This window comes from Pseudonaja textilis, chromosome 2 (assembly GCF_049901715.1).
Source record: "Pseudonaja textilis isolate UNSWEBS1 chromosome 2, rPseTex1.2, whole genome shotgun sequence".
Classification (NCBI taxonomy): Eukaryota; Metazoa; Chordata; class Lepidosauria; order Squamata; family Elapidae; genus Pseudonaja; species Pseudonaja textilis.
The window spans coordinates 82485826-82630004 of NC_141991.1; positions in this window are offsets into that span (position 1 = coordinate 82485826).

The window sequence follows — 144179 nt, forward strand, 5'->3', positions numbered from 1 at the left end:
TTCTCCTTGCTTCCAGTGATCTTTCCTGCAGAGCAATTCTATTTATTAAAACACCTAATTATCTTAATTATACATTTTGCTTATCTGCCAAATGGGAAAAAGTTAAAATATGAGGCTGCAGCAATCTGTTAAATAAATATTAAATATATGCTATAAAAAAAATGATTGCTTTACAGAGTACTTTTTGCATTTTTACTTTTTGCATCATGATTTATGCATTATGCCAACTTTACCATGCAATAAGCAATTTCACTGGATACTAATAAATACAGCTTTCAATTTTCAAGCATAAGCAAGTTTTTTTTCAATGGCACTAGCAAGAATTAGTTTTAAGTATAAATGCATTTTGGCTATCTGCAGATTTTTAAATCTTAAAAGGCATGTCTTCTTATCTGTTTTTTTCCCCCCAGCTTGGATTTCAGGACTTTTCTGGAGACGAGAAAAGCAAATTATGTTAGATGATATAAAACATGCTTTAAAAATGAACCTTTTATAAAACAACTGCTATTTCCCTTCTTAGTTATGATAACATTTTAAAAGAACTGGTTGAGCACTCCAGTTTGTTTTCTACCAATAGTTTTCTCTTTTTTCTAATTGGAGAAATCTCTTTGCCTTGTTGGTCATGGGCTGTTTGCTTTTCGATTAGCAATTATTGGGTAGTTTGATTTGCTAATTAATTGTTTTCACAAGGATTACTTCTTTTGGACATCAACCAAGACCCTTCCCAGATTCCCCCAAACAAACTAGCAGGTTCCAGATGGAGGAAAAAATTATTGTATGGCACAAGTCTCAGGATGCCTGGCACATGTTCCTTTTCACTGTGAACACTTTGATTTTTATAAAGCTGGTTGAAGTAGATGTACATAATTTTCAATTTGCTAATCCAATTGTGTTTTTATAGCAGGTCTGAAATTACATTTACGATTTGGAAGGTACAGAATATAAACATCGAGGAAAAGTTTACAAAACTGGATTGTATTAAGAAATGCTTATTCCTGTAAAACTCCATATAAAAAAATTCTTGTACTACAATATAACAATATACACAAAAAGGGAGTGGGTATTTTAGCATTTTTTTAATTTGTAAAAAATTTTTTAGAACAACATTAGATTAAAATGCATTTAAGGATGGAATAATGAGAAAATGAATTAAACCATTCCTTAGAAATTCAGTCATCAGTAAAGAGCATTCAAAGAGTAGTGAATATTTTTTAAATCCGCCACAGTTTCTCCATATCCTTAAAATAATATAGGGTTGTCATGAATTAACTTTTTAAAAAAGTAGGTGTTTTTTTAAAAAGTAGGTGTGTTTATGCCTAATTATAGCCACTGGGTTTATGTAAATATTACTTCTAGAACCAAGGGTATTTGTTCTACTGTCTAAACTGCTACTGAAAACAAACCTGTTTTGCATTAAACATAGTAGTATGCCAAAAGGCTGCAGTTCTTCCACTTAAAAGCCAGCAGAATCACATGTAATCTGGTTTAGTGTACACATTGGAGACCTTCTAAGGCAAGAAACTTTGATTTAACTGCTACTTTAAGACAGTTTTACAAGTTTTGTTCCATATAAGGACTGGAGATATTGACTTTGTGGTCATATTATTTCTGTGGTTGCTGATTCTTGTGAAACATCAAGGCTATTATATATCGGAGATGTTGAGGTGAAACGAGTTCTTTATACTTATCTTGAAATACTGCATTTAGAAATTATAAAAATACCAGGAGCGGTGAGGCCTCTGCATGTGCAATAGAAAAACAGGAAGTTCTGGGAAGAAACCTGAGTTCTGTGTCTGAGTGATTTTTTCCAAAGATGAAACACAGTTCTTACCTCCCAACCAGTGGAGAAAATGCTAAGCAACGCATGGACCAAGGCCTCAGACTCATTTCAAAAGTTTTCTGAAAAGGATCGTTTCAGGCCTCTGTGATTCTTTTGCCTTCCTCTGGTCTGCTGTCTCTGTTGCAACAGAGAAAAAATGTTAGAAAAAAAATGAAAGAAAGAAATTGAGAGGAACAGTATTAGAAAAAAAAAAAAGGCCATCTATTCTTGACTCCGCTGACATATTGTTGGCTTTAAGTTGATGTTCCATATTCTCCTCAGCAGATAAATTCTAATGAAATGAGTTTTTTTATAAGAAAACCCATCCTTGTTCTGTCAAATTTGGATGGGTAAAGGCTAGACATCACTTCAGACTTTACATCTATGTCAATCATATAGCTTTTCCCCATGGAATATGAATGGAACTTAGGCTTAAGGAAAAGCTTTGGGATCAAAGGTTGGGAAGTCTAGATGAAGCAATATCTAACTCTAGAAAGTGTGCATCTTCCCTTAGTAGAAATGGGTGGAAACTAATCAAGGAGAGAAGCAACTTAGAACTAAGGAGAAATTTCCTGACAGTTAGAACAATTAATCAGTGGAACAACTTGCCTCCAGAAGCTGTAAATGCTCCAACACTGGAAGTTTTAAAGAAGAGATTAGATAACCATTTGTTTGTGGTATAGGGTTTCCTGCCTAAGCAGGGGGCTGGATTACAAGACCTCCAAGGTCCCTTCCAACCCATTCTATTCTATTCTATTCTATTCTATTCTATTCTATTCTATTCTATTCTATTCTATTCTATTCTATTCTATTCTATTCTACTCTACTCTACTCTACTCTACTCTACTCTGAACAAAAAGAAATTACATTCTTATCTATAGTGGCACCAAGCCAGTTCTGGCAGCCAGGTTTAGCACCCTAAAATATTTCAGCATGAACTTTGATTAGAATTTAATTGAGTCCAAGTCCAAGTTTCTTTAGCATTCTGGCATTGTTTATATACAATTGGCAGTAGCTGTTCTCATGAATTTGAATTGTCATGGGTTCTGTCAGGCAAAAGCAACCAGAATCCTTTGTGAAGAATCTAACATGGAAATTCTATTGCTCATCACTTGTTACAAGAACCTCACAAGACTAACTGCATTCTCTTGGAAGCTGTAAGATAGGCTTCAAGTATTCTGACAGAGGTCTGGCCTTCTGTTACTTTCTGTAGTGCAGATTAAACTCAGCTCCATCTCAATACCTCCCTTCAGTGTCAGGCTCCCTGTTATAACATCCCACTGCTTTTTGTCCTAACCTGAAATGTGAACAAGGGACAAAGTTTATGCCTATTTTACAGGGAAATTTTATTGCCTTCAGAGAGTTGAGCCATGAGGTAATGGAAATTTACACCTCCTAGTTTGTGTATCTTATACCATTATTTATTCTTCTGGGCCACTGAATCCCAATTGGCATACTAACTTCTTGGAAGACTATAAACAGGCTGTTTTCTCCAGCAGGGTTCTCCTGCCAGGACCTGAAATAGACTTTTATCCTGAATCCTATCCTCACCAAGAATGAGGAACTAGAATGAGATAGAAAGGCTGGCTCTTGCTCCATTACCTTTATTAGTATTGGAGTACAGCATAAAATTGCCTGTGCTTCATGGGCCATTTTTGTGTCAGGATGCTGATTCTCTTACTAGTCCCCTTGTGCTTCTTAATTCTCTATTGGGCCCCTAAATCTTCTCACAATTTGGAATGAAGTCTCCTCTCATTGCTTATCTAGCAGGAATACCGAAGTTCAGTTGATCAATGTTTGGCCTCTTCTTCTATGTTGCCACCACTGTGGCATTTTGGCTGATCACATGCTGCTACTAGAGGGGCATTTCATTCCTTCTGCTCTTTGACCAATTTAAATAATGCAGCATAAACAATAAATCCTCTCCCCTCCTTTTCTCTCCTCTCCTCTCCCCTCTCCTCCATGATTTTCAGGCTGTGCATAGGTTTAACTATTCTGTACCTGTAACATCATAAAATATAAGGAATGTCTTGATATGCCTAGTAGGTATCTACAGATATTTTTAATTTGCTTACCAGCTTTGTCCAAAACATGCATATATTTCCAGCCAATGTATTACTTTAGTCTGAGATCACTAGACAGGGGCAGTATGTGTGTGTGTGTGTGTTTGTGTCTATCTATCTATCTATCTATCTATCTATCTATCTATCTATCTATCTATCTATCTATCTATCTATCTATCTGCAACACAGTCACATAAGTAAGAAAAGTCCCTTTAATACCTCCAACTTTGCCCCCAATGTCCAATTACCTTCGGCTGGAGAAAAGAACTGTCCCAAGAACAGTCTTTAAGTGGAGGAAATTCAGTCCGAAAACAAAGTACATATAAACTATAAATAAAAATCCACACAAACCACATTGCAGTAATTAACTGGACAGGGCAGGACAAGAAATTGCAGACTTCAAAGGCCAACAAAACACACACAGTTGGGAAGATGCCAGGAACCCAGATAAGCCTCAACAAAACAAGATAATACACAATTTGTTTCCAACAAGTTGCTGTGCGCAAACTCCCTTTTTAAACATTGTGTTCCTAGCTGCAGCTAATGAAGGGAATCAGGGCCCTTTCCTCCCCCGTAAGCCAGGCAACTTATGTTGCTCCCTTCTCCGTTCCTCCCTGTGTTCCCTAGGATGAAGAAGGGGTGGGCCTGGATCTTCTTCTGAATTCTCTCTGCCTTGCTCTACCTCTCCCCTGCTCTGCCCAGCTGGACTGTGCCCTTCCCCAGTTTCTTCCACAGCCAATGGAGCCACACTTCCACTCCCTGTCAGCTGCTCGGCTTCCCCTTCGGAATCAGATTCCGACAGGGGCCTGCCTGCCTGCCTGCCTGCCTGCCTATCTATCTATCTATCTATCTATCTATCTATCTATCTATCTATCTATCTATCTATCTATCTATCTATCTATCTATCTACCTACCTACCTACCTACTTATTCATCATCTATCCATCATCTCTCTATCTATCTATCTATCTATCTATCTATCTATCTATCTATCTATCTACTGTCTATCTCACTTGAATCTACTAACTACTGCATTTCATGGCAAATTTGGATTAACATTATTATTTTATTTATTCAGGGCTTAGTTCAAGGTAGATTATACCATGATTTTAAAAAAGAAAGTTTTAAAGAGTCAGGCCTCTTTGTTGCTTTTGCTATAGCATTTTATCATGGCCATCTGCCATCTAATTTTTGGTGGGGAGGGGGTGCACATATTATCTTACCACTCCTTGTTGGCTTTGTGCTAGTGTTGTAGTAATAGGATTGGGTTGCATATGTGCTTCTAATACATTAACAACATTCATAGTATATTATCAAGGTGCGTGCATGAGCACACACACGCACACATTTTCTGGACATTCCTTAGCTTGACTTGCCCAGAGTCAGTAGGATCAGAATGTCCAAAGAAAAATGCAAGAAGTTAAACAGCATTGACAGCTCCAAGTCAAACTTGCAATGGAAAAAATGTGTTGCAAACATATTTATGTTCTGCATTCATGTAGAGACAAATTTGGTTTTAATAATATAGTCTACTGGAAAGATTGCAGTTCCTTGACATATGTAAAGTGACATTTCTTTTAAATGCCATTTTCGAGGAAACCTAGCGAGACTATAATAAAATCCTAAATCTGGCATAGGGAAACTGATATGTCATTGGGAATTAATCAAGAAAAGGTAAACATGTTCATCGCTCACCAATAAGCTTTTAAAAAAGTGATTGTCTGATAAACTCCAGCAAATTAGCCATCTCTACAGCTGAACCCTTTACTCTCAGCTGCACAGACTTATTTTTCCTTATAAGGCTCTTTTGGGACTTGAAAAAGAAAGTAAAATTTGAAGCTGAGAATAATTTACAGTAAGTTAAACTCTGAATCTGTTCTTATCTTGGAATACAAATATAGCAGCACATGGACATTCTGAACAGTTAAAAAAAATCATTTATTTGTTTGAAATTTTATACCAGGGGTGTCAAACTCAATTTCACTGAGGGCTGCATCAAGGTTGCGTTTGACCTCGGGGGGGCAGGTGGGCGTGGCCAGGGTGGGCGTGGCCAGCTTGACACCATTCATGTCGGGGGCACCTATGGTGGCCTGGATGTGCTGGGGGGATCCATTGTCTCCAGTGGAGGAAGGCAAGACCAGGGACAGCGGTGAACCCTTGTCCTTCATATAATTAAGTCATTCTACATCTTGGAATTTTCACTTTCCTCTTAGCAATACAGTTTGCTATGAAATTCCTAATTACAAATGGTCTCCTCAATGCATATTTCTTCTTCAAAAGTTATCTTAACAAGCTTAGAAGTAGACTCTCATGATAAATAGGAACAAAGGAAGATTTGATGCCAAGTCTAATTTAGTGCATATCTTACTTAGAGTGATATTGACAGTGGTTTTTATTTTCTTTATAGAATCATGTTTACATCTGGTATTATTTAGTTGATTCCTCATTCTTAGGGACTGTACCATGGAGATTGGAGTAGAAATGGAATAAGTTAATTGAAGTTGGGGGGGGCTGAGGTGGGTTTTGATTGCTTTGATTCTAAATGAGCATTAGTGCCTTTCTGACTGATCATTTTCATGTTCAAGGTTTATCCTATCCCTTCTTGGATAAGTCCTTCACAAATAAACCAAGGACACTTTCAGTTATGCTACATGAAAGGATTAAGATAGATAGATAAATAGATATACAGTAGATAGATTCCTAATTAGAGAAGCAATCAGCTAATATACTTGGCTGTCCATAGAGGTTTGACCCAATACTCCTGTATGACCATATAAACATACTTCTGTTTATGACTATGATGTTTGCGATTTAAAAAAATGTTATAGAGCAATTATTTGCTTTTCAGAGGTACACATTAAAAATTCAGAAGTTCATCTGATTTGGCAGATATGCCCATGAATTTTCAAATACTTACTCTTTTATGTATTGGAACTCCTATAATTCCTCTGGTTGGGAAATTCTGGAAGTATGCATATCTTAAAATCGCCAAGATTGAAAAACACTGGTTAAACACTAAGAGCCAGTTGAAGTCTGAGCTGCAGGACTTTTCCTCCTTGGAAGAGGTTTGAGGGTCCCCTCCAAGGATATTAGAGTCGTATTCTGCATTCTGCAATAGTCTCTAAAGCCTACTCTGACTCCAAAATGCTACAGTCTGCAAAATGTTAAGAAATTCAGAATAAGAAAGAAATACAGATCGGAAAGAAACGAAATATTTGCCAACATTGTATACCCCTTAAACAAACAGTGGATAGAATGATGGACTTGAACCTGAGCCATATTCAGAAGTGAAATTCACTTTATGACCTTGAGAAAATAACTGAACTGACATTTTATGTGGCACATAAAACAGAACCCAAGTGTCATTAGTGTGAGTGTGCTCTTCATTAATTAAGATGGTGGCCTATTAAATAAGTTCTATAAAATGTTCTGAGATTACAATGGGTAAATTAAATATTGATTTGTTTGTAATTTTAATGTGTGTTTATAGTTACATTTTGAGCAACAAGAGCTGTAAGAGAGGCCAGAATCCCAATGCCTAGGCAAGACATACAGTATATAAGCCTCTTGCCTGGCATCTGGTATTAATTGACAACCTGTACTCCTACAAATAGTTTAAGCCTCTTCTTAAGTACAGAGAAGTAAGAGCTAGTATGGGTAGTTGTTGATTTATGACCACAATTGGGAATATAATTTCTGTTACTAAGCAAGGCAGTTACACCTGAGTCACACCTGATTTTATTACCTTTTTATTTTATTTATTTATATCCAACTTTTATTACTTTTACAAATAAGTCAGTGTACACCAGGGGTGTCAAACTTGATTTCATTGAGGGCCGCATCAGGATTGTGTTTGACCTCGGGGAACCAGGGTGTGCATGGCCAGCTTAACGCCACTTGTATCAGGGGCACCTGTGGTGGCCCGAGCATTCTGCCAGTAAAAACATGCTCCTGAGCTCCATTTTTGGCTGCAATGGCTTCCTCAGCCCTCTGCCAGAGAAAACAGAGCTCGGGAGGACCACCCTCCCGAGCTCCATTTTCACTGGCAGAGGTGCTGTGGGCCGGTCCTTTCCTGTTTCCAGGGCAGCCTCATGGGACAGATCTAACCACCCTGTGGGCTGGATCTGGCCCCCAGGCCTTGAGTTTGACACCCCTGGTGTGCATAATTCAACACAATTTCCTCCTCCTATTTTTCCCACAACAACAGCCCTTTGAGGTAAGCTGGGCTGAGAGAGAGAGAGAGAGAGAGAGAGAGAGATTGGCCCAAAGTCACACAACTGTTTTTCATGATTAGTCAGGACTAGAACTCATGGTCTCCGGCTTTCTAGTCTGATGCCTTAACCACTAGGCCAAACTGGCTCACGTTATTAAGGAAGCATTGCAATTAAGTGAATAGTTTGATTGTTAAGCCAATCCAACTTCCCCCACTGACTTTACTTGTCAGGAGCTGGTTTTGAAGCCAGCTCTGAAGGTTGAAGATTGTAATCCCATGTCCCTAAGTTGCATGTATCATAAATACATCTTGTTTGCTGAATGTCTGAATTTTGATTACATGACCGTGGGAATGCTGGAATGGTTGTAAGTGCGAGGATTGAATGTGAGTTGCTTTTTTCAGTGCCATGGTAACTTTGCATTGTCGCTAAATAAAAGGTTGTAAGCCAAGGTCTACTTGTAGTGTGGAAAAGATAAAAGCATATCTGAGGAGTAGAGAAGTTTTTATTTTATTTATTGATTTATTTTGTCAAAAGCTTACAATACAATAGAAATAAGAATAAACATAAGTTTAAATACATGAAATAGGAACTAATAGTTGGGGACAATAGGACAGGGACGGTAGGCACGATTGTGCACTTACGCACGCCCCTTACAGACCTCTTAAGAATGGGGTGAGGTCAATAGAGGTTAGTTTGAAGGTAAAGGAGTGGGGGTTTAAGCAGTTGAGAACAGAATCAGGTAGTGAGTTCCAGACATTGACTGAAAATTTTACTTCCTGCAATCAAGTTTGGAGTGGTTTACATTAAGTTTATATCTGTTGTGTTGTTGTGGTTAAAGCTGAAATATTCATTAACTGGTAAGACTTAGTAACATATGATTTTATGTACTATGCTTAAGTCCAACCTTAGCCAGTGTAGTTTGCTCACATTTGTACTGATGGTCCTTTGGAATCAGCTCAATCAGCTAGTTTAGATTGTACTTACATAACCAGAAAAAACCCTGCCTGTCTTAAAACATCCCATTTAAGTAAGACCTCTCCTTTCAAGGAATCCCATGTTATGAGAAATCACCCCTGAAGTAATGGATTCTATTCTAAATTATTGTATACCTTCGTATTTAAGACCATGTAGATTGTTTTCTCTCTACCCAGAACTTGTAGAAAGAGACATCTGGATCTGCATTGGCTTCCTTCTTCTTTCTTTTTCTCAGAAGGCCCTCATTAATGACGCCAGAATTCTCATGAATAAAATGCTTTAAAGGGATGAACGCTAACATGGGGGAGGGAAATGGGAACGATAAAAGGTCTTTGTACATGTCATCAAACAGTTGGAGCCGGGTGCTGGAGAATGCAGGCTTTATTCAACGTTATTCATTGGATTGGCTGCATTTCCCAGTCCGTGAAATCATCTAATTACAGAATATTTTTAGTTACATATTTTGGCTAAGTGCTTTTGCTAAAATGTGGTCCTCCATAGACAAGGACAAAGAGAAAGGTGAATGCAATCAAAATGTCATTGCTCAGTTCAAATAACATATTAGAAAAGCCCTTGCCAAGGTAAATACAAAGTTTTTGTTTGCTGAATCCATTAAAAGGATGAAATTGAACTGGGCTGCCATTGATATCATGTTTCCAGCATATTATTCTGCTGTGACTTAATTCTCTTTTACTTAAGATGAATGAAAAATACAGATGTCTGTGAAGTTTTTTCTTTCGTTATTTATGTAACATAAGCATTGTCACACTTTCTTTTTCTTTTCTTTTTTGGTATCTTTTTGATATGGATGACTTCATCAATTCTAGACAGTACTCAATCTTGTAATGGATTCCTGGAATAGAATACCTATCTATGCATTCAGGATGCAGCTACATCTGGAGAGGGAGAAATTCCGGTCATGAACCCCCTTGCTTTCTTTTTAAAGACTTTCTATCAGTGCTGTTTCAGTGCAAAAAGAAGTACAGCATAATGCAATAGTCCAAGTGTGAAGTGACCAAGGCATGACTGACCATGAGCATGGTCACCAAGTCCATGAATGGTTGCAATTGATGCACATATTTTGTAAAGGTTCCCCTAGCACTGGCTGCCATCTGCTCTTTGAGCAAGGGCTCTGAGTCCCGGAGGAGCTTCAAACTGTGCACCAGTAATATTTGGTGATAATATATTACCAGATCTGGCATAGAGGGCAGAGCCCCAAAGCCAGGCTAGGGCTACGTTAAACTAATCCCTTTTATTTAGACCCCCACAATTTCTAGGCATATCAGCACTGAAATGACATCACATACTTGGCCAAGGATAGAGATGTATAATTGGGCATCACCAATATACTGATGATATTGCACCTCATGCTGTTGAAGGGCCTTACCCAGCAGTTTCATGTAGATGGTAAAGCTAAATATGTCAAATTATTGTTACAGCCCTGAGCCCTGAGACTCCCAACATTATAGGGACCTAGGCTAACTCTCTCTCCCGCTATCAACACCATCCACAGAGACAAGAACAACCCCAAAATAATGCTTTCCATTCCCAATCCCTAAATTTGGTACAGAAGGATACCATAGAAAATTTATTCTCCCCCCAAACTTTAGATGGGATGATGGTTGCTGGCAAGATGCAAGCTGACAATAAAAATGGATGCCCACAGACTGTCTTTTGCCATATCTCCACCACTAAGACAGGAGTTTGTTGCCTCACAGAAAACAACATGGATTTCTTTCAGGAGAATGATTTGTTCTCTATTTTGGAGAACCCATCTACTGGATAACCACAAAATGGGGGACCCTGCTTTAGACAAACAAACAAATAACATGCATTCTCTGACTCTGAGTTGATTGGAATTGGTCAGCATCAACATTGAATAAATAAAAATAAAAATCATTCAAATTTCCATTCTACAAATCAATAAGCTGCAGCAGGCTGTTGTCTTGACAGCTGGCTACAAGGTTTCAATGGCAGTGAATGACAAAGTTCCAAGAAAAGTACTTTGAAGGGGAACCCGTATGAGTCCTGTGGAGCCCTTTGGTTTGTTGATTTTCTCTGTCGTTGGTCTTTCTCTGTGGTGGGTCTTTTGCAAGATCAATAGACCTTGGAGTACTCCTCTCTAATGACCTAAGTGCTAGAGCCCACTGTAACTACATAGCCAAAAAGGCATTAAGAGTTGTTAACCTAATCCTACGTAGCTTTTTCTCTGGTAATATCACACTATTAACTAGACCATACAAAACATTTGCAAGACCAATACTTGAATACAGCTCATCAGTCTGGAAACCGCATTACATATCTGATATTAACACAGTTGAGAAAGTCCAGAAATATTTCACAAGAACAGTTCTCCACTCCTACTTGTCGCAGAATACTTTATGCCACCAGACTTGAAATTCTAGACCTAGAAAACCTACAACTACGCCGCCTTCAGTCCGATCTAAGTATAGGATATAAAATTATACATTGCAATGTCCTACCTGTCAAAGAATACTTCAGCTTCAACCATAACAATACAAGAGCACACAACAGATACAAACTCAAGGTAAACCACACCAAATTTGATTGCAGGAAATACAACTTCAGCAACAGAGTGGTCAGTGTCTGGAATACTCTTCCTGACTCTGTGGTTTCTTCCCCATACCCCAAAAACTTTAACCTTAGACTGTCTACAATTGACCTCACCCCTTTCCTAAGAGGTCTGTAGGGGGCGTGCATAAGCGCACCAACGTGCCCACTGTCCCTGTCCTATTGTTTCTTTTTATTTTTCTTATATGTATCCATTTCATGTATTCATAACTATGTTTATACTTATACTTGTTATCTTATAATCGCTTGACAAATAAATAAAAAGTAAAATAAAAATATCCCCATGACTGAACTACAAATAAGAAGGAATCTGTAGTCTCAGTAATCCTGGTCACAGAAGCAAAGGGATTGAAAGGATGGTTCTGCAGCTCTGTTGGTACAAATCATTGCTTTCTAAGATTCTTCTCCATGTGACCTAGAGTGTCCACATGGTAAATCTTTTTCTAGGAAAACACTACTTTTCTGCTGGAATACCTTGAAGTTGCTTCAACTTGCCCTATCTCAACTCCTCTGAGTTAACTGCTAATGAGATGGAGGGCCACATCATGGAGGGCTGTGGTTGATTCGGTGGGCCCGGTTGGGCATGGCCAACTGGGTGGGTGTGTCCAACTGGGTTGTCATGGCCACTGGGTTGGCATGGCTAGTTTGATGCCACTACCCAAACTGCTGGCATGGGTAGACTGGGCCAAAGCCAGGCAAAGCCAGGCTAGCCAGGCTTCCTCTTCTCACTGGGTAGACCTGGACGGCCCATGGGCCAGATCCAACCACATTGCAAGCCAGATGTGGCCCGCAGGCCTTGAACTTGACACCACTGACTTAGAGTGTTTCAAATTAGCTTTAAAGATAGGGTGTGGAAGAAACAAAAAAAATGTCTTCCTTCTTGTCCCTAGCTGAAATTGTCATTGTGGTTGTTTGTTAAGCCAGTCCTCTTGAAAAACAACCTTATTATTTTAGAAGTTTAAGCCATAGGACCATTGATTTCTTTGTCTTCTGAATGAAAACTGATAGATCTATAGAACCTCTCTAGTAATGCCTGGATGTTATTTGGGTTTTTATTGGTTTCATTAAAGGCAAGCTAGCTTATCTTCCAACAGTGTAGGAACAGTAGTCACGCATTCCTATTATAATAAAAAGCAAAAATGGCCCAAGGCTCATGGTACATCCAGCATCCACAGCCGACTGGTTCTCATTAACAGTGGAGACTATCCCCTCTGCCCTTGCCTTGCAAGGCAGTCTGATTTGCTGCTTTGTCTGGCAGAAAATTTCATGCATTTAATTGTGATCTTCCTCCTTTCCCCACAACCACTTTGGTTTGTAGTCTATTGTTTTCTGGGGTCATTTCAAATAATTGCAACCCTCAGCTATAAAGCAAGAAAGCTCTCTTTCACATGCAGTCAGCCACATGCAGTCAGCCAACACACATACACACACACACACACAGAGACAGAGAGAGAGAGAGAGAGAGAGAGAGAGAGAGGGAGGATTATAATTACCAGTATTCTAGAAAAGCAATAGTGCAAAACAAAACAAAACAAAATCATGGAGTCCAGGTGTTCAGGCTCCCTGAAAGTCCCAAGGCAAAATGATATCCCAGAGTGGTAATTCACAACAACTGAATAGGGAGTCATGCCTGTTAGTGTTTGGGGACAAACCCCCAAGCAGAGTATGCAGCAGCAGTCAAGCCAGGCAGCCAAATGAGAGAGGTTGGGCCCAAGAGTATACACACACTGGAGACAAAACACTGTTTGCAGTTTTAAATAGTTGTTTAATCCATTCAGAGTTTAAGCATTGTCAATCAGTCCATATGTCATTCACAAATATATCCATCCAGTAACTTAGTCCATTAACTAGTCAGTACTATGTCCTTATCTGCTTGTAAATCTTCTCCTCCCGATACCTTTCTCTCGAAGACAACGCTGAGTATTCACAGGATATCAGCTCACCAAGGGAATAGTCCTTTTGTTCAGCAGAAACAGTATCCAGCACAGTAGCCAACAAACAGTATCAAGCAGACGTCTCAAACAGGAGTAAGCAGCAGGCAGGCAGAGAGCAGAGAGACCAGGGAAACCAGGGCTGTTACGTTTCTCTCACTGCCTTTTATTGCCGCTTGTAACCGCACCCTTAATTATCTAATTACATTGCAGTTTGGTGCTTAAAGCTACAAACACTTAAACCTGGGTTTATATATTTATTCACCCAAACCTAGTTGGTGTATCGATATACCCAACATTCTCCCCTTTTGGGTGATATAAATATATAATACCCTTACAATCTAAACCCATACTTTTCACAACTCTCTAGGTGCTTAATGGCACCTTGGGCTTTAGTAAAATTATCAGCTATATTGTCCTCCGACATGCAGTACTCCAGCTGTATCATTTTACTCTTTACAGATTGTCTAACGTTTAGGTACCTTAAATCAGTATGCTTGCTTCTAGTTTTTACTGCAATATTTGTGGCCATTTGAATTGCTGCCTGATTATCTTCATGTACAATTATAGGATAATTTACAGTTATACCCATATCATTCATCATTTGTTTATACATGATTAACTCAGTACATAATAGCGATAAACAGGAGAAGTCTGCCTCCATAGTAGACAAACTTATATGCTGTTGTCTTATTGACTTCCAACCTATTAATGTCTTACCCAGCATTATGGCTGTTCCTGAAGTCGACTTTCTTGTGTCTCTTTCTGATGCAAAACTAGCATCAGCATAAGCACTCAGTATGAGATCACCTTTTGGTTCTAGATACAGTGCATGGTGTAATGCTCCTTTAAGATATCTTAAAATCCTCTTTAATGCTATCCAATGACACTGAAGTGGATCATTATTGTGTCGTGCCAGTTGATTAATACATAAGCTATATCTGGCCTTGACCAATTGCTAATGTATGATAAGCTACCAATCAAAGATTGATATAATACCTTATCAAATTTGGGACTTTGAGCATCCATTTTGCAAATATCCTGACTCATTGGAGTCTTTGCAGTCTTACAAAGTTCCATCTTATAATCTATTAGCAATTTAGATATCTTATCCTCCTGAGATATCTTAAAACCTTTCTGTGTTTTCAGTATAGTCAAACCTAGATATTTCTTTATCTCCCCTAATTGCTTGATTTTTATTTTCTTGGCTAATGATGCTATTATTTTATTGGCTTCATCATTAGTCTCAGTAATCAAAGCAATATCATCAGTAAACAATAATAATAATGATATTTTCCCATTTGTCTCCCTTTTAAATAGACATGGATCGGCTAAACCAGCTTTAAACCCTATATTGTTTAGCTCCTTCACAATATACTGGTTCCATTCATAGCCCGATTGTTTAAGACCATAGAGGCTCTTCTTTAACAACCAACAATCATTATTATTTTCACCTTTAAATCCACTAGGTTTTTTCATATATACAGTATGTCTTAGTGGAGCGTGCAAGTAAGCAGTTTCCACATCTAGATGGTTAACTATATATTTCTTACTTGCTGCCCACACTAAGGCTGCCCTTAATGTTGTTGCTTTAAGACTAGGTGCAAATACCTCATCATAGTCATTGGCACTTTGTCTAAAACCTTGGGCTACTAATCTTGCCTTATGGATTATATTTCCATCCTTATCAGTTTTTATCTTAAAAATCCATTTGCAGCCAATGGGTTTTATATCACCAGGTAATCTCGCATTTTCATATACTTTCATATCCTTCAAGGATTTCAATTCCTTATTCATTGCTGCATACCAACTTTCCTTATCTTTAGAAGGATACATTTTTATTTCATCCACAGTATATGGAACTTTATTAACCTGGCACACTGTATTAGCCTGGTATCTATCAGGCGGTCTAGATATTCGTGTAGTTCTTCTGGGAATTACAGGGCTTGTATGAGGACTTTTTTTAGTTACTACCTGTTCATGTTCCTCAGCTTGCTCAGCTATTTCTTCCTTTATGGGCTCTATCTCTTCCTGTATTTCTCTCTTTACTTTATTTTTAAAGTTACAGGGATAATTAATGGGATTTCTATAGGATTCAATAATTACTTCTTTATTGTTATCCTGTTCTAACTTATCCCATCCTACGTGCTCTAGAAATTGGGCATTGGCACTACATAACACCTTAGATGTGCCTTTCTCCCAAAATCTATATGCCCTATGGTTAGCTTGGTAACCAACGAAGAATAATTGTTTAGCTCTGTGTTGCCCTTTACGCCTGAGTTGTGTAGGGATATGCACCCATGCTGGTGCACCAAATGTGTGCAGGTAACTCAGATCAGGCTTCCTGCCATGCCACATGGTGAATGGTATTTCACCAGTAGTTGTGTTAACAACGTTGTTCAATATGTTATTAGCACACATTATGGCCTCCCCCCACAAAGAATCAGGTAATCCAGAATCAGTTAACATTGTTCTAACCATTGCCTGTAGTGTTTGGCCTCTTCTCTCTATAAATGCGTTGTGTTGTGGTCTGTATGGTGCAGATTTCTTGTGCTCTATTCCAGCTACCTTTAATCTATTCTGGAATTTGCTGTTAACAAATTCCGTACCATTATCTGTCACCAGGGTTATCAGTTGCCGTTTAGTTTTTCTTTCTGCAAACTTTAACCAGTTGAAGAAATGTTGATATGTTTCAGTTTTGCTTTTCATTAGGTAGCAAAACCCATATCTAGAATAATGGTCCATAATGCTCAGTATATATCGAGCACCTCCCATACTGGGTTTCTTTGGACCTATAACGTCTGCAAATACAACTTCTAAAGGTTCTTTAGTTTTGAAACCATTTAGCCTATTTGCAGGCAATATTTTACTCTTATCTTCACAGCAGACATTACAACGCAAATATTTATCACAAGGTTTTAACCTTATTCCATCAGATAACTCTACTGTACGTTTTAGCATTTTAAAATTTACATGCCCCAAACGCCTATGCAATAAATAGATACATTCATTATGAGGCTTTATATTGTTAAATACAGTCTGTGCCTCCCCTTTCTTACTATCATGTAATACATACAATGTTCCATTTAAAGCTGCAGTTACCCTTTTGTTATCTTTTTCAATTATGCACTTATTATCCTTAAATGTAATTACATAACCTAGTTTGTCTAATACTCTTACAGAAAGTAAGTTCATCTTTAACTGTGGTACATACAACATTTTTATATCCTGGTTTAAGCATGGACAGTATGCAATACCTTCACCCTTGGCCTTGAGGTTCCAACCATTGGCAAGTGATATATGTTGAGAGCTTGTAGACATTTTTATAAATTTTGTCTTATCTCTCGTGATGCAGTGGGATGCACCACTGTCCACCACCCATAAATCATTCTTCACATCACAGTTGCTAAACGTGGCTAGTTCAAAGGATTTCTTTGGCTTTTTTACATTCTGGCTTTTTCCTTTTCTGCAGAATCTTGCCAAATGTCCTCTGCCTCCACAATTAAAACACTTTTTAATTGTGTATGCCGTCGAAGATAAATTCTCTTCTTCCGGGTGCTTTACTTTACTTAGTTGGTTTCTTTCAAGCTTTGAAGATAATTTCTCTTCTTTATTAGGTTTATCTTCTCTCAGCTGGTCACGTTCATTCCTTCTTCTGGCTTCTTCTAATAGCCTGCCGGTAATCTCGGTTAATGATAAACTGTCTTTTGGCAATATTTCTAAAGCCGTCACATAATCATCATAGGTTCGATCCAATGAAGACAGTATGATGTATACTTGTTGCAACTCATTAAATATAAGCTCTTTTTCTTGTAATTCTTGAAAAATGCTTTTCATACAGTTTAAATGAGTTAACATGTCTCCATTCTTCTCAAGATGTGTTCTAAACAGCTTCCGTGTAAGATATATATGAGCTCCTACACTGTCTCGAACATAAATCTTCCTGAGGTTCTCCCAGCAGTTTGCAGCATTTTCCTCTCCACGGATATGGATAAGTTGCTGGTCAGAGAGAGTCAGTCCTATGATGCATAAAGCCTGCTCATTTTTTCTTTCATAGTCCTGTATCAGTTTATAATCCTCTTCAACATTAGGATCTAAGTTAGATACATCTGGTGGGTTTGTTATTATGTCCCACAGACCTTCTCTTCATAGAAGTAAACTACATTTCATTGACCATGAAACATAGTTTGTTCCATCTAGTCTGGATATCATGGACAGATTTGGCAAATTTACTTGTGCCATTGCTCTTCAGATATATAACTATTTGAAAACTAATGAAAAACAGTTTGTCTTTACAGTAATGTGCAACTCACCCCAACTCTCACTGCTATATCCTGGTTAGTTAGACTGTGCTCGCTGGGCCCATAACCAATGTTAGTGTTTGGGGACAAACCCCCAAGCAGAGTATGCAGCAGCAGTCAAGCCAGGCAGCCAAATGAGAGAGGTTGGGCCCAAGAGTATACACACACTGGAGACAAAACACTGTTTGCAGTTTTAAATAGTTGTTTAATCCATTCAGAGTTTAAGCATTGTCAATCAGTCCATATGTCATTCACAAATATATCCATCCAGTAACTTAGTCCATTAACTAGTCAGTACTATGTCCTTATCTGCTTGTAAATCTTCTCCTCCCGATACCTTTCTCTCGAAGACAACGCTGAGTATTCACAGGATATCAGCTCACCAAGGGAATAGTCCTTTTGTTCAGCAGAAACAGTATCCAGCACAGTAGCCAACAAACAGTATCAAGCAGACGTCTCAAACAGGAGTAAGCAGCAGGCAGGCAGAGAGCAGAGAGACCAGGGAAACCAGGGCTGTTACGTTTCTCTCACTGCCTTTTATTGCCGCTTGTAACCGCACCCTTAATTATCTAATTACATTGCAGTTTGGTGCTTAAAGCTACAAACACTTAAACCTGGGTTTATATATTTATTCACCCAAACCTAGTTGGTGTATCGATATACCCAACAATGCCCTTTTCTTTATGGATATCTGGTGGTAGTGGGAGCTAGGCAGATTCTTGTTCCTTGCCATGTCATTCCCAATGTGCACTGGATTGTTTGCATGGGAAATTATGATTTAGGGGAAGAGCACAAGCACTTCTCCATCACCTAAAACCAGCTTGAAGCTTCAGCTGTGCGTTGGTGGTAAAGTTGGAGCAAAGTTTAATAAAATGTCTTTTGTGATGGTAAGCAGTGCATGAAGACAAGCCTACCACCTCAAGCCTTCCACCTCTTTTCCTAGTAATTCAAGCTTCTCCATCTGAACAGGTCTCATGACAATAATTTCCTCATAATGTCTTCTTTGGAATTGGGCAACCATATACATTTTTAAATCAGTCAACAAACAAACAAATAAACAAACAACTGACTGGATTGCACTTTTCTGGGCATTTATAAAGTATAATCTTGATACTGATATCATTCATCCTTTGTGAAAAGTTTGGATACATGTACCCTGAAGCAGGTGTGCTGATAATAAAACTCTGTTAACCTATTTCCTGCTTTTATCCAATCAAAATCCCTCTGTATTTCCAATGTTTTCATTCCACCCATTAGTGACACTCTATCCTTCTGGAGCAAATGATATGAGTGGATAATAGACCAGAAAAATATGATTATGCTTAGTAGATTTGAGGGAAATAAACGAAACAGAAATGAATGGATAAGATGATGGATGGGAAATAAAGTACTGGAATTTTCTTTTAAAAGACCTACAAATGGTTGCTATGGACAGGTTGAGATAGTATGGAATTGTCCATGCATTGACTAGACCCTGAGCCCAACTCAGACACCTAATGAACTAGCTATGCATTTAATATCAGTCAGAAAACTGGAATAGTAGTTAAGATATGAAACTTTGGAGCCCCAGGTTAAAGTCACTTATTTTCAGACTAATTTGATTCACATATACAATAGTTTCTGGGCTCTGTGAGGTATAACAGAAGGAGGAAGAATTATGTTTTTCTTCTTGAATACAAAGGCAGAAGAGACCACCCACAAATGAGTAGGTCAGAATTATAATTTTTTTTCTTTAAAATGTCCTCCAAAATTCTGATCTGAAGAAAAACTGTAAACACTGAACTTTATGACTAGTATTGTATCTCATGATTCAGCCAAAACAATCAGAAAATACAAATATGACTACAGTTTTAAAAGTGTAGGAAGCTTTCAGGAATAGCTAAACCAGCAAGTGATATCTCTAACAGAAAAAAATATATATCGGTTATTTAGATTCCATTGATGCTATCAGGAATACTTAACATCAATTTTTCATGGTCCTTCTAGCTTTCAGAGCTTAGCTTTCTCTTTTAGATTGGCACATTTATTTAATCAATATTCTTGCTAAGGATTTCATGCTCTCTGTCTGCATATGGAACTTCTTCCATTTTTCCCTGGGAATCTTTGACAACAGAAACCATATGCAATTCTAATTGACCTCTTTGAAGCATGGCATCTCATCCATCATATTTGGTTGTCCAAAACTGGCATACATTCAACAATGCAATCCAAAGATAAGCTAGTAAAACAGAAGCTGTCCTTAAGATGGGGGTGATGATTATTTTATTCCAAATGGTGTCTCCTAACTCTTTCCATCAATAATCTCTGCATCTTCCTTGTCTTTTTTTTTCACTTAATGGACTTTTAAGGGAAAGAGAAAGGATAGGAAAGCCATAGAAAATATGGAAAACTTCAAGAGACAAGCAGAGCTGTCTGAATCCTTTATGAAGGAGGTCACATTCCAGAATTAAATGCAACAGTTTTAAACTTTCACTTTTTTATTTTTATTGGTGACCAGGAATTAAATGAGCAGTGTACATTTTAATGAGTTAAACAACTTAAGTTAATCAATATATTTGACCATACTCATCATTTTATATGAATATAATTCAGGGAAATAATATTTGGAAGTCAAAGCCATTTGGGGACAAATTCAGGAATGTTAATTGTTATTTGTTATTCATTAGATGAACATATTTCCTTTACTCAGGTTGATGTACAGAGATCTCTTTCCTTCATACTTTTTCTCCAACAACAATCTTGTCATGAATGAATGAATGCAAATATATACGTCAGGATAATGTCGCAGGATCCAATCTAGGTCTATCACTAGGACCAGTATTTAGTCTTCCAAGCTTTGAATGTATCTGCTAGAGAGAAGTTCCCTGAGAATGGGCTCCAACATGAGTCTGAAAGCTTGGAAGACTAAACCTCTGGTCCCAGTGACTGACCCAGATTGACTCCTGCAACCATCTTGTCACATAGATGACAGAGAGAGAGAGAGAGAGAGACAGACAGACAGACAGTGACACAGAGAGAGAGACACACAAACACAGAGAGGCAGAGATAGAGACACAGACACAGAAAGAGAGACAAAGAGGGAGAGATGAGAAATGAGAATATATATATAATGTATATATTTATTTATTTCTGAGGATCTCGCGGGTATTTGTATGTGGATCTTTGGTTGTTCAGGTTTTCTCCCACGTAAGATTCGAAGTATCTAGGCAACGTTTCGATGAAGTCTCATTCATCATCTTCAGGCTTGTGTCTTCGGCTCTGTGCTTCTCAGAGTGAGAAGGTGTCATCTCGTTTATTCATGCTGTGTGGGCGTTTTTCTATCTCTATGGCTTCTCTGATTATTCTGCTGTTGAAGTGTTCAGTTTTGGCGAACAGCAGAATAATCAGAGAAGCCATAGAGATAGAAAAACTCCCACACAGCATGAATAAATGAGATGACACCTCCCGCCTACCAGCCATTTGGAAACCCGCCCTCATGAACAGATGAGTATCTAACATGAAGAATGACACCAGACCCACACCCATTAGGGACACACAAGATGCCACCACCACACTTCCACGTAAAAAGCAGACTCACACCCACACAGAAGATGAGACACGACCACGGACCAGAAGCTGCACTGCAGCTGCATCACCACCCACTTCAAACCCCTCCGAGCCATACATGAAGCAAACTGACACCCACCATGAAGATGCAGCACGACCACGAACTCGAAGCCAAACAGCAAGATCACAGCTCACCAGTTCAAATCCCCCAGCAACTAAGACTAACCTGAGCACAACCAAGCCCCCACCTGAACAGAACACGCCTCCAGCCAATCAGAACACGGCCAACCCCCCAACCAATCAGAACAGAGCCAAACCCCCTACCAATGAGAACACACCCCCACCCAATCAGAACACAGCCAAGCCCCCACCCAATCAAGTCACACCCCCACTAGCAGTTAAAAGGAAGAAGCAGCTGCAAGCTCACATCACTCTGAGAAGCACAGAGCCGATGTCAACTCATCAACTCACACGTAAGAAACTCATTCCAGTTCATCGAGATCATAAAGAAACAAAACTTACAACCTAGCGACCTACTAGTAAGCTTCGATGTCATATCCCTCTTCACCCAAGTGCCAATAAAAGAAGCCTTGACAGCCATCCAAAACAAATACAACCCCCCCAAGCACATCCTAGATCTGACCAACCACTGCCTATCCAATACATACTTCACCTACAATGGACAAAAATACAAACAAATAGAAGGAGCACCCATGGGATCACCCCTCTCACCTGTCATCGTAAACCTCTACATGGAAGAAGATTACCCACCTAATCCAAAAAGAAACCCCAACCAAAATCCAAGACAGAGAACAAGAAAACGGCAAAGCCCTCCTCCCATATATAAAAGGCACCACAGACAAAATCAGCAAGATCCTCCAAAAACACAACATCAAAACAGCATTCTGCACAAACAGAAAAATATCCACCATCCTAAGAAACCCCAAAGACAAAATCGAATTAGAAAACCAAGGAGTATACGAAATCCCCTGCACTGCCTGCCCTACCACATACATTGGACAAACTAACTAAGAATAAGTGCATGCATTGAAGAACATAAGAACTCAATCAAAAAAGAAGAAACGACCTCTTCCCTGGTCCAACACCTCAAAGCCACAGGACATGAAATTGATTTTAAAAATACCAGAACTATCGCCAAAACCAAACACTTCAACAGCAGAATAATCAGAGAAGCCATAGAGATAGAAAAACGCCCACACAGCATGAACAAACGAGATGACACCTCCCGCCTTCCAGCCATTTGGAAACCTGCCCTCATGAACAGACGAGTACCTAACATGAAGAATGACACCAGACCCACACCCACGAGAGCCACACAAGATGCCACCACCACACTTCCATGTAGAAAACAGACTCACACCCACTCAGAAGATGAGACACGACCATGGACCAGAAGCTGCACTGCAGCTGCATCACTACCCACTTCAAACCCCTCCGAGCCACACATGAAGCAAACCGACACCCACTATGAAGATGCAGCACGACCACGAACTCGAAGCCAAACAGCAAGATCACAGCTCACCAACTCAAATCCCCCAGCAACTAAGACTAACCTGAGCACAACCAAGCCCCCACCTGAACAGAACACGCCTCCAACCAATCAGAACACGGCCAAATCCCCTACCAATGAGAACACACCCCCACCCAATCAGAACACAGCCAAGCCCCCACCCAATCAAGTCCCACCCCCACTAGCAGTTAAAAGGAAGAAGCAGCTGCAATCTCACATCACTCTGAGAAGCAAGAGCCGAAGACAGAAGCCTGAAGATGACAAATGAGACTTCATCGAAACGTTGCCTAGACACTTTGAATCTTACGCGGGAGAAAACCCGAACAAGATCATATATATATATATATATAAAGATATATATATATATATATATATATATATATATATGTATATGTGTGTGTGTGTGTGTGTGTGTGTGCGTTTTGGAGATTTTCACGGGTACAGGTATGCAGGTTTTGGCGTATTTGGGTCTTTTCCGTGTAAGATCAATCTTACACGGAAAAGACCCAAATCGCTATAAAACCTGCGATATATTAATATATATATATATATATATATATATATATATATATATATATATATATATATATATATATATATATAAATTTTCGTGGGTACTTACATGTATGTTATTCAGCTTTGTTTGGGTATTTTCCCACATCATTATAGTTGTGCTTTTAAAGTTGTAGCAACATTTCGGCAGAATCTCATCTGACTCACAGATGAAGACAATACAGAAGCCTGATGATGGCAGATGAGATTCTGCCAAAACGTTGCTATGAGAGATGGCAGCTCCACTGCTTGCACTGGCATGAAGCCGAAAGCACCAGCCTGAGGATGGCGAGTGGGACCTTGCCGAAATGTCACCAAGATACTCTTAATCTTACATGGGAAAAGACCCGAACACACCTAGACCTACATACCTGTACCCGTGAAAATCTACAAAAACAAACACACACACACACACACACACACACACACACACAGACAGACACACAAGTAAATAAATAAATATTCTCATTTCTCATCTCTCTCCCATCTCTCTCTGTCTCTCTGTCTCTATATATGTCTGAAAGCTTGGAAGACTAAACCTCTGGTCCCAGTGACCGACCCAGATTGACTCCTGCAACAATCTTGTCAAGTAGATAACAAAGAGACAGAGACAGAGAGATACACACAAACATACAAAGAGAGAGGGAGGGTGGGAGAGGGGGGGAAACTAAAGTCACTCACTAAGCTTCCATGACTGTGGGTGGACTTGATTCAGTGTCTCACTGGTTCTAAAGTTATACCTTATCATATTCTGCATGCACAATCACAATCTAATCACAATACCTTGTACACAAATTCATGCCTATAGAAGCAGCAGAATTTCCCTTATCTATGTGACTCTACCTTCCAAATAATGAGGCATGTAAATACTATAGTATAAATGAAGCAAACTAGCAAACCATATATAAAATTGTTCCTGCACTATAATGATCAAATATTAGACCAGTATTTACTATTGTAATGCAGGAGCCACTAAAATGCTATCCAGTATTTAGTGCTGCAAAAAATGTATGAATATCTATATCTGTCTGTCTGTCTGTCTGTCTGTCTGTCTGTCTATCTATCATCTGTCTATCATTTCATTTTGACTGCTCTTATTTAATAAAATGGAAAATTAATTGCATTTGATTTGATTTGAATTTCGTGGGACAAGAAATTATGTAGGGGTCCTGAAAATGCTGGTAGAACTTGTATGTGTACATCAAAAAACCCAGGAAGAAGACAAAAGAAAACCACGAATGTTTATATGAAACAGTAACATTTGCCACCATCCAACAAATGCAAAATAAGCTCAAAAATACTAGTAGAACAATATCTAGGAAACAGAAATCTTATGTAGGAAAGATCTCCCAGGAAGGTAGAAATTATTTTTGAGTAAATTTATTTTCCAGCAAATTTTTGTGCAAATAATGTTATTGTATTATTTTATTTTTCAGCAAAATACAAGTTTTGAATACTGCTAGTAACATAAAGTTGTTACGATAAGATTCACTTAAAGATAATCACCTTCAAGGTCATTCCATGGACATGGTCAAACAGTTTTCTTGGCAGCAACACTGAAGTGGTTTGCCATTGCCTTCTTTCAGAATGCTTTTTTGATTTTCCACCTATAATTCTGGGAGCTATACATACATTATTGAGGAGAGTATGGAAAATCAATCATTAACTTGACCTTACTCTCCATAATTTATAGCAATACCATTTCACTTAGAAGATAAGAAATTAATAAGAACCATTATAGGCCCCATGTTTAAAGCCATCATTAGAAGCTTTCATCACTGATTCTTGCTTCTGCTGATTCTTTGATTGCCCACTGTTTACACAAGAAGTTATACAGACGGGTGTCATGTTCATGACTTCATAAATTTGTCACTATTGAATACAGATTTTAGAGAAAGTGAAGACAATTCCTAGTCTAATTCCAGTCTGATAAAAATGTAAAACTTACTTTTTCATAAATTGTATAGAGTGTATTAATTAAAGTTATTGAGACATCTTTATCCCTAATTAAAATTAAGAGTTTAATAGTAAGGGGATCTTATCAATTTAATGTTTTTAGAGCAATCACAGAAGGGCTATTATTGTCTTTGTGAATAATGTTACCTCATTGATGGGGAGCAGAATATTTTTTTCCTTAATTATATTATATTACTTTTATAAATAACTCAAGGTGGTGAACACAATACTCCTTTCTCCTATTTTCCCTACAACAACTCTGTGATAGTTGGGTGTGAGAGAGTGAATGTCCTCAAACCCTAACCAGCTTTCCTTCCTTGATTTAAACTCAAGGCTAATACCTTAACCACTAGATAATATTAACTGTTGGCAGGTAGCAATGATAGAAGGATATGTTTCTATCTTCTATAATGTAAAGCAGTGATTCTCAATCTTTTCTTCACCACAGTCCCCTTTTGTGGCCATGGACATAATATTTCTTCAAGCCATCGCAGATCCCCAGTGATGAGATTGTGACCCATCCAGGGGTCTGTGAACCAAAGGTTGAGAACCACTGGTATAAGGGAAATTCCATAGAATGTCTAGTTGGCCACTATGAGTAACAAAATGTTGAATTCAGATGGGACAAATCACAATTATATTGTCATGACATTGTATGAAGAAACCATTGGAGGTTACATGAGATATTAGGGCCAAAGCCACCCAAAATTGAGAGGGTTTTTTTTTTCATTTTTGGGAAGACACCATTTGCCTCCCCTAGTGGGACGTTATTTTACAATAATACAGCATTTTAGCAAGTACAGAGTGATGGGAGTTCTATATTTTCATGCCTTCTTGACCAAAATTCAGATCAACAGCCGCCGTAATCTATGACATTAGCTCTCCTTCCTTCTCTTTCTCTTCCTCCATCCTGCTGGCTAGAGAGTGGAATTTCTTCTCTACTGTATGTGTAGAGTGCTCTGATTTATCATTAATCATTAATTACATTATTTTGCATTTATAGATAAACAGATCAATACTGACAATGACTTATGCAGAGCTTTTAGAGTGCCCCGTATCAAACAGGACATTGGAATAGCAGTTATGTATTTTTTCCAGAATACTGAGCAACTACTCAGTACACAGGGAGGTACTTCCAATGTGTATATCATTCTTGGTTTCACATGGATTCCCCCCACCCCCCCACCCCCACTATTTCCTACAGGTTGGCTTTTCCCCTTCTCAGTGCCAATAATGTATCTGCAGGTGAGGATGGGATGGGGACATTTTTGTTTTGTTTTGCTCCCCACATGGTTTACTCTAATAACTATTTTTTTTAAAAAAAAATCTTTAACAATTTGAGTGAATATGAAGACAATAAAATCACAAATACATTAGACTCCCTGTGGATATTAAAAGATGAAAAATAGAGAACAAAATAAGTTTTATGATAAGGTATAATTTGTCTACACAATTCTTAACCAATCATTTATTTACATTATTACATATTCACATTAATGATTTCACAGTGAATGCTCCGTGTTGTCTTTCACCGAAGAACATGCTGTACAAATGCCTGTTTTCAAACCTTTTGCTGGAGAATCAGAACCACTGTGTTGGAACAAGCCATTCAGACTATTAAATCCAATCCCCTGCTCAGTGTAAGAATCCAAATTAAAGGATCCCAAGAGAGACCTGATAAACCACTTCTCTTCCTGTTGTCATTTCACATTTGAACTGCTGCTACTAGGAGAAGGATTTGTCTAATCTTGAACTGACAGTTATTCCATGTCCTACCTTTTCAGATAGAGAAAAGTCTTGACTTTCTTCTTGGGGACACCTTCTTGCATACTTAAAGACTATTCAGTATTCTTGCTACTTTCATTTCCTTGGCTAAAACTTTTATAAAAGACAACTGATTCTCCTATGCCTTTTTCCACCTTCTGAAGATCACTCTTAGCAGTACTCCTTTATGTAAATTGCAGTTTCCGTGTAGAAGTGGGTGAATGATTAAAGATATCAGTTCAAGTGCTGTTTTTATTGATTCTTCCACTTAGTTCAACTGAGGTACACTTGATAGCACCCCTTACCTTGGATTTCTGTGCAGATATGGGTATTCCAGATATATAATACTACACCTTTTTTTTGTCTTCTTTTCTTCTGAAGTATCCTTCAGCTACTTAATTCTTACTCTGAAAACACTTCTGCAGACCTCAAGTGCATCTATCAAAGCATATTTACCTTTGTGTAATTAGAGGTCACATTGATCTTGTTTATTTCCCATGCTCTGAAGATTAGTGAGTTAATAGGCCCTAATATAATTACATACACTCTTACTTTCATAGTTCACAAGTTCTTAATAAAAGTTCTTCCTTCTTGGTTTTCAATTTCAGTTTAAAGTCCCACTAATCAAATTCAATTTATGGTCAAGTGCACATTTCCTAAACTTTGTGAGCTTTAGGGCAACCTCTCATCACCAAATTCATCTCCAGCCAGTAATCTGTCATCCAAGCAACACGCAGCATGGTCTGATAAACCACATTTCTCCTGAAAAATTATTTCCGTGGCCTGTAATTCACCTGAAACTTTTTTCACATTTTTAGTCCTCTTCCATGGATTGGAAGGATGGATGTGACTATCATAGAAACCCGGGGTTCTTCAGCATCTTCCCTTGAACTTCAAAGCCTGAAATGATTTGGGTATAGCCCCCCTCCCCCTATATGGATGTCAGGCTCCAGTCCAAAAATAATACAATGAAATCCAATTGAGTCTAATCCTCTATTTGCTTAAATCTAGGAGACAGAATCTTGCAAAATTAAAGCTACAACCCTCTATTTTGATATATATATATCATGGTAGATTCTAGAATGGGGCTACCCTGAAGCTTTCCCCTCCTCCCACATCCGGTTTGGGACTGTGCAGTCTCTTAATTTGGGCTTCTTTCTGGAATGTGCTGTCTCCTCCTTGGAAAAGATTCCTCCCCACTGCTTCTTCTGGTGCACATTTCATCACAGTGGATAAGCAGGAAGGGGATACCTTAAGCAACTTGATCAGCATCTGTATAACATGCCTAAGGAGTGACCCTAATATACTGTTGCCTGATTCTCAATTAGAAAAGGATAACTTTTCAGTTAATAAGGAGCATGCAACAAAGGAGCATAATTATTCTGATACTGATGAGGTGTTAGAAGACCACAGCCAGGCACCAAGTCTGATAAGGCAGCAGTTGAGAAGAATAGAGCAAAATAGATCTTTGCCACTTCTAGAATAATAGAAGCACTGGTATATTTTCTAAACTTTCTGGAATGAGAATGGGGTTTAGTACTATTTAAAAAGTGCCTGATGTACCTCAACTTTACAGGATTGCCTCCAATCAACATGTTTGGTTCTTGTGTGCTGTTATTGCAGGATCTTAGAATTTATATGGCCTTTGATTTGGCTGGTTTGATGACTGGTTTCAGCAAAACCTTAGTGCTGATTCTGTGTGACATTTGGGCATAATCCATCCTTGCCAAATGACTCATAATATAAAATATGCTTCTGAGTTCCAATAGTAAAGAATATCTTCTGGATTTCTTAGTTTCTGGCTTAAGGCTCTTGTTAAGCAGGCCTGCAGCGAGCTGAAATAGATTCTCCATGAACATTTACATTTCCCCCCATTCTCATGGAAAATGTGGTAACAGTACATTCAGGAAGGACTTGTAGTATTTATTATACTAAACAGTATCTAAAAGATTCATTTATGTGATTCATTTATAGTAGGAAGGTGACATTGCATTATCAAATTTTTCCTTCTGTAGCTCTGTAACTTCTTGGATCACTACTACTGAAAATAAAATAAAATTGAGGCAGAAAGCATAGAATGCAATGCAATGAAAACTAAATATCATGCTTTTAAAAATAAAGATACTGAAATGATCTCAAAACACTGCCCTATCCTTCCACTTGCATAATATAGACCCATTCAGTTTTTATTACTTGGACTCCCCCCTCCAAAAAATGTGTACAACCCGTAATCATCAGAAGATTGGCCACACTAATTTATGGCATCCAGTGTTGTGATATTTCATGACAGTGTCTAATGTAGATGGCTTAAAAACAAAACCCAGCCTGAACAAATTGTTGTAGGGCAGCCCTGTAAATAACTATTAACCTAGCCAATTATAGGTGTCATGATATCCTTGAATAACAAATCACTGGAGGTAGAATAATCATCACAAAGGGCTGTCACCTTCACAACCCACCTATGAACTTGCTATTCTGTGATCAACTCTGTATTGTTACAAGTCTTCATTCATTCAGAATTAATGGGGGTTTGTGGGCCTTTATATCCATTTTATAAATGCTGGCATAGTTTTCATCTTCAGATGAAAAATAATTTTCCTTAATGGAAATGAGAATAAGACATTTTGTCAGTTCTGTTAGGCAGGATGCCCTTGGGAGGTTGATTAGAACTTTCTCAGAAATTAGCACATCTTTGTCTTTCTGTGACTTTATTTTCCAAGGAACCTTCTAAGACAGGGATGTCAAACTTGTGGCCTGTGGGTTGGATGCATCATGCGCTGGCCACACCCACAACCAATTTAGCAAAAAAAGTCATGATATGTCACATGATGATGCGAGTTTGACACCCCTGTTCTAAGATAATGAAATAGAAGATATCGGTTCAACTTTCACACAAGTCACAAGATACCAGGATGAAAATCCTGTTTGACCTTTACAAGCTATTCATTCATTCATTCATTCATTCATTCATTCATTCATTCATTCATTCATTTATTTTTGGTGTCTTTAGGTCACTCTTGACTCCTGGTGACTGCCTGGACAAATCTGTGCAGTTTTTTCCTCAGAAGTGGCTTGTATTGCCTACTTTCTAGGGATGAGAGAAAATGACTGGCCCAAGTCACTCAGTTGGAGTCCTCCTTAAGTCTCATAGTCTCCTGATCATAGTCTCCTGATTTCTATACTGGTACTTTAACTACTACCAAACTGACTCTACAGGGAAGCATTAGGAATACTGAGAAAAAAAAGATGTTTCTTCATAATGCTTTGAACAATTGTTGTCCTACAGAAACACAATAAAGAAGGATTTGTAATGAATAAGAAATGATGTAAAATCCATGCTCAATGTACTACAGTGATACATATTAGTTGCCTCAATCATTGATTCTGTCAGCAGTGTATAAGCACTAAGAACAATTAAAATGAGATGTATTAAGATAATGAAAAGCAACGGTCAGTCAAAATCTTCAACTTGGCCAAAAGCTTGCTAAATAGGAGTGGACTGAATTACATTCATACCTTGGAAATAAGGATTCCTAAAATTGGGGGAGGGGAGAGATGCTAGCATGTCAGCTTGCATTTTGGTCTCGTTCTCACTTATTTCTCATGGAGATGAAAGCTGCAGCAAGCATGGGTCAGACTAAACAGAGTTATTTTAATAAGACAATCCCTTGTTGAATATTTATGGTAGAGAGGACTTGGAAAGGAGAGGAGAAAAAGGACTGAACTGGCCATTGAAGCCCCAGAAGAGTCCAAGGAATAGACAGTTTCAAGGAATAATAGGATAAAGTCATTTTTATGCTCTATATGTATTTCTGCACTATGCATAATTTTATAGTGCTATAAATTGTATAGTGTTATAGTTACATGACATCCAGTTTCCCTATATTTGAAGAAGCCAAACTGATTCTCTTTCACAATTGTTTTGCCTTTTAGCTTGATAATTTTATATTTAAGAATATTTCTGTAATCGTATGCCAAAGTGACCTCATCCCTGTGGCTGTAACTTTCCAAATTTTTCTTGGATTTTAATAACCGGAGTTGTATTAACTATTTCCATAACTCCAAGATTGCTCGTTGAGAGAGGTTTCATAGTTTTACTTCTGGAGCTGGAATTTCACATGTAAAGTTTTTTTTAAAAAAGAGCTCTTAGGTGAATAGTCCCCTGACCATATTTTTTTTATATATTAACTTGTTGTATATGTTATGTCACTAAAGTAGATGACATCTGATGTTTGCTAGAGGGAAAAAAAAAATAAGTTAGGCATCTCTTTCCTGTCTGTGGAAGATTGGAAATTGATTCATGGTGGTGCAGTGTTTAGAGTGCAGTATGGATGCCTACTTCTGCTGCCTGCCGGCTGCCTGCAATTTGGTAGTTCGAATCTCACCAGGCTCAAGTTTGACTTGGCCTTCCATCCTTCCAAGGTGGGTAAAATGAGGACCCAGATTGTTGGGGGCATTAGGCTGACTCTGTAAACCATTTAGACAGGGCTGTAAAGCACTGTGAATCGGTATATAAGTCTAAGTGCTATTGCTAAGTGCTATCTTAGAATGTCTATGACTACAAGGAGATAGAGTGAATGAAATCCCAGAGACTGGAAACCCTAATAACCCACCTTGGGGTGGGTTGAAAAAAATCAAGTTGGCAGCAGTGTATTAAAAAAGGGGAAGAAATTGAGTGCAAGGCACCACTCTCACAACTTTTTTGACACACACATTCACCCACCATGGACACCCCTATTAAGAAGGCCAGCCAGAAAATAATTTGATTCCAAGAGTATAAATCATTGACAGAGTGTTTGCACGGAAGGACTTCACTTTCAATTTACCAGCTGCTGCACTTTAGAGAAATAATGGCAGCCAGAAATTTCAATCAATCTGAATAGAGCTGGAAAGGACCTTGGAGGTCTTCTAGTCTAGCCCCCTGCTCAAGCAAGAGACCTTGCCTAAACCATTGCAGACAAGTGGCTGTCCAGTCTCTTCTTAAAAACCTCCAGTGATGAAGCACCCACAACTTCTGAAGGCAAGATGTTCCACTGGTTAATTGTCCTCACAGTTAGGAAGTTTCTCTTTAATTCCACGTTGCATTTTTATTCCAACATGGAGTTTTGCAAGAGATCTTTAAAGGCAGTCCTATGTTCAACACATGAATCAAGCTGGAACATAAAACGATTATTCAAAGAATATTAGTTCGCAAAACTACCACAGTCTTCCTCTCTCTTGTCTTCCACTGAGCCTTCATTGTAAAGATCCTGAAGGGTGACTACCTGCTTCTAATGCTTTGTATGGGGAAAGATGCAATTTTCTTACCATCCTCTGAAAAGCTGGGCAAAATGAACCGTATGAGATCAGCTGTCTGAACAATCACTACATTTTGTTCTATGTGGCCTTTTGTTTTTAAATCATAATCTGTCATTATGCATTATTGAACCAGCCACACTTCTTTTTAAAAGGTTGATTCTGCTACCAGGATGTTTGAATTCAGCAAAGTTAATGCCTGCTCAGGAGGAGGCAGGGAGATAAGGCAATTGGCAAAGCAACCGAGATATTCCAGCTTGCATTACGAAAAGCCAGATCAGAGAAAGTAAACAATTTTTCCACCTTTTGTCTGACCTTCTTTCTGCAGGCTCATGATAGGCTTTCGCAATTCGATCAAAAGTTAAGATTATGCACTTTTCTCCCATTCCAATCACTGAAATAAAGAACTGATTTTCATTTTTATCTATAGATAGAATAATTTATTGGGCCAGTGTGAATGGACACACAAGGAATTTGTCTTGGTGTAAATACTCTCAGTATACATAAAAGAAAAGATACATTCATCAAGAGTCAAGAATCATAAGGTGTGACACTTAATGATATTACAATAAGCAATCAAATCATACCAGGAAAATGGCAATATAAATCGTAAATATACAAGCGACAAAGTTACAGTCATAAAGCCACAAGAGGGAGAGGGTGGGTGATAAGGATTGATGAGAAGATTAACAGTAATAGTAGTGCAGACTTTGTAATAATTGAACAGTGTTGAGGGAATTATTTGTTTAGCAGAGTGATGGCTTTCGGGGAAAAACTGCTTCCCCCACCATGACATTATTAAGTTCATTTCACAAGATTGGCAAAGGCTATTCTACAATATACATGATCTCAATGTTTCTGTGCAGCTCATGTTGATTAACATGAGAAACCAGGATCTGCAAGCTATTCAGATAGTAGGCACTATTGCCTGATATTGTACGATGTAACAGGCATAATTTTTCATTAAAAAAAAATTGCGTCACAATCTCACCAGGTTTCCTTTCAACTTAATTCTAAAGGTCAGTGTGTGCCATCTAGAGGCTTCAATGACTGCCATAGCATCTAATGCCTTTGAACTACCAGTGACATCCTTGAGCCAATGGGTCACTTAGGGTAATTCATGGAACAGCCTTACCTTGCTATCTTTGGTGTGAAACTGGCAAGAAATGAAACTCTTTTAAGATATTTCTTTCATGACTTGACTTGTCCCTCGGTTTTAGCAACAAACAGCTGGCTAACCTTGTAACTGTTTTGTGCTTATTCTGTTTGGATTATTTTTATTGCGTTCTTATTTACCTGTTGATTTTATGCTATTCTTTACTTTGTGGGCTATGCAGAGACTGGTTGGAGTTGGGCAGTATCAAAATCAGGTCAACAAACAAACACATAAGCAAGCTTACTAGCTTATTGGCAGTTTATTTATCCTCAAGACATAGTTAGCAGGCCATCCTTGTATTGGGACAAGGAGAATATAGGGATGAGTGTAGAAATCTGATGGGTGGATTTCTTTCCTTTTTTGCTTCTGCTACCCATACCAAGAATCCAAGGACAAATAGTTTTCTTTTCCATGGGTGTATGTTTCAGGATGTATGATTACTATCTGTTATGTCTCACAGGTGCAAACGAGGTGAGAACTCCAAATTTCCAAATGAATATAAACAAGCAAACAAGTCCAGTAATGACAGGGTTAAATTTCTTGAGCCGATAAAGTTTTTGGCAGTCTCACACAAGCTGTCTGCCAAGTCCGACAAGAAAGCAAGAATATAAATCACAAGCTGTCGCTGCACACAGGATCTTCTGAAGCTTCTCTTACTAATTAACACGTTGTCCCGAACAAATTCCCAGAGCGAACACACCCACTTTTATTCCCTGTGGGGCGTGTCAGTCCCTCATCTCAGTCTCTGATTCGTCCTTTCTTTCTGCGTTGCAACTCGCACTTTTGCCTGCACCGTTGCCTCGTATCAAGCCAGCATTCCTCAGTCAGAGACTCTGATATGCCCTCCTGGTTATCTGCCGACACCTGAGGCTCAATCAGGGAGGAAGGTCTGGCCGAAGAGGAAAGTCCTGGGGAGGAAGGCAACTCCAAATCCTCTAACAAAGCAGGCTCAAACCTCAAAATCAAATCCTCCTCTTCCTCATTGTCCAAATCTTCATCCTCTAGCAAAGCAGGCTCAAACCTCCAAGCCACAACAACTATCAATACATATTTTGATTGTTGCCTCTTTCCACTGATTCCTGGTTGTATTTACATCTTCCTGTGTGATCTATCCACAGTGAACTGAAAGAGAGCAAGCACTAAAGGAAAGACTACAATTTTCTCATACTTTGACTAGATGGGCAACCTGTCAGTTCTACAAGGAGTGAAAGTGAAACCTCCTCAGTTTCACCATTCCACTAATGAATCTGTCAAGCAAATGAGATGGGAATGGGGGAAGGGCAACCTCTCCACCATTCCACTGGGGAATGTTAAAAAGTCTTTTAAAAAGTGCAGCACTTCAGCAGTCTAGCAGCCCAGGATGTAGAAGGCAGAAGTCACTGGAATGGAAAATGCATCCCTGCCACATTGTCTAGATCTTTTGGGGCAGAGGGATTTGGAGGAGTCATGGTGGCATGATAGTTAAAATTCGTGGCCTGGGACCAGGTTAACTGAGGGACCATCTCTTGCCAGTCACATCTACCTGACCCACCAGAGCAGGAAGGCAGAGAATGTTGCCAGTCCCATCCCCTAGGGAGATACATTTGGTGGGACCCAGGAGAAGGGCCTTCTCCATGGTGGCTCCTTCTCTCTGGAACATCATTTCCCCAGAAATTAGACTGGCTCCCACTCTAACACTCTTTCAGAAGGTGCTGAAGATGCGGTTCTGCTAGCAGGTCTGGGGAACCTAGAGCAGGATGGAGACCATTAAATGGCTTGCATGAATGTGCATTGTCGCCGGAATGGAGGAGTGGGGGGTTATTATTTTATTATTTTCTTATTTTTATTTCTTTTATATGGAGTTTTTATATTTGTGTAAGCCTCCTTGAGTCACCATGTGCGAGTAGGTGGTAATATACGTTTTCTAAAATAAATAAATAAATAAAAATTAAATTAAATTGCAGCATTGCAGGCAAACTCCATCCAACATCCTGGAATTTGATTGTGATGGGCTCCAGGTTGACTCAGCCTTCCATCCTTCTGAAGTCAGTAAAACGAGGACGCAGATTTTTTGGGACACAGAATGTTGCTGTAAAACACTGTGGGATGGTATATAAGCCTATGTTCTATCCCTATTGCTAAATGCTAATAAATGAAATGTATCAGGAAGACCACAGGTTTTCCGGAAGCTGGAAAACATTAATTTTAGCATAAAGCAAGAAAAGCTGGTTAGAGTTGCCTTTGCCATGGACTGGGGTGTGTGTCTGCACATTGAACACATGTATCCTGTCCTCAAGACACAATTAGCAGACCATCTTAGTATCGGGGAATAGGGGGAGAATGTAGGGATGATACATCCACATAGATGGCAGACGTATCTGCTAATGATGAGGAGCCACAATACGACAGTCCTAGTATCTAAATGGTCCTTTTATCTTTAACCAAGAAAACACGAGAAATTGGAAGCTTTATATTTCAGGAGATACAACAAGCCTTCTGAGGTCGCCAGAGGGTGTGGCTGAAACAGTTGCTAATTTAGGGCAAGTGAAGGATGAGAATAAAAATGGAAGGCTGATGGAAAGCCAGCTGCTCCTTTTCCTAACCTTGAAACTCTTCTTCCTGCTGTTATTTCACTGCCAAAATATGGCCATTTTCCCAGCTAAATTTAGACTTTGCAGTCTTGTGATGCTGCAGATAGAAGCATTAGAAGCTGTATGCAGGATGTGGGTTTCCCAGCCTTGATCTGTGAGAAAAAAGGGCTGTGGCTGAAGGTGGCTGTAACCAGACCGCAAAGTAGGTAGTTTGTAGTATTGTCCGACTCCTCTTCTTGTGTGTCATCTGTTCCATCTCTATCTCTGTTCCCAGAAGAAGGCTTACACTATCTGCCTGATAATGCCGAGGGTAGCATCAAATGACTCATGTGAACTTTATGTCAGTCAAAGCATGGGGCATGAAATTAGTCTCATAACAAAGGCCACTGTCTACCTCACGACATTTTTATACCACACAAATCAAGGAAGCAGTTTTAAAATGACCTGCAATCTTTCTTCACTTCTGTCAACTCAAAAACATTGAGAATAAGAAGTTAAAAATTGATGCCTTTCCCTAAATTGCATCAGTCCTTATGAACACAAATCACCCTCACTCCTAATCAGTGCAAACGGGAAAGGAAAGAAAACCAGGCAGTCTGGATCTTGTGGACATTGTTGATTACCTGTAAAGAAAATGAGGATCTAGGCAGAATCCCTGACTGTATCCCTTAGTGACTGAGTTGCCAATCCCCATTGTGGTTACTGAATGAGGATTATTTGCACTTACTAGCTTTCAATTAATGGTTGGCTTTTCGGATATTATTTTATTCAGTTTTTTTACTCCATTTTTTTTTTAAAAATCCTGCTCTTCAATGAAGCTTTTACAATTGCTGTGAACAGCCTTGGGATTTAAAAAAAAGAAATAAGTGTTAGTCACTGTAATAAGTAACATATTTCCTTTCTGCTTGTACAATACAAATCTATGAAAAGATGATGCAGTCACACTAGCATGAATTTTGAAAATAATTGCCAGCCAATAGGTAATGTTTGGAACAACCAAAGCCTGAATATGTCTCAGGAAAAAGGACTGTGGGTTTTTTGCTTCTCACTTGAAATCTAAGACAAGAACTGTGCCCGGCAAGGATGCCAAATCACACATACCTAATCATAAATCATACATAAAATGGGAGAGGGAGGAAGTCCCCCTTTAAACTTAATTGCAGCATGAACTGTTGGTATTTCAAATGGCAGTTTAGAAGGGATTAATACTTCCATAACATAGGCTAGTAGAGATTTAGCATTTTTATATAATTACATGTTTTCACTCAGACCAACTCATTAACTTTTATTGCCTAAGAAAATGACTGGTACTTTTTGGCTTTGTTCTTTGACCTCAGATTCTTTCCATCAGCCTTGATCTGCTTGTGTAGGCATGAACTAGGCATTCCTCCCTCTCAAAGGGATGCTATCTGCTCACAACCCATTTCTGGCAAAAGAATTTTCCTTATCACCTATCATAGGAGGCTGACAAATATATTTGGATTCTCTGTAGATGGGATTCCACAACAAATTGTTTGAATAAAGGAAATTGTTAGGTGGATCATCATATTTTGTATGGACAGTTAGATTAGATTAATGGATGGTATTTGGATTTTCAGGCTTTTCTGCTTTTGGGGTAGCTGTTTTGTTGCCCAGCCTCCATCTCTGTACTGCACAGTGGAAAATTTGATGAGGGAAAAGAAATTATCTTGCCCCCTCATTCTGAGATGTTCTGGTGGAAGACGTGGCCACTTCAAATTGTACATAACCAGATGAGTACTACCACAAGTACTGCTACCATCTTGATTCCATAAAAGTAAAAAGACTATACAATTGGCAGGGATTCTTGAAACAGGAAAAATTGGAGACAGTTGATGAAATGGGTGTGGTTGCCTCAAAAACCTCTCAAATAAACTGAAAAAAAAACCCCCATAAAAGAACAAGTTTAGGAAAAATGGGGAGAGGGAACATCCAGGAGATCTGGAGTCTAAGGATGTGGCAAGGAAGGTTAAGGTTCAGAATGACCTAAAGGTTTCAACAAATTTCTCAAGTAACAAAAAAGCTAAATGCACAGGTACAAGATAGGTAGTACCTGGTTCAAAAACAGTACTTGCAAGAAGGATCTGGGTATCCTGATAGACCTCAGATTAAGCATAAACCAGCTGCAATTGCCAAAACTGCCAATACCATCGTGAGTTGCATCAATAGAAATATGGAACAGAGATAAATCAGTCCTACAAGATAAATTAGATGGAAATAGATGACACATAGGCCTAAAGCTACTTTTATTAGAATAACTGTAGTAACAGACTCTTGTAGGTCTGAATGTACTTCCCCTATTCCCTCTTTTATCTTCCTACACATTAGAAAGAGGCATAGATATCTATCTTTGCATGGGTTTAAACCACATTTATCTCTTTGTTGTTTTGATAACAGATCATCCCTCTCATTGTCAATGCCATCCTCTGTGCTCTCTACATGATCATAGGAGGTAATATTGGGCAGGCTGTGTGAGGAATACTATGTCCAATTCTAGGTGCCCCAATGAGAATGTGAGGAACAAGAATGTTATGTCCTGAGGACTCAAGGAGTTCTCACTCAGGTCCACTCACTTTGTGTGGGCGATATTCCCCCATTCCCATTGGTTGGTTCTCCCCAGCAGCCAGCTATAAAAGCAGGCTGCGGGGTCCAACTGGTTGCTGATTGCTGCGAGCCAGTTCCAGGCTTGGCAAGCACGGTCAGCCCTTTATTTGTAAAATAAAGTACTGTTGCACTCATGCTCTGGTTCAGCCTCTCATTGCTCAAACTTAACACTGGCGACGAGGGTGGGATGGCTACCAGATGCACCTTGCAACCGCTGAGTCACTAGCCACCGATCCGCAGCCCAGAGAGAGCGATCGGCTGGCGATAAGGGGAACGCTGATCCGCAGCCAGAGAGAGCGGTCAGCTAACTAAACGAGCAATCAAAAAGAGCAAACGCAGATCCGCAGCCAGAGAAAGCGGTCTGAGTCAAAGTTAGAGCGTCTGTAGCCGCTTGTTAGCCCGCCACGGGAAAGTGAAGCGCTGCGAGCCGCAGCCGCTCTGCATTTTGGCGCGAAATTCAAAAGGGTGTCATTTGAATTTCGAACCAGTAGGAATCACAGCACAGCGCTGTAGAGAGTCACTAACGCCCACTTTTTGGCGCGAATCTAGACACCTCCAACGGCTAGCAGCCAACGTGGTAACCCAGAGAGAGAAAGAGAGGGTAGCAAAAACCTCTCCAGAGCTGATATCACTAGTAACTCACGAGCGCTCGTAGTCCCAGAGAGATTTTTTCCGCAGGTAGCCCAGCCGTTCCAGCACCATGAGTTCCAACCCAGTATTCCCAGCGTTTAAACCAGACGAAGAGAAGTGGGAATCGTATAAGAACCGTTTCAATCATTACATCGATGCGGTCGGCCTGGCGGATGCGGGAGAGCATCGGAAAAAATCCTATTTCCTAATCTACTGCGGAGCCACCGTTTACGATACCGCCGCAGCACTCGTAGCGCCGAGAGAATTGAAAACGTTCCGTGGTCCGAGTTGCTTGAGATCCTCACTAACCACTACACTCCCAGGCCTTCACAAATCGCCAGGAGGTTCACGTTCCGTATGAGGAAGCAATCAACTAAGGAGACCATCAATCAATATATGGCCGCCCTCAGAACAGCAGCCCTGCACTGCGGGTTTGGAACATACCTGGAGGACATGCTCCTCGATCAATTAGTTTGTGGGGTCAAGGATCTCAACCTACAGAGGCGACTGCTAGCCAAAAAGACCTCAACCTTGCGCAAGCGGTAGAGGAGGCCCTAGCAGCCGAGCTAGCAACGAACTCAGCCACCGAAATTCAGGGCCCAAGTGCCAAGCTAGCATCGTTCCCAGTCCATTCCGAAGAGGTGGAAGCGGAGGAAGCCCACAATGATGAGAACGATGTCCATCGCCTCACCAATGACAGACGGTCGCAGGTAGGGGCCAAACAAGAATACACCGGTCCACCCAAGCACATCACCCTGTGCCTAGCCTGTGGGGATCATCAAAAGGCCACCTGCAAGTTTAAAGGAGCCGTTTGCAACAACTGCCATAAGAGGGGGCACATTGCGAGAGTCTGCCAAGCCCCCAAAGCGCTGCACACAGACCCCCGTCCTGCACTCGGGACCACAGAGGCAAGTATTAAACTGTCGCACGCACCGCCTTGCCAGGCGTACTTGCCACACTGTTAGTAAAATTTCTCTCTCCGTTTCCCTAGAAGGTAAACCGTGCCACATGGAGGTGGACACAGGGTCAGCGCTCTCAATAATCTCATGGAACACCCTCAAGAGACTCCACCCCAGCCTATCTACTACCCGGCTTCAGAGATGCCAGTTCGGTCTGAAGGACTACCAGGGGAAGGCCATTCCCGTGATCGGCAGAGGCAAGTTCTTTGTCAGTTTTAGAGCTTTTAAAGGCCACCTACCTCTAGTGGTAGTTAACGGCAATCTACCCACCTTATTGGGGCTCGATTGGTTTCCCCACCTCGGCCTAGGGTTAACAGGAGTCCATGCTGTCTCAACCTCAGACACTGACTCCTTATTCGCTGACTACGCAGATGTGTTCAGCGAGGAGCTGGGGTGTTATAATGTAACCCCCATCTCGTTCACCGTTGACCCCCAGGCAGTCCCAATCAGATTAAAACCACGTAGAGTTCCATTTGCTATTCGACCAAAACTAGACGCTGAATTGGATAAACTACTAAAACAAGGGGTCATTGAGCCAACAGATTTCGCCAAGTGGGAGACGCCCATTGTCACACCCTCAAAAAGATGGTAGCCTGAGAATTTGCTCGGACTACAAGACAACAATCAATAAATATTTACAAGTTAGCGCCTACCCCGTGCTCCGTCATTCAGCACTTATTGCACACATTCGTACCGGGCAGTATTTTTCTAAATTGGACATGTCTCAAGCATATCAACAGTTCCCTGTTGATAACCAAACAGCGGAACTTCAGACCATCGTCACTCACAGGGTGCCTTCCGATGCAAGCGTCTCCAATTTGGCGTAAGTGTTGCCCCGGTATTTTTCAATCCCTCATGGAGCGGATTTTACAGGGCCTCCCTGGTGTAGTACCCTACTTGACGACATCTTGGTCTCAGCCAGGGACAGACCCCAACTCTTCCAGAGAGTGCGAGCAGTGTTAGAGAGGTTCAGACAGCATGGCCTCAAGTTAAAGAAAGAAAAATGCGCCATTGCCACTAGACAGGTGGACTTTCTGGGTTATAAAATTGACGCCTCTGGCATTCACCCCTGGAGTCCAAGGTCAGGGCGATCCACGAAGCTCCCACACCGACCTCCAAAACGGAGCTACAAGCTTTCTTGGGGCTCCTAAACTTTTATGCATCCTTTTTGCCCCATAAAGCCTCAGTAGCCGAACCCCTACACAGATTACTAGACAAAAAGTCACCGTGGCACTGGGGGCACAAAGAAGACCAGGCGTTTAACGCCGTCAAATCACTACTTACGCCAGAGGCAGTGCTCATCCAATTCGACCCCAACCTTCCTTTAGTACTGGCAGCAGACGCATCCCCTTTTGGAATTGGGGCGGTCCTTAGTCACCGACTCGCCAATGGCGCCGAGGCCCCCATCGCTTTTTCTCCAGGACGCTCTCAGCCACGGAGCGAAATTACAGCCAAATAGACAAGGAAGCCCTAGCAGCTGTTGCAGCCGTGAAAAAGTTTCACGAATTCCTTTTTGGCCACTTCTTGAACTGGTCACCGACCATAAGCCCCTCCTGGGCCTACTGGCGGTGACAAGCAGACACCTCAAGTCCTCTCCCCTCGGATGACAAGGTGGACACTTTTCCTAGCGGCCTACTCATACAAACTTATCCACCGCCCGGGCAAAACTCTATCCCACGCTGACGCGCTCAGTCGCTGCCCCTTACCCGCTCCGGCTGAAGACCCAGCTCCTGTCAATGCCATTTTTGAAATCACCCAGTTGGACCTGCCCATCACCGCCCTTGACATCGCCGCCAAAACCAAGGCAGACCAAACGCTTGCCCAGGTGCTCGACTGGGTGAGGAGGGGGTGGCCGGGAGGCAATGTTGATAACAAATTCGCACCCTTTAAGACTCGCATGCAGGAGCTGTCCAGTTTGCAGGGTTGTCTACTGTGGGGCACTCGAGTGGTCATTCCGACCTCGCTGCGTACCCGAGTCCTGGAGGCGTTGCACGAGGGACACCCCGGCATTGTGAGAATGAAGGCGTTGGCACGCAGCTACGTGTGGTGGCCGGGTCTAGACGAGGACATTGTCAATTGGGTAAGTTCCTGCAGCATTTGCCAGGAATCCCGTCCTGCTCCCCCATCGCCACCCCTACCAGATGGGAGAGCGCCAGCGCCCTTGGTCTAGAATCCATATCGATCTGGCCGCCCCGTGCATGGAAAGATGTTCCTAGTGGTCGTGGACGCTTATTCCAAATGGATAGACGTGGCGCAGCTATCCACGACCACCACACTAGCAATCACCAACGTGTTAACGCGCCTGTTTGTTACACATGGACTACCCGACTCCTTGGTCTCCGATAATGGCCCACAGTTCGCATCAGTAGAATTCAGCCGTTTTGCAGCCAACCTAGGCATTCGCCACATTTTCACAGCCCCATTTCACCCTGCGAGTAATGGGTTGGCTGAAAGGGCCGTCAGGACCACCAAAGAGGCCCTCGCTAGGTTTGGCAGAGATGACTGGCACCACAAACTCTCACGGTTCCTGATGAGCCAGCACTCAACCCCCTGTGCAGTCACCAATAAGTCCCCAGCGGAACTTCTGATGGGCCGGCGCCTGAGGACTGTATTAGATAGACTGCACCCACAATACTGCCCTGACTCTCCCCTCGCTTCCACTTCGGGGTTAGACATTTTATGTTACAGGAGCCGATATTCGCAAGGAATTTCGCTGGGGACCCACTTTGGATTCCGGGCGAGGTCATCGCCGTCACCGGGCCGAGATCGTATAGAGTCAGGCTGGAGGATGGTCGCGTCTGGAGGAGACACATAGACCAACTCAGAAGGCGCCTCAGCAACCTCGCAAACAAGAATCCAGAGTCTCCAGTCGAAGGGGAACTGTCTCATCCGCCACCCAGCCACACCGCACCCAGTGACCAGTCTGCGCCAGCGGTCGTTCCGGTCAGCCCAAACTCGGACAACAGCGCCCAGAGAGTTGACCAACTGGATCCAACCCACGAGAGCTTGACCCCAGAAACCAACCCGGTGGTTTCCGAGGATGCCCAGTCCAGAGAGAGTGTTGGCGACACTATGCCAGCTCAACCGTCACAGACTGATACCGAACAGTCAGACAATGTTCCCGAGTTGCGCCGCTCCGGGCGCCAACACAAACCCCCCATCTACCTCAAGGACTATGCGTGTTCGCATCTGGGGGGAAGGGGTGTTATGTCCTGAGGACTCAAGGAGTTCTCACTCAGGTCCACTCACTTTGTGTGGGCGATATTCCCCCATTCCCATTGGTTGGTTCTCCCCAGCGGCCAGCTATAAAAGCAGGCTGCGGGGTCCAACTGGTTGCTGATTGCTGCGAGCCAGTTCCAGGCTTGGCAAGCACGGTCAGCCCTTTATTTGTAAAATAAAGTACTGTTGCACTCTTGCTCTGGTTCAGCCTCTCATTGCTCAAACTTAACAAAGAAAGAGTGCAGAGAAGATAATAAAGGACTTACGGGGTAAATTTTATGGAGACTGGTTAAAACAATTTATGTTTACTCTTAAATAAATAAAGTTTAAGGGAAGACATTACAGCAATCTTCCAATACTTGAAGGTCTGTCATAGGAAAGACAATGTCCAAGTATAGGACAAATCCCAATGAGTGGGGACAAATACCAGTGAGTGGATCCTTTACAGAAAGAGATCTAAACTAGAGGTAACGAGTTATTTCATGAATGTGAGGTATATTAAGCAGTGTAATAGTTTGATTACCTTACTCATGGGTGCTTTATCACTGGAAGTTTCCAAGTAAAGTCAGATAGTCATTTTTTTTGGAATAGTCTGGGGATTTATAGTCCTAGATTGGACTAGAATACTTCCAAGTAGCCTTTAAACCTTATTATTCAATGATCCTTAGAAGGAATGGAGTTCATAATGGGTCCAAATGTATCTTTTGTAAAGCCTTACAAATATTTTTCCTTTACTCAGATATTATTGCTGTTTGTAGCCAGAGGTGATATTCAGCAGGTTCTGACCAGTTTTGGAGAACCGGTAGCAGAAATTTTGAGTAGTTCGGAGAACTGGCAAATACCACCTCTGACTGGAGATTTTCCCCTGCCATGCCCACCAAGCCACACCTACAGAACCGGTAGTAAAAAATTTTTTGAATCCCGCCACTGTTTGTAGCCAATGCCTTCTGGCCTGTTTAATCACATAACTCAGACTTTCCAGATGCATTGCAAGGCAGCCTATACATTCGTTCATTATTTTGCTTCCCCAGGTCTGTAGACCAACTACAGGTAAAACTCGAAAAATTAGAATATCGTGCAAAAGTTCATTTATTTCAGTATTGCAACTTAAAAGGTAAAACTAATATATGAGATAGACTCATTACATGCAAAGCAAGATAGTTCAAGCTGTGATTTGTCATTATTGTGATGATTATGGCTTACAGTTCATGAAAACCCTAAATCCACAATCTCAGAAAATTAGAATATTACATGCAATCAATAAAACAAGGATTGTACATAGAACAATATCGGACCTCTGAAAAGTATAAGTGTGCAGATGTACTCAGTACTTGGTTTGGGCCCCTTTTGCAGCAATTACTGCCTCCATGCAGCGTGGCATGGAAGCTATCAGCCTGTGGCACTGCTGAGGTGTTATGGAAGACCAGGATGCTTCAATAGCGGCCTTCAGCTTTTCTGCATTGTCCGGTCTCATGTCTCTCATCTTTCTCTTGGCAATGTCCCATAGATTCTCTATGAGGTTCAGGTCAGGCAAGTTTGCTAGCCAATCAAGCACAGTAATCTCACGGTCATTGAACCAGGTTTTGGTGCTTTTGGCAGTGTGGGCAGGTGCCAGGTCCTGCTGAACAATGATGTCAGCATCCCCATAAAGCTCATCTGCAGAAGGAAACATGAAGTGCTCCAAAACCTCCTGGACTTAATGAAGCACAGTAGACCAACACCAGCAGATGACACGGCTCCCTAAATCAACACAGACTGTGGAAACTTCACACTGGACTTCAAGCATCTTGCAGTGTGTGCCTCTCCATTCTTCCTCCAGACTCTGGGTCCTTGGTTTCCAAATGAGATGCAAAAGTTGCTCTCATCAGAAAGGAGGACTTTGGACCACTGAGTTACAGACCAGTTCTGTTTTTCTTTAGCCCAGGTAAGATGCTTCTGATGTTGTTTGTTGTTCAGGAGCGGCTTGACAAGAGGAATATGACATTTGAAGCCCATGTCCAGGATCTGTCTGTGTGTGGTGGCTCTTGATGCACTGACTCCAGCCTCAGCCCACTCCTTGTGGACTCCTCCTCAACACTTTTGAATGGCCTTTTCCTGGCAATCCTCTGCAGGTTGCGGACATCCTTGCTGCTTGTGCACCTTTTTCTTTCACACTTTTCCCTTCCACATAACTTTCTAGTAATGTGCTTTGATAGAGCACTTTGGGAACATCCAACTTCTTTTGCAATTACCTTTTGAGGCTTTCCCTCCTTATGGAGGGTGTCAGTGATGGTTTTCTGCGCAACTGTCAGGTCAGCAGTCTTTCCCATGATTGTGATTCCTACTGAATCAGGCTGAGAGACCATTTAAAGTCTCAGAAACCCTTTGCAGGTGTTATGGCTTAATTAGCTGATTAGAGTGGGACACTTTGAGCCTAGACTATTGAATTTTCTAATTTTTTGAGATTGTGGATTTAGGGTTTTCATGAGCTGTAAGCCATAATCATCACAATTATGACAAATCACGGCTTGAACTATCTTACTTTGCACGTAATGAGTCTATTTCATATATTAGTTTCACCTTTTAAATTGCATTACTGAAATAATTGAACTTTTGCACGATATTCTAATTTTTTGAGTTTCACCTGTAGAAAGAAGGTAGTTATTACAGCAAACTTTTATCAGTATGGCTATTTTATGATTTGGTGACCAACCAATGTTTTCCTGTGGGAGTAGATTCAGATTTGTTCTATTTCTGTTTGTGGCAGCTTGAAATATACATATCGTTAAATGTGTCTGGCTGTAGCCCAATGTCTACGTTTCTTGGACAAAAGATGATGATGCCCTTTTTCAAGGTTCATGAAATCAATTTAGTTCCAAAGGAAGAGGTTATGTGAGGTAAACTGAAGCCTGGATTTCTCTCTAAGGGACAAACTATCTTTCAGCTGACTTGAGATGCTGAAGAGCCACAGGCACTGAAGGGTAGTCTTGCTGAGAGCATAATCCATGGACAAAGTCTAAGAGAAATCCATATTTCAAAGCACATCAAATTAATTCCCCAGTGTATTAAATTGAGAAGCTAGAGAAGAAACATGCTCCTGCAACCTGAAGTAAAATCTTTTAAACCCTATTATTAGCAGCCTTTACTATTGAGAAGTTTGATTTTTTTTTTCCTAAGAGAGGCAGTTCTATACCTACTAGATGACTAGCATCTGGGGCTTCTTAGGACTGGATAGGGACCTGAACTCCTTCAGAAAATCAGTAGGGTAATTTCTGCATCTCTAGGATGCAGATACAGAGGAATCACTGGTGAAGCATAACAGGAACATTTTCATACATCACTCAAATCTGAAGCAATCTGTTCATACCTGGTCAGCTTTTGTCTTTGACATCCTACTGCAATTATTTCATAATTCACAAAATAGGAACTCTGTCAATTATATGTGTACAAATACCTTTCAAAGGATTGGAGGCCTGCTGTTTCTGTCTGGCCACTTAGTAGAGTAAGAGGAACTATTTATAATTTTGCTAATTCTGACACAGTGCATCTCTGAGAGTCAGTGTGGGCCTTTTCAATTTCTTCCTGCACAAATACTGTAGTTGCAGGTGCTGTTTAGACTAATGAGAATTATGTCAATATAGATCAGGCAGGCCCTGCGATTTCCAAGCCAAAAGAACACATGACTTTTTACAGGTTATGTGAGGTGAATATTATGTGCTGTCTCCCATTGGTTAATTTTTCAGAGTACAAATAGAAATTGAAATGCACTTAATACTCCTTCCTATAAATAATGCTTTATTATTATGAAACATCCATATACACTTGGCATTAGCAAGTTATGGATTTTTTAAATTCTTATATGGTCATTTTACAATATGAAAAAAATCAATAATAGGCAAAATTCTAAAAGAAGAATTTCATACATTAAATGACAATTAGGCACAGAAGAAGTACTTTATGTCATGCTGTATTTCTGACTTACAACTTCAGTTGATGATATTTGCAGCTTGGCATAGCTTGGAACTAATTCAGAATTCTAGGAGAAAACAACTTCCACATACATTCTTCTCTTGTCTTAAATTTTCAGTCTTTCTTATCATCTCTGATAGCCTACAGCATAATAAATCCTGTGAAAATGAATTTTAGTGTTTTAATAGAATAGCTAATTAGTAACACCTCTTTTTCCCCCATTAAAATGATTATAATTATAGAGCAATGGACTGATGCATAATAAGGCTGGGCAAAGCTTCAAAGAGGTGCTTTAATTTAACAAATTCATTAAAACAGATTCCCAAATTGAAATAGAAATCTGCTTAAAAGCAGCAAATGAAACCAGAAGTCTTCAAAATACTTTGTAGTCTTTTGCAGTGTGTCTGTCACAAATGATTTCTTGGTTGCTTCTTTGTTCCTTACCTATGTTATATTCAACGTTGCATCTATAGAGAACATGGAGTGAGGAACTACTTAACATTAACATAGTGGACTGATAAGTTTTAGCTTCTAAGATGCCCTACCTATCAAGTTTTGGGAGAGTAATAAGGCTCAGATGTTTTGGAACTTTATTCAGTTTCTCAGCTTCCAGCTTCTTTAATGTGATCAGGTACAAGTCTTAATTTTGCTCTCTTCTGAGCCACAGTGCCGCAGTGGTTAGAGTGGGTTACTTCTGCTGACTGCCAGCTGCCTGCAATTTGGGAGTTTAAATCTTACCAGGTTCAAGTTGTCTCAGACTTTCATCCTTCCAAGGTGGATAAAATGAGGATCCAGATTGTTGAGGGCAATAGGCTGATTCTGTAAACCACTTAGAAAGAGCTGTAAAGCACTGTAAAGCAGTATATAAGTCTAAGTGCTATTGCATTCTGTATTAATTCCATATCACATTTCTCTTGTTGATTCAATTCTCCATATTTTGAATTGTGCAGGATTGAGGCATTAAAATCTCTTACCAGCACTGGCTAAAATGTTTAGGGCTCTCGAAATAGGTGTGACAAGGCTACATATCTATTTATTTATCCAATTTATTTGCCACGCATCTAACCATTCACTTTTTCTGTGACAGCCATTTTCAGACTGCTGATTTATCTCATGATGTCTGTTTGTTGCTTCTGCTGATGTGCTTCCAGCAAACCTCAACCTAATAATAATAAGGGGCATGCATAAGAGCACAGTTGTGCCTACTGTCCCTGTCCTATTGTCCCCATTTATTCGTACCTATTTCCTGTATTCTTACTCATGTTTATACTTATACCTATTACCTTGTAAGTGATTGACAAATAAAATTAAATAAATAAATAAATAAATTGGCCTACTCAAGAAGGAACCAGGCTTATCATTTGCCTATGCCAATCCTCCCAGCATTCCAGAAAAACCGCATAAAAGTAACAGTATAACCGAGAAGAGACCTTGGAGGGTTTCTATCTAGTCCAACCCCCTTCTCATCAGGAGACCCGATACTAGGCTGAACAAATAGCTCTTACACTTTGGTGTTGAGAGTTGGGAAATCCAAAGGTTCTGATTTGCAGGCAGTTTTTCTGGAGAAAATGAGGTGGGTGTTATACAGAGGAAAGGGCTTTTCTGTTGTAAAACTAAAATCACATTTCTGTGACAAATGGAATTTTGAGTCAGCCAGACTCCCATGTTTGATTATGAGGAGCTCCCCCAGTAGATGAGCCTTTGGGTGATAGGTGAGAGCTTTCTTTTCACATGCAAGTGGGGGAAATGGGAATAGCAGAGAGAAATGAGGAAAAAAGAGTTTGTAACAGGAGAGGCAGAGGGAAAGGGGTTGTCAGAAAGGAGAAGCAAAGAAAAAGCTGGGGAAGAAAAGTTTGAAGAAGAGTTTGCAACTTTATTATTTTCCATTACAATACAGTAGTACTTTAGTACTCAACTGCTTTGAAACTCATTGAATTTAGCACTCAACACATTTCATAGCAAAGATTTTGTCCCATTACTCATCATTTGTTGGGTACTCAATGCACAAGTTAGAATCTGTCTATCAGCTGCCTTGTGACTCACTACATTATTCCTTATGGAAAAAAATGGCTTGCTACTCATCATTTTTAATGAACCTGGAACCAATTAATGGTGAATTCTGAGGTACCAGGCAGTTCTAGTCAGTTATGTTACAGGATGCTGCGCATAGCATACTGTAATAACGTCTGGTGTCACAATTCAGGTGTCACAATTCTTTACTATAGTAAGATGAATAGTTACACTGTTAACTTTTTTCATTCTTTGCTCCCAAACTTTTCCTTTTCAGTTTTGAAACTTTAGGAACAGACCAGTTTTTCGAGCAGCTAATAAAAAAACAAAAACTCAACATACTCTCTGGTTTTAAGAAGCCTGTATCCTTAATCAGAAAGAGCAAATAGACAGAACTTACTGAAAACAAATGTGTGATTGTTCTTTTTTTAATTTTTTATTGGTTTTTAAAACAAACATAAACAAACAAAACATAAAAACATCAGGCCTTCTTCCATACAGTGTGTCGGTTGGTTTAAAAATTGTTTTGTGCTTCCATTTCGTAGTCTTCAATTACAATTACATTGTATATGATCTCATATTTTCAATCCAATATTAAATACATTGGTATCATTATTAATCAATCATTTGTTTATAGTTTTATTCATTCATGTTTTAAAAAATAATCATATTTTACTTAATTTGTTTTGTGTCAATTCATATTATCACCCCAAATCTATCCTAAAATCATTTTGTAGATATAATAAGAAAAGAATACATCTTTATATATTTATTATTTTCTAAATGTCTACATATTTCGTTACTATACTTTATTGTCCAACCATTGATAGAATAGATCCCAAACTTTATAAAATTGTTTATCATCCTGTTCTCTAATTTCAAATGTCAATCTGCTCATTTCAGCACATTCCAATATTTTCTTAATAATTTCCTCCTGTGATAGTATTTTCTCATTTTTCCAATTTTTAGCAAATACAATCCTAGCCGCTGTTAATACATTTAAAATCAGGTATTTCAAGTCTTTACTATGTATTTGCACATATGAAAACCAATTCCTCTTTATACTTTGTTCCTCTAGTTTTTGTATAGATTTAAGTTCATCCTTTTCATTCAATATTTCACCATGTCTAACTGTTTGTTCCTTTTTGTATATTATAGGATAAGCAAATGCTTCAATAGTTGATAGCCAGACTGGAATTTTCAAATAACATTGTCTTTTAATTCTTCTCCCAGTTTAACCACAGAGACTCCCGTATATAATGTCTTCTAAAGTACCCCTGTGTTTTAGTTCCTTTATACCATAAAAAGCATGCCACCCCAACAACAGATCATGTCCTTCTAATGTCAACAATCTAGTATTTCTTGTTATCTATTCCTTAACCCACATCAAATTTGTAGCTTGGTAAATACAACTCCCAATTAGGCAAACCAAATCCTTCTCTTATTCTAGCATCTTGCAAAAGTTTTAACTTTATTCTCGTTTTCTTACCTTGCCATATAAATTTCAACACAATTTTATTTAAATCTTCAAAATAGTCTTTTCCAAGCCTAATTGGAATTGTTTGAAAGAAATATAAAATTATGGGTAATATATTCATCTTGATTGTTGATATTCTCCCTATTAATGACAGTTGTAAATTTTCCCATTTCGCCAAATCTAGCACTATCTGCTGTTTAAGTTTGATATAGTTATTTTCTTTTAGTGTACTGCATCTTGCTGTCAGGTATATCCCTAAGTACTCGATCTTATTCGTGACCTGAATTTTCAATAGGTCTGCCAGTTCTTCCTTTTGTCTTGATAGCATATTCTTTGTCAAGATCTTTGTCTTATCTTTATTTATTTTCAAACCAGCCACCTTTCCATATGTCTCTATCTTTTCTATCAATTTTGATGCTGTTTCTAGTGGGTCTTCTAAAATTAAAAACAGATCATCTGCAAATGCTTGCAACTTAAATTCTTCCTTTTTAATTTCATCCCTTTTATATTCTTTTCATCTCTAATATTTCTATTCAGCACTTCCAAAGTTAACACAAACAATAGAGGTGACAGTGGGCACCCTTGTCTTGTTCCTTTTCTTATATCAATAGAGTCTGACAGTTCTCCCTCTATCATTACCTTTGCCGTTTGCTTATGATATATAGCTTCTATTGCTTGAATAAATTTTCTAGCAATGCCCATCTGTTCCAGCAGTGACAACACGAATCACCAATTCACATTATCAAATGCCTTCTGTGCATCTAGAAATATCAAAGCCATTTGTTTTTTAGGATGTGCCTCGTAATATTCCAAAGTGTCCAAGATTACTCTCATATTGTCTTTAATTTGTCTCTTTGGCAGAAATCCATTTTGATCAGGATGAATAAAATTATTTAAGTATTTTTTAAGTCTTTCTGCCAATATTGAAGCAAAAAATTTATAATCTACATTTAGTAGGGAAATAGGTCTGTAGTTCTTAATTTGTAATGGATTGGCCTCCTCTTTTGGAACAAGTGTAATATAAGCTTCTGACCATGATTTAGGTATCTTCTTCTTTAACATAACTTCATTCATAACTTCTAGCAATGGAAAATTCAACAATTCTTGTAATGTTTTGTAAAATTCTGCCGGAAGTCCATCTGGGCCTGGTGCCTTTCCATTATTTTGCTTCTTGAGTGCTTCCGTTAACTCCATCATCATCCATCATCGTTATATTGCTTTCTAACATTGTTTCAATCTCTTTAGGTATCTGAGGTAAATTAGCAGTCTGTAGGTACTGTTTGACTCTTTCCTCATCAATATTCTCTTGCATATATAGTTTCCCATAATAGTCTCGAATGATTTCCTTCTTCTCTTTACTACCATAGCAAACTTGGCCTTGATCATCTATTAATTGCAAGATTTTCCTTGATTCTTTCTCCTTTCTCAATTTATATGCTAACCATCTACCTGGTTTATTTGCATCTTCAAAGTAATTCTGTTTAGCACCTGTAATTTTCTGTGCTAATTCTTATTTTTCTATTTGACCCATTTTATGTTTAGTTATATCCATTGTTAACTTAATGTCCTTTTTCTGTGGCATTTTCTGTAGCTCTTTTTCAAGTCCTTTATATTCATCCTCTAATGCCTTAGAGGCTAATTTTTCCATGGTATTTCTTTTCCTTGTATAGTCTATTATCAAACTCTGGCATATGCCTTCACTGTATCCCATACATTCTGGATTGATGTATCTTCTTTTTTGTTTTCTCTAAAGAAAAAAGCCAGTTCTTTCTCCATCCACCATGTGAAGTTTTTTTCCTTTAAAATAGTATTATTCAGCATCCATCTAGATCTTTTTCTTTGTCCTTTCCATTTAGTTGTTATTGGATTGTGATCTGCCCAAGTACTTGTTTCAATATTTATTTCTTGAATATTAGTTAACAATTCTGTTGACATCCATATCATATTTATTCTGGACCATGATAAGTGTCTATTTGAGTAGAAGGTGTATTGTTTAGTTTTTAGCATTTTTTTCTCTCCATGTATCTTTTAAGTTTATTTCATCTACCATATTAAAAAAAGATTTAGGGAGAGTCTTTCTGTTTTGCTTTATTGTTTTCTGTGCTGTATAGTCCAGTTTGTTGTCTATAATTCCATTAAAATCTCCCATCATAACTATATTAGCATAGTCCAGTTCAATTATTTTGATATGTAATATTTTATAAAATTCTTCTTGTTTATCATTCGGGGCATAGATTGAAATCAAGAGTGTTTTCGTATTATTATCCATTATTTCCACCATTAGTATTCTTCCGTCGTCATCAGTATAAATCAATTTCACTGGAATGGTCTCTTTAATATATAAAACCACTCCTCTTTTCTTGCATTGTGTCAAAGAGGTAAATATTTTCCCTAGTTTTGGCTGTATCAACAATTGTTCATATTGCTTTTTAATATGTACTTCTTATAGGCAGATTATATCAAATTTTAATTTCTCTAATTTATGGAAAGTTCTCCTTCTTTTAACGGCTGAATTAAGTCCATTTATATTAATTGTAATCAATTTTTTCTCTTCCATGGTTAGATTTTGTAGTTAGGTTTGACAGCTCTCGTGGATCTTGGATCACATTGTCCTTTGGCTTCCTCCTTTCCATCTACTGCACCTTCCTCTTTTTCAGTCGTCATTTGGCAGTCCTCTTGGAATTCAATTAGTGAAATTTCTTTTTCTGCCTCTTCCTCTTTCCCTCTGAAAAATTCTGTATAAAATGATTCAACTTTCTCAATTGAATCAATTCTGTATCTCTGTTCTTGCCATGTGAACATTAAACCTTCTGGAATCAGCCATCTATAATTCACCTCTTTTTTAAATAGCAATTTAGTCAATAATTGGTATCCTCATCTCTTTCACTCTTCTGGGTACTTGTTTCAAAACCACAATTTCCTTATCTTTATATTTCAATGTTTTCTCTCTTGCCACTTGCAATATTTGTATTTTAATAGCTTTCTTTGTAAATCTGATGTGAACTTCTCTTGGTAAGCTATTTCTCATTGCGTATCTTGTGAAGACTCAATAAACCTCATCTATTCCATCCATCATCTTCTCTTCCATTATTTCCAAAGCTTCAGCCAATATTTCTATCATTATCTCAGCTAGATTTTGTCCTTTTTCTTCCTATATGTTTTGGAATCTGAGATAAAATTCTGATCTGTCCATCTCCCATCTCAGCATACCACTTTTATCTTGTTCAACCACAGTTAATTTGGTATCAATGTCTCCAATCTTCTTATCTCATTGTTTATCTTCTTCAATTTTTAGTAGTCTCTCATCATACTTCATCATCATTCGTTGGATATTCTTGACTTTTTCATCAGTTTTCCCTGTTCTTTGTTCAATGTTCTCTGTTCTTTGTTCAATGTTCTCTACTCTCTTTTCAATATTCTCTGATCTTGTTTGAATGTTTTGAATTCCTTGCATAATCATCTGCAGGGTCACTTTTTCTTGTTCTTGTTCTTTCTCTTGCCTTAACATTGTCTGTATTAAATGTTGTCCTCCAGATGGTGGAGAGGAGGAAGTAGAAGTTGAGGAACCAGTAGCTGTTAATTTCCTACTCATTTCAAACAATTCAAAATCTTCAGGTTCTTCTAGACCTTAATCCAATTGTGAAGTAACCAATTGCGATTTCAAATAAAAATAGTGGGAAAAAAGAAGCCAAATAGTAATAATAATAAAAAAAAGAAAAAAGAATTTCTTCAGGTTCTTGTATACCTTAATCTAATTGATTAATTAGATAACAATGAAAATTCAAAAAATGAAGGAAAAAACCATAAGCATACACAAAAAAGAAAAAGTTGTAAAATCCTAAAAAAGATGGAAAAGTGAAGAATAAAAAGCTTTAAAAAAGGAGAAATTCTTCAGGTTCTTCAATACCTTAATCCAATTAAGAGGTCTCAAATATAAAAGACTGCATAAGAGAAAAAGAAAAAAAAGCCAGGAAGATAAAAAGAAAGAAAAAAACAGCATTGAAGGTAGATAGAAAAACAAAAATACCAGAAAATCAAAAAGAGAAAAAGAAAAAAAAGGCTACTCCCTTAAAAAGAAAAGGACGGGAATCATTAATACTAAAACTTTTCTTTTAAAATAAAAAGCAAATATAAAAAATTAACTTCCAAAAACAAGAAAAAAGAAAAAAGAAGCAAAGACAAGTTCCAAAGAACTAAAAGTCCAAATAGCTATTTCAAAAAGTAAACTGTTGAAGAGGGGTAGCACAGCTTAGAAAAAATCAAGAAAACACACTGCACTTTGTTTAGTTATCCAAGGCTCTTGTTATAACACTCTTCTCCAGAAACTTATCACCTTTTCTTTTCCTATAAACTTTAACACCAGACTCCAGCTGTTGATAGAAACCCAGAAGAGCACCTGCAATAATACTCTCCCATGCTCTTCCCTCTGTCTTATCAAATAGCAATGTCCTTTAAAAGAAAGTCTCAGTTCTTTCTTTCTCAGCTTTGTCTGGTCACAAGAGAAATAGAATATTTCCAAGCCGCTAGTTGGCAGTGTTACAAAGTTTCTTTGCTTTCACTTTCCCCCTCCTTCTCCAAGCAAAATGCAATAAAAATTAATAAAAAAAGAAAAAGATATTTTAAAAAAGAAATAACTAAAAGGGAGTCTCTAGCCTAAAATAGTTACAAAATCAAAAAGGAGAAAAACAATAGATGAAAAAGAAAAAATCAGCCCAGTTTCAAAATATAAGATCATGTATAGAAAATCCAGCAATGGGAAAAAAACATTACTTAGACATTCATGTTTAAAATCGCTGTTTAACCACTTCTGTCAAAACTTTTACAGATTCTTTCTTTTCCTTAGGGTGTCCTTTCAGATCTTAGAATAAAGAAAAAGCTCTCACCAAACCGGCACACTCTCTCTTTCTGTTCTCTTTCGTTTCAGAGCTGTCCCAACTCCAGCAGCTTTAATGGCTGCCTCTTTGCCGCTGGCAAAAAGTGCTTCTCCTGGATCAAATGTGTGATTGTTCTTTAATACCACACCAAGCCCAGAAAAGAAAGTGAAAAAGTAAGACCTTACCTTTGAAACAATTCTTGAAATCTGCTCACTTTTTGCTGGGCAATATGAAGGTTGCCATCTTGCCTCTTTCTAATATTCCTGCCAACCAAGAGGTGCAGGAAAAAGAATCAAAGGAATTCATATGAAACTTGATAGGGTTCAAATCCTTTAAAGGGTGTTTTATATCTGCGATATTTATTAGATTGCTCCAAAAATGTGCTTTTTCTAAAGGCAACTGGACTTTGTTTTTCTTATGTTCTCTTTGGAACATTATTCTTCTTATTTTAAAAAAAAAGATTCCATTCAATTGTTATACTTTGTTAATGATGATGATGATGATGATGATGATGATGATGATAATAATAATAATAATAATAATAATAATAATAATAATAATAATAATAATAATAATGGGATCATAAGCCTGAAAAAGTGATCAAAAATGAGCATGCAAAACTACTGTGGGACTTCCGAATACAGACAGACAAAGTTTTGGAACACAATACCCTGGATATCACAATTATGGAGAAGAAAAGTGTGTGGATCGTCGACATTGCCATACCTGGTGACAGCAGAATTGACGAGAAACAACTTGAAAAAATCACCAGATATCAGGACTTGAGAATCGAACTGCAGAGACTCTGGCATAAACCAGTGCAGGTGGTTCCAGTGGTACTTGGCACACTGAGTGCTGTGCCTAAAGACCTAGGCAAGCACAAACAATTGGCACTGACAAAATCACCATTGGTCAGCTGCAGAAGGCCACCTTACTGGGATCTGCTTGCATAATCCACCAATACATTACATAGTCCTAAACACTTGGGAAGTGTTCTACCAGTGATTTGTGATAAGAAACCCAGCATAGTTATCTCATTTGCTGTGTACACTGTCATTTTTTGTGTCTAATCATCATCATCATCATCATCATCATCATCATCTTGTGGGACTTTCGAATACAGATGGATCATCACTTAGAATACAACAGAAATGAAAATGTCTTAAAAACAATTGAAGGATGTTTCATTCTTTGAAGAGGCGGCCAACCTTAAAGGATTCCATAGGAGTTACATTTTATCAGAGACATAGATTTTTAATCAGATCACTGTAGAGTTGTAATTGCAGGAATGTCTTTATCGTGGATGGCAAACCTCAAGAGAAAAGAATGTTTCCAAGCAAATACAACTCAGGCAAACAAAGTTACTCATCTAAAAGAGGATTAGAGAGAGGAAGTAAACATATGTTGGACTTTGACTAGAGATCATTAATTGTGTTAGTTACTATGCTGAACAATAACGAAAGTCAAGCAGAAAGCAAAGTTAACCAATGTTGGAGGATAACTAAAAATGTGTATAAATGCAAGACTAGATTCCAATAAAGTTCATCATGAATCAGTTGATCATGATCAAACACCTTGACTGCCTCCTCATTACAACAAGTGACGCATGAACAGGGACCCTTTTACTTTGTCCGGCAAGGATTTGGTGCACTTTCAACCCTTTGGGGTTTCTTCAACCATTTTTGGTTTCTGTAAGTATGGGGTCTTCGCTTTCTGAGGAACAAAGGAAGCATGTAGATGAATAAGGTATTTGTTGAAGAAAAATAATACTCAGGTACCAGAGAAAAATCTCTTAAGGCTGGTCCAGGAGATTGCAGCTCAGTGCTTATGGTATCCAGAAGAGGGGTCTTTAAAATTAATTGATTGGGAACGTATAGGAAAAACATTGCATACTGAACCTAGAGCAGAAATAGAAGTTTTGCAGGTGTGGCATTTATGTAGATATGCAATTGAAAAACTTGGTCACAATGAACTTTCTCTTTTAACACCTCCACCTTCACGTTATACTAATGCTGTCATTTGTCCTCCTTCTTCACCTGAATATATGTCTTCAATTCCCTCAGCTCCTGCAGATACAGGGCAAAAGCCTCCTGACTCTATTGTTCAGGCTTCTTTTCAGAAAATGGCAGAGACTTGTAAAAGGGATGCCTCTGTCTCAGGAACAGAACTTGCAGAATTACTGTCTGTTTGTCCAGTACAATATCATCCTGGTCAGGGGCCACAGCTTGGACTGCAAATAGCAGAATGGGAGGGTCTGCCTTATCAGATCTTAGGAGAGTTAAAAAAAGGAAGTTACAGACTATGGGATTAGTGGTAATTTTACAAGAGGACTTGTAGAAGAAATAAAAAATGGTTATACAATGATTCCTGAAGATTGGAAGCAAATATTACCTGACTCCTCCAGCAGTCTCTCTCACTCCTCCCCAGCCACAGCCGGTAGCACTGGGATCAATTTAATCACTCAAGAGGAAATTCAGTTTAAATTTCCCTTGGAAGTTAAAATAGTTCCATCTCAATTTAAAGGACCTCTTCCTTCAGGATTAGTTGGCTTAATTTTGCCTCGTTCTTCTGCACACAAAAAGGGCTGTTTTGTTGTGCCTGGTGTAATAGATTCAGATTACACTGGTACCCTCATGATTCAAATTTGGGTGAATCTTCCTCAAGTTCTTCCTTGTAATTCTTCTTTTGCTCAATTGTTTCTTCTTCTATATGAAATTCCATCTCCTGGTATAGGTAATTATGTGGATGCAGGATTTGGATCAACTTCTTTATCTGTAGGCTTACTTCATCAGCTGAACTCCTCTTGTCCTTTGTTAACACTCTTCCTAAATAAACAACCATTTCAAGGTTTATTGGATACTGGAGCCGATGTTACTGTCATCTCCTCTTTACGGTGGCCAGTACAGTGGCCACAAATAACAGTTTCTTCATTGTGGGGAATAGGAGGTTCTACAGCTGCTTGGCAGAGTGTTCAAGAAATTAATGTTACAAAATCTGCTAGTAAGTTCTTTTTCCTACAATGATACATTCTAGATATTCATACTAATATTTGGAGCCATGATATCCTTTCTCTTCTTAATGCTCATTTGATTCTTGATGATGGCTCTTCCTCTTAAATGGCTCTGTTCTATGCAGGTTTGGGTGGAACAATGCCCATTATCAAAGGAAAAAACTTGCTGCTTTACAACAATTGGTTGTTGTATATAGAATCTTCTACTTGTCTTTGGAATACTCCTGTTTTTGTTATAAAAAAGAAAAATGGGAAATGGCATTTCCTTCATGATTTAACAGAAGTTTTTAATAATAGCATGCCTACAAAACGATATCATTGGCGAGTGTTGCCTCAGGGAATGCTTAATTCCCCTACACTTTGTCAATATTTCATGGATAATGCTCTTCAACCCTTTAGGAATATATTTCCTTCCTATTTAGTCTATCATTATATCGATGATATATTGATAGCAGCCCCAGATTTTGATGAATCTAAATTGTTAAAAGAGTTAATGGATATTGTGGCACAACAGGGATTGTATATAGCCGCAGACAAAATTCAAAGGTAGAACCTTATATCTACTTAGGACATAGAATGTTGCATAATTGCTCCATTCCAATTTTTCCTGAATTACGAGTACAGAAATCATATACCTTAGTACAATGGCAAAAATTACTTGGCATTATTAATTGGGCACGCCCATTCTTCTACATTACAACTGGTGAAATGTTGCCCTTATTTCAGTCTTTGAAGGGAGCACAATCACCAGGAGATCTAATTGTATTAACTGATCTTCAAAGAACATGCCTTCAAGAAATATTGAATAAGTTTAAGCATCGATATGTGGACAGAATAACATCCTTAACAATAGGACTTCGTTTAGCTATTCTTCCTACTGCACCTTTACCCACAGGATGTCTTTATTCTAATGCCTCTCCACAGGCAGTCAACATTCATGAATGGATTAATTTGTCTGCTACTCCACCTAGAAACATTTACCCTTATCAGTCTGCATTAGAAGATTTGATTATTAAAGGTCGTAAACGAGCCTTACATCTTACAGGACAGGATCTCATTAGTATAGCTTTCACTCATATAAAAGTTGAACATGAGCATTTGATGATTTCAGAATCATATCAGATAGCCTTTTCTCAATATGTGGTAAACTTATTGTATTCTTTACCCAAGGATCCTAGAATAGTGGTTACTACTACTTTAAATCCACCCTTTTCTTCCATTTTTGTGCAAAATCCTATTTCTAAAGCTCTTAGTTTTTACTGATAGCTCACCTACAAGGGGTGTGGTCATCTGGCAGATTCAACAACAATGGTATTCTAAATTTACTGCCACACAGACTTCAGCTCAATGTGCTGAGCTGGCTGCTGTGATTTTGGCTTTACAATTGTTCAATGACCAACCTATTAACTTGATTGTTGATACTCAGTATGTGTATTTAGCTATGCAATCTCTTCCCTTTTCTTATTGTGCTCTCTCTTTGGATAAGAATTTGTTATCCTTGTTTTTATCTTTAAAGAATAGTTTGGAAACTCGCTTGTATTCTTTGTATGTAGAACACATTTGGAGTCATACTCCCTTTACTAATGCCTTGACTGAAGGAAATTGGAAGGCAGATGAATCTTTAAAGGATGTTATTTCTCATTGCCTATCCTCTTTTGCTGTAATGGGTTGGCCTTCTCAGTTGAAAACTGACAATTGCCTCACTTATATTAGTAAGGAATTTCAAACCTTTTGTCAGAAATGGAATATTACTTTAGTGCACGGAATTCCTTACAACTCTCAGGGTCAAGCTATATTTGAGCGAGCTCATCGTACTTTTAAGGCATTGCTTCAAAAACAATTACAAACTGAGTCTGTCCCTTACCACCTGCGAAAGATTCAAAATCTCATTGCTGTAGCATTATATACTTGGAACTATTTAACCTTTTTAGATTCTCTTGCAGACTCACCTGTTAATTTGCATTTTTGAACTACTGAATCTTTAGCAAGGCCTTTGGTAAAGTATCGCCAAGCTCCAGATCCAACGTGGAAAGGGCCTACACCACTGATCACCTGGGGTTGTGGTTATGCTGCCATGGAAGATCCTTCTACTGGACAAGCAGTGTGGGTTCCAGCGCGCTGTGTTCATCCATATCATGGCATGGCATCAGGGCCTTCACAACCCGATTCTGGATTTCAATCTTCATCTGAACACAGAAGTCCGGCTTCCAAGGTTGAAGCGCCCGCAACCCATCACTTGGGGCCAGGTTAAATCTACTACATATCAAGCTGCAACAACAACTGCAACAGGCCTCATTACCCCAGACTCCTGAAAATCTTGTTGCTGCTGTTTTTGCTATTATTACTGCTAATTCTGTTACAATTTTTCTTTGTATTTTCTTGTTTATGGTTAATGGTGTTTCTGCTCAAAATGACACTTCTGTGGTTCGTCTTAACCCTAATTTGTGGGTTCGTCATGCCCAATACATGTTTATGACCCATGGCACAAATATTACTTTATACTATGAGCCCCCAATGGCATTTGGTCAAATTTCTTTTACTCCTAACTTGATCATGTCTTCTACATTTATTGTCTCACAACTACAATCTATTTCACACTCCTGGCTATTTTCTAAACCCGCTATGCAATTGAATTCTGTCCACTGGCGTTACTTGAAAGTTAGTCAATTTACAAGGCGTCTGTGTTACTGTTGTCACGCTAAACATACCTGGCTTCATAATCTGATTATGATGCTGCTCAGCACATATAAAAAAAAGCTAGGGAATTATAGTTATTGTTCTGACTACTATTGGTTGTCAGGTACCTTTAATTCTTCTTTGTATGGACTTAATATAGCTCCTGATATGTATCCTGACACTTTTCCTATTTTTAATGCCTCTGATCACTCTAATATAAATATGCTACTAATGTTCATCCTCAGAATTTTTCATTCTTTGAATAAAACTATTGAGGATGAGCTTGCCAATTTACAATCATACATTCAAAATAACATCCATGCTCAGTACTCACCTTTTGAGTGGCTAACTAATTGGCTCCCTAATTGGTCTTGGCTCAGACAGTTTTTTCTTTATGTTATTATTATTATTATTGTATTAATTGTAACCTGTTGTTTTATTCAATGTATTCCAAATTTATTTGCATTGTTTCATTCTACTTCCCCTTCTCTAACTCCTTTACAGTTGCAATACATTCATAAATCTTTGAATCCTCCATTTAAAATAAAAAACGAGGATATGTAGAGTTGTAATTGCAGGAATGTCTTTATCTTGGATGGCAGACCTCAAGAGAAAAGAATGTTTCCAAGCAAATACAACTCAGGCAAACAAAGTTACTCATCTAAAAGAGGATTAGAGAGAGGAAGTAAACATATGTTGGACTTTGACTAGAGATCATTAATTGTGTTAGTTACTATGCTGAACAATAACGAAAGTCAAGCAGAAAGCAAAGTTAACCAATGTTGGAGGATAACTAAAAATGTGTATAAATGCAAGACTAGATTCCAATAAAGTTCATCATGAATCAGTTGATCATGATCAAACACCTTGACTGCCTCCTCATTACAACAGAACACCAGTGCATGGATGTCTGTGTTACACCAAGCGCTTGCTTTGTAAATGGGCTTCTCACTAAAGTGATTTCCATTCTTGGTATCTGCTTTATTTCCTTCTAACCTTATTGTTTATAATTCTTTCCCTGATCTCCCCAATGTTCATAACCTGATAAAGTAAAGGAATTTTGTGAATTTCATCTGCAAAAGCATATGCTAGGTGTTGTGGTCCACCAGCAGCCTGTGGAGATGGCAGCAGAGTTGGACAGTGGGGAGGAACATGGACCAGTCCGGGAGCCTGGGGAGGGTCCTGCGTCTGATACAGAGATGGGGCCAGGGCCAATTGGGAGTTATGTGCTGACTCCAGAGTCTCCAGAATCTGACAGCAGCGAGGCAGAAGAACAAGGGGAGTGTGTTCCCAGTGCATGTGTGTGCAGAGCTGCCAGAAGACAAGGACAGTTAAGACAAAAGGGGTGACTCGGTAGTAAGGCTTAGAGGTGATTGGCCCTCCCATAAGACATAAAGGAGGAGCAAAGGGACATGAACCTTTGCAGGAAGCAACTTTGTTCGTACTGGTCGAACAAGCTCTGTGTTGAATTTGTGCTCCATTTGGCCTTGTATAACTAAATGGAAATTTAGTTGTTGGCAGCATTTCAAGGAAGATAAAGGTGCGTGCTTATCAGACATCCTGAAGGACTTTGGCAGACTTTCATGGGACTATTTATAAATTGTTTCAGACTCATTATGGTCTGTGAATGACTAAAATTCACAGCTGTTGAAATTTTAAAAAGTGGGTTTTGGAACTAACATGTGCTTGTTAGTGTCTCAATAAGCCTTGGTCAGAACACTAGGACAGAAGCAATGATCTCCAATTTCTGAGTGTTTCTAGTAAATGAGAAACTCAGGTTCTAGCCTCAGCTTCATTTTTCACTTTTTAAACATATTTGATGCATAAATGCAGCTGCTATGCATGCTCCTTGCATATACCATATTCTTCTATCTACAAGACACCTTCACGTATAGGACCCCCCCCCCTTTTCTTACCCTTATCAATATTTTAAGCAATTGGAGATTTTGCTCTTGAGGCTAGTTTGCAGAGATAAGATAGCAGCAGTTTTGCAACTGCACTTCTCCTCTCAGCCCTCCATGTATAAGACTCCCCTCCATTTTTAGGTAAACATTAAAGAAAATGGAGGAAAATATGGTAAGTTGTTTGTGTGTTATAGCTATAGGGCTTATGAGTCTTTGTCAAAGAGGAAACTGAAAAAGTTAATTAAATATCTTATTCAATAGCTAACAACAATAAGAAGTGACATAGTCTTGCACATTAATTAAATTATCCTTATTTTTCTTGTTTTTCAAATATCTTTGTCTTTGTAAAAACAATATAATTAGTTAATTATTGAAGCCAATTATAGCTGTGTTCCTGATAGCCTGAAATAAATGACATTAATACTGAAAAACAGTAATATGTAAAATGCAGTCTTTCCAAGGTAGTAACACAGCAATAGAATATAAATGTGACAAATAAAAATGCTGGGTAAAAGACATCAAGAAGGAGTTGATTTCCCCCAGTTGAGTGTTATTATGCTGCTTTCATGATGTGGCTTCTGGATTCAGAACTCAGCCTTGTGCCAGAATAAAACTGATGATTATCATATTGCATCTAAATGACAGAATAAACTGGTGCATAAACCTTTACCCTTGTGGAAAATTTGTTGATCTCAATTTGCCCAGGAGATTCCTTGTGATGGCTCAGGACATATTCAGATATTGCATTGGTTCTTCTGCATATTTCAACTGTGCATTCCTGTGTGTTGTATATTTAAGCTGTGTAGAAGAACTAGGGGTGATATGATAGCACTGTTCCAATATTTGAGGGGCTGCCACAAAGAAGAGGGAGTCAACCAGTTTTCCAACTCACCAGAAGGCAAGACAAGAAGTAAAGGGTAGAAACTAATCAAGGAGAGAAGCAACCTAGAACTAAGGAGAAACTTCCTGAGAGTAAGAACAATCAAGCCTTGCTTTCAGAAGATGTGGATTCTCCAACACTGGAGGCTTTTAAGAAGGAATTGGACAACCATTTGTTGAAAATGGTATAGGGTCTCATGCTTGAGTAGGTGGTTGGGCTAGATGACCTCCAAGGTGATTTCCAAGTCTGTTATTCTGTTATTCTATTATTCCAGCTCATGGAAAGTGGCCTATTGCAATGAGGTCTATGCTTCACTTTTTGTAAATATGATGCACCTTCAAATAGAATTTGCAGTGCACTTGAAGTGAGTTGAGAATAAAATCTTACCTTGCATTTCTGTCTGAGTATTGGCTGGAGTAAAAAAAGCACACACCATAAAATAAACTAATTCCTAGTTCTGAACAAGATCCATGATTGCCTTCTTGTTTTTTAAAAGCAACTTCCCATAAATCTGTTCTGGAATCATAGGTCTGGGAAGTGGGGATTATCCAGATAAAACTCCATTTACAAACTGCTAGAGATAATGTAGGAAGACATTCCTGCAGGACCATTTTATGGGCTTCTGCTGGGATTTTTGCAAAACACATCGGTCTGACACAATTCCTCTTATTTCACCATATTCAGGAATTTGCTTCAGCCGGTAGGAGAATGTGTGATGTGACATATTTAGTTAGTATTGACATACCTCAGGGATTTTAGCTAGATATAGATAAGTGGTTCCTGCAAAATTAAAGTTAGCCATGAAGTAAACTATTAGGGCAATTGGTTTGCTCTGCTAGTGTCTAACATATAGGGACATGCTACCTATGAGAATGAAAATTATAATTAGTTAATAGGGCTTGAAGTTGATAGACTTTGGGCACATGCCAGCCTTGTCCCCTTTGAGGGCAAACAGCCAAAATTCAAGTGATAACCCAAACAGCCACAAATAAGCTTTTCCATTTCCCCTACTAGAAAAAAGCACACACACTATAACAGTTCCAGCAAGGAGAAAAACATTTTTTCTAGCCATTGAGAAAATGAGTGGACAAGATACTATAAGTTTGGGGATCTTGATAGGGCTATGAAGGGGTATTTTAATAGCCAGAAGAGTCAGGGCTGAAAAAATTCTTTCAGTACTCTTTTATGCCCCAAACTATAAAAGTATATGAAGGTAGATAGGGTGGAGGGTAACCTAAGGAGCTCGGTGCACAGATCTTTCTTTCATAAATGTGCCTACAAATTACAAATTCAGTCACAGTGCTGAAGTTCACAAAATATTTATTTTGTCTGTAAAGCCCATAGTGATTCGGTTTCATGGTTAAATACAGGTTAAAGTATGAACGGTGTCTCTCCCATTTGCTTCATTGCATACTTTCCATGCCAATTTACTAACAAGGCTCATTCTAATCCTTTCAAAAGCCCTGTGATCTTCAACGGTTAAGAAAATGACTTCAAAAACTCTATTTCTTAGAAATGCTTTTACATCTTCAAAGAAAACGTGGTTGGCACTCTCTTATTTATAAGGTGCTGAAATTATTAAAGTAAAAGGAATTCTCATCTGATACATTGGAGATGAGGTAATGACGTTTCAGTAAAGCTTGTCTAATATAAATGAATAAATACAGTCAGAAAAGAATTGATTAAGTCTTTCCAAGTGCTGAAGAGAGCACAGCATATCTGTCTTGCAGTCATTACAAATGTATGCATTCTGGTCATAAATTAAAAGGACATTTTCAAGGTTGCTAGACCTCAAATTTACTCTGCCTTGACAAGTGTTTCTGATTTAGAGAACTTACTGAGGTAGCTAATTAATTCAGACTACCTTGCACAACCTCTCCTAGTGGATGTATATCTTTCTATTTCTTGCTTTGGTCCAAATAGTGTTCAGTATCCTTGAATAGACACTAAGGAGCGTTTGGGGTTCTTTGTGAATGCTTCACTTCACTCCATTTCTTTCCCTTTTTATATGTACTTAAAGGTACTAACTTCCTTTTGGATTGACTCATTGACTAAAAAGAACTTTGAAGCAAATCTGTTATAGGAATGTGGTTGAATCAAACGGTTTGATAGCAGTGCTGATTTCGAGAAGTACAGCAGTGGTCCCTCCTTTTTAAAAAGGATTACTTGGCTGTGATATGCAACAATCTAGGAAAAAACATGGATGGACTTTTTTGATTTAAGCTCATCTCCTATTTTGACCACTGTTTTCTAGCTGTTAACATTTTATCTTCCAGTTTTGCAGTGAGGCATTTATTACAAGTGAGATAGAGTAAAAAAGAAAATATTAAGGATGCCTCAAACATATTTCAGACTTTTTGAGCTAAGTGAACATTAGTTGTTGTGGCGAAAAGCCTTGCAGAATTCATCTACAACCAAAATTGGGTCAAGAGAAGGGCGCGAACACTTCTTTACCTCTGGAAGACCTAATATGAAAGCAAGTTGCCTTCTGGGATTGGGGAGAAATCAGGCAAACATGATATTTAAAATGGTTATTGGGGCATGTTTGTTCTACCCTTAGAAGGATTTGAAGTCGTCCAATGTCTAGAATTTGAAATACAGCTTGACCACAAAAAAAAAAGTATTTGGAGCAGTTGGTGCTTGGAAGAGGAAAAATAGGGGAAAGCAAGGACAGAAGGAGAGACCCACCCTTTCCCATTGCACAGAAGGACTAATAGTAAAAACATGGCTCAAATCAAATGATCGACTGTGATGCATATCGTAAGTATCTTTCTGAAAATGAGTAGCCATTTACAAAAGGCCAGGAAGCTGTCTTACTTGGAAGTGTCTTTTTTCATTTTATGTGGGGTATGGATGAGAGGAAAGTTAATTTTTGCAAAAAAAAAAAAAAATGGATCACTGACCTTAGAATTGATTTTCACCCCTTCTCAAAGTTTCTGAGTGGGTAGAAGTAAAAATGATTTGGGACAGATTTCAACCTGCTTCTGACTTTAATGGGATTGGGGCAATTCTACATCCACCCCAGATGGATCCATGGGCAGCTTCTTTAAGAGAGGGCATTACTACTCCTTTCAGATTGACGCCAATCCTTCCTACAGTGAGATGTTAACCACCTGTCCAATTCAGTCAGTTGTTCTCCAACTCCCCACACAAATGAGCCAAGTAGAGCAGAGGTTAAAATGTAGCAGACTTTATGAAGGTAATCATCACTTAACAATAGTAATGGGGGCCAGAAATTCCATTCCTAAGCACATGATCATCAAGTGTGATGTCACATCCCCACACTGTTAACCAATGGCAGTTCCCAGGTGATCATTCAGTGCAGTTACATGGTTGCCATTTGTGACCTTCTGTTGGCTTCCACATTGACTTTGCTTGTCAGAAGCTGGCAGCGAAGCTCTCAGCTGCAGATTGCTGCAAGTATTGTAAGTATGAGGAGTGGTTGTGACACTCATTCAGTGTTGTCATAAGTTTGGTTGCTAGATAGGAGGTTTTTTAAGCAAGGATCAGCTGAACTTCTCAGCATCCTGCTCACTTCCTCAGTGCCCACAGGATGGAATGAATCACAGTCCACAACAGAAGACACACCATATTCTGCCCATGAGAAGACAAGATTTGATGAAATTGATCAGTGTTGTGACAAAATTTTGCTTCTTACTATCAGATCTTGCTTTTCCTCCAGGCAGGAAACAATTCTGCCTTGCAGATAAGAGTGCAGTAAACAAACAGAATCCTTAGTTTGTCCTTGCTATCCAGGAAAATTACAATCCACTGCCTTAGGGATCAACACTTCAAGATAACACCAGCTTTAGAAGTTCATTATTAACCCTTTATCTTACCCGAGCATTGTGACTGATGCAGGACCTAAAATCCAGGACGCAAATTTTAGAAAGAGAAACATTTATGCCTTTTTGCAGTCAGGTTACAGTAACAATTCATTTTCCTCCCTTCCACCATGTATTTTCTTTCTCTTCTTTTTTATTTATTTAGGAAAACTTCCAATTGATTCCATATTGTCCCATAGCAACCATTTCTTCCTTTGTCTACTTACCAGGGCAGATTTCTTTCCATTTGCAGGAGGATGAAGGGAGCATTCTGTATTATTTGTTTGCTAATAAAATGTTTTTGAGGAGATTTTGATGAAGCAAGCTAAGATATAGAAGCACAAGTGGAGGATTGATCTTATTGGTAGGATTGCTTGCTGGGCCAATTTGGGAGGGTACAGGAAGGACAAGTAAACTCTGGGTGGTCACTGTTCTGGCATTTCTTTGGGAAAATGTGATTGAGCAGTGATATACCTGCTATAACCATAATAACTGTAAAAAGAAATTGCAGTGATTATGGTTTTAGCATACTCATATATATCATTGCTTCCAATTTTTAAACCTATAATTGTAGGACATATGCCTTTTTAGATGTATGCTATCATCGCTATTGTGTGTGTGTGTGTGTGTGTGTGTGTGTGCATATATAATCATAATAGTGCAAAACTATGTCCTGGAGGAATCAGAGTTCCACTCTTTAAGTGAAACATTTTTTTTAATTTAACTTTGGAAAATTTAGCTATTCTCCAAAGCACCTGAAGGCCAGATAAGGAATACTGGATGGAAACTGAATAAGGAGAGATTCAACCTGGAAATAAGGAGAAATTTTCTGACAGTGAGAGCAATCAACCAATGGAACAGCTTGCCCTCGGAAGTTGTGGGAGCGCCATCACTTGAGACTTTCAAGAAGAGATTAGCCTGTCATCTGTCAGAAATGATGTAGGGTCTCCTGCTTGTGTGTGGGGTTGGACTAGATGGCCTACAAGGTCCTTTCCAACTCTGTTAATCTGTATGTGACTTTTCCTGCAATTGCAGAGAAGCCACACTATCCTGGGAAATGGTGGCTGCTTTAATGAATCGCAGGAGAGAGACTCCGTCCATGCTCCCATATGCTCCAAGCACCGTTTTTGCCTTCAGATTTCAAAAGCTGTATCGCTCAGTAATAATATGGCGTTTATTCTCAAGTAAATCTACAGTATGTTCCTATCTAAAGTTAGGTAGAGATAAAAGCAATATTTCTTAGTACCATTGAGGTTGAGATACTAAATGCTTAAAGCTATTGGAAGTGATGAATTTGGTGAACGCTGACTAAATTCTAACTTGTTTTTACAAGACAAACCTGCAGCCTAGTCTATTCTGCAATAAAATAGTCACATTTAATGATAAATTCCTGTGGTTGTGACATTAATTTTATATGCTTTCCTTCTTCCTCTCTGATGCTTTTTCTTTACCTCTCCAAGCTGTTTTTATGTTCAAGTTTGGAAGCAACATGTTTATATTATAGTGTAGAGCTAATAGATGAAGGGAAAATCCTTTTAGTACCAATGGCAAGCTGCCAAATAGGAAATAAAGATTCAGAGGTTTAGTTCTCAAATTATGAGTCTCATTTCCTTATGAAGACAAGAGCTTTTGCTGAGAAAAGGATAAATCTCTTTGCCTCCCACTCCATGCAGTATACAGATCTCAATATCATAGCAATTAAATTGGGGGCAATTTATCAATGATTGACCATACAATAAGTCAAGGAGTTTCCAGATGACTTTGTTTCCAGAATGCATAGCATGCAATATTTTTATGATATTGTGTCTTTTCTTTTCCCTTTCCATTTACTCCTTTCCAAAACTGAAAAAAGCAGACCTTGTGGTAAAATAGGGAAGAAGAGATGAGGAACAGCAGTTGGGTTGGATAATGAGCCAAGGGATGAAATGAGATTTCAGAAATCTTTTGAGGGAATACAGGACATAATGGAGAAATATATGGGAAAAGAAAGAGGCAAAAAGAATAAGCAAAGGAGAGGATGATGTATGAAACAAAAAAGGATTAAGACTAAAATAAGAGAAGAAGGTGGGGTAGATATAAAAGAGAACAGAATTTAAGATGCTTCAAAGAATCCAAGAAAAGAACTAAAGGTTGACATGGAAGAAAGGAGCATGTTTTTAGAGGAGAAGAGCTCATGGTCTAAAGAATTTTAGCCAGGCTTGTGTAAAGATAAAATGAGAGGTGTCCATTTTGCTTGACCTTGAATGCATAAAATACCAAATATAGAAATAGCAATTGCACTTAGACTTACATACTACTTTATAGTGCCTTACAGCCCTCTCTAAGCAGTTTACAGAGTCAACCCCCAATAATCTGGATCCTCATTTTACCTATCTCAGAAGGATGGAAGGCTGAGTCAATCTTGAGCCTGGTGAGATTTGAACTGCCAAGTTGCAGGTAGCTGGCAGTCAACAGAAGTAGCCTGCAATACTGCACTCTAACCACTGTGCCACTGTGGCTCATGATAAGAACTTCTCAAATTTTCTTATAATTTTTGATCTTTTCTTATGCCTTTGCATTTCTCTCTCTCTCTCTCTCTCTCTCTCCCTCCCTCCCTCCCCCTCCCTCCCTCCCTCTCTTTGAGAATTGTCTAGACCTGATTATGGTTATATGCAGCTCAGAATGAAGTATGCTATGAAAACATGACATCAACTTTGGGTGCCTTTTAGAGCATCCAGCATTGTCCATTAAGGCAATGTAACTGTGCAACTGCTCCTAAAAATGTCCCCAGTTCTGCAGCCTCTTCTGCCCTAGTCTTTTTGAAAGCCCCACTTATTGATGATGATGGTATTGCCAAGTCAAAAGAAGCAGGTTTAGCCCAAAATAAAGATAGGAGGGGAAATTTTCTTGCAGCTGCAGCTAAAGTGGACAAGGTGTGGTTGAAACCCCGAGAGCTGAATTTAGCTGAATGAATGATATCTGAATTAAATTAGAAGATTGAGAAGTGTAAGAATCAAAGGAAAATAGTACCATGCCTGAATTTACATGATGCCAGAGCAGTAGAAGCTACAGAAAAAAGGTCATGTTCAGACCAGAAAATAACAGTCCTAAATATAATATATTTTAAAATTCCTTGTTGTCAAAGTTTCATTGATTAGTAAAAGTGATAATAATTCGTTTAAAAATATTTGGATTTTCTCATCATGTAAATGCTGAGCATCTTACAGAGCAACTTATCATTAACAATCTACTCATAGCAGGAGAGAATCTAAATATTTGATGTTTTCTGTAGCAGAATTTGAAAGTGCTACATTTGCACTGTATTTTTCAAACATTTTCAGTCCTTACTGATTACGTTCCATCCTTAGTTTTCTGTATTAGAAATCTGCCCAGCAGATTCCTTCAAAGAAGCAATAAATATCATAATACAGTATTTAAGCAGTTCTTTTAGACTTTATTTTAGTACTAATTTATTAGAATCATTTAGGGTTAGGGTTTTTAAATTCTCTCTTCCAGATTTCTGAACGACTTACTCTTTCCTGGAACTATCCATTGATGTTCCTTCAACTAACACCACCAGGTAGAATAGGTGGAACTTTACTCAAAAGTTCCTAGTAATTTCCAAGACCTAGCTCAATGTACAGACACATGGCAAAGCCCAGCTGCTAGAAAGGGCCAGTACCAGTGAAAGAGTCTAGGAAAAAAATAATTTCCTGAATTATTTTTAGAGAGTGGTTTGGTGAAGTTAGAGAAAACAGAGCAGGCAAGAACAGCACTACGTTAGTTCTCTTTGAATGTAGATTCATTCATATATTCGGGTTGTTTTTAATGATGATTTGAACAAACCATAAGAGTTTGAATCATATCTCTTTCTAAGCCATAAGTCATGCTTTTAACTGTGAAGGATTAGGTTCACATAAACCCAGACATAAGCAAAACCACTTTTTGACCCATTACAATTTGTGAGTTATGGGATCAAAAAGTTAAGTGGAGTCTTAGCCATGTAGTTCAATCTCATGTTCAATGCAGGAAATCAACAGAGTAAGAATAACGTAATTCAGAATAACAGAGTTGGAAAGGGACCTTAGAGGTCACCTAATCCAATGTGCTGCTCATGCAAGAAACTTTGTACCATTTCTGACAAATGGTTTTCCCGTCTCTTTTGAAAAGCCTCCAGTGATAGAGCACCCACGACTTCTGAAGCCAAGCTCTTCCCCTGGTTGATTGTTCTCACTTTCAGGAAATTTTGACTTAGTTCTAGGTTGAATCTCTCTTTAATTAGTTTCTATCCATTGTTTTTTTTTTTTTTTTTGTCTAGCCTTCTGGTGCTTTGGAAAATAGCTTGACCCCCCTCTTCTTTGGGGCAGCTCCTCAAACATTGGAACAGTGCTATCATTGGAACACTGCCATCACCCCTTGTCCTCCTAGTACCAAATTCCTGCAACTCTTCTTCATATGTTTTAGCCTCCAGACCCCTAATCATCTTTGTTGCTCTTCTCTGCATTCTAAGTTTCCCTTAGAGATTAATGTACAATCTTCGAAGTTTTCTAATGCAGAATCCTATCACTGTGGTAGACAATAAATTCTGACACTGAACCTGCTCTTAACACTTAAAAATTTCTTCTTATGTGTTATCACTATATGTGGTTATTTTTCATTTCCTTTAGGAAGAGTTGAGAGTATAATGTTTTTGTCCTCCTTGAAGCATTGCAATCACTCATAACATTAGAGGGTAGTAGGGGGGAATTCATATCTTGTTCCCTTTTATGCACCCTTAACTAAAGGAATATTCAATGGGGACTTCAGAGGGGCACCAAATACAAGTTAGGTGGATATGACCTTGTTGGTGACCCTCCCTCTGTCAAGGACCTTGGAGTTCTCATATCCAATGATCTAGGTGCCAAAGCTCACTGCAACAGTATTGCCAAAAAGGCTTTAAGACTTGTAAATTTAATTTTATGAAGCTTCTCCTCTGGTAATACTGATTTGCAAACTAGGGCATTCAAAACCTTTGCTAGACCAATACTTGAATTCAGCTCTGCTGTCTGGAATCCACACTGTATATCAGTCATTAATAAATAAATAAATTGAGCAAGTCTAGACGTATTTTACCAGAAGAGTACTACATACCTCTGTTCGCAACAGAATACCCTACACCACTAGACTTGAGATTCTAGGCTTAGACAACCTTGAACTATGCTAGCTAAGATTGGACTTTAGCATAGTACATAAAAATCATATGTTACAATGTCTTAACAGTTAATGAATATTTAACCACAACACAAGAGCACACAACAGATATAAGCTAAATGTAAACCACTCCAAACTTGATTGCAGGAAGTATGATTTCAACAACAGAATGGTCAATGTCTGGAACTCACTACCTGATTCTGTTGTCACCTGCTCAAACCCCCACTCCTTTACCCTCAAACTAACCTCTATCAACCTCGCCCCATTCCTAAGGGGTCTGTAAGGGGAGTGCATAAGTGCGCAATCGTGCCTACCGTCCCTGTCCTATTGTTCCCAATTATTAGTTCCTATTTCATGTATTTAAACTTATGTTTATTCTTATTTCTATTGTAGTGTAAGCTTTTGACAAAATAAAAAAATAAAATAAATAATCTGTCCTCTACAAAATAGGACACGCAAGCTAGAGAATTCTAGGAACGATAGTAAGCAGTAAAGATTTGCATTGGATCAAGAGTCTAGGAATGGGCAAGGGGACTGACTGGGAATGAAAGAGCTTCTTAAAACTCAGCTAATGAGTTTGAAGAATGATATTAATTTGGTTAGGGAATATCGTATGGCATCTGATCCAGTGACCTCCAGTATTGGCTGCTGAAATATTAATAACCTAGAAAAGAAATAACAGCCTCTCCCTTCTTCGGGACAAAAAGCTTCCCACTAGGCAACTCGATACAGCAATGTTTAATTTCTACACCCTGTAGTGAAGAACTCCTCCCCACCCATTTCAAGCAATTTGAACTGATGATGTAATGTGATGTCAATTTTTAGGGTACACTGCAGAACCTAAAACCATGAATAGTAATTCAGAGTATTGAATAAAGAAAAACAAAAACAAATGAAAAGGACAAACAGCATTTCTCCAGAGCTGTATGTGGTGGTTGTAGTCAGCCCACGATGAATGAATATTTAACAAGAGAGGGGTCATTTCTTCCTTTAATCAGAAGCAAAAGCAGCCTGACTCCTTTGTGACTTCATGGATACATCTGTGAGGTTTTTTTACTCCAGTATGGAATTGGTTTGTCAGGATTAAACCCCTCACCCCACCCCAATTTTCCAATTCAGTTTAAAATCCTGGATATTTTGGAGTTTCCTTCAAGGTGTTCCAAAGTGTAACTCTGCTTAACTCTTAACTCTGCCAGTCAAGAGCTGCTGTCTATTGAGCCTACACACAACATTCCTGTTAGAAGGTGAGGATGTTTACAGATTTGAGGGTCCCAGATTCTTCCTTTACTATCAGTTGATAATATAATGCACTTAAATAAAGCATACCTTTTTAAAAAACAAATTGTATTCAATTTTTCACATAAAAACAAAAAGATCTTTTTAGTGGATAACATATTTCCGGGTCATCACTTTTACATACAAATATGACAACAGTTATACATTCATGTTGTGGCTCTGAGGTTTGAGCCTGCTTTATTAGAGGATGAAGTCTCAGACAGTGGGGAAGAGGAGGTTTTGGAAATGCCTTCCTCCCCAGGACCTTCCTCTTTGGCAATTCCTTCCTCCCTGATTGTGCCTCAGGTGTTGGCAGATAACCGGGAGGGAAAACCTGAGGCTAATCAGGAAAAGGAGGAGGGCATATCAGAGTCTCTGACTGAGAATCCAGCAGAGGAATGCTGGCTTGATGCGAGGCAGCGGCGTGGGCAAAAGTGCGAGCTGCAACGCAGAAAGAAGGGACGAATCAGAGACTGAGATGAGGGACTGACACAACCCACAGGGAATAAAAGTGGGTGTGTTCACTCTGGGAACTTGTTCGGGACAACGTGTTACTTATGGAGAGAAGCTTCAGAGTATCCTGTGTGTGGTGACAGCTTGTATGATTTGTATTCCTCTTATCTGGTTGGACTTGGCAGACAGTGTGTGTGAGACTGCCAAGAACTTTATTGGCTCAAAGGAGTTAACTCCATAATTACTGGACTATCTTGCTTGTTTGTATTTAGTTGGAAATTTGGACTTCTCACCTTGTTTGTACAGGTGAGACATAACACATTCATATATGCATACTTAATTCTATTATTACCTTTTCCATTCCAAATTTTCAGTAAGGAGAGAAACAAACAAATTAATCCTAGTCTCTTACATTAATCTCAATCAAAGCATATTTTTGTTTCATTTCAATTATTTCAACTATAATCCTTTAATATTTATTTTAAAAATAAAAATAAACAATATATGTTTGAACAACAATAACAACAACAACAACAACAACAACAATAATAATAATAATAATAATAATAATAATAATAATAATAATAATAATAATAATAATAATAATGTTACCAATGTCTCCTCCTTCCTTTTAATAGTCTATATTAACTTATTAATTTAAGTAGTTCTTTAACCTGTCCTATTCCCTTTCCATCACACATTCTTTTTATAGATTCTAGATTAATACAAGTTTTAACACAAAAGAAAAAGAAAGAAATATAGGTTTCCCCCGTTTTACTGCTTTGAGTGTGACACCTCAGTGGTTAAAAATACCTTTATTCCCTCATCTTGATTCCCAATAAACCATTATTTTTAAGAAGTTACAATAATAATCATTACATCTTTTCATTTGGATTCCGCAACATATTTTCCCCCCTTAATTTTATTTCTAATTTCAAAAAAGTAAAAGGGAAAAAATTGACTATTCAATTTCTGGTCACTGATATTGACCTCATTTTTAAACATCTTCACATTCATTTCAATTATTACAATTTCTTCAATAAACCTTAACTTTTCTTTTAAGAATAAAAAATAAAAATGTATATTCATTGAGTAAGAGTTATCATTATCTATCCCTCCTTTAATAATCTATATTACCCTATTTTCTAAGTATTTTTTAATTGCAAATATATTCTTGTTACCCCTTGTCACCCTGCAGAATCCCCTTTTTAATTCATCAACCATTATCTCTGAAAAAATGATTTCTTTTCATCATTTTACTATTTCCGTATTTCTTTATTTCATGCACCTGTTTCTTACTGCTTCTCCTCTTTTCCCCATATCTTTTCTCTTTATATCCCCCTCTTTCTTGATATCTTCCTTTCCCCTTTTCTGCTGGGTCTTTCTACCTCTGCCGATTTCACAGCTATTCCCCCTTTTGAATACCTTCTTAAATCTCAACTTTTTAGCCTTCCTTCTTTTCTCACGTCTTTGCAGTGTTCTTACAAAGTAGTGTGTAGTGTGTTAATTGTCTATTTAAGATGTCTTCTCCTTGAATCAACTCCTCCTCCTCCTCAGAAGTTCTTTCTTCTTGTTCTTCAATCACCATTTCCATTTTTTCTAACACAGAGCAAAGTGATTTGCCTCTTTCCTGTAGTAATTCTCTCATAATTTTAAGTTCCATTTTTAATTCCTGAAGAGATATCATCGTTACACACTCTTATATTTATAATCATTGAAGTCCACAAAAAACACTTTTACTTTCTTTCTTTCTTCTTTCAATTTTCTAAAGTTCTCAATTATTTCAGCCCAGGGTCTATACCAAAAACATCAATCAATCCCACAATCAGTCTTTCCTTGCTTCTTTCTTTATTCTGGTTCAGCTTTCACTTTCTAAGATTCTTACCTTGTTTCAATATTTCTTTAACATTATATCAACACAAGTTTATTCAGAAACAGGATGTTTTCCCTTTTATTTGAGCTCAAGTTTTGTCAGAAGATGGCACTCTCCGTTATACAAAATCTTCACTTTTTCCCCCTATTTTTTTTATTTACGGTTTTTTGAACCTCAATATTCCAGCACAATCCAGTCTCCAATTTGTAAATTTTATTATTATTTTTTGACAATCTTAAGTCCAGCTTTATTTGTTGCCTAAATATTTTAGTCCAATTTAATTAAATCTTCAGTTCTGGCTTCTTCCTTTCCTGGTTCGAAGCCCTGCTTAGCTGTCAAAAATATTTTCTTATTTTTTTCCCTGTCCCTTTGTATTTTCGCTGCTCACTTTTCTTTTCTTAAAAGTTCAATGTTACCCTTAATCCTGGGGTACTTTTGTTTAGTTGTGTCGCCCAATTGTCCGGGTTCAGATGCTATCTACCTCTTTCTTCCCTCCTGCACAAATCTTAGTCCAGCTGAGTCCTCCTCTTCAGGGTGGCCATTTTAGACCACTGCTTCAGTCGTCTTTGGGGGGAAAAAGACCAAGCCCAGGAGGGGAGATGCGGCTCCCCTCAACCTGGCTTGCAGCTTTCCCTTACTCCACCGCCCCTCCAAGGCAGCTTCAGCCCCTAATGGCAATGATCAGGGCTCTCCAACAAAAGAGCACAGACCATAGCCGCGGACAGTCGCGATCTACAGTCCGTCAGCGAGGAGGGCTCAACCCTTTTTATTTCAGCAGGATAGTGTCCAAGACAACTAATGATAAAGTACAAATCTGACAAAGCCTAACAATTACTATTACTAATCATGAACTTGATTCATACTTCATAGCAAATTATCTGCTTATCAATGGAGTATGATAGGAGGACTGATAATATGGACCCTCTGTTGCATGTTCAGAAATCAAATCACATCAAATAGCAAAAACACAGTGGAAAATTAAAAGTCATAAAACTTTGGGTGCTATCATTGGAACACTGCCATCACCCTTCAACTCTTGATGAATGTATCTTTTCTTTTATGTATACTGAGAGTATTTACACCAAGACAAATTCCTTGTGTGTCCAATCACACTTGGCCAATAAAGTATTCTATTCAAAAGTTCCATTCCAAAATATTTTATTTCATTCTCTAGGAATTATGGAATGTCCACCCTGCCTTTCCATAAGCAATTGTCTCGAAGATCAAAGGAAAGAAGTCAATTTTTTAAATAATCTTATTGATGGAATAATATAACATTGAACAATAACAGATCCCATCTCCACCCCAATCTGCCCCTGCGTTCCCCATGTGTCTTTGATTTTAATGTTTGCTTTTAATTTTTTATATTTTAGCTTAGATGTAAATGTAAGCCACCCAGAGTTAATCTATAGTAAGATGGGCGCTCAATAAACTTTAAAAATAAAATAAATAAATATAGTACTGAAAGTACAAGGGACGGGAATGCTCTGACATCCTTCCCATTACCTTTTCTATGTAACCAAAGTCCTATACAGACAATCTTTTTCTTTTGTCTATCAGAACCTAGTAAGTGGGTTGTAAGTCATTTTTCTTTTTTGGGTGGTGGTGGTGGTGGTGGTTGTGTCTGTTGTAACTTCTAACAGCTGCTAAGAGATTGGTCATAAGTCGAAGATTATAAGAAAAGCCACTGATCTAACTGAGGATAAGTGGTCTCTTCTGTATCCAGGGTAACTCTCTTATTTATCCCCAGTAAATTGGTGATATGAACTGGATGGCTTCTTTATTTTGGAAAAGTAAATCATATGATCTAAACAGTCTGGATTGCTTTCTTAAAGCAAATCTCTGTAATTCTCCAGGACTGACATATTGTCAAATCCAATTAGTTTGTATGTCGTGATTATTTGGGTTGCACAATCTATGATTTCTTGGGACACTTTTTGAAAAAAAAAATCTCCTAAATTTTCCATCTTGGTTATAAAATGGCCCTCAAAATAAAAATTGAAAGAACCAGGCTGTAATATTATAAGCTGCTGACAGTATATGAAAGAAGTTAAATCACTTCTTTAACATATCATAGTGTTTGATCATTGTCAAAAAGACTTTTTTGTGGCTCAAAAGAATAAATAAAAATATTTATTTTATTTAATATAATGAAAATACTTTTCAGCATTATGCTATTTGAAGAAAATGTCTTTGCCCTTTAAAATCTTTAGTCCCTCTATCTTCAAAATGAAGAAATACATCCAGTTTAAGTTCAATGTCTGACATTTTTTTCATAGATTTCAGCATTTAAGCTTTGGCCTTAAATTTATCGTTTAAGATGAGAGACAGAGAAGAATGTGCATCCTTTTTAGCTAAAAAATCAGCACAATGTTTATTCTGGCATTTATTCTTTGGCATTCTGTTAATCTGTATAAGTAAACTCAGGTTAGTATAGACATGTAGCTTGAATGATAGATTGAGAGATCTGTTCTCATAAATATGGTGCATAGAAAGTAGCTTTATGGCTACTTCATTCACTTGGGGAGCAAGGCTGTGTGCTTTCTCCACTTCTCTTCTCCCTATATACCAATGACTGCATCTCAAACAATCCCTCTGTTAAAATACTGAAGTTTGCTGATGACACAACAGTGATTGGTCTCATTCGAGACAATGACGAATCCACATACAGACAGGAGGTTATACAACTTGCCTCATGGTGTAACTGGAACAATCTGGAACTGAACACACTCAAAACCATAGAAATGGTGGTAGATTTTAAAAGAACCCCTCCCATACTACCACCTCTTACAATACTAGACAACACCATATCAAGAGTAGAGACCTTCAAATTTCTAGGTTCTACTATATCACATGACCTAAAATGGACACCTAACATCAAAAATGTCATCAAAAAAGCACAACCAAGAATGTTTTTTCTGCACCAACTCAGGAAGCTCAAACTGCCCAAGGAGCTGCTGATCCAGTTCTACAGAGGAATTATTGAGTCTGTCATCTGCACCTCTATAACTGTCTGGTTTGATTCTGCAACCCAACAGGACAGACACAGACTTCAGAGAGTAATTAGGACTGCAGAAAAAACAATTACTACCAACCTGCCTTCAATCGAGGATCTGTATACTGCATGAGTCAAAAAGAGGGCTGTGAAAATATTTATAGACCCCTCATATCCCGGACATAAACTGTTTCAACTCCTTCCCTCAAAACCACTCTATAGAGCATTGCACACCAAAACAACTAGACACAAGAACAGTTTTTCCCCGAAAGCCATCACTCTGCTAAACAAATAATTCCCTCAACCCTGTTAAACTATTACAAAGTCTGCACTAATATTACTGTTAATCTTGTCATCACTCCTTATCACCCATCCCCTCCTACTTGTGACTGTATGATTGTAACTTTGTCACTTGCATACTTACAATTTATATTGTCATTTTCCTGGTATGATTTGATTGCTTATTGTACTATCATTAAGCGTTGTACCTTATGATTCTTGACTCTTGATGAATGTATCTTTTCTTTTATGTATACTGAGAGTATTTACACCAAGACAAATTCCTTGTGTGTCCAATCACACTTGGCCAATAAAGAATTCTATTCTATTACTTTGAATTTCTAATTTGGGCAATGAGTCGCTTTTATTCTTATTCAGTCTTACAAAATAATGGTAAACCATTAGTTTAGGTGAGCATAATTAACCAAAGGTATAGGATGAGAAAGGCAAACATGCTTATTATTTTACCATATTTTACATAGTTAAGAAAATACAAATTTTCAAATCACAGGAAAGTTTGAAAAGCCAGCATCCAGTCCTATTAGGAGCCTAAACAGGGTGTGTGGAAATGCTATTTGTGAAATGATGAGTTTGATGAAAATATGTTATTGGGCTTGATGAAAATATGTTATTGGTCCTTAATTGGGCAGGAGAAACTTAAATGAAAATTGTAGATCTCAGAAAGTGAAATTGGAGAAAATAACTTTAGTTATTTACCTGCTTCAGAGAGAAGGAAATCCAGAAAAAAGTATTCACTTCAAGATGGATTCCTGGAGTTTAAAATGTGATAATGCTTGCTTGCTACATACATGAGGTGTCAGCAACTTTTTCAGTCCCAAGAGCCACACTTTTAGATAAAACCTTAGGAACCACAATTAAAGAATTATATAGAATTCTTTAGAATCAAGGAAAATACTAAAAATATGTGTCTGGTTGAAAATGAAAATATTTCCCATTAATATGACTATTACTAAAAAAACCCAATCTAACAAGAGGCTACAACAGTAGACCAGAACATCATGGATTTAGTGTGAGAGGGTAGCCCAGAATTGGAACCTTATTTACTTTAGCTTAAAGAGCAACTGAGAAAAGTTTACCTGAATTTACTTATGATTCCATATCCAATGCATGTTCCCATTTAGGAATTTAAATGATGAAACCAGCCCTCATAAATGGTGTGGAAATGGACTTGGAAGCCAGATAACAAGCAAATGGCGTAATATAATCATACCAATCCAATCCAGGCCCTGCGAGCAATTCTGTTGTCCTATTTTGGACTAGTTGAAGTTTCTGGACTATTTTCAAAAGCAGCTCCATATGTAGTACATATCATCCGCTAAGTATTCAAGCAAACATCCCTATTTTAAAGTATTTTTAAATTCTGGTTTATCTCAATAAGCTTATGAAGACATAAATACTAGCATTAGTAGCATTTCTCTGAGACAGGAAAGGCAAATTTACTAGCATGAAGGACTCCAAGGAATTCTTTGCAAAATATAGTCAAGATTGCGTTTTTGTTATGTATGGAATGTGCAGCAAAATTTTCTTCTCATCCTATTCTGTAGAAAGGAAGGGGTTGTTGAAAATATTGTTTATAAAAGACATATTATTTTTTATGTTACAAAAGAAACACCATACTTCTATTAAAAAAACAAGTCCTCACTTAACAATGGTAATTTTCATTGCTATGTGAGATGATAAAAAAATGATATATGACAATGCCACAGTGACAAAAAATTGGCATTTCAGGTTGCTATCAGAAGTGGTATTCAGCAGGTTCTGACCAGTTCTGGAGAACCAGTAGCGGAAATTTTGAGTAGTTCAGAGAACTGGCAAATTCCACCTCTGACTGGAGATTTTACAGTATCCTCCCCCAGCCACGGCTACCAAGCCATGCCCACAGAACCAGTAGTAAAAAAATTGAATCCCACCACTGGTTGCTATGGTTAAACAAATCACTGCAGGTTGTTAAGCGAGGGTATTACATGGTTGCCTTTTGCTGGCTTCCCTATTGACTGTGCTTGTAGAAAGCTGCAAAGAAGGGCACAAATAGTGTTCACGTGACCTTGAGGTGCTCCAACATCATAATTGCAATCTGAGCACCCAGTTCACGATCATGTAGTGCATGGATGCCCTGAATGACATAATTATGAGGATAGTCATAACTATCACTTAATCAGCACTGCGGTAAATCCAAATGATCACTGAATAAGACAAGTAACAGCCATATTCACTTTATTTTATCCAGTCTCATTTATACTAATAACAACTATAGTATATTATGTTGTTGCTTAAATTGATATTCATTTCTCATATAAAAGCCAATGTTGAAAAATGTTTATGTCTCACACAGAGGAACTAAAAGGTTTCATTAGCAGCATTTGAGAAAGTTTTTAAAAAGCACACAAATTCTTGAGTATACTCAGAGTATCAACAACTGGGGTAATATGACACATTTGTATTCCACTGGGAGTTGGTTGAAGCCAGCAATAAACACACAAACTTCAACAATGCTACCAGGAACCACATTGCTCTGGCAGATCGATCAGCTCTGACCATGTTGGGGAAATAGCACCCACACATGTGATAGAGTAGTGATAGATAACATAAAATAAATTAAAACAATTGTCTTTTATTTTATTTTTTCCAAAGTGCCAGACTTGGGGTAAGAAGATGGAAAGATCAGGAGAACTGTGTAAATGTCCTAAAAGCAGGGATTATATTGCAATTTGTTTTTCAACCATTCTGCACATGGCACGTTCCCTATTTATACAGTGCTATCAAGCTTTTGATGCTACCGGAATGTTTAACTAATGAGATTGTGACTATGTGAACATTCCTAGTGTTCGTGTTTCAATTGTACAATCATAGCTATTATCCTGAATACTTTTTCCTGCCCATTTGAAGTCCGCTGCCGTCACCCTGTTGACCACATGCCACCATCTAGTCCAGGGGTCCCTGACTCCCAGGCTACTGCTCACTCTCGGGCCTTGAGCTGTTCAGAACCTGGCTGCAGAAGTGGAGGGTGAATGTGTGTTTATCCCCACTTGCACAAGCAGTTGGCAAGCACATGTGTGCACAATCTATTTTCGCTAGCAGCACGTGCACGTGCCCACGGCTCGCTCAAGCGGAGCTGCACGTGTGCATGTTTGCCTGCAGCTCACATAGAATCAGCCCCTCCCCCCACCACTGGGGAATTCTGATCTAGACCACTTTATGTATCTTGGGCCTCACTCATACCCAGAACTCTGAACTTCATATCCTCTGCTAATCTGATATGTGCAGTTTGTCAACATTGGATTTTTCCTTTGCAGAAAGGCAAGGAAGAAAATATGGTCGAATCTGGGGTGTGTGTTAGAGATTTTATGATATAATTTGCCAGTCCTCATTTTCTCATCCACGTTTTTACTTTCCTTTTTGTAAAAAAAAATACTGATAATAATTCTGAAGTTATACAGTAATGCATATGTATATAGGCACAATTGTCATTTGTTAATTAGTTTTATAATTTTTAAAAATGTTTGTTGCAAATGCTTCTATAACATCTGCAATTTTCATAGATGTTAGGAGAATTATTGAATCTCTAAATCTGTAAAGACATACTCTGCATGCATGCTAGACATTTCTATTCATTCATTTTTTCTTTTGTCTTTCAGGGCTGTGCAAAACTTCAGTGGGTGTGTAAACTCCCCTCAAAGCCGATTCACAACAAATCTGACTTTCTGTTTTTAATGAGAGAGGTGAAGAAGACTGATTGACTGACTGACTGACTGACTGAGTGATTCAATTCATTCTTTCATTCATTCTTTCCTTCATCCATTCTTTCATCCATCCATCCATTCATTTTGCATTACACCAACTGCGTCCTCTGGCAACTTCAGTAAGCAGAACAGACATCTGCATATAAGCCACATAGAAACAGAAACCTATTCTGGCCTGGGGACAAGTTGGTGAGAGCCAGTTGGAGAAATACCACAACTCACCGCAGAGGACAGCAGTGCTTCAAGGAAAACAACATTGCTTCAACAGTACAGAAGGCCCACTAAGACCAATCGTAGCTGGCTTTCACAGGGTTATATTATTTTCACTGCCATTTCAGAAAAAGATCTTGATCCAATCACTTTCTGCTCTTTTCTTCACTTGCAAAAGCCCCACCTGTGTGTTTCTAAAATAAGCAACAAACAAGGAAATAAGGATTACTCCATTTCCCATCCTCATTTTTAAAGAAAATAATGTCAGGTTTTTTAAGGTGCATTATATTTAATGATACTATTTCTCCTTAATTGCCAAGGCATCTTTGAATTACTAAAGATAATTCAACCACACAACTTTATTTATATCCCGCGGCTATACCTCTGGGCTTACTGCAGACTTAGCCTCCTCATCCTCTTCCCAGAAAACTTGGGTCATCATTGCTATTCCTTTTGAGCAATCTTCTAACATATCTGAAAGACACCAGGTTGGGAAAGCTGCTTTCGCTTTTCTGTTGTCAAGAAAACAAAAACACCAGGTTTACATTTCCCACTTCTCAAAGAAAGAACAATGGAATTAGGCGTGTAAGAAAGAACATGATATGATTAGCTGTGTTTTAGGTTTTGTCTACACTACACTACTTTCCCAATATACATTACACAATGATCTAATAAAGTAGTCACATTTTTGCCTGCTTGGTCATGTCATATTAATAGCATTTCAGCCTTGCCTTGTATGCAGTTGGTGAGAGTGAACAGTTGCCTTCATGTTAATTTAATTAAAAGGATGTTTGGGAATTAGCCTGTTAAACACAGGAAACATAGTTCATGCCGACTTCAAAGAGAGGACAACAATGTGTGCTTTGAATTTCAAAACCACTCATGTTCATTTGACTTGCCCAAGACTTGGGGCTAAGATGCTTTTGAGCTGGAGGAATCCAGATTCCCAAAAGACAAAGTTGAATACTGAAAGGCTAACGTGGGAATGTCTGGAACTCCGAATAAAATAACTTTTCCTCTTTTCAACATGCTGAATCAGCCACATTCCAAATTCAAAATCCCACATTGAATTAGAAATAAAGTTACAGCCAGGATACCAAGAAATGCCCTTTTGAATGAGGAATCTTGTTCTATTTGCCCAGAAATCCTAGCTATTCTTTTTGTAGATAGTTGAGTTTAGTTTGGGAAGTGTCAGGGCATTTAAGGTAAACAAACTCAATGAGATCACTGCTAGTAAAGGACAGTTTCTGGACATTCAGCTGGTTACTCTCAGTTATATCTAGCTATCAAGTCCCCGCCCTACCCTGCTGTTATGTTAAGCAATCATTTCCTGACCAGCAAGTTCAGCGTGTTTAAGAAAATTATGGGGAGGGGGAAAAAAAACTCTTCAAACCAAGCCAAGTTTTCGCCTCTCCTGCCATACTTTGTGGCTGATTTCCAGATTGGTATTTAACTTTCTAGCAAGAGACTCTTGTTAAACCTTGTTATATTTCACACACTTGTGAATTAATTCCTGGGCTGATGGATTGAAAGATGGTGCCATCTCGTGGGTGTCTCTAAATCATGACCTAGATTCATAATTTTACTTTGCTGGGAGAGGCTAATTGAAAGCCTTAGCATCTTTTAATGCATCTCTTAGGATGAGCCAATATTTTGGATGGAGACCTGTTTGACAGCCTCTTCACTTGAGGTCTAAATCTTAAACTCACATAACCTTCTATGGCAGTGGCCAACCTTGTCTAAGGTTAGGAGTATTTGAAGAGGAAGTAATGTCCATTACATTAATATTTAAATGAGCAGGTGTGATTTCCTGCTACATACCATGGCACTAATTGCAATTGAAGATTTGTGAATATCTCATTCATTCCCATCCCGGCTCTTTTATATTAAGCAGTGTTTTTTGAACTTGGTGGCTTTAAGCTGTGTGGACTTTAAATCCCAGAATTCCCCAGCCAGCCCGCGAGCCAGAAAGCTGGTTGAGGAAATATGGCAGTTGAAGTCCATGTAGTTTAAAGCTGCCAAGATTGACAAACACTGCATTACAGTATTAAGTCACTTATGTTCCAGCAAAGGAAAGATGGAGGGAGCTCTCATTTCTTGTTAGATCTAGCATATCACCCACACCTTATGCTTGGAGGAGCAAGGAAGGACTAATATATTTTGTGTGCCTATTGGGCTACATGTTAAAAAGATTTTCCCCCTCCAGATTTATATACTGTACTAAAATCAGTATATTATCTCCATCTTCCAGGCAGGTTTGACTGTGCGACAGCAGCTTATCTAGAACTAGGTTTTATTTTCACTTGGCAGACATTATCAGGTTCAAAGTTGGAGGCCAAATTAAACTATTATTTCTCTCTTCATAAATTATTTTTCTCAGTGTTCAGTAGTAAAAAGACCAAAGGGAGACCACTGTTTGGATGAGAAATAAGCTTGGGGCAGAGGAAAATATAACCTTGTCTTACTATATGCAACTCTTCCCTTCCAAACTGCTATTAGCTGCAGAGGATGAAATGAATAAGTACATTCATATATTTCATCTCTAAAGTTAATATTGATTTGGGGTGGGCAGTAGGGAGGGTTTTTTTGTTTTCATTTTTGGGGATATGTTAAGGCAATCACTACAGACAATACTCAACATACAACAGTTCATTTAGTGTCCACTGAAGTTACAACAGCACTGAAAAATGTGACTTATGACCATTTTTCACACTTATGACCATTGCAGCATCCCCAGGGTCACATGATCAAAATTCAGATGCTTGGCAACTGACTCATATTCATGATGTTTGCAGTGTCCCAGAGTCATGCGGTCACCTTTTGTAACCTTCTGACAAGCAGAGTCAAGGAGGAAGCCAGATTCACTTAGTAGCTGTGTTACTTTCTTGACAACAGCATTTATTTAACAACTGTGGCAAGAAAGGTTGTAAAAGAGACAAAACTCACTTGGCAAGAGAAAATTTGGGCTCAGTTGTGGTCGTAAGTTGAGGACTACCTGTACTATCTTTTGTCGACTATGATTTAGTGCTGTATCTGAGCCCAGCCATTGGGGAGTGATCAACAAACGATGATGAAAATGAACTTTGACTTAGTGCAATATGTGATCCTAGCCAAGAATTGTTCAAAAATTGAAAGAAAAAAGTTACTCTCTAAAGTTTCTTCATATAAGTACTTTAGCTCTTCCAGGTTTTATACTTCCTCACCTGAACACATTTTGTTTGAATGGATTCATTAATTTCTCTTCACCTGTTTGAACAACTTGGAATGTAAATATAGTACCTTTCAAGTTGCTTGGCAAGTAAAATGTTACCCTCTATGGAATGCATCTGAAGTCTTTTTAAGAGGCCATTTCAATGTGGGTTATCTAGATAAGCTTTATATTTCCATTATTAAAAGTACATTAAGAAGCTGATAGAGGAAATGAAAGTCAAACAGGAACAAAAACATTTCAAAGAGAATTCTAAGCACCAATGGTACGGTGTGTCAATTCTGAGAAGCATTAAGAAGATATGAAGTCTAAAAGGTCTGGCTAAGTGCATTAAACCCTTACCAACATAATGAAAATCTGAACAAAATTGTAGAACATCAATGGTCCATCAGTGGGAGAATTACAGAGTCATTTGCCCATAGACAATGAAGCTTGGTGAAACTCTTAATTTTTTCCTAATTTTTGATGTGTGGTGGATATAGATCTAAAAGACCTTATATAGATCTTCTTTTTTGTTGGTAATTGCAATAGCTCTTAGATCTATATACCGCCTCACAGTGCTTTACAGCCCTCTCTAAGTGGATTACAGACTTAGCATATTCCCCCAACAACCTGGACCCTCATTTTACTGACCTTGGAAGGATGGAAGGCTGAGTCAACCTTGAGCTGATCAGAATCAAACTCCTGGAGTGAGCAGTGAGTTAGCCTTCAGTTCTGCATTCTAAGCACTGTGCCACCACAGCTCAATGCTAATTGTCTAGGCTCTGCATTCTTTAGTGATTCTTAAATTGATCCAATCCAGTTTAATCCAAGCTGATTCCCTTTTTCTAGTCTTGAATAATTACCCAACCAGTCCCAACCCTGTCTCTCTGTTCTTCTTTACAAGTTACCTCAGCAGCAATAGTTCCAACTCGATCCTCGACTCAAGCGCAAGCAATTACACATTGTTCTATACTTTCAGGATATACTCTAACTACCATTTTGGGAGGCAATTACCCCCATTTTTGGAGCTGCTGCTTCAGTGTGTTAAAAGGCAAAAGAGAAGCAATGGGAGCAGATTATAAGGTCGCACACTGCCTCTATTTCTTATTTATTTATTGCAAGATTGGTCTGATGTTGGTATTTGTGTGCTTTATTATATCATTATGACTGTGGCTGACTGAGCAACAGAGGAAAAGGAGAATAAAAATTATTTTGATAAATGAATGAACAAATTATTGAACATGCTTGAGTTTGATCAATTGCCCCTTGTTTATGCCTCACTTAACAGGGTAGCCCATTACAGTGAAGGCTGATGTTGTCCACTTTCACTGTGATGATGGGAAGCAAAACTGCTTATGACTTCAACATTTTTGTATGTTTGTTATAAGAATAATTCTCTATATACATTTAATCATATTTCCTTATATTTTAGTTCTTAAATATTTCACTCCATCATATTCAGAATTTGTACTATTTGGCCCGGTAAACATATAATTAATTTAAACAGAAATTCCCAATATTAAATCATTGCTGCTGAAAAGCTGAAATAAAACAATTTAGTTCTCTACTTTTCTGGGTATAAGTGAATAGCAGACTAATTTAATATCATAGGCTGACATCTGCCTATATTTACTGGTTGGTATTCTTAAGACTAAATAAATAAATAAAAACACACCACAGTTGTTAGCCTTGCAGGGTAATTCAGATAAAGAAGCACACCCAAAAGTACTACTTTAATTTTATAACATGGTTACATTAATGGAATTTTGCAAGTCTGAAAGTACATCTCTCCTCCCACACCTTTACAGAAACTAGGGAGGGTCCCTTCTGAGCCATTTGCATATCCCCATTCCTTCTGCAGACTCAGCTGCCACTTTAGAATAGAATAACTTTATTGTCACTTTGAATGTACACAAATCAGCATAGATTAAAATGAAATTTCATTGAATACAGCTCTCAAAGGTTCACCATGTCGAATATACACTACTTAAACATGACAAATAAATAAATAAATTCAAAATTATGCATATACTCACATATATTATATGACACAGAGAAACAACACAGTCTGGTTCAGATGTATTGGCGGGGGTAGGGAGCTCTCCGTGCTCTGCCATGATCGGCCATTAAGAGCAGCTGGTGGTGAGGCATGGCTGCCTGCAGGGCACTCTAGGTGAGGGTGCATGGGGTAGGTGGGAAATTAAGTCACCCCACAAAAGACAGCCTAGCCATTTTTTCGGGGGGTCAAAAAATAAAATAAAATAAGGCCCAGCCTTATTTTATGAGAAACACAGTATAAAGATAAAAGCTTTATAATTTGTGTATCAGTGTACTGGTTTGCAGCACTGCTGATCTATCTAGAGATATTAGGTAAAACTTAGATATTATGTATTAAAGGAAAGTGACGAAAAGCAAAACGTTGGAAATATCTAAAGTCTTAAAGAACAGAAATAACAGTCTAAATCAATAGGCAAAATTTGTTGGTATATCCTAATCTTTTGCCTAACTGGAATGTTGAAGAAACCAAAACTAAGCTTGAAAGCATTAGATTGATCTACCACAATTGGTCTTAGATTATTAGCTTTAGAAAATGATATCACTTTGTATCATAGAATAACAGAGTTCGAAGGGGCCTTAGTGGTCTTCTGGTCCAGTCCCCTACTAGAAAAGGAGATCTAAATCATTCTGGACAAATGCTTGTCCAATCTCTTCTTGCAAATCTCCAGTGATGGAGCACCGGTGACTTCTGGAGACAATTCATTGCACTGAGTTCTCACTGTCAGGAAATGTCTTCTTAATGTTAGGTTGGATCTTTGTTTATTAATCTTTCATCCATTATTTCTTATGCTGTCAAAGATGCTTTGGAGAATAGGCTGCCCCCTCTTTTTGTGACAGTCCCACAAGCAGTGGTGGGCTGTTGCCTGGTTGGACCAGTTTAGACAAACCAGTAGTTGTGATCACTGGCTGGGTCCTCCCACCTATCGTTTCTATATATGACTAACTTTCTGGCTCATTCCCCCCACCCACGCTGCCCAGCTGAGTTCTATGCCATGCCTGCTGTACTTACCAGAGCTGCCTGAGTTAATTAGCTGCATGTTTGAAGCTGTGTTTCAGCCCTGAAGAGGCGTGTGTGCTCACAACCAGTGAACCAGTTGTTAATGTAAGTGCAGCCCACCTCTGCCCACAAGTATTGGAAGATTGCTATCATGTCACCCCTAGACTAGACATACCTAGGTCCCACAACCATTAATTGTACAGTTTAGCTTCCAGACTCCTTAATCATCTCTGTTACTCTTCTCTGAACTCTTTCTAGAGCCTCAACATCTTTTTTTTGCTAAACTTTTAAGACCTTACCTTTCTTACAATTGAACTGCATTTTGTTGAATAGGTCCAGTGCTCAAGTCTACCAAGATCCTTCTGTAGCTTGAGTCTACCTTCTAAAGTGTTGGCTATTCCCCACCAGCTTGATGTCATATGCAAATATGATGAGTTTCCCTTCTATCCCTTCATCTAACTCATTTATGAAGATGTTGAAGAGTACTGGGCCTAGGACAAAACCTTGTGGTACTCAATTGCATGCTTCCCTTTATTTAGATGTAGCTCCATTGAAGACTACACATGAAGTGTGGTGGTTAGCCAATTGCAAATCCATCTGGTGGTGATGCTGTCTCTCCTACAGTGTTCTGTCTTACCAAGAATACACTGTGGTCTACTTTGTCAAATGCCTTACTGAAGCGAACTATTTCCCGATCCACTAATTTAGTCACTTTGTCAAATAATGCAATTAGATTTATGTGTCACAATTTATTTTTGACAAACCCATGTTGGCTTCTAGTTGTAGCTTTGTATATTTCTAGGTATTTACAGATCTGTTGCTTGATATTTTTTCCAGAATCTTCCCATGTATTGACGTCCGATGGATTGGCCTATAGTTTCCTCAATCTATCTTAGATTCTTTCACCATTTATTAATTTTTTTAAAAGGATGGAATGATAGTATTCTTGAAACATACTGTTTACAAGATTTTTTTAGATTAAAGTAAATAAAGTAAAAAAACAAACAAACCATCCTTCAAAAGTTAAATGAGTTTAAAGATCACCAGAGTTTCACTGATTTATTTTTTCACTTAAAAATAATAAAAAGTCATGTCAAACTATATCCATCTTGAGAATGATACAAGAGATTTATTCATCTGGATTTTCCAGCACTTGAATCTTGTGCTGCTTATATCAGATGTAAAAACTATATAAGTGACAATATGCTGAAGACACAGATAATTAGAGAATGTAGGCTTAAAAAACTAAACAAATTATTTTGTCATACTCTTTATTTTAGAACTGCTAGATGTGTTCCACTAGACTGAATTATCAATATGTAGCACACCATTCCTGATTAATGATCTTTTACATATGTGCCTTTGACTTTTTATATTAATTGAATATATATTTTAAGCTTTTGCTCGGCACTGAAATTCCTTTACTTATTTTATGATGAAAATTTATAATATACTTGTTTTGCTATTCCACTACAATGATATTTTTATCTAGCCAGCTGTGCTCATGAAAATGTCATTCAGCTATGCACAATTAACTTTTACGAAAAGTAACACAAAGGCCTGAAGAAGTATGGAACAAATTTGAAAAATATGCCTGCATTTTTTTATAAGTAGTCATTGAAAATCAATATTTTCCATTCTTCTCTTAGCATTGACAAAATGTCAGTAACGTTTCTGCCTGATCTATAGAAAAATGCAGTCTTTTGTGATTTGGATGCATTGATTCCTGGCCTCCATTGCCCTTTATCTGAAATACACAAGTTCCTCAAGGTGAAGAGTTCTAACTGTGGTAGATTCTGGAGACAAAAAATTTGACTCCAATAAAAGTATGGCTGAATGATCATTGCATAATGACTAAGTCATCAATAGCTACATAAATCTTTGAAATGCCTATAAACTCAGCATTAGGGTTTCTTCAAGCCTAAGGGCTTTAGAACTGTTAATATCATTTCTTTCTTCTAGCAAGGTAAGAGAAAGAAGGTTGTGGTAGGGAGAAGATTCATGCTTTTCAAAAGATTCATGCTTCCTTACTGAGGAGAGGTAAGTTAAAGCAATACAGTAGGCAGTTCCCTTAATTCCTTACCATATTATTAAGAAGATATGAAGTCTAAAAGGCTCTGCCAAATGCATTAATCCCTTACCAACATAATAAAAATCTAAACAAAATTTTTAGAACATCAGTGATCCAATACTAAACATCTGTGGGAGAATTACAGATCTGCCCATACAGAGAAGCTTGAAGAGACTCAATTTCTTTCCAATTTTTGATGAGTGGTGGATATGGATCTAAAAGAGTCCCTTTTGATGGTAATAGCAACAGCACTTAGACTTATATGCTGCTTCATAGTGCATTAGAGCCCTCCATAAACAATTTGCACTCAGCATATTGTTCCCAGCAATCTGGATTCTTATTTTACTGGTGTCAGAAGGATGGAAAGCTGAGTTAGTTAGTTAATTAAATAAATAAAACCAACTCCAACTTGGCTTTATTTATATGTGTAAAAAATGAAAATGATGATCCATAGTTTGCTTTTTTAATAGGATGCATTGGTATGAACAGTATTTTAGACACAAGATGAGGAAAATAAGCCCACCCCAATTTCCTGTCGAAATGTAATGCATGGAAAAAAAGCAAGCCAGAGGGTATTTCATTTGCTAAACTTAGGTTTGCAGAGTACTATTGATTACTGAGGGCAGGCTTAAACTTTTCATTCATGCTCATCTCAATTACCATTTTTCTAAAACCCAAACGCTCAGCCACTTTCTAACCATCAGGTAGGAAGAATTGATAAATAACAGTCATTAAGTACAGGGATTTCAAGAGAACACAATTAGAGTTCCAGGAAATATTGGGTACTTTCAAAAGTGACTGATGGCTTATATCTTCTAATATGAATCTGACAATGAACATTTTGTGATCAATTGTAAATGTGTATGCCCATGTGTAGAGTGTGTGTGTGTGTGTGTGTGTGTGTGTGAGAGAGAGAGAGAGAGAGAGAATTTAGATGTTCCCTTTGAAAGGAAACAACAGTTTTGCTTTTGTCATTGTTAAAAAAATGTAAGAAATACAACTGGTGTGTATAAATGACTCATTGGCTTAAAGTTGAAAACTGAAATGCAATACAAAAGCCAAACTGCATGTCTAATTTAAAGGAAAGGACAGTTTTATCCCCTAGAAAGAACTTGTTCTGCAAATCAAACTTGGACAGAGAAATTCTTAATTCCTACTAAAGATTAAATTGTAGGATCCTTACCAAATAGCCTTCTCTAATCTGTCTGAAATTTTATTATCTCTTATACACAGTAAAAAGAATAATAATAATTCTCTTAAAATATAGAGGAGGAATGTTAGAATGGTGGAGCAGATACATTATTGGACTAGAATTTTGAATATAACCTTAAAACTGTGATTAAGTATTTCAAGACTCAAGGGGACTCAGTCATAGGCATCCAATAGAATCCATGATGTCATTCAAATTATGCAAATTATGGTAGTATTCAAATTATGACTGTAATTGTGCCCACAACTACTGTCCTAAGTCATGACAGTTGTAAAGTAAGTAACCATGTGATCAGTGGTGGGATTCAATTTTTTTTTACTACTGGTTCTGTGGGTGTGACTGGAGGGTGTGTCTAGGGGGCATGGACATATGACTAGGTAGGCATGGCTTTTTGGTTTGTGCAGCACCCCCCCTTTTTTTTTGGACTTTCTGGGCTTCAGGCAAGCCTCCAGCGGTGTTTTTGCTCCCAAAAAGGCTTCCCCAGGGCTCAGGAAGGCAGAAAATTGAGCCTGGGGAGGAGGTGCACATCATTGGGTGGGAGGGGCAAGTGGGCAAGTGGGAGATTGGGTCAGGGGCATGGCTAGCTAGAAGTTACTACTGGTTCGGCAATCTATGCCAAATCCTTGCTACCGGTTCATGGAAACTGGTGCGAACCGGCTGAATACTGTCACTGCATGTGATCAGAACCAATTTTATACTCTTTTGCAGTGGTCATTAAATGAAAGTTGGAGCTGTTAAGTGAATTTCATTATGTGAATGCTAAAGTTGTTAAGTGAACAACACATTTGTTAAGTGAACCCATTGTTCATTCAACTGCTGGGGGATTGTTTCTACTGGAAACTGGAAACAAATGCTTCTTTTCAGGAAAAATGTCATAAATCATGGTCACATGATTGCAAATGGCTGTAAGTGATGCACTGTATATAGTTTACATCATTTGCATGAGGATGTGAGGTGTGTGATATCATTATTCCCTGTCCTTGGCAGGCTGATATCCATGACTTCAGCATGCCAATTCTGCCTTGTGTTCCCATGGCTGTCCTTTCCATTCTATCTTTAGCATGTTGACTGGGCACGTCTTGTGGAAGATTGTAAGCTTGTGGCTGGAGGTGCTTGGAATCCACCCTACAATCAGAAATGACTATGAGATTGATCTACCAACAGCAGGGTTTTACATTAAATGGGTGCTCAGCTTGGAGCTGATGGAGATGACAACTGCAGAGCAAGCCGGTTTGATTATCTTTCAGTTCAGTTAGTTTCACAGGACTGTTACAAGGACAAAATGAGAGATATGGCAGATGACTACATCTGCTTCTTTGACACCCTTGAAAGGAGGAAGTCTGTAATTTAAAAAAATGCAAAATTCTGCTCAGCTTCTGAATCATTGCAATGATAGGCAGCAGGCAAGTGAAAGGGTAGCAAGGAGAAGAATTGATCCTGTGAAGCACTGATCAATTTGCTAATATATAAACTAGTCAATTGGATTGTGGAAGTGGGCTGAGAGCTTACGTTCAGAGGTCCATTGACTCATATCATAGCCATCTTTAGGCTTAGCTCATTCTACTTTTCCCATACAAAATATTTCTGAATCATGAAAACTAATTGAGATGAATGATCTCTGCAAAAGCCTGTGCAATTTCAATAAGTTGGTGACTAGTGATGAGCTGTTACCCACTCCCTGTTTACAATCTCTGGAAACATGCTTTTAAAATTTAAATGAAGCCAAATTCATCTTAAATTGACCTGATGTTAACCTAGGAAAGAGAATATTGATCCAAAGCTTAGCATCCTATTGCAACAAGAAATAAAACGTCCCAGGGCCTGGCAGAGTCCACCAACTCTCCCATCAGTTGGGTTTACAAATCACCATTTAAATTTCCCATAATAACTTGGAGTTTAGATATGCAACTGATTTGAAGAGCTGTGTTTATTTACCTTACATATTGTTGCTGTCTTTCACTGTCAACCAAGCCCATAGAGAATGAAATAAAAGGAAGACCTAAGAAAAGCACTTTTGGTCAGGATCTGTCTTCCTTCTCCCCTGTAAAAATGTCATCATTATCTAAATGCAAAGCTAAATTGCTAATAAAACAAGAATTCAAGGATGATAAGTAAATCGGTGATCATAGTTCCTATAATACTTTGCTATGAGAGATGTGTCTGAAGGGAAAAGGATTGCCTGTCCTTTAACAACAGCTGCAAAATCGTTTTTGAATGTAGCAAATTTCAGCTATTTTTCAACTTGCAAATTAAACATTTACACTTTCCTGTTGCTTCATCTGTTTTTTTTTTTTTTCTATGCCATTGGTGATGAAGCCAATAATGAAGCAAATGTTTGCTCATCGGCAAAATCCTCTCAAATTATTCCTCACTGATTTGGGATCCAAATAATATAATAGCAATTTTACAGAAGTGGTTTGTGAGTTTTGGGAAGTAACTATTATTACAATTTATTTTGAAGATATGATGTCAGGATTGGATATATTTAAGATGTGGCAAGCTCAAACAAAGATTTGCAGAACTTGAAAAACCTTTTTTTTAAAAAAAAAATGACAACAGTTTAGAAAATGTCATGTAGAGTCAAGTCCATGCATATCTTGAACTACTTTGGGGTTGCCCAAGCATTATCCCTCACTGCTGACAAATCAAAATGTATTTCAGCTAATTAAGCCATTGATATTAACTTCTAATCACAATCAAACATCATCCAATTTTTGCTCACATTTGCAGTTGGAAGTCTAATTTAACTAATATATACAGTAAATAAAAATAGTAACACTGGTTGACAAAGATTTTGCTTCCTGGACACTGTGGGATGTACCTTGCAGGTTTTTGGCTGCCAATCATGAAAATAACCTGTAATTAAAACTATTCTGAACCATTTTATAAAATTCCTGGTTTTACTCAGTGGCAATGTACATCACTCAGTACCTGTTACACATGAAAGAAACATGAAAACATGGAACTGGTGTTGCAGCCCATCTAATATACAAAGTACAACTGGAATATTTGTATAGATTTAAAAGTAGTGGCTCTGGTGCTTGAAATGCAGCTTGGATATATCAAATATCATTGATTCATATACAAATGGGACAGCCACTCAAGAGAGTCACATTACATTAAAAAGAAATGGCCACTTTGAAAGAATTTGGTCATAGCATAGAAAAATGTGGCACATGAACTACTTGTTGGCCCAATAAGGATATTTTTACCTCCGTAAATCAAATGTATCAAGGACAGGTGGTTCGAATATCTGTTAATGCATGAGAGAAAATAGCCTGGAAGGCATTCAAAGCTGTTGTTGACATTTTTTTCTGGTAACTACAGAGCAACCAAATTATATTCTGTTGGTTGATAAATGTCTTATAGCATAGAAGGCCATGAAGTGCAACTGAAATAACTGAAGATTCATTCATACTTGGCCTTCTTTCTCAAATATCTTGATGCAGTCAGCGATCAACATGGTGAAAATTTTCATCAGGACATTTGTGGAATGGAAAATTGGTATCAGGGCAACTGGAATCCCTTCATTTCTGGCTGATTATTGTTAGACATTGCAGTGAGACTCATCAGACACTGATACAAACAAAACTCAGCAGCAACCCACTTTTAGCCCTGTTGAACTCATGCAGCATGTCAAAAACATTATGCAGTTAAGTACATTACAGTCATGAAAAGTTAATTTCGTATTTGTCACAATTCCTAGATGATGGAATCATTCTGAAGTTATATCTGTGCTCAGTTTGAAGGAATCTACCATAATCACTAAAACTTTTTTTGGACGCAAAACCTTTGAAAAAAAAATTGTGGCCCATTATAGTAATTAGCACAAAACAATTAAGCCCTCTTGATTGAAAGTCATGGATCATAATATACCATGTTGCTTCAGAGTAGAGAAATAGTGTAGATGTTTTCAGTTTAGTCAGTCTATACCTTAAGAAAGAGTAAGAGAAAGTGGCCCAGAGTGATTCAGATCTCCTCCGTATCAAGGAGGATTAGACTATTGGTCTTCCCATAACCTTCTGCATCACCTTCATCACTACACCACATTGGCTCTCTTTTTCTCTGTCACATTCATTTATAACAACAGTAATTAATTGGGCTGTTTTGGGTTTGAAATATAATAGGTCAGATCAGATATATTTCCTGTCACTTACAAAATGCTACAATTTGAGAACTGGGTTATTTATGGAAAATTTTATTTTATGTAAGTAAGGAAATTTTTAAATAATTTTTTTTAGAAAACTGGAGTGGGTTGATGGCATTATCTTGTTCTTAATACATCTATATGGATTACTAGCAAATTGTTCAAATTCAAAGATATTCTGTCTGTTTGACAATTTGTTTGACAATTTGTGCTAATCATTTTTCTGTTGAACATTTTTTTCCAGTAAAAGATATCCTGTCTTCTGCTCATATTCCATGAAGTGGGTTAAGTACTAAAGTAAGGTGATATACTTAATTCAAGCAGCTATAATCTAAGAGAAGCTGAAATATTTCCCCTTTTTCAACTATGAGAATGGAAATTTCAAAGAGGATGTTACTTGTTAAGACTCCTGTGATTTAATCATTAGTAAGCATTAGGAATTAAGACTGCTGAATAAACATGAATGATAATTAATAGATTCTTTGTTGAATTCTCCTATGAAACCAGATGGTCTAATGATGCATGCAAACAGATCATTTATTTCATTTGGAAAATTGAATGTTGAATAAAGAATTAGATATTTGTAATTAAGAGCACACCAAAAGCTAAAACAAATGCAGAAAAAAATAAGGAAGGTGGATATGTTAAGGAAAAATTAAGCATATATAAGTAAATCCAGGCATTTATTATGAAATGTTATTTAGCAGAATTCAAAGATTGTTTTTCAGTTATGAATGAGAGTGTCACTGACTGCTAAAAACAAAATATATCAAATGCTCTTCTAGGTTTTTTTTAATGATAAATAACAAGCAATTGCCTATCCAAATGAAAACTATGATCAAGATAAACTTCACACAATTAATCTTCCACATGCCACAGAAACCTGCCCTCTTTTTAACCAATTTAATCAATTTTGCTATTTTCAAACATCTGTCTTTCATGCATTTATATGAATACTTTTTAAGTGATTGTACTAACTCACAATGTGTGGACCCACTCTACCTGATTTTGTGTAGTCATCCAATTCCTTTGAGCCTATTGTGTGCTATTCCTGCTTTGCGTTTACTTGCATGTGTGGTGTCTCTTTGTGTATGTGGGTACGTTTGGAAGAGAGGGGGAATAAGAGGTAAAATATTAGAGGTATTTGTACATACACAAACCCAGAGAATTTGCATAGATGTACACAATCCTGCAAAGGGCATTATGGTTCTGACTCTACCCACAGCTGGCCTGGGCCTCTGACAAAGTATTCCCTCACTTCTGCTTTATCTGTGGTTATTGATTATTCTTCCACAGTGCAGCAAAATTTTAAATTATCCAAATAAATTGGAGCAGCTATATCTCTTTCAAAAAGACGTGGTCCTGCCATTAATTTATTTGAACTTACAATAGTAAACCTCTGATTAACAGCTTCATAAAATGTGCACGTGCATTTCAGTCACTGATGAATTTGGCAGTAGCAGAGGTGATATTCAGCAGGTTCTGACTAGTTCTGGAGAACTGGTAGCAGAAATTTTGAGTAGTTTGGAGAACCGGAAAATGAGTAGTTTGGAGAACCTCTGACTGATCCCACCCTCATCTATTCTCTGCCTCCTGAGCCCCAGGTGATCGGCTGGGTCTTCTTTGGTTGCCCTGCACAGGAGAACTTGGAAAGCAGGTTAGTGGCTGAGGAGGGAGTGGAGATTTTGCAGTATCCTTCCTCTGCCATGCCCACCAAGCCACACCATGCCCACCAAACCATGCCCACCGAACTGGTAGTAAAATTTTTTGAATCCCACCACCGACTACCAATAGGTAAGTCTAAGACCTCTGCTTGAGTTTTTTAAAAAGACAGATTTATTATTGGGAGAAAGACAATAGTTTTACACTTTATTTTCTCAAGCACAGAATAAAGGAGATTGTAAAATACCTTAGAGACTTTGCTTACAGCTGTATGGAAAAAGTGCTAGCAGTAAGACTTGAATACTAAGAAGCAATGGCCTTCTGAAAAGATGTTGCTGGGATTTGAGAGGGAACAAAGGAAAGATTTGTTGAGTCCCAATTTCCTAGTTCACACACTATTCAATTTCCTAGTTCATCCAACCCACAAATATACTAACACAACAAAAGTCCATTTTTTAAAAATGTACAGAACAGGAAAACTATGAAGATTAGTGCACTATAGAAAAAAATCACTTGCACTTATGTGAGTGAAAATATGTATGAAAATGAATATATTTTTGGATTTATCTTGGCCAAAGGGATTAATAAATCTTAATTGAAAATGTAGTTGAGTCTGTCCATTTGTTGTGAGGCTCATTGTCATGTCTTCTAACAGATAGTTTCTGTTTGGGGTTGTGGTCTGCTTGTCTTTTGCCTGTCTGCCCTACATTGTGTCTGCTACAGTCCAAGCACTGCATGTTGTAGATGACTCCTGTTTTTTTCTTCTTGGACAACTGGGTCTTTTGGTTTGCTTAAAATATTTTAGAGGGCTTTAGTTGGTTTGTGTGCTATGGAGACGACATGTGGTTGGAAGATACAGATAATGTGAACCCATTTCAATCAGATTTTAGGACAGAATGCAGTATGGAGATGAAGTGAACTTTTTGCAAGTTTGGGACAGGGGTGATGCACCCATACTTGTGTTCTTTGATCTTTCAGAGGCTTTGAGTCCTAACAACCACTGTCTGACTGAAGGGATTGGGAGTGAGAAGTATCATACTTTTCTTCCTTCCTCTATGGTCAATTACTGTGGCTGTTGATAGGGGAGGAATGGAGGGGGTCATGGCCTCTCATTTGTGAGTTGCCTCAGGGTTCAATACTCCTGCCCTTCCTGTTTAACATATAATTGAGATTGCTGGGTAAAATAAGTCAGTTCAGGATCCAATGTTATCAATATGCAGGTGATATGCAGTTGTACATCAGAACCCAAAGTGATGCTATAAATGTTCTGAATCCAGTATCTGGATGCTATTTGGACCTGGTTATAGGTAGGAAAAGATTCAGACTTGATTCGTCCAAGACTAAGCAACTGTATGGGCTCTCTGGATTTGGGATTTTTTTTTTCACTTTTGGTCTTGGTATTTCTTCATTTGAAGCTAATGCACAACTTTGGAAAATTAATGTGTAGAACAGGAGACCCTTCAGATAGTTACTCTACATAGGATCAGCCCCACTAGTTAGACCAGACCAAGAAATCAGAAGACTAAATTAACTTTTATTGAGATTGGCTATAATAACAGAAGTATAAGATGGAGGAGAATATTCAGCCCAAGCTGATTTGCAAATCGGCTTGAGCTGAATATTCTCCTCCATCTTATACTTCAGCAAATTAGGGATCTTTCTGAGCTGGTTCCAAATATTTCCTGTTGTATATTTAAAATAATTTTCACCCCAATTCCTGTAACAACAGATCTTGCATATCTCCATCAAGGTCACATTCTTTACTCTCTGCAGGATGGCCCATAGCTGTAGCTAGTTCAAAATGCAGTGGCATGGGTGCCAATGGGGGTACCTTGATGCACCCCATGTGTCAGTTTGTGTGATGACCCAGGGTAGGATACAAAATCAACAACGTCACAAAAACAGGTGAAGCCCCTTTAGTTCAACTTGGCTTCCAAGATCCAAATATCCTTGACTGGAGACATAAAACTCCCCCACAAACAGTTGCAAAAAGGAGGAAATGCCGTTCAAACTAAACATACCTATAAATTATAAATATTATTATAAATCATAAATATATAAAAATTATAAATAGAAAAAACAAACCACACAAACCACACTGAAGCAATTAAGGAAACCAGGCAAGATAAGGGCTTGAAGACGTCCACAGATATCAGAGTACACACTGAGAAAGACAGACAGAAATATTTTCACGCTTTGTTTCTAGCACTGGCCCATGTGCAGTCCATCCTTTTAAACAGTCCTCACAGTTGCAGCCCATGAAGAGGATCAAGGCCCTTTCCTCCCCCGTAGACCATGCCATTCACATTTCTCCCTTATCCTCTCCTCCCTGCGTGCCCTAGGATGGAGAGGGGATGGGCCTAGGTCTTTCTCTGACTGCCCAGCTGGCCAGTGCCCTTCCCCAACTTCCTCCAAAACCTCTGGAGCCACACTTCTACTCCCCGTCAGCTGTTCCTCCTCTCCCTCAGAGTCAACAGGGGCATGACAGTTTGCTTCTAGATACAATTCTAGCTCTGGTTATCATCAATTAAGCTCTCTATGGCATAGGGCCTAGTTATTTGAAGGTTTATCATTAGTAGTTTCTGCATGTCCAGTAACATCTGACAGAGTGGATAACACTCTAGGTCCTTTCTAACAAACAATGTCACCTGTAGAGTTGTAATTGCAGGAATGTCCTTATCTTGGATGGCAAACCTCAGAGAAGGAATGTTTCCATGCAAATACAACTCAGGCAAACAAAGTTACTCATCTAAAGGAGGATTAGAGAGAGGAAGTAAACATATGTTGGACTTTGACTAGAGATCATTAATTGTGTTAGTTACTATGCTGAACAATAATGAAAGTTCATCATGAATCAGTTGATCATGATCAAACACCTCGACTGCCTCGTCATTACGATAGTCACCTAGTGGAACCCCAGAAGTTTACCTTCTCTGTCAGGGCATGTGTCCTCTGGAAGAACATTCTCTGGAGGTTTTCATGGTTCCTTCTCTACAAGATTTTTACAAGTCTTTGAAAACATAGTTGTGCTTCTAAGTCTGTTGAATTAATTGATATTTTCTAATGCAATGTGTATTTTGTCCTGATGTACATGTACTTTTCTTTTCAATTGTTTAAAAATATTTATTTTAATTAAGGAATCTGCTCCGAATCATTTGGGAATCAGGTGGTTTTCTGAGCTAAATAAATAAATAGGCCATCCAGATTTTTGTAGTTCACATTTGATAGCCCTATGGAATGTGAGTCCACATATTTGTAAAAACACATATTCCTACAACCATGGGGATTAATAAATCATGAATTAATCATTGCAGTTATGGTTATCCAATTTTCTTTTTCTTGGTTGATGGGAGAGAAGTTGAATCTCTTAACTAGTAAAAAATCAAGAAAACTCTGACTGAACTTTGGCACATTCTTCTCCAGAAGCTACATCTGGTTTAAACTACAGTGTCTCAAGTTGTAATGGTCACTTCTAATAGTGCCCACCTGTCATTGTTGTTATGCGAACTGCATTGGTTGTCAGTTGATTTCTTTGTGCAATTCAAGGTGCTCATGGTAACCTATAGTTTAACATCATCAAACAACATTTACCCTTTTCAGGTCCTTGGGAAGGGCTCAATAGATGGGTAGAAATGCCATATCCAAAGTAAAACATCTGACTGTCTTTGTGACCATCTAGAATAATAACAATAAACCAACAGTGGTGATTCAGTAGTTATTGATACTCTGCACTGTGCCACTTAGAAAATCTATGCATTAACAATACTTCTATTTGTCAGTTACAAAAAGCCACACTGCTTGGATCCCCACACATACTACATCAATGCATTATGACCGTCTAATTCTTGAGAAGAATGCAGCCCAACTTGGCACTGTGGTTTCACATTATTGTATATGTAATAATTCACTTAGTGAACACCGTTTGAGACTGTGATTGAGGCATAGGGTTATTTAGCTTAGCCGACATAGGATATTAGTTTCCTTGGCCACAGTAAGCTGTTAAAAATCTGCATAGCATTGCTGACTGAGCAATCTTCATGCTTCTATTCCTGCATGCTAACAGCCATTAGCATTGGCTCTGTAATGCAGATGCATTTGACAGTATGGTTGTTACAAGCCTAATCTTGGGAGCTCAAATTAGCACAATAGTGAAACTGCAAAATAATGCAGTGTAACACAGAAGCAGGAAATCTGATGCTAAACTTCTACATGAATTTGGCCTCTCGGAAGCTTAAGTGCTCCCTCTAACATTAGCATTAAATCCCTTGGATGCTAGTGCTTTTCTTTCATTTGTAACCACTGGCAATTGCCCTTGCCACTTAGGAAAGTGAATGAACCTTTTTCTCGGAGTTGGAGTAGACAATGGGGATTAATCATCTTATTAAATGCATAGGTTATCTTTCTTGGATTGTGCGTCATGTCAGAAGGTTTATACACTGAATGAGACTCATCTCCTTGGGGAATTCCGGAGGTAGAATTGAGTGAATGAGTGTGTTCTTACAGAAGCAAGAAGGACAGTTTTCTTACAAACTAAAAGAATGGTGATTCTTCAGTCTGCTTCCTTTTCTATCTTGGAACAAGAATAATATGTTAAAATTCAAGAAGATATACTATTTAAAAGTCTCTTATTTTTCATTAGGTTTCAACATGCAAATACTATGTAGAATAGCTTGCAGCATAGTGTGATAAAGGTAAAAATGTCCTTAAGTCAAGTTTGATACCTGTTTGATGCAGCCAAGCATTTTTTTGGCAACAGCAAGAAGTGGTTTACAATGTGTTCTTTGAGCATGTTTTCAATTTCTCTATCCAGCCTATAGCCCTGCAATTCCTATGTATGATCTGATCAAGACTTAATCTGCTTAGTTTATGAGCCCAAACAAAACTGACCAAGAACAGATAAGTCATATATTACTCTACATATAGTAAACTGTGCTACTATCCTATCCTATCCTATCCTATCCTATCCTCCCACCACCCATTCCCTGATTTCCCCAAACTCCAGATATGGTTCAGTATCAAACTAAAAAGGAATACACTAGAAATTTCATCACATTTATTTTAAACTCTGGGTGTTTCTGGAGAAAAAAGAAAAGAAATCTAATTTGTTTAACTGTAGCTTCCTGAAAATGTAACTTCTACAAAACTTGCAGAGCTCATGTGGCTAGCTACAGATTAAAATCTTAGCTTGCAGTCTTATCTGATGGTTTTTTTAAAAACAGAAGTAACAGGACACTAACTGATAGTATCACAATTTAATCATTCTGATAATCTTCACTGTATGTTTTAATAGTACAACTGCAACAATTCTACAGATCCCCTAAATGGCATTCCTGAATTCTTTAATGTCTCAATACTAACTTTGTTGTTATTTTTTAAAAATTAAATATTATTTACAATCAAATACAAGATCAAAACTAAAATAAAGAAATCTAACAGGTTTAGTATTATCCATCCACCCTAACCCCAACACACACACATCCAAATGCCAGTTGGGGTATTTGGGTTCACCTAATTAATTCATATAACATGAAATATAAAAAGACTAAATCTGAACAAATATGACTTCTTCTTTCTTTCTTTCTTTCTTTCTTTCTTTCTTTCTTTCTTTCTTTCTTTCTTTCTTTCTTTCTTTCTTTCTTTCTTTCTTTCTTTCCACTTACCCCTCTACCCATCTATCCTTATTTGAACTCAAACTCAAACTCCCTGAAAGGGCCATATCCTACACACATGCTGCATCATTCTTGCCTTGATAGGTGTATGGCTGAACACCATAAAGCTCCTATTTTCAAAAGTGCCTTATAAATCAAGCTCCGACAACATTAATTTTCTTTGATAAATAATGAGAACAAGGTTAGAGTTCTTTATAGATAAATATTCTGAATGAATATTTTCTCTAATGACTGAAAAATGTATTGATCTTTTAATATACACTGCAAATATCCGATTCCTACACCTGTATAAATTTCTGAAGAAAAAAAAGACTGTGGCATCTGGTACATTTTAAGGGCCTTTAGAACCATTTATACTGTACAGATTAAGAAAGTATTGTTGCAATGGAAGTGACATTGCCCTATAATATTGCTAAGGCTTATGACAAAAACCCTTCTTGTATTACAAATATGCAATAAATGTGGGCAGTTTGTCTTTCAAAGAGATTTTAAAAAGAGTTGTTGTTTGCCTTTTTTCTTTTTTCTAATCAAATTGGACTTTCAATAATCACCCACAAATAAGTTCTGATACGAGTTATCAAATTATTATCTTTGAATAGTTTGTTATGGCATGGAGACATGATACTTAACATGGCTGTCATGACAAGTCCTGAAAATATTTGATTGTCTTATGTTGATTGTTTTATTTATACCTTACTCTAGATATTCATGGATAAGCTGTGAATTTTTGGTGCCAACAGACTCCCCAAAAATTGGCTTTGGCATATCCACGGATGAGTTTATCTGCAGGTACATAAGGTAATACTTTTTAAAACTATGTGTATATCCTGCATATGCTCAAAATAAGCTTATCTATGGCTAAGATGATTCTCACATTTTTATTCAAAACACCCCCCTCCCCAAAAAAGTTCCACCCCAATTCCACTAATTGTAGAAGTTGAAACATAGGGAGATTTTGAGCACTTGGCTTATCAGTGGGTAGTGCATTTTTCATGGTATCTTGATAAAAAAAATTGAGTGTCAACTTATCCATGAGAACAGATAGTCTTTGACTTACATCAGTTCATTTAGTGACTGTTCAAAGTTATGATGGCACTGAGAAAAGTGACTTTTGACCGATTTTCACCCTAAGACCACCATGGTCATGGGATCAGAATTCAAACACACTGACTCATATTTATTGAGGGTGGCAGTTTCCTGGGGTCACATTTGGTGACCTTCTGACAAGCAAAGTCAAAGGGGAAGCCACTTAACACCCGTTGTTTTTTTTTACTAAGTTAAAAACCGCAGTGATTCATTGCGGTAAGAAAGGTCGTAAAATGGGGCAAAACTCACCTCACAACTGTCTCACTTAGCAACAGAAATCTGAGGCTCAACTGTGGTCATCGGTCAAGGATTACCTGTACATATGGTATATTAATTTCTAAAGCACAGTGTATTCTTCCTTATTCACACTAGTTCTGTTTTTCGCCTTTATCCTTTTGAAATCTATCCATTCACTGAAAATAATCCTCATGGCAAAAGGTTCAAAGGAATAGTGTGATACATTTAAAGCCCCTGTTCTAAAGCACTACAGCAGCCACATCCTGAGGGGAGGTTAGAGTGCTACTTTGAGGGCCTTCCTGGGTCAGCCCCCTGAGTCTGTGCATGCAGAGATCTTTCCTTTTGCCAGTAGCCCAGGCAGAAGGACTATGTGTGCAAATGGAGTGTGGCACTTTAATGAAAACCATGCTGCATTTTTCAAAGGAGTTAGTTGCCTCAGTGCTGGGAGAAAATATGTTTCACTCAATTTGATGTAATTTACAAAGCAGCTCTCTAAATGCTTTTTACACCAATAATGCTCCTCTCTTTCCTGAAGTCTTTTGCATGAGTCATATTTACTTCAAGTTCCATTCTTTCCCTCACATCTACCACTCAGTGCCACCATTCACAAGGATTCTGTGATTGGCTTGTTTTCCCCGCCTAGCTCTCATTCTTTGGGGAAAACTTTTTCGAGGATTTTATAACACTGACAATGAAGATATTGAAGTGGTGAACAGCTTCTGCCTTTGGGGATTAACTACCAACAATAATGGAAGAGTCAAGCAGTCAAGAAATATTGCACACATTGGCACGTAGTAAAGTAGCAATGAAGGCTTTGGAAAAGATATTCAAATGTTGGTATGTGTCTATGCCTACAAAGATCAAAAACATACAGACAATGGTTTTTCCTGTGACTCTCTAGGGAAGTGAAATTTGAAGAAATTGGATAGCAAGACTGGTGATGCTTCTGAATTTTGGTGTGAGAGAATACTCCTGAGAATATGGATTTTTGAGACAGGAATCAAGCTGCTAGTCATCTTTTATATCCACTACCATTTCTTACCTCCCCAGATTCTATTTTAAAAACTGTCCATTTGTAGCAATTACCAAAAAACAAACAAACCATAGAACATGGTTCTCTATAAATGAGAGATACTTAATCTAGCTCAGCCTTAGAAATTTCTATTGAAGTTTGCTGAAAGCAATTTACTATATGCTTTATTACACTACCTATTCTATATGATGCAGCATCCAATGCTGTCATGACATGAATAAAATCATTCATGAGTAGCAGTTCTTTTATATATGAAAAGATCTCTTTTGAGAAAATAATGCTTTTCCCATTATTATTATTTTTTCCTATCATTAAATTGTGATTATTTTCTTTACTTAAAACTAAACACAAGAATATTCTATACCAGTGGATTTCAAGGCCAAATATTCAAAATGCTTCCAGGTGAATTATGTGACACCCGATTTCCATTCATTTGCAAATTTTCCATGGTGCAGATCTAGCCTAGAATCTGTCTCTGAACTTTTACCATAATAAATTCTTCAAAGTCGCTTTGCACTGTTAGGAGTTGGCTGACCTCTTCCTACCCCTCACTGATATATTCTTTTGTTTTGGTGACAAAGAGGGTGAAAATATTTATTGGTGATAAGTAACTTCTCTAATATATACAGGTTCTAATAGGCTAGGAAATAAACCATGTGATATATATTGCAATTCTGAAAAGCAATGTTGAAATAATAATCCATTACTAATTCTGAAACATAAAACAGAAAAGTAATGATGTTGAATGTGAGGAGGGATCCTCTAAGAAAGCTTTGCTAATCCCTGCTTAGGGTAGGATAATCACCTAAAAAGTACCTAAATGAATAATTTCATTCTCATGTGGATTTCCTGTATGAAGATTTTTCAGCTATTAGCTCTTACCCTACTGCATTTCTTTCTCTATATTTTAACATTTTTTACATCTTTGGAATTAATCAATCAATCAGTCAATCAATGAATCAGACACCTATTGGTGCTAATATATCATCTGAAAAACTAGGTACAGGGAGTCCTTGACATATGACCACAATTGAGCCCAACATTTTTGATGCTAAGCAAGACAGTTGTTAAGTGAGTTTTGTCCCAGTTTATGACCTTTCTTGCCACAGTTGTTAAATGAATCACTATAGTTGTTAAGTTAGAGAGATGGTTGTTAAGTGAATCTTGCTTCCCCATTAACTTTGCTTGTCAGAAGGTCTCAAAGGTTGATCACATGACACTGCAGCCATCATAAATATGACTTAGATGCCAAGCATCTGAATTTTGATCACATGACTACAGGAATGGCACAATGGCCGTAAGTTTGAACAAGGGTCATAAGTATACTTTTTTCAGTGCCGTTGTAACTTTGAATGGTCACTAAATGAACTGTTGTTAAGTCAAGAACTACCTGTAATGGTACTTCATTTCTCTTCCTCAATATTTTTCACATGCACAAATCATTTTAGTTTTTTCTTTAGTAAATACTCAGACCGGAGACTGAGCTTCTGGTAATTTTGATTGCAACAGTTGGCTTTGACTCTGATTATATCATTCCCATTTGCTGTAATGACCTTGACAGAAATTAAAATGTGTATTTTCCTTCCAGTGTTAAAGATCTGTCATGGATATTTATATATGACAAGAATACCCAAATAATAATGCTAAACAGAACAGTGTTGTGCATTCTTACATTTTCTAGGTTGCATTAAGACTTACAGTCAGAATCTAAAACTAGTTGCTTATAATTAGTTCCAGGCAACTAAATAAGATTTGGTTTGAATTAGGATATTATCCTACAGTTCTACAGTTCTACATAGGAATTATTGAGTCTGTCATATGCACCACTATAACTGGTTTGGTTCTGCAACCCAATAGAACAGAAACAGACTTCAGAGGATAATTAGGACTGCAGAAAAAACAACCAATCTGCCTTCAATCGAGGACCTGTATACTGCACAAGTCAAAAAGAGGGCTGTGAAAATATTTACAGACCCCTCACATCCCAAACATAAACTGTTTCAACTTCTTCCCTCAAAACAATGCTATAGAGCACTGCACACCAGAACAACTAGACACAAGAACAGTGTCATGTCCCTGTTGGAGTCTGACTCTGAGGGAGAGATGGAACAGCTGACAGGGAGTGGGAGTGTGGCTCCAGTGGTTGTGTAGGAAACTGGGGAAAGGCACAGGCTGGATGGGCATTCAGAGGAAGATCCAGACCCATCTCCTCTTCATCCTAGGACACGCAGGGAGGAGTGGATGAGGGAGAAACATAAGTGGCGTGGTCTATGGCGGAGGAAGGGGTCCTGATCCTCTTCATGGGTTGCAGCTGGGGGGACAGTTTAAAAGGACAAACAGCGCATGGCAAGCAAGTGTGCATTCTTGTTGGAGCTTATCTGTGTTTTGGCTTCCTCCCAACTGCGGTTGCTGCGTTATCTGTAGAAGCCTCAAATAATCATCTTTGCCTGCTGTAGTAATTACTTCAGTATGGTTTATATTGGGTTTTTTATTTCAAATTAACTTTACTTTGGGTGCGGACTGCATTTACTTCCTCCGTAAACTGTTTTCTTTTAGAGTTTGATATCCAGCCGAGAATAATTGGACATTGGGGCCAATAATTGGACATTGGGGCATTAAAGGGACTTTTTTCTATTTTTGTGACTTGGTTATTTTTGGGTTACGCCCCGGTCATCACAAATAGTTATTTTCCCCGAAAGCAATCACTCTATTAAACAAATAATTCCCTCAACACTGTTCAACTATTTACAAAGTCTGCACCACTATTACTATTAATCTTCTCATCACTCCTTATCATCCATCCCCTCCCAATTATAACTATATGACTGTAACTTTGTCTCTTGTATCCTTACAATTTATATTGACTGTTTCCTAGTACGATTTGATTGCTTATTGTACCCTATGACTATCATTAATTTTTAGTTTATTTTATTGTCATTGCACCTCGTACAATGAAATCAAACACCATCTTCAGTGCACATCATGACCATGAAAATAAACACAAACACACATCCTTCACCCTTCACACATTGAACCGGAAACCCCCGACACCACACCAACACTGCACTATACAGCAGAATTCAAAAGAGCTACTGCCCTGGGATAGAAGCTGTTTTTCAGCCTATTTGTCCTTGTTTTTATTATTCTTTACCGTCTGCCAGATGGTAATAGTTCAAATGTATGCAATGTATGATTTTATATACTATACTTAGATCGGACTGAAGGCAGCGTAGTTCTAGGTTTTCTAGGTCTAGAATTTCGAGTCTGGTGGCATAAGGTATTCTGCAACGAGTAGAGGAGTGGAGAACTCTTCTTGTGAAATATTTCTGGACTTTCTCAACTGTGTTAATATCAGATACGTAATGTGGGTTCCAGACTGATGAGCTGTATTTGAGTATTGGTCTAGCAAATGTTTTGAATGCTCTGGTTATTAGTGTAATATTACCAGGGAAAAAGCTATGTAAGATTAGGTGAACAACTCTTAATGCCTTTTTGGCTATGTAGTTACAGTGGGCTCTAGCACTTAGGTCATTTGAGATGAGTACTCCAAGATCCTTGACAGAGTTTGGATCATCAACAAGGTCTTGACTATTCAGCCTGTATTTTATTTTCTGATTTTTTTTTTTTTTTGTCAATATGTAGGACAGAGCATTTATTTGTTGACATTTGAAGTTGCCATTTGTTTGACCATTCTGATACATAGTCAAAGTGTTTTTGAAGGGTATCAGTATTGTCTATAGTGTTGAATAGCTTTACATCATCAGTGAAGAGAATGCAGTTGCTCTTGAAATGATCACAAAGGTCATTTACGTAGAGTATGAAAAGAGTTGGTCCTAGAACACTGCCTTGGGGGGACACTACTGTTGACAGGTACAGAATTTGATAGGATGCTTCCAGTTTTGACCATTTGTTGTCTGTTTGACAGGAATGCTTCTATCCAGTTATGCAGGTGTCCAGAGATACCGTAAGATAAAACTAAAGTTTTAGGAGTAGTTTGTTGTGTACCAGTGAATCAAAGGCTTTACAGAAGTCTATGTAGATTGCATCTATTGCTTTGCCCTGATCGAGTTGTGTAGTCCATATGTTTTTGCAGTATAAGAGTTGCAGATTACATGATAGTTTTTTCCTAAAACCAAATTGTTTATTAGAGAGTAGGTTGTTTGTTTCTAAGTGGAGGATGATGGATAATTGATTCCATGACTTTACAGGTGATGCAGCATAAAGAGATTGGTCTGTAATTTTCAACTAGGCTGGGTACATATGTGTAAACCAGTGGTGGGATTCAAATTTTTTTACTATCGGTTCTGTGGTCTGGTGTGGCTTGGTGGGCATGACTTGGTGGGCATGGCAGGGGAAGGATACTGTAAAATCTCCATTCCTTCCCCACTCCTGGGGGAAGGTTACTGAAAAATCCCCCCCCCCCCCCCCAACCTGCTTTCTATCTCCATTTTCCTGTGCAGGGCAACAAAAGAACACCAAGCTAATGAGCTGGGACTCAGGAGGCAGAGTTGGGGACGGGGCTAGTGAGAGGTGATATTTGCCAGTTCTCCAAACTACTCAAGATTTCCACTACCGATTCTCCAGAACTGTTCAGAACCTGCTGAGTACCACCTCTGGTGTAAACATTTAAGTGACTTTTTAATAAAATATGAATTGTTAACTACAAATATAAAATACAGGTTTAAACAGGAGTAAGTTATGAAGAGGCTGCAAACAGACTGTTTCTTTCACATTTCAAATAAAGAGAACACATTTGCTATATACAGGGTGAATTACCTGTTCATGAATATTCATTAAAAATATACACATCTCCTTAAGAATATAATTTTTTTCAAGTGAGGAGAGGAACTACTTTTCTGAAAGTATATTTTTTTGTCATCTATTTAAAGTTAGGTTGCCAGGAGTTAAAACTTTTGTATGTGTACAGTATTTATAATGTGGAATGTTTGGAAAATAGAATGTGAATTTGAAAAAAAATGGATGTGCTACTCATAGGAAGATCAGATATGTAGAAATCTGAACATATTGCATCATAATTCACTTTTTAGTTCACATTATAATCCATACGACCCTAAATATATTATAGCAGAGATTTCTTTGTAATATAATACAGCATAACTAACAAATCAGATTGATATAACTAATTGGATTGGATTTGAGAAACATAGGCTCAAAAATTAGGAATAATATTTACTAATATAATGACGTTGATACAACATGTACTTTACACTTGCAATTAATAATGCACCTTTTCTTCCTCTCTTTATGGCCAATAATTATGCCAGCAATATGGGTTAATTTTGTAATAAACAGAAGAATGGAAATCATTCTGATGGAAATTAATCATGTTCACTGCTTCCTTCTGTAAATCCCAACCAACCACACTCATGGAGTGTGGTATAATTACATACTGAGACTGTTTTCTGCAGAAAATCGGGATGCTAAAAATAAGAAATGTATTTTTTTAAACAGTTTATTTATAGATTTTCATTTTACATTTATAAGTGCTTAGTGAATAGTGTATTATCTAGATCATTTTGTTTATATAATAGTACTTTTCCCACTCCTAATTTCTACCTCTATTATCCAACCATTTGTAAAACAAATCCCACGTTTGAAAATACTCTGTATCTTCTTTTTCTTTTATCTTTAATGTCAATCTGTCTATTTCTGCATAATCTAAAATGTTTTAATTACATCTTCTTCTATAGGTGTTTCATCATTTTTTCAGTACTGTGCAAATGCAATTCTTGTTGCTGTCAATACATGTAATATTAAATATTTATTACTTTTATCATACTTTTCAAGTATTATGCCTAACAAAAATATTTCTGGCTTAAAAACTTATCCACCAGATGTTGGAAATATAACCAGACACCGGGCACATGTTATCATATGTGGTGGACATGTGCAAATTAAAGCAAAGAAATGTTAGACAAAATGCATACATGGTTAGAAAAAATGGTAAAACAGCCAGTAAACAACCCCTTGTTAACTTTCTAAGCAGTTCGGAGAACCGGAAGTTAGAAGAAATCTCCTTTTGTTTTTTTCCACCCTTATTACATTCATGGCAGACAGCCTAGACTTCAATTTTTTGAATTTTTTTATTTTTAACTAAACAAGAGTTAAAGAATCAAGGTATGGACCTATCATGGTGGCCACATATGGATAGAAGCATTCCTGTCAGACAGACAACAAATGGTCAAAATTGGGAGCATCCTATCAAATTCTGTACCTGTCAACAGTAGTGTCCCCCCAAGGCAGTGTTTTTAAACATCTTTGCTAATCTTGCCAGTGGTAAGTGCCATCTATAAAACATTTTATATATATTTTTCTTATAAGTAGTTGACATTGTCAGATTACAGTTTCTTTCCCACAGCTTTTGCCATTTCTCTAGTTCCACAGTATATCCAAAACATTTTGCCCATATTATTATTGTCTCTTTTACCTGTTCATTTCCCATTTTTAAGCTTAACAAGAAAGTGTATATTTTATTTAACTTAACTAACAAATATTGTTTGTTCTTCATAGAAGTCATAAATCTCAATATCTTTCTCATATCTCAATTGTATTTCCATATGTGGCCACCATGATGGGTCCATACCTTGATTCTGTAACTCTTGTTTAGTTAAAAATGTAAATATTACATTGCAGAGGAAACATTGTATACGCTGAGGCAGTTAACATTTTATGCTAAATTTTCCACGAATAATTTATTAATAGACTATTCTTTAGGATCTAAAGCTCTTTGATATGCAATCTTCTTTTCCCATTGTCTAAAGAAACCAGATTTTCTTTAAACTTTATTTTTTTTCTTATTTGTGCAAATAAGAGCTCAGTGTAGCAATAGGACAAAGACTTCCATAATGTGATTTGTTTTAACTCATAAACTTGTTTCATAAATCTGATATATAGCAATGGAAGTCTTGTGAAGAGGAATGCATGAAAAAATGATCTGCAGTTAGCACCACTGGCATTTATATGGATACTGCGTTATCTTTTCTGTTGAAGTTGATTTATTGAGGAGATTGTTTACTAGCAAGAGAATATCCAGCTTTCTCAGCTTTTTTATATTGAAGCCAGGAGGAAGAAGAAGAAGGAAGAGGGAAAGAGGAAGGAGGATGGAGAATGGAGGAAGGAGGAGGAGGAGGACAAAGAGGAGGAGAAGGAGGAGAAGGAGAAGAAGAAGAAGGAAAGGAGAAGGAGAGGAGGAGAAGGAGAAGGAGAGAGAAGAAGAAGAAGGAGAAGAAGAAGAAGGAAGAAGGAGAAGGAGAAGAGAAGGAGAAGGAGAAGGAGAAGGAGAAGAGAAGAAGAAGAAGAAGAAGAAGAAGAAGAAGAAGAAGAAGAAGAAGAAGAAGAAGAAGAAGAAGAAGAAGAAGAAGAAGAAGAAGCTTTTTTTAAGTATTAGCTAAGCCATTAAAACTTCCTATAACCTCTCCACAACAGTCCATAATATTGATACTGTCTATCATAGTTAACATAGTCAGTAACAGAATGAACTGGGACTACTGCCCAATTATTCTGCAATATGGTTCCATTGTGCTGCAGCAAAAAATAAAAATTCACAGAAGTGTAAAAGATCCCTTTGTTCTTATGTTGTACCATTTTTAGTGAGATTCTACTGAAATGACATACGTGAATAAAAACACTGTATGGAGAGCTACAATTTAAGAGAAAAGTGAAGGAATGTGTTCACAAATTGCCATTGTGGAAAGACCTGTGGATGCCTTTTTCAGACAATGTCTTTTGTTCTGGGCCACAAGAATGTAATATCATATTCCCCCCAGGTCTATTTAAATATTCATTTTTAATAACCACCTAACCTTGGATAGCCTTCCAGTGCTATTTGTTAGCTTAAAGAAATTACAAAGACCATTGATTTTTTTTCCCCTGTCAAAATTGTTCTTGTTGAACTTGAATTTAATCTCTGCATTAGCAGATGAAATTGGCAAAAGGACATTTTGGAAGTATCTGGAATCTGTTAGAAGGATTATCTGAGGTGACATTGATATGCAATAGCCTCTTAGAACCATCTGTTCCTGTCTAAACTCTTCTCTAAGAGGAAAAGATATTAACTAAGTTTTCTTTTTCTTTTCTTTAAGTGTAGCAATAGGACAAGTTTTTAAACTCAATACTTTGCTGCTTGTCAAACTGCTCGGGTTAGACATCATGGGCTCACTGTAGAATTGTTGGAACCTTGGGCCAAATGCTTTTCTTTATTAGCTATAAACTATTCTAGACAATTCTCAATTAGACTAGTCAGGAGAACCGAAACTGAAGGCCTAATCTGTATGGTTTTAATCATTCATTTTTAGCACCAAAGATATACAATATTTCTGTCCTCTCTATTTGCTCAATTTTAAACGCAGAAATTAACTCTACCATCTTTTCTTCCTAGATTTGCAGCACTCATTGGAAAACCTAGCACTCTTAAACTTTGAAGTACAAATTGAAATTCAACAATAATAGTTTTTTTAAAAATTACTTTGGTTTTATTTGGATAACTATTTATTTTTTAAAAAAAGAATTAACCTGTCACCCTAACAACTTTCAAATCTTCTTTTTATATCCCAAGACAAAGAAAAAAAAACAACACCATTCCTGAACAAAAGGCAAGGCAACATAACACAACATAAGGCATCCAGGAGAAAGTCTGTTTTTGACTTTTCTTTGCCTGTTTCTTCTTTTCAACATGGACTTACAGTAGTACATTTTACAAAGAACGGGTCTAGTGCCATGGTGGTGGAGTGTTTAGAATGCAGTGTTGCAGGCTAACTCTGCCCCTTGGCAGGAGTTCAATCCTATCCAGCTCAAGGTTGACTCAGCCTTCCATCCTTTTGAGGTGGGTAAAAAGAGGACCCTGACTGTTGGGGGCAATATGCTGACTCTGTAAGCTGGTTAGAGAGTGCTGTAAAGCACTATGGAGAGGTCAATAAGTCTAAGCACTACGGCTAGGAGGGAGCAGTGTTTTGATGCTGTTCCCATTTGCGATCTTTCAGTTGGATTATTTCTAAACAAAAGTACAGAACTTTTCTGAAAGAGCTCTAAATCCATGTTCAAAGATAGCCAACAAGTCGCAGGTGTAGAAGACAGGTGTACGAGAGGGAGCATCTCCTGATGCTCCTTCTCCATGCACACCCCTCCTCTGTGTCTGTGACCTCACATGTTCGGTTTTCTTTCAAAGCAGCACTTTCACCCACATTCAGAAATGATTACACATGGTGTAAAAATGTTAAAAAATTCAATTAAGATGGTAAGGTTTTTTTTTAGTGGTTATTATTTATTGAGTTCATAGGATCATTTTGAATTCTAAGTGACTATGAATATTCAAATAAATGTGCTTTGCTGAAAGATTACCAGAGGAAGATCTTGCATGTATAAAATGTACTCCCATTTTTAATCAACATTAAACTATTTTACTGGCTGACAACACAATTTTGATGTGAAGTGGACACTAAGGAACATGGAGAACACCACTGTTTGTTCAAGATATATGTAAATATTAGGAGAAAAACTGTGTGGTTCAAAGCAGCAGCATCTACAGCCAATCACAATGATGCTGATATCAAGGGTGCATGATGACTTGATCAGACAAATGCTACAATTTCTATTCTTATATAGGGCCTTGTGATGAAAGTACATAAGAAATACTGTCTTTACCATATGTTTTGTCATTTTCTTGGCCCCTTGAAAGACTCATTCATACTGTTACAAGATCTGGGTATGTTTAGTTTACAAAAGAGAGAAGCGGAGGGACAACTATGCTTTTACAGCAGCTGTCCCCTACCTTTCTGGCACCAGGGACAGGTTTTATGGAAGACAATTTTTCCAAGGACTTGGAGAGGTTTCGTGTGCAACTAAATCCAGTGCATGGGTAGATGAAGCTTCACTCACTCCCTACTTGTGCAGCCTGCTTCCTAACACACCACAGATCAGTACTGATCTGTGCCCTGGAGCTTGGTAGACTGTCACATAAAAGAGAGAGTGAACTTATTCTCTATGAAACTTGAATCATGTGAGATTGATACTGTTAACACATCTTAGAGGTTAATATAAATAAATGAGCAATAAGGAATAGTGGAGACTGTGTTGAAACTTAGCTCTGAAGCCCATTTTCTGATCATTAAACCTCTAATTTGCAGGCCAGCAACAGAAGAATGGAATTAGAAAGGTGTGTTTGGACAGCATTCTGGTGAAAGCTCCACCATGTCTGCCTGCCCTCATAAGGAAACCCAGTTCAGAAGCAGATTTCTGTTTGTTTGCTTTAAATGATGTCATCCCCAAATGGCTTTTGAGTGTGCCTAATTAGTGCTGGTGTAATCTGTAGCAGGTATGTTAGGAATAAGTAGGCAGGTTTGTTGACAGAGATGTAGTTTGATTCTACATATCACTGCATTTTCCTCATAGGAGCTTTAAAGGGGTGTTCCAAGCATTATGTGAAACTGGACACAACAGCAATGGAGAAAAATAAGCATAGAATGTGTACCATTTTTCTATAATTATTCGTTTCCTAGCAGCGAATCTACTGAAAATTGAGACCTATTACTTTGTACTATAAAGCTGCTGAAAGAACTACTGAAAGGTTTGAAATAGCTCTATTTCCTTTTTCTTTTTTCACACATTAATCCCATTTCTCCCAAGTAATGGATTTGTTTCATTGTCTTTCTCTCTCCTTAATAGACTTTGATCTCAGGTTTCATATCAAAACTCACTGTTCCCTGAAAGATCGAGATGTGAAATGGATGTGTTCAATTGATTTCAACACCAAAATCTTTAGATATCTCTGTGTGTCCAATTGTGCCTATATACAAATGCATTACAGTACTAGTGAAATGGATCTTTCTTTTTTGTACAGAAACTTATCAATGCTCACATCTGCTCCAGAGGATATTATGGACCAAATTTTTGAGATGTGAAGGTGTCCAAAGGAAAAAAAAGAAAGGGGAGATCTTGCTGCATTGGCAGAAATATGTTTCAGGATTTTCAGCTTTTTTTCCAAGGAAAGTTTCAGAATGCATGGAAAACACCTCTTTTTGAATTGTTATAGCAATCAGATGTTTTCCCAAGGATTCATGACTTCTTCAGAATCCGTTCCTCTTTGTCTCTGTACCTTATGTACAGTATATGCATGTATAGCTACCTTGCTTCAACAGACGGGGAGGAATACCCCCCCCCCAAAAAAAAACAGCTGGCAGCAGCTTCCAAGGCAGCTGTGCAAAATAATAAAAGATACAACTATTTTAACCTTGTGAAACACTGACAGATTTGCACACTGTTGGTTGCAGTCTTTGTCTCTTTATGATCTAGGAAAGAACAGAAATGCATTTAAAAGATGTATAATGTATATATTTGATATAATGAACATGCTGGGAAATATTTCTGTAATTAGGTTTTATGTCAGAATGCAGGAAACATGTATGCTTCTGTGCCTTGAAAAAGCTCATATGTGCTGCAATGGATAAGCTTCAAATTGTATCTTTTCCCAAATAGCCATAGCAGATATTTGAAGATATAGGAATTAAGGAGAAAACGCAATGAGTCATAAAAAGAAATGAGGAAGGGTGGGTAAATTTGAACTTCTGAGCACACTCAACATGGGTGTAATAAAAAATATCTACCATGGAATTCAGACTCATTTCTGAGAAAATATCTTTTTTACTTCTGAAAAATCTTTCTCCCTTTAAATGAGAAATAATATTCTGTGAAAAGCCTTGCCAACTTACTGAAAACTCATACATACATATCATTTTTAGATCTAGCATTACCCTTTTTGACTTGAGCTATTGGCATTAAAAAAAAATCACCCATAAATAATAGAATTCAGTGGGAAAGTGTCAAGAAGCCACAGCAAAGAACATCATGATGACGGAATTACTCTACTATTATTGAATCTGACATTATAGCTAAATGACTATAATCAAATGTAGAATAATATGGGGGTGAAGACCCAGCCAAGAGAGGTTAAGCTAACCTTCCAGTGTAGTCATTCTCCTGTTGTTTTGACAGATTAGACTCACTGGCAAAGTCAGTGAGATAAAGCCATGGAGATAAGGCCATGGTAACCCAATGTGCCCATTGTATGCCACCTAAGAAAACCACATTGTGGGGGGCAGGGTTCCAGATGAAAATAAAATAAGAGAAACAATAACAACAGCACAGACTCAATGGTTTTTCTTGTTTGCATTTGGCTAACTGAGATTGCTGATGGAACCCATACTGGTGACCAAGCAAACTCTTGCATAAATTTAATACATTTTGAATATTGAAAAATGTTTGTGGGGGGGAAACTATTTGAAAATATGTTCAAAGGGGCCTTGTATGATATCAATAGCTCTGCCGAGAATCAAACATCCTTCTGCACAAAATCTTCAAAGGTGAATTGTATTCCACTTTAATAAATTCCATGTGTTTTAACAATGAACTTAAAGGTATCTCAAGTCTGAGTGGTTTTTACCCTAACATTAGCTGTGACAGCTGGTGGACTTTAAGGCAATCTACTCTTAGCTGTTACTAGAATGTTCATTGATTCCTCAACTTTCTCTCTTTCTCACTTCATTTCCCAACTAAATGTTACACTATCTCTCCTCCCATCTGTTTTTAGCCATTCCATCCACTCATAAGCTTTTATGTCCATAAGTCCTAGTGATATACAAACTTTAAGTCCCACTGCCAGTTTAACAAATGACACCTATTGGTAAATTAGCAATTGATTCTGTAACTGTTCAAATGATAGTGTCTTGTTCACCTTTCATCTCTTGCTTGCAAATCATTCTCTCTTTTGCATAACACTACACAGAGTGCCAATAAAGGAGAATATTTGTAGCTCAGGGTTCAAATGAGGGGTCCTTGGTGTTCTGTGAGTTTGGCTGTTTTCTTGCCGATGTTTCATAAACCAAACTAGGTAGCATCATCAGTGCCAGATACTAGCACTGGTATACTAGAGAATACCAAGGACAGAGCCCCACCAAAGCTTCAGGTTAATTGCACTCCTGGCTTTCAAAAATAAATAAGTAAACATTGTACCTTGCAGCTATAAAACTATGCAATGTTCTGTTTAACACAAACTTGTTGCTATTTTGTTGTCCCATGTTTAATTTTCAAAAACAAAATGGTCCCCCCTCTAATAGCCCTGTCAGAATTATATGTATGCAGTACAAATTGGCACATTACCAGAGAGGCTGTTTTCATTTGCCTTCTATAACACATACAGTAAGCAGAATATTATCTGTCATCAACTGAATACTCAATTATGTCACATTCAGTTTTAAATAATCAGTGTGACAACTGATATTGAACAAGAATGGGCGTAGGAGTCATTTCAGGTGTGGGTTTTGTTTTGTTTCCTTGCTTTAATCTCCTTAAGAATCTTGATATATTTATAAAGTTGTTCAAACAACCTCCATAGGTGCTTCAAAAGCACAGAGTGATAATGAAATCCACAATTTCTCTGGGTTAAGGGGAATGTTTATTGGTTTCTAAATAATGTTATTTGAATGTTTGCAAAGTTATAATTGGACTGGGTGAATGCTTTGAAAGAAAAGCTCATAAGGTGCAAAAAATGCTAACAAAGCACCTGTCTTGGCTCATTAAAGCAACTGCATCTTTCCAGGCTGTTCGGTGACTGCTCCCAATGGTCTCTATATGGATATGCATGCCCAGATGTTTCTCCTTGTTTCTTTACCCAGCAAATTTCCAGATTGTATTTATCATTCAAGATTTGATAACAAAACTACTTCAAGATTCAGTGTAAAAAAAAGGTTTCACCCGAATGAGGGAAGTTCAAAACATTTGAAGATGCTTATTGTTTTGGCACAACTGGATGCCAAATGTCAGTTGCATACTCTAATGGGGCTCACCACAATACTGTTTTGAATCAGTCCCCACCCTTAAAGGCTACAATAACAGAGATGAGGAAATGATAGTAAAACAAATTTCCACATTGTCTAGCAAAACACTCATAGTGTGGTTAACTGAATTATTGCAGAAAGTATCCAACTCCAATTTAAAAATATCGATGTTCAAAATTGCATTGAAAATAAGATCTGTCTTTTCACTTTTTTTTCTAGGTTATCATAACTTTGTGCTTTACTCCCTGAGTGGTTATTCTGGGACGATGTCTTCATTATGATTTCAGGGGATGTTAGCTGGCATATTCTCAAAGCTCAAACTCTGCTGAGAAGACGTGGAGGCACGAAAAAGGATTTTGCGCTTCTGGGGTGAAAGAGTTTTCTGCCTCTGCTCAATGGATGATTTGGGAGCAAGGAGGGTGGGCATAACTGTTCAGTAATTACCACCCCAGGAAACAAACCACTCACCACTATTAGGGATCTCAGAGTTCGGTGTAACGAAATATAGTGCCATGTAGATTGGCAAGCACCAGAGAAAGAGGCCAGCTCAGATGAAGTGACATCTTATTATCTTGTCACTGTGTTTAGAGCAATCAAAATATGAGGCAGTTCACTCATTATCTGTTCTGCCTTTAGCTGGAAGGATTTCCAAAAGCAAGGACAGCTTTAAGCCCCTGGTTAGATTGCTAAGAGCTGGGTTGACTTCCTGATTAGATTGGTAGAACCAGCCTGTAAATGGGACATTCCATTACAGGTAGTCCTCAGCTTATGACCACAATTGAGCCCAACATTTCTGTTGCTAATTGAGACGATTTTTCAATGAGTTTTGCCTCATTTTATGACCTTTCTTGCCACAGTTGTTAAGTGTATCACTGCAGTTGTTGAGTTAGTCACATGGTTGTTAAGTAAATCTGGCTTTCCCATTGACTTTGCTTGTCAGAAGATTGTAAAAGGTGATCACATGATCCCAGGACACTGCAACTGTCATAAATATGAGTCAGTTGCCAAGCCTTTGAATTTTGATCACATGACCATGGGGATGATGAAATGCTCATAAGTGTGAAAAATGGTCATAAGTCACTTTTTCAATGCTATTGTAACTTTGAGCAAACTGTTGTAAGTTGAAGACTACCTGTAGTACAAGAGAGATCAGAGAGAGCAGTTTATGGTTGACCACATGAAAGGAAATGAGTGCTGAATGTGACAATGCTAATTGTACTAAAGAGCTATAAATCACATTGGATGATTGCTCATGTCTAATGAGGCTTTTACTTACTCTTCCCCCCCTGTTCTCCACATATGGAATAGAAGTTGCCATGGGCTCCAGAGCCACCTGATTTGAATTGCTGCTTTGAAACAGAGGCCTGTTTTGAGTCACAGATCTGCTCCATGTGATCAAAGGGTCATTTAATCAAGTCACCCATTCTAAGTTTCAATCTGGCCTAATACACACAACATCTGCATAAGCCATTAGATGGGTTACAGTTGCTTACTTATGTTTTTAATGCCTTGAGCACAATGTTTGGTAAGTAATAGTCTGCACTTTTTTTTTAGAAGGATCTATCTAGCTATCTATGAGATATCATATTGCATATATGTGTGCATTCCCTTTTGATTTGTAAAGATTGTTGGGAACAATATGCTGATTCTATAAACTGCTTAGAGGGAGCAGTAAAGCACCGTGAAGTGTTATATAAGTCTAAGTGCTATTGCTATTGCTATTCCAGGTAAAATGCTACAATAAAATATCCAATAGATCTTGCAAACACAGAGCAAGCAGCAAGACAATTAAAAGAGGAAACAGGACTATTGCAAAAACAGATTCTTGAGTCTGAGGGACAGGAGAAACAGGAGAAGAATTCCAGTAGCCCCATCTTAATTATACCACATATAATTGGGGAGAAGAATTGCTTAGGGAGGTATTTAAATTCTTTGGGGCAAGCACATTCATGAACTACTTAGATTTCTAGACTAGATAGATTTCTTGCTATCAAGATATTATAACAGCTGATGATGAACAGTGAAGGCCCCTTTCCCTTGGACCTCCTAAATGCTGGTTCTGAGATTGAATGTCTGCTAAAAACAGAACTATTATACGGCTGTTATAAATCACCTCCAGCAATGTCAATGGGGAAAATGACTCAGCTTTCTATATGCAGTATAAACAGCTGCTTCCAACTATTCAACTGCACATAACTGAAATGTTTGGGGTGGGGGGCACCACTGTCCAGCCTGTATCTTCAATGTGATTCAGAAAGAAGGCATTCCTGGACCTTCCTGGCTGCTGTCCCATCAGATCATCTGTTGTCTCCTCTTGCTTAATCCTATTGACTTGATGTACTGGACCTGGATTTCCCACCAGAACTTAATGCCACTGGACTACACATTCTTTTGCAAGGTTTTCCATCACTATCAGATGAGGGAACTGATAGGCACTGGCTGACATACCTACAATCACATGAATATTCAGAAGCCATTACTGTCCCAAGAATGTACTGAGAATGTACTGAGCTTATTAAAGCTGAAGAAAGATTAAAGTAACTCCTTGGCCACCTTGTAGTTCACTTCCCTGTGGATCTTTTTCAGAATCTTAGCCAGATTTTGCTCTAGCCAGGTTTCATACCACCAGAGTTGGCCAGGTCGAAAGCAACGTGCCTGAGAGCAGATTTGTCTGTTGCAATAATACTGCACAAGTGCCAGCACTTTTCAGTCTGAACAAAGAGAAGCTCTAAGTTCATTTTGGCATAAGGAAGGAAAAGAAAGAAAGAAAGAAAGATGGAGATTTGAAATTTGGGACTGCTTGAATCCCAGAGTCTGCATAAGTTGCTTTCCTTTGACATAAAGCTTTCTTTAATATGTGCAAATAAAAGTTCTGAATCTTATCAGACCTGTGTCCTTGAATGTTCTTTGGCAAGCTTTTTTGCTCCAACATCAGTCTGGGGAAGTCTGACACATGGATCAACATGCAGGGAAACATCCAACTTTGGTCCCCGCTGCATCTGTGAGAAAAGCTTGTTCACTGCTAGAATAAGATATGTCCTATTACTTCCCAGATGCTTTTCGGCTCTACCAAGAAAATAAAGACAAGAAAAGATAAAACCTAGCTTAAGGCATCAGTGTGGAATCATAAATGAACATATACAACTTGGCAGAAGGGAGCTTATGTTCTGCTGATATCACATGTGATGAGACAAAAGAAAATCACACTTATTTTCTATAATTTCCATTCGCATCAGAGACAGCAGATACAAATACATTCATCCTCTTTGCAATATAAAAAAAGGGAATGGTTGTTTACCATTTTGAAACTTCAGCTTTCAAGAGTTTTTAGATTTTTTTTACAAGGGGACTTTATGCCAGTTATATGAAATGTCACATCCAGAATAACATGCTTGACCATGTATTATTATTATTAAAGGTTTTAAAAAATAATGAACTTGGCTCATTGTCAATTAGATGTTGTGGTATTATAAATTTCCAAGTCCCTAAACAACTGCAACTAAACCTCCATAACATCTTCCAACCTGCCCCTTTTTTTAAAATTTTTTTGTAGAAATAAGAAATGGTCTAAGGAAAATTATCTGTGGAGTTACATGCAGTACTTGGTTTAGGACCATTCGTTTAACGATGGTTTAAAGTTATAAGAGCCTTGGAGAAAGTGACTCATGACGCATCTTCAAAGTTATGATTATTACACCATCTTTGCAGACAAATGATAGCAATTTGGTTGCTTGGCAACCAGCTCACCTTTACAGTGGTTGCAGCATTTTGCAGTCACTTGATTGCGACATTTGACCTTCACAGTCAGCTTCCGAGAAGCAAAGTCAATTGGGGAAGCCAGATTTGCATAAGAGGTATGTGGTTCATTTAATGACCATGTGATTTGCTTTATGACCATTGGTCCCATCTCATTATGACTTGCTTAATGAACATATTGTTTAGCAACCAAAATTCTGGTTCCAATTGTGGTCATAAGTTGAAAACTTTTACCTATATAAACAAATGCAAGCATAAAGTACTGTATTATATCACATCAATAAATCATTGCACAGGAGAGAGATTTCTGCATGTGAGTCAGGATCCAAGGATGCAAGCAAAACAATCAGCATCAAGAAATCCATTAAATCCATTCTCTTGAGCAAGTCATGAATGAATAGCATTTCCAGCTAGAACTTCCCCTGGAAGATATAAATTTGATTCCCCAACAGCTCAGAGGCAGAATAGAATAGAATAGAATAGAATAGAATAGAATAGAATAGAATATTTTTTACTGGCTAAGTGTGATTGGACACTGTTAGGTATAACATAAGTCACCTAACGTAGTTTGGGTAAAATAATATATATAAGCTATGATTGTTAGTTTAAGTGTGTGTCACTTTAACTGCAATGCATGTAATTTTGGGTGTGGTGTGAAACCACCATAAGAGGGAGCAAGAACCCTGATTGATTGCTGATGAGACGCTGACGATTCGCTGGCAATTACTGACAATTTACTGGATTGCATGGTTTGTTAGCTGCGTTTTTCCCCTACTGAAGGGTTGCTGATAAGAAGAGAGGAGTTTCTGAATTCTTCATATCTCTCTACTGCGAGGAGATAAATCACTGGACTGATCTTTGTAAGTGTACTGACCTCTCTTTTTCGACACTGGAATTTGCAAATGAATAATCCCTGGACGGACTGAACTAAGTGGATGATATATGGACTGTTTTAACTATGCTTTAACTCTTGCTGGAATAAAACTATTTAATTGGCACTGTGTATCTGGTTTACTGAGTGTAAGCTACAAACAACGTTTATCTCACGTATTTTGCCTGCCTGCCTGACTACTCTGCAGATCTTGCTAGGGTATATCCCTAACAAGGAATTTGTCTCTGGTGCATAAGCTCTCAGCAACAAAGTGACAAATCATAAGATACAATCATAAATCAAGATACAACTAACAAAGTTATAGTCATAAGATATCATAGGAAAAGGTAATAGGCAAGATGAAAAGGATAATAGTAATATAGTCTACTACATAAGACAATAAATTTGATTCCCATAAGATGGGAATTTGAAGATAAGAAATTTGATGCCCATAAGACAATGCTGTGGGAATTATGTGTTTAGCAGAGTGATGGCATGGAGGGAAAAACAGGCAGTAATCTTGTTGTTTGATTTGGGCATGGAGCAACAGGAGCAGAGGTGGTATTCAGTAGGTTTCGACCAGTTCTGGAGAACCGGTAGCGGAAATTTTGAGTAGTTTAGAGAACCGGCAAATACCACCTCTGGCTGGCTCCACCCCCATCTATTCTCTGCCTCTCGAGTCCCAGCTGATGGACTGGGTCTTCTTTTGTTGCCCTGCACAGGAGAACAGAGCTGGAAAGCAGGTTAACGGGGTGGGGAGGGAATGGATATTTTGCAGTAACCTTCCCCTGCCATGCCCACTAAGCCACGCCCACAGAACTGGTAGTAAAAATTTTTGAATCCCACTGCTGAACAGTAGCACTCCAAAATTGTATTTAAACATCTCAGTGTTAAAATATTACAAGGAAGCAAAAATACATAAGTGATTACTTTTAAAGGGGAATGTAGCCTTATATTTATTTATTTGTTTATTTAAATTTTTATAGCTGTCTATCTTTCCTGTAAGGTGACTCTGGGCAGTGTACAGATTTGTAAAACAAGTAGAAAAATAATTTAAACATTACAACATAAAAACTGAAATGTTGTCGTTGGGATGACACACGAGGCAGACACGGAGCTGAAGGCTAACACAATTTATTTAAACATAGTAGGTTGACGAGGCTGCCCTGGCTAGGCAGGCAGCCGAGAACTGCCCTGGCTGGGCAGGCAATCCGGGAGCGATAGCTGCCTCGGCTCGGCAGGCGGTCCGGGGCGTTAGCTGCCTCGGCTCGGCAGACAGTCCGGGAGGCGATGGCTGCCTCGGCTGGGCAGGCAGTCCGGGTGGCGTTAGCTGCCTCGGCTCGGCAGGCAGTCCGGGAGGCGTTAGCTGCCTCGGCTCGGCAGGCAGTCCGGAAGGTCTGTAGCCGCCCGGCTGGGCGGGCGGTCCAGAGGGCGATAGCTGCCTCGGCTGGGCGGGCAGCCCAGATGGTGAGAACTGCCCGGCCGGGCGGGCAGCCCGGGGCGAGCTCTTGCGGCGCTGCCCCGTGGGTCCGCGCTCCGCCCGCTCGCTCCGCTTCACTTGGCTGGCTCTGCCCGACAGCCGGCTTTTATAGCCGACTGTCAAGCGGAGCCAGCCAATGGGAAGCGGCTGGAGTTCCCGCTCAAGCGGCGGACCTGGTTGGGAAACCCCAACCAGTTCAAAAGACATAACGGAAACTGTCAGGGACACAACACCCCTTCCCCTTAGCTAGGGACATGGCAGCCCAGGCTGGGGCTGTGGTTGGGCAGGGACACAACACCCCTTCCCCTTAGCTAGGGACATGGCAGCCCAGGCTGGGGCTGTGGTTGGGCAGGGACACAACACCCCTTCCCCCTTAGCTTGGGACATGGCAGCCCAGACTGGGGGCTGTGGTTAGGCGGGGACACAACACCCCTTCCCCTTAGCTTGGGACATGGCAGCCCAGACTGGGGGCTGTGGTTAGGCGGGGACACGACACCCCTTCCCTCTTGCTAGGGATATGGTAGCCCTGGCTGGGGACTGTGGTTGGGCAGGGACACACCACCCCTTCCCCTGGCCAGGGACAAGGTAGACCTGTAATCAGACCTGCAATGGGCTTGCAAATAGACCTCCAGTCCTAGGAAATCCCAGCTGGGGTAGAGTCCTTTTGCCGGTAGACCGGGTCCGGCTGAGGAGTGTTCAGTGTCTCTTGAGTTGATCGGGCTCTCTGGATTCAACTGGTAGTTGGCCCGTCTCGGCCTTCAGCGGCTAAGGTCGGCTCTCAGGGGTAGGCCGGCTCGTCTCTGCGTGCAGCAGATAGATCGGCTTTTCAGAAGGTAGACCGGCTCGTCTCTGCGTTCAGCAGATAGATCGGCTTTTCAGGAGGTAGACCGGCTCATCTCTGCCTTCAGCAGGTAGATCGGCTCCTCGCGGTTTGACAGGTAGACCGGCTCGTTTTGGCGGCCTTTGGAAATGGCGGCAGTAGTGCCTGTGGGCGGCGTTCGTCTCCTCAGCGAGGAGGCTAGAACCGCACTCTCAGTAGTGCCAGTGGCAGCGCCCGGCAGGCGTTTTCTCCTCAGCAAACGGAGGTTCTTGAGCGTCGTGCTCTCAGTCGAGCGGCGGCAGCGCCCGGCGGGGCGTGTTTCTTCCTCAGCAAATGGAGGCTCTGAGCATTGTGCTCTCGATGGCGCCAGCGGCAATGCCTGGCGGGGGGTTTCTTCCTCAGCAAATGGAGGCTCTGAGCGTTGTGCTCTCGATGGCGCCAGCGGCAATGCCTGGCGGGGGTTTCTTCCTCAGCAAGCGGAGGCTCTGAGCTTTGCGCTCTTGGTAGCGCCAGCAGCAGCGCCCGGCGGGGGCGTTTTCTCCTCAGCAGACGGAGGTCCAGAGCTTCGTGCTCTCCAGCAGTGTCAGTCACCATCAGCAGTTGTGACTTTGAAAATCGCGCTCTGAGAAGAGCGTTTTTGCGGCTGCGCCTGTCAGGCAGAGTCAGCCTCTTCGGCTGAGGAGGCTTCTTTGAAATCGCGCTCTTTTGTGATTGTGGCGGCTGAGGCTCTCAGCGCCGTAACTTCGCTCTAGTGACTTCAGCTAGTGACAGCCATTTGAACTTCGCGCCTTTTTGCTGCGCTGGCGGCAGCTGCGGCTTCAGCGCCCGATCTTCAGCTCCAAACGCAGCGGTTTGGGCTCAAACTCTCTGTGAGCGAGGCAAATGCCTGTAGCTTCAGCTCTTTTGGCTGTCGCGCTCCTCGTGAGCGCTGGCGCTGGCGGTTTCAACGATTTCGCTTTCGGTGGTTAGCTCTGTTGATTCAGTCCGGTCGCCTCTCCTTCGTGTGATCCCATCCTTGTCGCCAGTGAAATGTTGTCGTTGGGATGACACACGAGGCAGACACAGAGCTGAAGGCTAACACAATTTATTTAAACATAGTAGGTTGGCGAGGCTGCCCTGGCTGGGCAGGCAGCCGAGAACTGCCCTGGCTGGGCAGGCAATCCGGGAGCGATAGCTGCCTCGGCTTGGCAGGCGGTCCGGAGGCGTTATCTGCCTCGGCTCGGCAGACAGTCCGGGAGGCGATGGCTGCCTCGGCTGGGCAGGCAGTCCGGGTGACGTTAGCTGCCTCGGCTCAGCAGGCAGTCCGGGAGGCGTTAGCTGCCTCGGCTCGGCAGGCAGTCCGGAAGGTCTGTAGCCGCCCGGCTGGGCGGGCGGTCCAGAGGGCGATAGCTGCCTCGGCTGGGCGGGCAGCCCAGATGGTGAGAACTGCCCGGCCGGGCGGGCAGCCCGGGGCGAGCTCTTGCGGCGCTGCCCGTGGGTCGCGCTCCGCCCGCTTCGCTCCGCTTCGCTTGGCTGGCTCTGCCCGACAGCCGGCTTTTATAGCCGACTGTCAAGCGGAGCCAGCCAATGGGAACGGCTGGAGTTCCCGCTCAAGCGGCGGACCTGGTTGGGAAACCCCAACCAGTTCAAAAGACATAACGGAAACTGTCAGGGACACAACAAAAAACTGCACAAATTAAGATTTTAAAAACTATAGTGAAAGCAGAACTAAGAGATGGACAGGATGGGGATGAAGTCTTCCTATCCCATCTACTATTTCCAGTGGTGAGTGCCCCCCCCCCGCCCCCAGTGCATGGACCCTTACACCAGGAGCCTATCCATTTGGGCCAACACTTTTAGCAGACAGCTGGGGAAATTGTATTTGCTTGCCAAAAGATTGGCCTGCACACAACTTTTTGTTTTCTTTTCATTTGCTTTTCTCTTCACTGGCACATGACTGCATGAATAATAATAATAATAATAATAATAATAATAATAATAATAATAATAATAATAATAATAATAATAATAACCCTCTGGAATATGTGCTTCTCATTTTCAGCCCTTGTTGCTTTCTACCATGTAATCATTTCAAAGCCTAGTAGTGGGATGGATTGAAATTATTACCAAGATGCCTTAGGCTGTTGCTAATATAAAAATTAAATGTAAGCCTTATGTCAAGACCTAGTTTATGCAGAACAGCTCTCAGATGAATTAAATGGAGTGGATAATGGAGGTGAAAGATTAGTTAGAAAGCAAAACACCTGTTGTCCAGGCAGAGCAGTGATCCATTATAAAGGGACAGCTATGGCTGGTGTTATGGTTACAGTTAAAAGAGCAGGCCTAAAATAGGGACTGCTGCCTGCCAGAAAGAAAATCATTGCAAAATAGGTGTATGTTTATGAGACAGTATTAGACTTTAAGCTTGCCACCACTGCAAGGAAGCACGTAATGAAGATTCTAATAATGGAGCAATAATTTATTAAACTTGTATGATGCCTGACTCATCAAGTGATATTGAACTCTGTGCTATACATTTGCTTGTTTTGACCAAACATGGTGACAGGGGCAGCTGCAGAATTACCATCATCTAACCTTAATTTTTGGAAGGGGGAAAAAAAAGGAAACTGTATATGAATCATCATGTCAAATGAACAGATGAATGATCTGTGGGTTCTCTTGGGAATAAGTGTTCCATAAAACTGAAATAATAAAATGGCCCCCTTTTCTCCCTTGTCCTCAAGAAGTGGATGCTAAAATTGAAAAACAGGCTGTCAGACTTGTTGTATATTTATAGGAAAATGCATGCTCTTGGATTCAGACTTAATCATACCTAGAGGAGCAAACCTTTGAAAACAATAGGACTTTGTTTTGTTTTGTTGTTGTTTTGTTGTTATGCCTTCTTGCAACTTGACTCCTTGCAACTTCCTGGATATCTTCCTGCTATATTTTTTGGTGCAATTTTGGAAGTGGTTGGCCATTGTAAAGTAATAAAAGTGGGATAAAAATCTAATAAATAAACAGCCTGCTTTCTATGGCTGAGAGAGTGGGACTAGTCCAAAGTTATTTAGCTGCCCCTTGTGTTTATGCTAGGATTGGAACTCACAATCTTTTGAGTTCTAGATTGGTGCCTCAATCATTAGACCAACACTGGCTCTGTCATCATTAGTAGTTAAAATCCCACTGATATCAAACCAACTAAGACACATAACTAAGTCTGGATTCAAGTTGTGCTATAGTGTGGTGTCTTCTGAATCTTAAAAATGTGGTTACCCTGCTGTATCTGACTTCATATAATATGCCCCAAAACAGTATCTTTTATATGGCAGCAGAAGTAGACTGGAATCAAGACAGTTTTGCTATCAATTCCACTTCAAGATACAATACTGTTTTTGATTCTGACATTGCAGATTGTGAACATTATTATTATTTTAATCCAGAAGTATAATATAGCTATCAATGTCTTTCCAAAAGCATAATTTATTATTATAATTAAAAAAGGTAAAGTTTGTTTTCTCACTCTCCCCAGGATTACAATATTTCACATTTCATTGAAGGGCCTATCATTGAGAAATGAACCTCCACTGAGAAATAAACCACCGAGCCTTCTCTTACTTACATACAGGATAATATATGGGTAGAGTTTATAACCAATCCCTGCCATTCTTCATTTTGTACCTTTCAGATAGATGTAGCATCTTCTCAGAATGCTTGATGGAGTAATGTAATCCCTGAATGTGCAGCTGGAAAAGGAGGGGAAGGGAATGTCAGTGGTAGCAGTATGGCTTCCAGAGAGAAGATAGCACATTCCAAAAAGAGGTTAATATAAGAATCCAGAACTGGCTAGGGGAAGGAAGAAAAGGTTCAGGGCAGATATACCCTAGAAACTCTCAGGGTATATCAATTAGGTTAGAAGGTAATAACTTTAATCTGGCAATATTCTGTCTGTTAGGCGTAAGCAAATAAAGAACTGGACTCAGTTGGATTTTACTGTGTCATATTTGAGCTCAGACCTGACATTTCCCCATTGGTGCCACCATTTGCCTTCTGGAAGCTCCTTTACAATAAAAAAGGCACTTCAGTAGAGAACATTTAGGGCTTTCAGTAACTCCTTTATTTCCTGCAATATCCCTAGAAACTTCTAAGAGGGGATAAAAAAAAATGGTAGAACATTTCATCTTGCCCCCAAATCCTTCATCATCTGCACTTATGGTCCCAACTTTATTATTTTTATAATTAATCCAAGGCAGTGAACATATTCAATACTCCTTTGTCTTCCCACTTTCCCCATAATGAAAACTTGTGGGATGAATTGGACTGAGAGAGAGTCATTGGCCCAAACTCATTCAAGCAGCTTTCATGCCTAAGGTGGGACTCCTTAGTTTCCTGGTTTCTAGCCTGGTGCCTTTACCACTAGACCAATTAAACTGGCATTTTAATTGTTATATTGTTCCCTTGTTGAGATATGGTGGCTATCTCACTTATTGAGATAGGGTTTCACACAAAATGAATCAATCACTCAATCATAGTTGCTCACATTCTTCATATGGTGCTATTTTATCCCGAATGGTGTTGGATAGTTCAGGGTATGACATGAGACATACCCATGGTTGCCCCAGTATTTAGATTTCATCAATTACTAAAATAGCTTTATCTATCCTGGCAATGGAGATATTATGGAAGGGATATCACACTTAGAGAAAGAATTTCTAAATACACATAAATAAAGGCAGAGTTTAATGCTATGGCTAATATTTATTTCAATATATATTTGATATATTTACTAGTAATTGTTAGAAAGAGAAGATACTTTCATTCTTTGAACTGTCTGTTGCCAGTAAGCAATCTAGTCATTAGTCTAATTTAAAAATATTCACTTTGAAACAAACTTAGACTGGAGTCTAGGAAAGGTTAAGTATCTGGTGGTCTTTGGACGTGGCCTGATAATATATATTCTTGGCTGAACATTTACTGCAGAATAAATAAATCTCTCTCATGAGCCTATAATTATCAGGAACATAAGCTGCCCTGCATGGATTCAAATGAGAGAGTCACTATGTAAATAATTTTGCTTTATTACTCTAAGGCAGTGTTTCTTAACCTTGGCTGCTTTAAGATGTTTGGACATCAGCTCAAAGAATTCCCCAGCCAGGGAGTCCACATGTCTTAAAGTTGTCAAGGTTGAGAAACACTAGGGCAGGGATCCCCAAACTTGGCAACTTTTAAGACTTGTGGACTTTGACTCCCAGAATTCTCCAGCCAGCTATGCTGAGCAATGAGTTGAAGGCCCCAAGTCTTAAAGTTGCCAAGTTTGGAAACCTCTGCACTAGGGCAACATTTATCAACCTTGACAACTTTAAGATGTGTGAACTTCAACTCCCAGAATTCCTGTTAGAAGCATTTTGCAGATTCCTCTCCAATGATCTAGAAATATTGCAGAACTTCTGGAGGAATTCAGGCAACTTTTCAAGCAGCAGTAGCAGTTGATCTAACAGTGATAATATTAAATCATTATTTTTTCTAGATACAGATACAGATAATCAGAGTTGGAAGGGACCTTGTAGGTCATGTAGTCCAACCCCCCACCCAAGCGAGAGACCCTACACCATTTCTGACAAATGGCAGTCCAATCTCTTTTTGAAAGTCTCAAGCGATGGCGCTCCCACAACTTCCGAGGGCAAGCTGCTCCAATGGTTGATTGTTCTCACTGTCAGTAAGTTTCTCCTTATTTCCAGGTTAAATCTCTCCTTGTTCAGTTTCCATCCATTATTCCTTGTCTGGCCTACAGGAGCTTTAGAAAATAGCTTGACCCCTTCTTCCCTATGGCAGCCCCTCAAATATTGGAAGACCGCTATTATGTCTCCCCTGGTCCTTCTCTTTACTAGACGAGCCAAGCCCAGTTCGTGCAACCGTTCATTGTATGTTTTAGCCTCCAGTCTCCTAATCATTCTGGTTGCTGTTCTCTGTACTTTCTCTAGAGTCTCAACATCTTTTTTATAATGTGGTGACCAAAACTGGATGCAGTACTCTAGGTGTGGTCTTATTAAGGCTTTATAGAGTGGCATTAGTACTTCCCTTGATGTTGACTGTGTCCCTCTGTTAATACAACTTAGGATTGCACTAGCTTTTTTGGTGGCTGCTGCACACTGCTGGCTCATATTTAGCTGGTTGTGCACTAAGTGTCCAAGATCCCTCTCACAGTTACTGCTATTGAGCCTGGTTTCACCCAGACTATATGTGTACTTTTGGTTTTTCTTGCCTAATGTAGGACTTTACTTTTCTCTATATTGAATTTCATTTTATTGCATATGGCCCAGTGTTCTAGTCTGTCAAGATCCATCTGGATCTCGGGCCTATCTTCTTGGGTGTTAGCTATTCCTGCCAGCTTAGTATCATCTGCAAATTTGGTAAGCTCCCCTTCTATTCCCTCATCTAAGTCATTGATGAAGATATTGAAGAGTACTGGGCCTAAGACGGAACCTTGTGGCTCCCCACTGCTTACTTCCCTCCATGTAGACTTAGACCCATTAAGGACGACTCGTTGAGTACCGTTTGCCAGCCATTGCGAATCCATCTAGTGGTGGTGCTATCTATTCCACTTTTTTCTAGCTTACTAAGAAGTAGGCTGTGGTCTACTTTATCAAATGCCTTGCTGAAAACTAAATATATTATGACCACAGTATTTTGCTGGTCTACTAATTTAGTCACTGTGTTGAAGAATGAAATAAGATTGGAATAAGATTTCCTGTTGTGTCTTTGAGCATAAAAGCACTTGAGGCTCATAATCATATTCAATTGGCAGATGAAAATTATTCCCCTTAAAAGTTTAGTGGAAGAAAGACAAATTTAGAGTTACGGTATCACAGACCAAGCAATAGAAACATTTGAAAGTAACTGATTTTTCATATGAATGAAAAAGTAGGTTAAACTGTAAAGTAACATATCATTGAAGTAAAAATTCTTAAAGGAGCCTTTAGTTTTGAAGACTAAATAGAGTCGTTCATGAGAGATGTTTTAGAATTTGAGATAATTTGGACTGAAAATGTTACTGCATGAAACAGAAATCCTGGAAAGGCTTTGTAAATCTACAAAAAGAACAAATACCCAGGGAAGAATTAAAGAATTCATAAGGAAGTTGGTTATGAGTTAAAAGTGAAAGGAGGAAAGTAAGAAAAAGCAAGCTGGAAAGTTGAAGCCGCCAAAAACAAAGGTTTTTTTCCAAAATATATGGAATTAAGGCAGGAATTAGTGCAATACTGCAAATCCCAAGAGACATTGCAACAGACAGGAAGAAAAAGACTTAGAAGCGGAGTGGAGATGGAAACAAAATGGGGAATAATTACAGTGGAATGGATAAAACTGTTACATAATAAAGACTTTGAAATTACAGCTTACTGTACTTGGGAATCTATGAATCGTGGTATATGGGAATGACCTTGGGAGACCTGGTGAAGAGATGCTATGTAGGGAAACATCAGATAAAAGGAAGCTAGCTCACAGCTGCATAGTGGATGGAGCAAGAGGCTCAGGAGGGATCCTCCCTTGGTTGCTAAGCAAAACTGTGGTTAAAGATTTGCAAGATTCTGTTAATGTAAGCCAGACAGTAAAGTAGAATTAGCTTATATGGCCGTATTTCCTCTCTGATCTATCTGGTAAGGCTGATTGTATTTATGATCTCTGAAAAAGAACACAACACAAAAATGTGGGAATTATAGCAGGCGCCCATAAGTATGAACAGATTAACAGACAACCAGCTAAATATGAGCCAGCAGTGTACAGCAGCAGCCAAAAAAGCTAATGCAATCCGAAATTGCATTAATAGATACAATCAAGATCAAGTGAGGTACTAATACCACTCCATAAATCCTTAGCAAGCCTACATCTAGAGTACTGTATCCAGTTTTTGTCACCACACTATAAAAAAGATGTTGAGACTCTGGAAAAAGTACAGAGAAGAGCAACCAGGATGATTAGGGGACTGGAAACATATGAAGAACAGTTACAGGAACGGAGCATGGCTAGTCTAGTGAAAAGAAGGACCAGGGGAGACATGATAGCAGTTTTCCAATATTTGAGGGGCTGCCACAGAGAGGAAGGGGTCAAACTATTTTCTAAAGCTCCTGTAGGCCAGACAAGGAATAATGGATGGAAACTGAAGGAGAGATTTAACCTGGAAACAAGGAGAAACTTTCTGACAATGAGAAAAATCAACCAATGGAACAGCTTGCCCTCGGAAGTTGTGGGAGCGTCATCACTTGAGACCTTCAAGAAGAGATTGGACTGCCATTTGTCAGAAATGGTGTATGGTCTCCCGCTTGGGTGGGGGGTTGGACTAGATGACCTACAAGGTCCCTTCCAACTCTGATTATCTGTTAAAACCTTCTTTAAACTGATTACAAGATCAGTAATCTCAGTTGATCTCAACACTTTTTTAAAAAGATCAGCATTAAACCATGAGTCCTAGATTAAAATTTCTTCCCACTTGAATGAATCTTACAGCAACTGTGAGTCCGATCCTAGGTAGAGGCTAATATTCAGAATAGACTCTCCTGCTTGAGCAGGGGGTTGGACTAGATGACCTCCAGGGTCCCTTCCAACTCTGTTACTGTATGTGGCAGTAAATTGCAAATATTATTTAAATTGCCATTTCATGTAGCACCAAAACATAGATGGATTATCAGGTGTGGCTGCTTGTACAAAACTTAAATCCGATCCAACCTGTTTTTGTAGTTGATCAAGAATACAAATTCTTTCTTTTAATATATCACAATGTCTTTATACGACTAGGCAACCTGCCAAGGGAACTTCACTTACAGGTAGATAAATGCACTCTCCTGGTACTTTGTTCTTTCAGGAAAAAAATGCCTCTGATATTATGATCAGCTAAAGGAAAAGATGAGAAACCTAGAAACGTGAAAGTTATTTAAAAAGCTCAAGAAACTACAGAACAGGTGGATTTGTTAATCATTTTGTATAAACCTAATATCAAAGTAATGAATATGTAGATTCTTTAAACTTAACAAGGCTATCAAATAAAGCATTTCAAATCCTCACTAGAGAAGAAATCACGGCACCTTCTTTTTCTTTAGTAAAATGTGTCACTCAGTTTTGGGCATCTGAAATTCAGAATTCCATATTGTTTATTTCAATTCTTTATTTGGTCTTTATAGTTTTCTCAGTTTCCAAGTGGAATTGCTTTGTTTTCCAGTACATAACGTGCTGACAAAAAGAAACTAAAAAGAAACGTGGTATGGGACCATCCCAGAGAAAAGACTTCAGGAAATCTTGTAGGAATACGGTACCAATTTAAAGTTAAATTTAGACAGACAAATGAGGGGGATGCCGGAACTTACCTTCCTGAATGATGAAGAGCTAAACTTGAGGAGAAGAAAATTGGGACTTCCATCCAAAGTCATTATGACTATCCAGTTCTTCTGTGAACAATAGTGGCCAGTAACCATTTTGGAAGGCAGGAATATTGCCAATATGTGCCAACACTTCCCACAAATACAATTTTTGGGGTTGTGGTTCTGTTCTGATAATTGCTCAAGCCACAATATCCCCTGCAACACTCCATGGAAGCAAAAGTTGGCTTTTGCAGAAGTATGGACACCTCTGAACTTTGATATTGGAGACTAAACAGCATACCAGGACAGCCAACAAACAAACTGATGGTTCATCAAACAAATTAACCCAGAGTTCCCCCTCGAAGCACAAATGACAAATGTGGAAGGAAAAAGAAAGACAATGACCAACAGCAAGGCACTGTTACAGTGGCGATGGGGGCATCATTGCAAAAGACCAGATAGAAAGACCAGATAGATTGTCATGAAGAAGGTCTATCAATGAGATTGCTAAGTGTTGAAAACTACTTTATGGCACATTATCAATCAGTCAATCAATCAGTTTATTGTTCTTGTCAACTCAGGTGCAGCTGCCTTGCTTTACTTTTTGCAGAAAACTGCAAAAACTACAGTAAGTTGCAGGAACTGGGTACGTCTAGTTTAATGAAAAGAAGGACTAGGGAGACATGATAGCAGTGTTCCAATATCTCAGGGGCTGCCACAAGGACTGCCACAAAGAAGAGGGAGCCAAGCTATTTTCCAAAGCCCCTGAGGGCAGGACAAAAAGCAATGGAAACTAATCAAGGAGAGAAGAAACTTAGAACTAAGGAGAAATTTCCTGACAGTTAGAACAGTTAATCTGGAACAACTTGTTGTGAAGTTGTGAATGCTCCAACACTGGAAGTTTTTAAAAAAGTTGTTGGATAACCATTTGTCTGAAGTGGTGTAGGGTTTCCTGCCAAAGCAGGGGGTTGGACTAGAAGACCTCCAAGATCCTTTCCAACCCTGTTATTCTATTTTATTCTACTTTTTTTCCTAGGACATCCCTGGCACTTGGATTGGCTACTTTTCAGATGCAGGATTGGACCCTCACCTTTCCTCCAGGTTTTTCTGAAAAACTCTGTGACAACTTCTGCTCCACATAACTTTTTCAACCACACAGCAGTTACAATACTTGCCTAATGTACAGAATATTCCTAGTTTGAAACCTGGAAGGAACACTTTTTTTGTTTCCTTCTTTTTATTACTGTTTTTCTCTCCTCAAGAGATTTACATTTCCAATCACTCAAGGGATTGGAAAAATGACAATGTAATGATTGAAAAGACAAGAAGAGTTATTTTTTTAAAGGGTGGTAAAAAGAAAGGTAGTTAAGAAAAGGAAAAGAATATACTATGTGTTGAGGTAATTTCCTGTTAGGAGAATGAGCGCACAATGGGAGACGTAGTGAGAGTGGTGAAGAATAACACACAACCAGCACACAGATACACTGTATAGTAAAATGTAGGTTTTTACTTCCAATAAATGTTTAAGCAAAGTCCAACAAATGGTCCAAGTCATTCACAGTTAAAGCTGTCAGTTTTCAGTCCAGGGATAACCCAATAACAAAGTCCAGTATCAAAAACAGTTCAGTAAAAGATTCACATCAAATCCAAGTATAACAATAGTCAGCAACAGTCAATAGGGAAATGCAGGAATGGAAACACTCTCAGCAATAACAGAACAGAACAACCCAGGTTTCTGGCTCCATCTTATGGCCATTTGAGGAACCACAGCCAATTATAATTTTAGCATTCCCTTAACAAGACAGTATTAAAATGTCTATCCTGGTTTATATACAGATAATCAGAGTTGGAAGGGACCTTGTAGGTCATCTAGTCCAACCCCATGCCCACGCGGGAGACCCTACACCATTTCTGACAAATGGCAGTCCAATCACTTCTTGAAAGTCTCAAGTGATGGTGCTCCCACAACTTCTGACGGCAAGCTGTTCCACAGGTTGATTGTTCTCACTGTCAGAAAGTTTCTCCTTGTTTTCAAGTTAAATCTCTCCTTGTTCAGTTTCCATCCATTATTCCTTGTCTGGCCTACAGGAGCTTTAGAAAATAGCTTGACCCCTTCCTCCGTGTGGCAGCCCCTCAAATATTGGAAGACTGCTATCATGTCTCCCCTGACCCTCCTCTTTACTAGACTAGCCAAGCCCAGTTCCTGAAACTGTTCGTTGTATGTTTTAGCCTCCAGTCTCCTAATCATTCTGGTTGCTGTTCTCTGTACTTTCTCTAGAGTCTCAACATCTTTTTTATAATGTGGTGACTAAAACTGGATGCAGTACTCTAGGTGTGGTCTTACTAAGGCTTTATAGAGTGGTATTAGTACTTCCCTTTATGTTGACTGTATCCCTCTGTTAATACAACTTAGGATTGCACTAGCTTTTTTGGTGGCTGCTGCACACTGCTGGCTCATATTTAGCTGGTTGTGCACTAAGAGTCCAAGATCCCTCTCACAGTTACTGCTATTGAGCCTGGTTTCACCCAGACTATATGTGTACTTTTGGTTTTTCTTGCCTAATGTAGGACTTTACTTTTCTCTATATTGAATTTCATTTTATTAGATATGGCCCAGTGTTCTAGTCTGTCAAGATCCATCTGTACCTCAAAATCTTCTTGGGTGTTAGCTATTCCTGCAAATTTGGTAAGTTCCCCTTCTATTCCCTCATCTAAGTCGTTGATGAAGATATTGAAGAGTACTGGGCCTAAGACGGAACCTTGTGGCACCCCATTGCTTACTTCCCTCCCTGTACTTAGACCCATTCAGGACGACTCATTGAGTACGGTTTGCCAGCCAGTTGCGATCCATCTAGTGGTGGTGCTATCTATTCCACTTTTTTCTAGCTTACTAAGAAGTAGGTTGTGGTCTACTTTATCAAATGCCTTGCTGAAATCTAAATATATTATGTCCACAGGATTTTGTTGGTCTACTAATTTAGTCACTGTGTTGAAGAATGAAATAAGATTGATTTGTCATGATGTGTTTTTAACAAACCCGTGCTGACTACTATTTATTACTTTACTTGTTTCTAGATGTTGGCAGATCTGTTTTTTTATTATCTTTTCCAGTATCTTCCCAGGTATTGATGTTAGGCTGATCGGTTTATAGTTTCCTGGGTCTGTTTTTTTTCTCCCTTTTTTGAAGATGGGAACCACATCAGCTCTCTTCCAGTCCTCTGGTAGTTCCCCGGTGCTCCAGGATTTTTGAAATATGTGGTGCAGTGGTTCTGAGATGACCTCTACCAGCTCCTTTAAAACTCTGGGATGTAATCCATCAGGATGTATTCTAATAAGACATTTAGAGTAAGTGCGCTTGAGATTGTGATTTTATTTTATTTCAAAATGACCGGCTTAGTTCAGTGTAATACTTGTTTTACAGCTGTCTTTCGCAGTACTCTTTTCAAACTTGGATCCTGTCCTCTTTGTAAAAAAATTACCAGTCTACATGGACAGATTACCTATCTAGAATCTCTAATTTGTACTCTCCAAGCAGAAATTAGGTGCCCAATCCAGCCATCTATTGAGCTGCCGTGCTACCAGCCCCCACTACCACAAAGATCCTACAGGAAAAGGGCAGTATGGACAACCGTGGGATCTGGCAGGGTGAGAGCTGTGGGCCATAAACACAAAACTTTTGCTGTGTCCCAGCATAACAGATACAATGCCCTTGCTGACCTTAATAGGGACACTAAAGTGACAGATCAAGGTAGTTGTGATAATGATAACTTAAGTAAGCCAGGGATCATGGTACTAGAAGAAGAACTTGTGAAAGTGTGAATCAGGTATTACGCACCAGTCACATAAGAAGAGCAAGGCATCCAAAAAGAGAAGCCACCTTCTGGTTGGGGACTCAATTGTAAGGGATGCAAATTTAGGAAAGAATACTGAGGTTTTGAAAGAGGTCAGGTGTCTTCCAGGTGCTACTGCCAGCAGAGACAAGAAGCGTATTCTTAAGATAGTCAAGAATGCCAGCAAGGGCTGTGATGTTGATGCTATTATACATCTTGGTACAAATGATCTGTCCCAGAAGGATGTATTTTCTGTTCAGAAAGACTTCCAGAGCTTGGGGTATGAACTTAGTAATATGGACTGTAGGCTTATCTTTTCAGAGGTTCTACCAGTATACAAGGAACAAAAAGGGAAAAGGCAGCATGTAGCAGAGTTTAATGTGTGGCTAAAGGAGTGGTGTAAAAGGGAAGGCTTTGGTTTTATTAGTCATAATGTCTGCAGCTGGTCCAATGAAAAACTGTACAAAAGAGATGGTTTGCATCCATTAAAGAAAGGGACTGAGTTACTTGGCATTAAATTCACAGATTTCCTGGATAAACATTTAAACTGAACAGCAGGGACAGAGAATTAATGGATTCAGAACATCTCTGTCCCCAGCAACCTAAAACAAATAAGGATAGCAGTGCATCCAAAATAGATGTTTGTGCAGGTAAGATTATCAACCTTGATGCCAACCAAAACCAAGCATTTAATAGTGAGTGCAATACCGTGTGCACTAATCAAACAGGTGGCAAGAAAATAGGGGCAGGCAGGCACAACACAGGTTATGTAGACAGGAAACACAGTGTCAGACATAAAGATCTCAAGTGCCTATATACAAATGCACAAAGTCTGGGGAACAAGCAGGGTGAATTCGAACTACGAATACATGAAGGCAAATATGATATAGTTGGAATAACAGAAACTTGGTGGGATGAAACCCATGACTGGAATATACTGGTAGAAGGATACAAACTATTCAAAAAAACCCAGACCCCATAAAAGAGGAGGTGGAGTTGCACTCTATGTAAAGGACCACTATATTGCTATAGAAATGCATGAAACCAAAGATGAAAACCTCCTAAAATGCATATGGGTCAATATAAAAAAATAGATGTCCTTTTTGCCAGCCAACTAACAAACATATGCAGGAAACACACAACAATAGTAATGGGAGACTTCAATTATCCTGATATCAATTGGAAAACTAATTCTGCACCAAGTGAGAAATCAAGTAAGTTCCTAACCAACCTAGCTGACAACTTTGTGGTCCAAAAGGTAGAGGGTGAAACTAGAGGGGCAGCCATATTGGGCTTAATTCTTACAAACAGAGAAGAAGTGATAGAGGGAGTTGAAACTGCAGGAACCTTGGGTGAGAGTGACCATGTCATACTAGAATTCAACATAACACAAACATAAACAACAGAACATAATGACACCAGAGTCTTGGATTTTAAAAGAGCTGATTTCAATAAACTCAGAGAGAACTTGGGAAAGATTCCATGGAAGAAAATCCTAAAGGGGAAAACAACTCAAGAATCTTGGGTATGATCTTGAGTATGATCATAGAAGCCCAGACCAGCACAATACCACTGAGAAAGAAAAACAAGAAATCCAAGAAGAAACCAGCACAGCTGCACAAAGATCTCTCTGGCAAATTGAAAGTAAAAAAGGACAAGTACAAAAAATGGAAAGAAGGGCGTACAACTAAGGCAGAATATCAGCAGATAGCCAGAATCTGCAAAGACGAAGTCAGGATAGCAAAGGCTCAGAACGAACAAAGACTTGCAACAAAAGTCAAAGATAATAAAAAAAGTTTCTTCCAACATATCAATAACAAGAAAAAAAATCAAGGAAACAGTCGGTCCACTAGTCCAATAAAGAGAGAAGATGGCAAGGAAGTAACAGGCAACAGAGAGAAAGCAGAACTGCTTAACTCATTCTTTGCATCTGTCTTCATGCAAAAAGAAACTACAGTTCAACCCACCAAAAACATAACTGTAAAAGACAGACCAGAAATAAAAGTTAAAATAAGCAAAAAAATAGTAAGAGAACACCTGTCTGATCTTGATGAAAACAAATCTTGATGAAAACAAATCACCAACCCAACTGTTAGGTGACTTACATTCCTAACACTATGTATACACGTAGTCCTTGACTTACAACAGTTCATTTAGTGACTGTTCAAAGTTACAATGGCACTGAAAAAGTGACTTATCACCATTTTTCACACTTTTGATTGTTGCAGCATCCCCATGGTCATGTGATCAAAATTCAGATGCTTTACAAACTGATTCATCTTTATGACATGCGGTGTTCCAGAGTCATATGATCACCTTTTGCAATCTCTTTACAAGCAGAGTCAATGGAGAAGCCAGATTCACTTAACAACCAAGCTACTAATTTAATTCAATGATTCACTTAACAACTATATCAAGAAAAGTCATAAAATGGGCAAAACTCACTTAACAAATTTCTCACTTAGCAGCATAAATTTTGGCCTTAATTGTGGTTGTAATACTTAACATTTGTACAACTTCTAGGTTTTGAACTGGAAACATCTTGCATGTTACTTAAGTGTCATAATCCATATGCTA